The following is a 144,179-nucleotide window of genomic DNA, read 5'->3' on the forward strand; positions in this document are numbered from 1 at the left end:
ATGTATGTATTGAAATAATAGCATATATGTACTATAGCTTTAGCCAACCTTATGAGAGCATTACGACAGACAGGGTTGGGTAGGTTACCTTCCAGATGTAATCCGCAACATCCTTTCTGAATTTAAAAGTAATCCAAGAAGTAATCATCTAGTTTTTCAAAAGTGTCTGTAATCTGATTACAATATTTTTGCTGGTAACATAACTGATTATAGTTCGTTTTTTATAAATCAGATTACATGTAACATGTAACTTACATGTAATCAGTTGCTCCTCAACTCTGACTACGGAACATTGAAAGAAAGTGTTATCAAGAAAACAAACTTAAAGTACTGGTGTACCACTTCACAAGAAGGTTACATAAATCAGCATTAACTAATCATTTTACATTTAGCAGATGCTCTTATCCAGAGTGACTTACTGTAGTGAGTGCAAAGATTTATGTACTGGTCCCCCATGGGAATCAAACCCACAACCCTGGCATTGCAAGCACCATGCTCTACCAACTGCGCCATTATAAGCTAACAATTATCAATTTGATTCACAAAACAATAGTTCAATATTTGGTTTACTTTTACTGTTGACAAGATATATCCCAAGTATAAATACAGGAAAGTGCACACACAAAAGGGTAAAAAAAAATGTTTTGAGAAAAATAGATGCAAACATCAAGGAGTAGGTCTGATGGGTATTTGTGATGTCATTGGCCTCCCTCTTGCTTGAGAAAAAATAGAGGAGCAATAGAGAACAAAGAGGAAAGTGCCATCCATCAGCATGGACCAACATCCATGTGGAAAGTTTCTGACTTGTAGAATCCATGCCCCGAGAATACAGGTTGTTCTGTAGGCAAAGGGGGGTCCTAGATGGGTGCACCTAATAAACTGGCAGGTGAATGTATGTTCTTGGTAACAAGTAAGTATCCGGTGGCACTAATGAGACATTAAGGGCATTTTCTGAGCTATAGTTCGAATCAGAGTTTGACTATTTGTTACATTGTATTTTTGTGATTTTTAAACTGGTTGGTTTCACATTCCCAAAATGTCAAACGAACAAAAATTCCTAAATAAAACCACGTGTTCATGCAATATATTTGTTTATTGGACAAACATAATCACGTTAAATCCATTTATGATTATCATGAAGCATCACTTGTCTTCCAATCTTCATATTACTTTCGCTCTGGTCTTTCAACAAAGTGCGGGAGCGCAAAAGCCGCTCTTACTGCAAGGTGAATAGCCAGTAGCCTTTATCCAGGCATTGCCCCCATATCCCTTAATCTGCATCGGATGCGCTCATAAATGCGCTCCTACTCACTGAATGTTTCAGAGATATCAAGTTATGATGCTGCGTGTATTTAATAAAATGTTCCCAGTCAAACAACCAATAATAATGTGCGCCTCTGATTCTTTTCCTGTGTTTGGTCCGGACTGCATTCTCACCTACAGCTAACCGAACCATGGTATGAACTGAATATGACCGAGACCACCCTTTTTGAGCGAACCACTGTGTTGTTTAGTGCGCTCCAGAATGCACACCCGTTCAAACAATCCAACTAAGGGGGAAAACGGAAACCCACCAGAGTGTGAAACCCCCTAAATTATTCAAGACCAAACAGTCGCAATTTCAAATCCCAAGAGGATTTATGTCAAGTATCCCTGAGCACTTCTAATTTTTAGTTTGTGTTTTTACTGAGTCAAGGTTCGGTAGCCGAACAGTACTACTGTTAAAAGGAGTGGGAACTATGGACGGAATTCTTCAATAAAGTGTTTGTTGTCATTCAATGAGATGCGACTAGTTTTCATGCACATTTTTTTCACTTGAGAAATACTCCACCAAACATCGTAGTTAGATGTACAATTGCGCGACTAAGACTTCCTCAGCAAAAAAGTCCAAATTAATTACAGATCCGTTGATTTATCTTAGATTATTACAGAATATTTTGAGGAAGCGGGGACTGGCTATTTTGTAGCTACCTTGAGGGACAAACAGTAACATTGCCGCTTTTTTCTCGTTTTTCAGGCGAAGGCCTTTAAGGGAGGGAGGCACAGACATTCGTATCGCCTACACGGAATTCTGCTAGGAGCAAACCAAACCTATTATCAATCAATCAAATGTATTTAGAAAGCCCTTCTTACATCAGCTGATGTAACAAAGTTACAAAGTGCTGTACAGAAACCCAGCCAGCAATGCAGGTGTAGAAGGATTATGCAGCCACCTTTACAGAAAAAAAAACATGGAACTGTCATTTCTCTTTGCTTATTTGATCTGTTCTTTCCATAATATGGACTTGGTATTTTACTAAATAGGGCTATCTGCTGTATACCACCCCTACCTTGTCACAACACAACTGATTGGCTCAAACTCATTAAGTAATTCCACAAATTAACAAGGCACACCTGTTAATTGAAGTGCATTTCAGGTGACTACCTCATAAAGCTGGTTGAGAGAATGCCAAGAGTGTGCAAAGCTGTCATCAAGGCAAAGGGTGGCTACTTTGAAGAATATAAAATAAATGATATAATGTAGAAATTAGTAAAAAATAAAGAAAAACCCTGTAATGAGTCGGTGTGTCCAAACTTTTGACTGGTACTGTATGTACCGGTAACCTTATTTTAAAGCATTAACAAGTACGGTAATGGCATGGTTACAGCACTTGAAATATAGCACTCTGTACTTTGCAAGACAGCTAAACATTTACTGGGGAACTGCAGCAAGCTACAGTACCTTCAGAAACTATTTAGACCCTTTGACTTTTTCCACATTTTATAATGTTACAGCCTTTTTCTAAAATTGATTAAATTGTTAGTTCTCATCAATCTACACACAATAACCCATAAAGACAAAGCAAATGTATAATTAAAAATATATATATATATTGAAATATCACATTTACATAAGTATTCAGACCCTTTACTCAGTACTTTGTTGAAGCACCTTTGTCATCGACTACAGCTTAGAGTCTTCTTGGGTATGATGCTACAAGCTTGGCACACATGTATTTGGGGAGTTTCTCCTATTCTTCTCTGCAGATCCTCTCAACCTCTGTCAGGTTGGATGGGGAGAGTTGCTGCACAGCTATTTTCAGGTCTCTCCAGAGATGTTCTATCAGGTTGGGCCACTCAAGGACATTCAGAGACTTGTCCCGAAGCCACTACTGCATGGTCTTGGCTGTGTGCTTAGGGTCATTGTCCTGTTGAAAGGTGAACCTTCACCACAGTCTGAGGTCATGAGCACTCTGGAGCAGGTTTCCATCAAGGATCTTTCTGTACTTTGCTTCATTCATCTTTGCCTCAATCCTGACTAGTCTCCCAGTCCCTGCCGCTGAAAAACATCCCCACAGAATGATGCTGCCACCACAATACTTCACCGTAGGGATGGTGCCAGGTTTTCTGCAGACATGACACTTGGCATTCAGGCCAAAGAGTTCAATCTTGGTTTCATCAGACCAGAGAATCTTGCTTCTCATGGTCTGAGAGTCTTTAGGTGTCTTTTGGCAAACTCCAAGCGGGATGTCATGTGCCTTTTACTGAGGAGTGGTTTCCGTCTGGCCACTCTACCATAAAGGTCTGATTAGTGGAGTGCTACAGAGATGGTTGTCCTTCTGGAAGGTTCTCCCATCTCCACAGAGGAACTCTAGAGCTCTGTCAGAGTGACCATCGGGTTCTTGGTCACTTCCCTGACCGAGGCCCTTTCCCCCCCGATTGCTCAGTTTGGCCGGGCGGACAGATTTAAGAATCCTTCAATGAGGCCTTCAATGCCTCAGACATTTTTTGGTACCCTTCCCCAGATCTGTGCCTTGACACAACTCTGTCTTAGAGCTCTACGGTCAATTATTTTGACCTCATGGCTTGGTTTTTGCTCTGACATGCACTGTCAACTGTGGGACCTTTTATAGACAGTTGTGTGCCTTTCCAAATCATGTCTAATCAATTGAATTTACCACAGGTGGACTCCAATCAAGTTGTAGAAACATCTCAAGGATGATCAATGGAAACAGGATGCACCTGAGCTCAATTTCAAGTCTCATAGCAAACGTTCTGAATACTTATGTAAATACGGGTATTTCCTATTTTTTTTCATATATTTTTTTAGACATTTGCAAAAATGTCTAAAGACCAGTTTTCACTTTGAGGTATTGTGTGTAGATTGCAAAGGATTTTGTTTTATTTAATTCATTTTAGAATAAAGCTATAACGTAACAACATTTTGAAAAAGTCAAGGGTTCTGAGTACTTTCTGAAGACACTGTATATGACATATTGAATAGAATATGAATGATATTTTCAAAACATTGCTTTTCAATGTATTTGTTAATCATTTTCTCATGCTAAAACATGAATTAATGCAAATAACCATATTGTAAAGTGTTACCAAGTACAGTAGTGGCATGGCTACAGCACTGTCACGGTCTTGGAAATGAGCAGACCAAGGCGCAGCAGATGTTGAGTTCCACATATTTATTACAAAGTGAAACTTTAAGCAAAAGCAAATAAATCAATAAACGACACATGACTACATGGTGCACAAACACAAAACAATATCCCACAAACACAGGTGGGAAAAATAGCTACTTAAATATCATCCCCAATTAGAGGCAACGATTACCAGCTGCCTCTAATTGGGAACCAAACCAAAACACCAACATAGAAATTTTAAACTAGAACACCCCCTCGTCACTCTATGGTCAGGGCGTGACAAGCACTTGAAATATAACATTCTCTGTCCTTTACAAACCAGAGGAATCTTCTATACCACAGTTACGATACTGCTCTTATGGATTATTGACTTTTAAGTAGGCCTTAGATTGAAATATATATATATATTTTGTTTAACAGTTGCTTCTCTGTGGAACATTTCATTGTGTAGGTGTCTTACTATACTTCACAATCGAAGCAGGAGGAGATAGAAAAACACACCACAGACGGGATTCCATTGTTCTCAACCACATATGCCCTTGCCATCGCCTTTTCAGTCATATCTTGCCTAAGGTAAGCAGATTTTTTGTTGTTGTTGACCAAATTGACCAGTCGCTGTCAAAGTATGGTAAATTGTCATTCAACTGTTGATCATTCCAGGTAAATTTGGTTGTTTGTGGATGACAACCATTTTGTCTTAGGCTGGACAATGTGAGGAACAAAGTGTGGGTGGCTGCCATTGGTGTCCTCTCTGCTGGCCTAGCTGTGCTGTCCTCATTTGGATTGATGTTTTACATTGGAATGCCCTTTGTCATTACTGTGGTAAACTGTCCTTTCCTTATACTTGGTAAGATCATTTATGGAGTCAATAATAAGTCCATTTTCAATGTCAGGTTAAATCCATTTCAAAGCTCCAACTGACTCTGTTCACTAGATGACAACAGCATGTATACTTTACAGGAATTGGTGTCGATGACATGTTCATTATGGTGTCAAACTGGCAGCAGACCAATGTCAAAGACCCCGTGGAGAAACGCATGGCACACACCTACAAAGAAGCTGCCATGTCTATAACCATCACCACCTTGACTGACGTCCTTGGGTTTTACATTGGACTCATGTCCGACTTTCTGTCAGTACAATATTTCTGCCTGTATACAAGCACTGCCATTATATTTTGCTACATTTACAATATCACATTCTTTGGAGCTTTCCTGGCATTGAATGGGAGGAGAGAAAGAAGCAACAGACACTGGTTGACTTGCATGAAGATTCCATCTGAGAATCCCAAAGAATGTTCTAATGGGTATAGTATGTGTTGTGTGGGAGGGAACTATGATAAAGCCACTGGGACAGAGAAAGAACAACCAATCAATCATTTCTTTAAGAAATACTATGGTCCTTTTCTGACGAAACCATGGACCAAAGTAATTGTAATCTTTATTTATGCTGGGTATTTGGCCGCAAGTATCTATGGGTGTTTTCAAATACAGCAAGGAATTGATCTTCGTGATTTGGCGGCTGATGACTCTTATGTTATTCCGTATTATGACAATGACAGGCAATACTTTTCTAGTTATGGTCCTAATGTCATGGTAATTGTCAGTGAGAAATTTCCATATTGGGATAAGAACAAACGATCTGAACTCCTCTCCTGTATGGAGGACTTTAAGAAGCTTCAATTTATTACGGATGATTTGTATACATCCTGGCTAGATTACTATGAAGGCTATGCACGAAGTACACATTTAAACATTGATGATGAAATTGTATTCAGTGCAAATTTATTTTTATTTCTGAATTTGTACCCTGATTTTAAGCAAGATGTGAACTTTACCAGTAATGCTATCCATGCTTCTCGATTCTTCATCCAAACTGTTAATATAGTCAATGCCAGTATGGAAATTGAAATGGTCAACAGCCTTAAAGAAACAGCAGAAAGTTGTAGTGTTGTCCCATTGATAGTTTACCATCCGGCATTCATCTACTATGACCAGTATGCTGTTATAGTGAGTGGCACCCTCCAGAATATTGGAGTCACGACAGCAGTCATGTTGATTATCGCCCTTTTACTGATTCCTAACCCTCTCTGTTCTCTGTGGGTGACATTCTCTATCGTTTCTGTCATTGTGGGCGTCACTGGTTTCATGGCATTGTGGGACGTCAATCTAGACTCCATATCCATGATCATTCTTGTTGTCTGCATTGGCTTCACCGTTGATTTCTCTGCTCATATATCCTACGCCTTTGTCTCGTGCAAAAAATCGAGTGTCAATGAAAGAATTGTTGATGCTCTCTTTACTTTGGGCTATCCCATAGTACAAGGGGCTAGTTCGACCATTTTAGGTGTGGTGGTTTTGGCTGCTTCCAAGAATCATATTTTCAGGACTTTTTTTAAGATTATGTTCTTGGTAATGCTTTTTGGGCTCATTCATGGCATCACTTTCCTCCCAGTGTTTCTAACTTTATTCACACGCAACTCAGAAAAACAAAAAAGTGATCTGAAAAAAGATTTTAAGAGTGGGGTTATGCCGCAAATGAAACTTGACAAGAAGTGTGTAGCCTGTGACAACAAAGTATTTGTTACCGATAATGTTTGCAATGACAAACACACAATATGTACACAGAAAACCCACATTTGTGTAATACAAAACAAAAACAATTTGTCTCACACAATTTGGGCCACAGACCCTGACTGCCCATGAAGCAGTATGGTGATACTAGCCCAGGATGTCTTCATGTACTGTACAGTTTTGATAGATCTGTCACTATTATTTACCATGTGTGTCAATTAAGGTGCTGTTTACAGTTGTATTTCTTTGGTTGGCCTGTTTTTTAACCTTTTTAATATGGTATACAAAATCTGCTTATTTTGTTCTTTGACTGTATCTGTTGACTTGTGTACTTTTTTAAATTTCAAATAAAGGTTGTTTCATATGCCCTGTTTAAATGATATCCAATTGTATCACAAGTAGAAATCCTACATTTTTTTTTTGTTGACATTTTTTTATTTCAACTGTAAAAGGTTATTTTACTGTGACTGGTGTAGAGAGGAGGAGGCAGTCGCATGTTTAGAACTACTGAATTTATTTAAGCACCCTAGAACAAAGCAGGACGAAACCCAAACACTGTGGAGCTCAAAATATATCTTCATAAACAAAAAGGCACAGGGCGAACCATTAGTGCAAAAATATAAATGAATCAGGAAATAGTAGGAGAAATTCTTCTCAGGATAACAAGTAACATTTACAATGACCGACAAAGACAAACGGCAGAGGGAGTACATATAGAGTGGGGATTGGGACCAGGTGTGTGTAATGAAGGGCGTTTGCCAGCAGTATGTTCTGCAGCAGCTAGAAGGCCGGCGACGCTGAACGCCTGAGCTGGACAGGAGGGGGAGCCAAAGTGAAGACTGGTGTGACATTTACAACAATTACCTGATGTCTTAGATCACTAAATCAGCTAAATTACCTATCAATACAGCTTTTTCAATTCCAGGAGAAATGGCTAAATACATTACTTCCATCTCTAAACTGTCGGAGAGATCTGGACTTAAATGTCTCTCAAGGTGCCAATTCCTCTGCATTAAGGTCCTCTGATAAAGTGTAGTGTACTTTGAACACCTGCATGTCTTTTTAAGAGACTTAAAAAACAACTTCAGTTTGTCAGTCTAGAATAAATAATTTGAAATTGTTTACATTTGATTGTCTGGGTGTGAAGATATTGAGCAATCTGTCTAGAAAATGTACACCATACTTATGCAATAAGGCCCAAGGAGGTGTGGTATATGGCCAATATACCACGGCTAAGGACTGTTCCTAGGCACTACGTGATGCGGTATATTGGCCATATATCACAAACCCCAGAGGTGCCTTATTGCTATTATAACGTGGTTACCAACGTAATTAGAGTAGTAAAAATACTTGTTTTGTCATACCCGTGGTATTCGGTATACCACGGCTTTCAGGCAATCAGCATTCAGGGCCCGAACCACACAGTTTATAATTTCTAATAGCTACTGTTATAAAACTGGTTGTTTGGATCCTGGATGATGATTGGAAGAGCAGCATTCCAAGCCGTGCTGTATAGGCCGCCACAGACACACCTATGCCTGATAAAGGTTCCATCTGAAAAGTCGCACTGCTCCTCAATAAGAATTTTTTATTTATTTCTTATTTCACCTTTATTTAGCCAGGTAGGCAAGTTGAGAACAAGTTCTCATTTACAATTGCGACCTGGCCAAGATAAAGCAAAGCAGTTCGACACATACAACAACACAGAGTTACACATGGAGTAAAACAAACATACAGTCAATAATACAGTAGAAAAATAAGTCTATATACAATGTGAGCAAATGAGGTGAGATAAGGGAGGTAAAGGCAAAAAAGGCCATGGTGGCAAAGTAAATACAATATAGCAAGTAAAACACTGGAATGGTAGATTTGCAGTGGAAGAAAGTGCAAAGTAGAAATAGAAATAATGGGGTGCAAAGGAGCAAAATAAATAAATAAATACAGTAGGGGAAGAGGTAGTTGTATGGGCTAAATTATAGATGGGCTATGTACAGGTGCAGTGATTGGTGAGCTGCTCTGACAGCTGGTGCTTAAAGCTAGTGAGGGAGATAAGTGTTACTAGTTTTAGAGATTTTTGTAGTTCGTTCCAGTCATTGGCAGCAGAGAACTGGAAGGAGAGACGGCCAAAGGAGGAATTGGCTTTGGGGGTGACCAGAGAGATATACCTGCTGGAGTGCGTGCTACAGGTGGGTGCTGCTATGGTGACCAGTGAGCAGAGATAAGGGGGGACTTTACCTAGCAGGGTCTTGTAGATGACCTGGAGCCAGTGGGTTTGGCGACGAGTATGAAGTGAGGGCCAGCCAACGAGAGCGTACAGGTCGCAGTGGTGGGTAGTATATGGGGCTTTGGTGACAAAACGAATGGCACTGTTATAGACTGCATCCAGTTTATTGAGTAGGGTATTGGAGGCTATTTTGTAAATGACATCGCCGAAGTTGAGGATTGGTAGGATGGTCAGTTTTACGAGGGTATATTTGGCAGCATGACTGAAGGATGCTTTGTTGCGAAATAGGAAGCCAATTCTAGATTTAACTTTGGATTGGAGATGTTTGATGTGAGTCTGGAAGGAGAGCTTACAGTCTAACCAGACACCTAGGTATTTGTAGTTGTCCACATATTCTAAGTCAGAACCGTCCAGAGTAGTGATGCTGGACGGGTGGGCAGGTACAGTCAGCGATCGGTTGAAGAGCATGCATTTAGTTTTACTTATTTAAGAGCAGTTGGAGGCCACAGAAGGAGAGTTGTCTGGCATTGAAGCTCGTCTGGAGGGTTGTTAACACAGTGTCCAAAGAAGGGCCAGAGTATACAGAATGGTGTCGTCTGCGTAGAGGTGGATCAGAGACTCACCAGCAGCAAGAGCAACATCATTGATGTATACAGAGAAAAGAGTTGGCCCAAGAATTGAACCCTGTGGCACCCCCATAGAGACTACCAGAGGCCCGGACAACAGGCCATCCGATTTGACACATTGAACTCTATCAGAGAAGTAGTTGGTGAACCAGGTGAGGAAATCATTTGAGAAACAAGGCTATTGAGTCTGCCAAGGAGGATGTGGTGATTGACAGAGTCGAAAGCCTTGGTCAGGTCAATAAATACGGCAGCACAGTATTGTTTCTTATCGATGAAGGTTACGATATCGTTTAGGACCTTGAGCATGGCTGAGGTGCACCCATGACCAGCTCTGAAACCAGATTGCATTGAATATGTTGCTGTTCGAATCATGTCTTGTGTTTATCCCAATTCGCACATTTTTCCCCCTTACTTCCAGCATTTAGTTTGGCACAGCGGTGGTTAATATAAGCCTCGGAAACCATGTTTCACTTTTGCTTTTCGATCTCTGTACTAAGGTACAGAGTGAACAGTACCCAGACGAGACAAGACTAGACAACTTTTTCTGAGCCAGTGGATATCACGCATCAACGTCATTATCATGGACATATCCAAGTAAATACCAATAGAAAAAATGCTCAGACAAACGAAAATGCAGCTAGTGTACTGTCATTCCAGGTTCAACGTTTGAGTGACTCAGTTAGCTAAAGTTGGCTAGCTAGCTAGCAAGTGACAAGAACATTAGCTTTGCAGCCTGCATAGCAACAATTTTGTTTAGAACGGACTGTATTATTTTTGCATATGTACTATGTAAAAACAATTAAGGTCGTTAAAACAAAATAATTCACAACCAGATTTTTGTTTGGACTACATATTCTGGTGGAAGAATGAAATTGTATGAAATGACTTATCAAAATAACGGTTTAATTAAACATATCTAATTCATTGTTATTTTAAATACGGTAACAGTTTTATAAAAGCAATAAGGCACACAAAGCAGTGCTGTGTCATGAATACAGTCACAGGTAAATGGGTTGACTGGCCCAGAGCAGAACAATGCCATTTTCCTGTGACTGTATTCATGATACAGCCCTGCCTATTGTGCCTGATTGCTTAAATATAATGACATAATGTGGGCTATACTCGGCCTTGTCTTAGGACGGTAAGTTGGTGGTTGGAGACATCCCTCAAGTGGTGTGGGGGCTGTGCTTTGGCAAAGTGGGTGGGGTTATATCCTGCCTGTTTGGCCCTGTCCGGGGGTATCATCGGATGGGGCCACAGTGTCTTCTGATCCCTCCTGTCTCAGCCTCCAGTATTTATGCTGCAGTAGTTTATGTGTCGGGGGGCTAGGGTCAGTCTGTTACATCTGGAGTATTTCTCTTGTCTTATCCGGTGTCCTGTGTGAATTTAAATATGCTCTCTCTAATTCTCTCTTTCTCTCTTTCTGTCTTTCTCTCGGAGGACCTGAGCCCTAGGACCATGCCTCAGGACTACCTGGTATGATGACTCCTTGCTGTCCCCAGTCCACCTGGCCGTGCTGCTGCTCCAGTTTCAACTGTTCTGCCTGCGGCTATGGAACCCTGACCTGTTCACCGGACGTGCTTGTTGCACCCTCGACAACTACTATGATTATTATTATTTGACCATGCTGGTCATTTATGAACATTTTAACATCTTGACCATGTTCTGTTATAATATCCACCCTGCACAGCCAGAAGAGGACTGGCCACCCCTCATAGCCTGGTTCCTCTCTAGGTTTCTTCCTAGGTTTTTGGCCTTTCTAGGGAGTTTTTCCTAGGGCGTTTTTCCTAGCCACCGTGCTTCTTTCACATGCATTGCTTGCTGTTTGGGGTTTTAGGCTGGGTTTCTGTACAGCACTTTGAGATATCAGCTGATGTACGAAGGTCTATATAAATACATTTGATTTGATTTGATGATAATGGTGACCTCTTTCAAAATGAATGTATCAGTAGATGTGTTTGCTTATGTATCAGATTGCTTATCTGTGCCATTTACATTGCATCCCTCATGTGAATACTGTTGTTATTTTGAACTGAAACACAATTTATGCAATTCCTCAACCAACATATTGGAAAAGCAGAGGTTTGAGATGTGGCTGATAAAGGTGGGTGCACCTGCTTCTGCTGATCCATAAGTCTGTCTTGGATGTTGGGTTTGGTTCCCTAGTGGCCCTCAGGAGACGCCCCCAGCACCCAGCTGTCACACACCCTCCCTCCCCTCCGTCACGGCTGTATTCCCCCAGCCTCAGCCTCCTCCCTGGATGAGATGCCTCCAGCCCAAACAGCGTGACTTGACATGCCCCTACACCCCAGAGAGAGATAGGGGGAGAGAAAGAGAGAGTGGGGAGGTTGAGAGGGGGGTGGATAGAAAGGGGGTAGGAGGGAGGGGGTGGAGCGAGAGCGAGAGGGGGTGGAGAGAGATAGAGGTGTGTGTGTGTGGGGGGGGGGGGGGGGGGGGGGGGGTGAAAGACATGTAATGATATAGATAGAATGTTCACATGAGTTAATGAAGCCATGATCTTTCAATGATGCTTACTTGAGTAACACAAATGAGGGACCCACAGAATACTTTAGATGAGTTTGTTGATTGGAAGGTGCACAGGTCTATAGTAGATTGTAGGGGAAATACACACCTGAATTTGCAAGGTGCTGTTGGCAGGATATAATATAACAGGCTTAAAGGCACGCTTCACCTCATTTTATGCCTCACAAGAGGTCTAAAGTAGAACTGGAGTCCATATTCTATTCTATTCTATTCTATTAGTCGGATTAGTTTGGAATCAATGAGGTGTGCGGCTACATTAGCAAATTCATAGAAATGGCTTCATTCTTTGTATGTTTTCTTTATTTATTCTCTTATTGAGAATACTGTACCGTCCATGAGGTTAGAGAGTTATAGCTTGATTGACAACTTGATTGATTGTGAGAATAGCGGGACCCATTGAAAAGGTGTCAAAAGACTAAGATGCAAAGGTGACAGGAAATGTGTTGTGAATGCCTGACTGTTGTATTGATGGTCTTGGTTGTAAAGAATGTTGTTGATGAAGCGAAAAATGTACTTTAAATATTCATGCCCATAAACATTTATGAGGGTTATAGTGACACCCTATGGTCAACAAGATATCACAGACTCACGTCATTTCTTGACGTCCTTGGAGAAGCGTCTATTTTTTACTAGTAACCTGACTTCATCTCCTGTCATCCTGTATTTAGGCACACAGCTTCCGCATAGGCTCCAGACAATTTAGGTATGTATTAGGCGCACAGAAACAACTACTATTGGTACAGAATGCATTCATTGTAGAACAAAATCCATAACCATATGATATAATCTGGATATGGAATTGAGTAAGAATGTTGGCCATTGTGTGTGTGACAGTGTTTCACTGCAAAATGCGTCTCACATATTGTTTCATATATAAAGACGAGTGAAACTGACATTGCATAATATGACAGTGTTTACTTGCGCAACTCAAGCCACGCCCTAGAATTAATTTAGGATGTCTAAAACGAGAAAAATCTGTTTTTGTGCCACATGACCCAGTGACGCAAGTCCAAAGAAAGATGAAGTCGTTTGTTATTTGATATTACCTTGTTTACAGACATGAGCCAACGGATTAAGTGGTCGTGCAGCTGCAGTGACTCATTGCACCATGATTCACAACTTGAAACGTTTTACATTCAGCTGGTTCTATTTTCCGGTGGTCCCTCATCCCCTTTTCTTGGACCATATTTGTCTGCGAGGCAGAAAGGATGCAATACAATTTCGATGCCATATAGCCTACTTTGGCTGCGTCTACAGGCAGCCCAATTCTGATCCTTTTTTCACTAATTGGTCTTTTGACCAATCACATCAGTTCTGAAAAAGATCTGATTTGAAAATATCTGATGTGATTGGTCGAAAGACCAATTAGTGGAAAAAATATCAGAATTCGGTTGCCTGTGTAAAAGCAGCCATTGTGACATCTTTCAAGATGTATTCAAATGTGTCTAATCAATTTGTGATGAATGGTTTTGTATTTAACCTGCATTGTGGTTGCCTCCTAGGCCTGTAGTCACTAACGGATTTATTAATAAAGACGAAAGCAACGCAACGCTGTGGCATGTTTTTAGCATGAATCATCAATCCATTTGTAGCCTATACCTATTATAGAGTAGGCTTTAGCGCCTCAACAGATTGACTATGCACAATCTTAACACACAACTGACAATCTACTCCTACAACGTCTACATTTTCAATTTGTAGTCAATCCTGCTGTTATCCCCGTTGACTAGCCTACGGACAGCGTCTTTTATAACACTTAGCCTAAATAAATAAACACAGCGTATTTTACGACAAAATACCTTCATCAATAAAATCCCAAAATAATGTAACCCAATCTTTAGAACGTTATTAAAGATTAGAATAACCGAAAGTCTCCCTCTAAAAATCATCATCTGAGAGAGATCATAGGTTGCTGAGCGAGCGACTCCTTTCCTTGCCTGTTTTTCTCGAGCGCAGCTTAGAGCACTGGACAGCTCCTTCGCCGCTCCACCTAACCCGCGCTCCCATTGCAATGATTGACAGAGGAAACGGCCATACGCGAATCAAGGGCACTTTAGAAATCCTATAAGATAATGAAGGAGACGGGCTTTAAGAACGAATGGTTCCCGATGTCCCCACGGTTTAGTTACTGCTTGTTGTGGACGGAAGAGGGCGGAGTGTGTTTGTCACCCAAGTGTGAAGTACTGACTCGGTGCTTCCAAAAATCGGAGGATTTTTCCCCCGTTTCAATTCAGGCTGTGTACAAACATCACAGTCTAAGGAGGACGCCAAGCAACACCCAAGCTCGTCTTGGATGTTATTTAGATTGGTTTACCAAACGGAATCAGAGAGGATAAAACAGCTGCAAGCGGGAGACACAATAACAAGCCAAACGTGACATATGTTTGGAGAGAAAATAAGGGATTTGACTAGAGATTTCAAAATAGTTCTCTTATTTTCAGGAGCCAAGTGTGGAACTCGCGTGAATATCTACAGGTGAAAGAAAAAAAAAAATTTCTTAACTGAGAAATTGGCTCGCTCTACGGTGCCCAACGCAATCATTTGCTGAGCATCAACCCAGTCGCCAAACATCTGTAAAATGACTGGGGATATGGCTGTTTTCCTGTTATCAATACTGTTGCAAGTGGGATTTGTTATTGGATCAAATTATAGACATGTGGAGTGGCCAGAGCACGAGCGAGATATCAGAGCACCGCAGCCGATCTACAACACTCATATCAAGTACCAAAAAGCACATCTTCGTGCGTCTCATCCGCCAAAAGGCGCGACAGAGCGCTCCGTCTTGCCGCAGAATATTGAGGAGCATCTTCCTCGGGTCGTCACGGCGTTTTTACACACAGGGGATTCTACTACCTTAAAACATGCCAACTGCTCACGGAGATACGAGCTCAGTGCTCTGCGAGGGAGGTCTCATACGGCCCCGCATTATACCATGCACAGCGTGCTGGACACTGTGATGCACGCTACTAACTACCTAAACATGATACTGCAAGCCAACAGGTCAAGGGAGCAGAGTCTCCGACGAGACATTGAGTGGTACCACGCGCTGGTCAGGAGTATATTGGAGGGGGACTCCAAGATCCACAGGGCCGTGGTCATATTCAACACTGAGTTGTCTGCCCAAGGGCCCTCCGTCTTTCTCCAAGCTACGAGAGCAGGAGGCGAGATAGTTCTCCAGGATCTCTCCAGCACGGCCCACCATCACCTCAAAAACAGAACGACCGAGACAGAGTGGTACCACGACATCAAAGACAAGAAGAAGCCCCACTTCCACAAAAGGGTGTTGAGCCAAGATATTACATCAGTTGATGCCTCTCTGAAAAGAGGAGAGAGTTTCATACCTGACAAATCCCATATCAAATGGTCAGCACCATACCTGGAGTGTGAACACGGGAATTTCATCCCGCGGTGGCTTTTGACCCTATCAGCTGGTTTCTATGGCCTCAAACCCAACCTGGCTCCAGAGTTCAGGTATGGTTGAACTACTACTGTTGTTTCAGTCATTATTCATGAGCATTGCACCCAGGGGAAACCAGAAGAGTAGGCCTATGCTGCTGCTGTAAGGTAACGTTACTTTTGGCACGTGAGTAAAGTAGTGAGGCAGCTGCATGTTGGTGTATTTGTGTAGCGTATACTTTTTTGTTTAAGTCACCTTTCTTAAAACACCCCAAATGCACAACGCAATATAATACATTTCAGTTGGTGTGGTAGGTCTACTGGTACTCCGTACTTTTGCGTGAAAGCTAATGATTCATTTCAAGTTATCTACGGCCGCCGTTATTTCCAACGGGTGTCGCTCCTTCTCTCGTCTAACAACGCGCGTTGGGGAAGCGTCACTGCAGGTGCAGAGGATGATGCTAAAAATAACTCCCGATGTTATTCCGTTGCAACGATGGAAACCTCTGGCTAATTAATTTTTCAAACTCGTACATCTCCTTTACGACTGTGTTGGGTGCGTGCTTTTCCCTTATCCGAAAAGGAACCCTTCTGTTTTCATGTCACGCACATGTGCATAATAAACATAATATCCTGGTATTTCGAGTAAAACTGCATCCAATTGAAATGCGAGACACAGTCACACGCAAGCTCCAGGGTGGCCAGTTTGCGTCTCAGCTGTAACGAGGAATGTTGAAATATATATTCTTGAATATGAGTGTTTTATCTATTATTCATGCTCCAATATGTTTACCACCACTACTGCCTAATAGCTCTCCTGTAAGTGTGGTATTGCCATGTTGACGACAACAGTGGAATAGGTAGCCTAGCCTACGTGAGGCTCAATAGAATTTTGACCGACATCTTCGTGATACATTTTTTTATTCAGATAGATAGTTGTGTGCACTGCGTTCAATTGATCTCTAATTGATACACACCAGGGTTGCTCACGGAAAGGCATGGATTGCAAATTAGACATGTATAGTGCTGAACATTGTATAGGCTTACTATAGCTAGGTTACATTAAGCTTTGGAATCAAATTCATTTTCTATTCAGTTTCTCTTTCCTCATTGCAGATGCAGCATCATGTCCATTTGTGATACCAATGTTACTTCAATGTAACAACAACGTACAACAATGTAGAACAACAATGTTACAATGCATTTTTACCCCATCAACTGTGTAAACTCAATAACAACATCATACTGTTTAAGTAGCGGATGTTATGTATCGTCTCAGGTCCTTGGGGAGTGGCCACAACAACAGCAATCAATGGTGCATCTTTTCAATCCAATTGATCCCACAGGTACTCCGGAAATGTCTCACCGGTCAGCGTTATGCATTCTCTTCTGAAAATCATTATTGTGAATCAGTATCCGTACATAAAACATTTGTGTTTCACCTCAATGATTAGTTAAATCACAGCTTGTATCAGTCTGGTCTTGTCTTACCCCCACATTCAAACTACATGAGAACATATTGTGATGCTGTCATATGCTCAGCCGTTAAGACTGCCGTGTTACCGTTTGTTTAACACGGAGGATGGGCCTGTCTGCTTATAAGATGATATGTGGTTCATCAGGTTTTTACTTAGTCAACGTTTTGTGTTGTGACCCCCCTTCCCTCCACTTTCTCTTTGCATTGTGTGATGTTCAACTACCTCCTCTCAGACTAGATTAAAAGTAATATATATGTATATATTCTCTTAAAACCGTTCTGTCCCTTACCTCCCCCATACACAGATACAAAGGGGGAAATGTTTGCTAACCTACTGAGTCAGACATCACTTCTCAGTCTCCTATCCAGATCAATACGCAATCAATACAATGATGAATTAATAATGAAAGATGTTCAACAACAACCCTGGGCCATCTTGATTCCAGTCCTTTAATTCTTCAACAGCTACTTTTAGTTTTTACTAATAATGCACTCATTCTGAATTTGAGGATTTGTGCCTCGTGTTCAAATTGTTGCCCACAACACGGAGAGGGAAACTGTGAATAAGTTAATGTCTTTCTACAGTTCTTCAAAGTAGATTTGAGCAAACGTTGTAGAGGTGCAAACACTTACTAATCCGTCCCTATACGGTACAGTAGATTGGTACAGTGGAATGAGTGTGCGTCTATATGAACATGTGTGGATGTATGTGTGGCAGATCAACTTGCTCACATGGAGGTGTGTGAGCTCACACTTTGAACATCCTCTCAATTCATCAACATTTGCCACAGGGGACAAGAGGAAGGCCACAGAGTGTAGTTAGAGCCGTGTGTAGAGCCTTCCCTGTGGCTCAGTTGGTAGAGCATGGTGTGTGCAACGCCAGGGTTGTGGGTTCAATTCCCACAGGGTGCCAGTACAAAATAATTCATAAAATGAAATGTATGCATTCATTACTATAAGAGTGTCTGCTAAATGACTGAAATGTGGAGATATGCTATCTGTACAGTTCTGGCCCTTAGCTACACCCATCGGGTGTGTGTATGAGAGCCAGAGAGATAGAAAGTTGTGCATTTATCTGCTTATTTTAGGCACTAAACGATCTCCATATATACTTCCATTCATATAAGTTTTTAGCCTAAACTGTTCGGAAACTACAAACAGAAGTTGTCAGAAGAGGAGTCTTGTGAGGCTTCTGGGCATCCTAGAGCAAAACGGAGAAAACCATCATGTTCCTGAGAGTCTCAGCTTTCAATAGGGTGCTTTGTAGGCAAAACGCGACAAGACCGATTTTCAGGATGTCTCATGGTCCGACAAACACAGCTCTAGCTCTGCCACCTTTCACCACAGATGCGGAAGGGCGATATTGGCGGATGCGGTGGATTGAGACGCAGCCCATGCAAAAAAACATCTCTAGCTTAAATGGACAGATTTTGATGGGGATGTTTTTATTATGTTAATTAGGTTGTACCATTGTTTGGGTGAAATAAAATGTCTCCCTTTTCCCTGCAATATTCCCTATCTTTGGTTATGTTACACTGTCCTTAGCTTTCGCTGCCTTTTTTCCATTTGCATGTTTTGGCACGTTCATTCCAGCAACATAGCACACGGCATAGCACTGCTGGTTTGCCTCTGAAGCTAAGCAGGGTCTGTCCCTGGATGGGGGACAAGATGTAGCTTGAAGTTGTGAAAGATGTATGTCTTAAACACCCCTTAAAATTAGTGGATTTTCCTATTTCAGCCACACCTGTTGCTGACAGGTGCATAAAATTGAGCACACAGCCATGAAATCTCCATAGACAAACATTGGCAGTAGAATGGCCTTACTGAAAAGCTCAGTGACTTTCTATGTGATACTGTCATAGGATGCCACCTTTCCAACAAGTCAGTTCTTCAGATTTCTGCTCTGCAAGAGGTGCCCCAGTCAACTCTAAGTGCTGTTATTGGGAAGTGGAAATGTCTAGGAGCAACAACGGCTCAGCCGCGAAGTGGTAGGCCACACAAGCTCATAGAACGGGACTGCCGAGTGCTGAAGCGCATAACAATTACAAAATAACAAAATCGTCTGTCCTCGGTTGCAACACTCACTACCAAGTTCCAAACTGCCTCTGGAAGCAACGTCAGCACAATAACTGTTTGTTGGGAGCTTCATGAAATGGCTTTCCATGGCCGAGCAGCCGCACACAAGCCTAAGATCACCATGCACAATGCCAAGCGTCGGCTGGAGTGGTGTAAAGCTCGCTGCCATTGGACTCTTGAGCAGTGGAAACACGTTCTCTGGAGTGATGAATCATGCTTCACCATCTGGAAGTCCAATGGACAAATCTGGATTTGGCGGATGCCAGGAGAACTCTACCTGCCCAAATGCATAGTGCCAACTGTAAAGTTTTGTTGAGGAGAAATAATGGTCTGGGGCTGTTTTTCATAGTTTGGGTTGCATCAGATGACCTGGCCTCCACAATCCCCCGACCTCATCCCAATTGAGATGGTTTGGGATGAGTTGGACCGCAGAGTGAAGGAAAACCAGCCAACAAGTGGTCAGCATATGTGGGAACTCCTGAGAAAACAGTTGGAAAGCATTCCAGGTGAAGCTGGTTGAGAGAATGCCAAGAGTGTGCAAAGCTGTCATTAAGGCAAAGTGTGGCTACTTTGAAGAATCTCAAATATAAAATATGTTTAATACTTTTTTGGTTACTAGATGATTCCATATGTGTTATTTCATAGTTTTGATGTCTTCACTATTATTCTACAATGTAGAAAATAGTAAAAATAAATAAATACCCTGGATTTTTATTTAACCAGGCAAGTCAGTTAAGAACAAATTCTTATTTACTACGACGGCCTAGGAACATTAGGTTAACTACCTTGATCAAGGGCAGAACAACAGATTTTTTTATCTAGTCAGCTCAGGGATTCGATCTAGCAACCTTTTAATTACTGGCCCAACGCTCTCACCACTAGTCTACCTGCCGCCCCTGAGTGAGTAGGTGTGCCCAAAATTTTGAACAAATAGTTTTCATCTCATGTACTTGAATTGACTTTATTCCCAGTAAGCAACTGAACTCGGTGTTAGAGGATAACATATAATGAAGGGATTAACCTCTCTTTACTTGACATTTGGAGTCCGTTTAAAATAAGATTTGTTTTCATTTGTGCACATTATTGCAGGTACTAGGAACAACTTTCCTTGAAAATTGACGGGCCAATATTCAAGCCGTGAGTGCACGGTTGGATACATTAGTCCATCTAGTTTCACAATGCGGTGTCTCGATTACATCAGTTTGAATAGACATTCAGAGGAGCTTTGAGTTGAAAAGACCCCATGAAAACATAGATTCTCTACTCTGTCAATGTGATTGCAAAACCATTCATTATGCACACTACTGTAGTAATAGAAAAGAAAAGAACAAGAAGGATTATGACCGATATACTATCTACACGTTTATTACTCTATTCAAGATACAAATGTCCTATGAAGTTACAATATTAAACATACTGACTGTACTGTAGACTAGAAAATGAGTGTCAGAGAATGGATGAGGTAGAGCACACTCTTGGGAAAAAAGGGTTTCAAAAGGCTTCTTCAGCTGTCCCCATAGGAGAACCGTTTTTGGATCCAGGTAGAACCGTTTTTGGTTCAAGGTAGAACTCTTTTGGGTTCCATGTAGAACCCTCAGTGTAAAAGGTTCTATCTGGAACCAAAAAGGGTTCTTTAAAGGTTCTCCTATGGCGACAGCCGAAGAACCCTTTTAGGTTCTAGATAGCACCTTTTTTCCCAAGTGTAGAGAGGGGACAAGGACAACCATTTAATATAGTTATATACAGTATGCAGTGGTAATATCTTGGCGCTGCCATGATGACTGTACACTAAGCCAGGCATAATATACATGGTCACTTCTTCATGTGCTGTATTCAATCAAAGCTCCTCTGACCAAAAGTAATTTGTTTAGCCAGCCCAAGTCACATGCTTGCCCACATATAACCAAATATATCTTTCAGAAGAGCACAACACCTTATGCATTATGTCAAAGAATGATCACAATGTCCGATTTTCTCTGGGAAAATGTCTCCAATGTGATGGAAATGTATTAACCTGACAGGACAAGCAGAGACTAATGTGACCAGCTAGCCGCTGGCTGGGCTCCGCCGCTGCTGCCTCCATGAAGCAACGCAACTGGGGTCATTTTATAGAGTTCTGTCGCCGGTCATCAAAGCAGACGGAACGCCCATGGCGACTTTAATGTCACAGAAAGCACTGAACGCCGTTCTCTTGAGTGCTCTTGCTTTTCTGTCATAGCGGCACTGCACTCTAAACACCCTCACGTCAACCCTCTTTTCTTTAGACCGTAACACAGAAATGATTGAGATGATTGAGCAATACCCCCATCTTTATCAAATTAATGAAAAGTGATAGTATCCATATTATTGAGAAGATCAAATTTAAGATAATCTCACAGTTACTTTTAGTTCAGCTAGACATGCAGAGACATGGCCATATCTGAATTGTTTAGCCTTTATTACGCCCTATATTGTTTACAGCATGCATCTTTACCCCTAACTAGCCAGCCCAAACACATCTCTCATTAGGCCTTCTTTACTGTATTACGGCTCTAGCTCTCTGCAAAAGATTACATGGGGATAAATCTAAAGACATTACAGGATTAAAATCCCTGTAGGCGATCTGTCATGCAACAACAGATGGTGATTTGATTATCATTAATAAAACCACTGAGATGGTTATTATTAATGAAATGGTTATTATTAATTGCTTTCTCTCTCTATGTAGGGGAAGTCGTGTTTTTGTGTGTCCAATGAGCCTCAGCAGTTTACTCACTGTTTACATTTACCTGATTGGCAACAGAGTATTGACAAGTAACCTTACTGAGCAGTGGAGTCCCCATGACATAAATGGAAAATGTAGGCAAATCTTAGGGATTGTTAGCTAGCCATTGCACATGTCAAATACAACGTTGCTACAGCACTGTAAACCATATCATTTACCCTGGCATAACGTTATTGCAACATTACGGTAGGTTTTGTGTTTGTTGCAATTTGAAGTCCCTGATCTCAGAGAGTATGGCTGTCAAAAGGATCATTTTTTTGTCCTCTCTGATCTTCACAGTTTACTATCATATTATTCCACTTAGCTAGAGGCATACTGGGGCTTCCTTACTAGCTGTTTCTGGAAGGCCACCATCTCAGCAGATGCTATTGGCACCTCACTGTGCTCCCACTCTGGAGGACAGTGGGATGTCCCGTAGCAGTCAAGCTGTCCAGATAGCAGTCAGCTGCTGAGCCAAACTGAAAGCAGGCTACATAGTTCTCTAATGGAAACCATTTGATCATTGGAGAACGTAACAATTTGTTTTTGCTCTCGGTCTTTCTAGTTAGAATAAGCTTTAGGATTTTAAAGACAATTCTGAACGACTATTCTGCCCCCAACACCACTCATGTCATCTACAGATTTGAACGTCCACAGTGCAAGGTGTTCTACATTGGGCGGACAAAGAGGCGCCTTCAAGACCACTTAGTGGAACACAAGTACGCCATACGGGTAGGCAATGAAGACTACCCCATTGCAAGGCACTACAAGTCCTTACACCATGGCGACCCTGCCTCCCTACAAGCTATGGGTATTGATCATGTTCCGGGCTCAATTAGAAAAGGGGGCCACCTTAAACACCTAAACCAAGGGAAAGTTTTTGCATTTACAAACTACAGGCCACTAAGTACCCTGGTTTAAATGAAGATATGGATATCTTACCTTTCCTGTAGGGTCGTGAGAGGTCCATTTGCTGTCATCTAGTGGACAATTTGCTCTATTGCCCTCAGCTATGTTTAGACTGCTGTGGTCCATGTCTGCTGTGATCTAGTGTACAGTACTATAAAATAGATGGCTCTCCTATTCATAGCACTTTGCCCAGTCATATTCAAGTTTAGAACTACCTTTCTAGGGGTTCTGATGCTTCTAGCCTTGAGTTGCATTTTTGATAACATATCTACAGTATTTCACATTTTAATGTGCATGGTATTGCTTGCTAGGTGTTGTCCGATGCATTCTTTAACCACTCCCTCTTCAAATCAGGGTTGATTGGAAAAAGCTGTTCAAAAGAGGACATTGTATTATCATATCTTTATTATCATATCTAATATATATATATATATATATATTATATATATGCAAGGAAATATATGCCAATACATATACATACGTACACATACATATGGGGCGGCAGGTAGCCTAGTGGTTAGAGCGTTGGACTGGTAACCGAAAGGTTGCAAGATTGAATCCCTGAGCTGACAAGGTAAAAATCTGTCGTTCTGCCCCTGAACAAGGGAGTTAGGCCGTCATTGAAAACAAGAATTTGTTCCTAACTGACTTGCCTAGTAAAATAAATACATACATTCAGTTGAAGCCGGAAGTTTACATACACCTTAGCCAAAATACATTTAAACTCAGTTTTTCACAATTCCTGACATTTAATCCTAGTAAAAATTCCCTCTCTTTGGTCAGTTAGGATCACCACTTTATTTTAAGAATGTGAAATGTCAGAATAATAGTAGAAAGGATGATTTATTTCAGCTTTGATTTCTTTCATCACATTCCCATTTCTTTCATCCCATTTCTAACCCTACCACCCATCCCGTAATTGGAGTAAACTAGTGAACAACAACTCTTAGGCTTCTACTTCCAGTTTATACATACTATATACATTTTATGGGCAAGCTATTTTAAAATAATTCTATTTTGTTTGTTTTCACTCCTGTCCTTCCTCTAACCTCAACCTCTCCCATCTATTTATTTCACAAAAGTTTTGAACCTATAGTGTATATACATTTTATGGACACAGTATGTTTTACATTAGTTATCTTGTTGTTATTAGTCCCAACCTTCAGCTCCATTCAACCCCTCCCATCTATCTCTTAACACCATTGATATTGGATTTCTATTTGCTATATATTTTTCAACTATGCTATGTTTTACAAAAATTCTGAACCTTTCTATTCTCATAATTTCTACAGATTGTAAATTAAAAATAAACATTTTTGCTAAAAGTATTATTATATTATTGATTGATTGACTATGACTTTTCAAATCACCCAGTAGTGCTATTTGCAGAGTTAGCTCCAGGTAAATGTTGCAATTCTTCAGCCATACCTGGACCAGAGACCAAAAACAAGCTACATATGGACGGTACCAAAATAAATGATCTAATGATTCTGCCTCTTCGCAGCAAAATCTGCAGAGCTGGGAAGGTTGTATTCCCCCATGTATATAACATTCTATTGGTTGCAAGAAATTTGTATAATAATTTAAATCTGGCATCGTTTTGCAGGTCAGTTCATAAACCATGTGGCATGGAATCAGTATGTCGAAAATTTCTTTGCAACTATTTTGCAAACTATATGGCACAGCTGTCATTGTTTTTGTCCTTAAATGAAACTGGTATACTTTTTTAATTATCACAATTTTCTTTAACCAGTTATGGCCTTTAATGCAGGGCCGACAGACAAGTTCCCTACTTTTTCCCCCTTCCACTTACCTCTTCCATTTTTGTGGTAATGCTGTAATTAGTTGGTTGTACTTTTTGGGTAGAGCAGACATTTAGTTTTATTAGCTGCATGTGTGACATAATTTATTATTATTTTTTATCTATTTGAGTTTAACCACAATATTTGTTGAATTATTTGTTGTGTTTTTTTTCTGGTGGATTAAATTGAAATTGCTACCAACTTTCTATGGCTTGTTTTAAAAATAGCAATATTTGGGAGATTATTTCCTTTTCAAACAACTGAAAGTGCGAGGTTGTAATCTGAATAAAGGGAAAAAGGCCATTCTTGAACATGGGGTGAGACATTCTTATTAATTGGCTAGAGAACCAGTTTGGATTTAAGTATAGCTTTTGTATGACTGAAGCCTTTAGTGAGAGGTCTAATGCTTTAATATTTTATAATTTCTGCCCTCCGAATTCATATTCATTATATAAATAGGACCGTTTAATTTTGTATGGCTTGCTGTTCCAAATAAAATAGAATATTTTTTATATCATATAATTTAAATAACTGTTTGCTAGGTGTAGGCAAGACCATAAGGAAATAGGTAAACTGGGATATGACTAAAGAGTCAGGGTGATTTTTCCACAAATAGACAGGTATTTTCCTTTCCATGGTAGTAAGATCTTGTCTATTTTTGCTTACTTTTTATAAAAATGTATTGGAGTGAGATAATTTCTTTATTTCGGAATATGTATACAGAGTATGTCCATATCAGACTATTTACTGGTAAACTACACAGCAATGTAAAAGTTGCATTTTTTTGTGATCCAATAAATAATATAGTACACTTATCATCATTTGGTTATAATCCAGAGAGGTTAGAAAAAGTATCTAGATCCTCTATGAGGCTGTGGAGGGATCCAAATAGTGGATTTCAGCGTACAATGACACCTTTGTTTTTAAGCCCTGTGTTTCTAACCCCTTGATATTATTGTTGGATCTGATTTTAATAGCTAATATTTCGATGGCCATAATAAATAGAAATGCCAATAGTGGACCACCTTGTTTTACTCCTCTTCACAGTTTAAAACTTTCTGGGAAGTAGCCATTATTTAATATTTAACACCTAGGGTTACTATACATGACTTCAACCCATTTTATAAAAGATTCTCCAAAATCGAAATATTCCAGGCATTTATATATAACCTCCAGTCGTACTTTATCAAAAGCTTTTCAAAGTCAGCTATGAATAGCAGATTTTTCATAGTGTTTTATTGTTTCCAGTACTTGTTTTATATTATCTCCAATGTATCGTCCATGTAAAAAAAACCTGTCTGATTAGAATGAATAATATCTGACAATACCTTTTCAATTCTATGCGCTATACATTTTGCTAGAATTTTTGCATCACAACACTGAAGTGTAAGGGCCCCCAATTTTTTTTAATGGACTGGATCTTTATATTTACCACTTGTATCCTGCTTCAGTAATAATTCAATCAGACCTTCTTGTTGAGTGTCGGATAATCTACCATTTACATCGGAGAGGTTAAACATGCTAATAATGGTCCTCTGAGTATATCAAAAGCTTGGTATACCTCAACTGGTATGCCATCCAGCCCTGGAGTTTTCCCGGCCCAGCCCTGGAGTTTTCCCGGCCTTAAAGGCTTTAATAGCATCAAGAAGTTCCTCGTCTGCCTTCACATGAGTCTTTCTGTACAGCTGTTCATTTTACATTATTAATAGAACAAAAATCCATACAATTAGCTTCAGTTAGAGGAGATGGAGGCGAATGAAACGAAAACAAATTGCTTCCTCTTTCAAAATCTAATTTGGTGAATCATGGGTGACAAGTTTCAGTAAATTCCTTTTGGTAGCATTTATATGTTGAAGATTAAAAAATAATTTGGTGCATTATTCCCCGTATTCCATCAAGTTTTTAATTTTTTTTATAATATATTACACTTTCTTTCTTGAATAAGTTCCTGCATTTCTTTTTGTTTTTCCTCTAACTTATTCTGAGCCTCTATGGTACAGTTTTTAATCGCTATCTATCTGTTCTGTTAGACCTTCTATTTCCTTTGTTAATATGGACTCTTTTGACAAAAAATGCTTTTGTTTTAGAGCTGAGTACTGAATTGAATGGCCACTAAAGGCACATTTAAAAGTGTCCCATACAATAAGGGGATCTGCTGTACCTATGTTTTGCCGGAAAAATTCTGTTATAAATTCCCCTGTCCTAGTTAAAAACAAGTTATCAACAACAAATAGGCTTTGATAAAATTTGCAATATGCTCGCATACATAGGCTAATATTAGCACGGCATTGTGGCTGACTGGTCCATTAGAGGAAGTGGAACCCCCCCTGTCCGATGCTCATCCTTTCTCCCACTGTTCTTTAGAACCCGCAATGAATGGAGATGGAGAAAAAAGAGACCTCTCTGATTCCTGGGACAAGACTCTTTCCTGTTCCCTGTGATCTTTCAGCCTTTGTGCCTGAGGGCCCAATGACCACTATGATGCCTTTGGAGCCTGCTCCTTGTGGCTGCCCAGATTAAATTGCACTCCAACGGTGTCGTTTTTATTCATTCACTGCCTCTGTCGGATAGAGCCATGGTTCTAGGCATTTGGACGCTTCGGAAAACTGCACGTGCTTCAGACTTTTTGCGTACCATATGGCCACTTTGGCTTGGCTGCTGAAAATTGCCTGGGGAATTTGGCTTAGGCTCCAAAAGAGATGGATGAATTCGGAAGAAAAAAGCCAAATGAAGCTTTTCAGGGTATTTTGGACAAGATGTGATGAGCAGACAGTGTGTTATCTCATGATCCAGAGGGCAGAACATCATTTTTTGGTTTGGTGGGAAAGCAATGTCTTGTTATCTGAGCACTGGCTGGGGGTGTGGGTCAGGCGAGGTCGTAGCAAGAGTTATTAATAATGACATACTGTAGGTAGGGAGTGTTTGTCCACACATCACATTATGTCCACTGGGTACACTATAAACCAGTTCACTTGCACCTGGAGAAGGTGCTTCACCAGCAACATTCATAGCAACATGTGTACGTGCTTGTGTGTGTGTGACTGGGAGAAGTACTAGGAGTAATATTAATATGTCCTAGTACATAGTATCAATTTATGTACACATCCAAATATTACTTTTTAGGTAGTTGAGAGTGAATGATTGTATGATTGTGTCAGAGGCAGAACATTGAAATGCATTATTTTCAAAATAACGTTTACCGGTATCTAGTTTTGGCAGCAGCTGGTAGCACCATAGGAGGACGGAGAAATTGCACCTTTTTTCTTTTCTCATCTCTGTCGGTATCTGCTTGTGCCAAGCTGTTCTCCAAATCACAGTGAGGTTGCCAACAGCAGGTGCAGGTAAATCAGGTGCAAACACCTGCTGCACCTAGAGTAAAAATAAACAAGGTGAAAAGATAGCAGCATACTGTGACTGAATAGCACAGTCAACCTCCTATATCCTCTCTCCAATCGGAACTCACCGTCCGCATAAGCCTCATGGATCTAACTGACTACAGGTCAAACACTATTTCATGAGATTCTCCTATGTTAAAGGGATGGTACGAGATTTTGTCAATCAATCCCTTTTTATGTCTCTGCGTGCAGTTTGAAGGAAGTTGAAGGTAGTTTCCTAACCCATTGCTATCTAGCGTTAGTGCAATGACTGGAAGTCTACTGGAATAGCTCCTCTTCATTACCACTAATGAGAAAAATATATTAATTTCCTCAGCTCTTATTGTTGAGGAGGGAGGTGTAAGGATGACTTGTCATTAGGAATGAGTGCTGGGTTGGAAATTGTTATCTGTTATTGATACACTCTTAGAAAAAAGGGTTACAAAAGGGTTATTTGGCTGTTCCCGTAGGACAACCTTTTTTGCTTCCAATTAAAACTATGTAGAACCGCCTGTATAAAGGATTTTACATGGAACCCAAAAGGGTTCTACCTGGAACCAAAAGTATTCTACCTGGAACCAAAAATGGTTATTCAAAGGGTTCTTCTTTTTTCTAAAAGTGTATTGCACAGGAGCATTATTCTGTGGCACTGGGGGCAATTTTTTGTCCATTTTTTTTTTACATATAGACCAGCCTGGTCTCATAGACTAGACGTAACATAGTAAAGCTAAATTCGGGACACTCAAATTAGTATGCTATGTTACGTTTGGTATGGTTACATAAGACAGAAGGCTACTTAAGGCAAAAAATTATGTAGAGTGGTTGGTTAGGGTGGATGGATGGATGGATAGACGTATAACGTGAATGTCTAGCAACCCAAAGGTTGTGCGTTCGAATCTCATCACAGACAACTGTAGCATTTTAGCTAATTTGAAACTACGTACGACTTTTAGCTACTTTGCAACTACTTAGCGTGTTATCTAACCCTTCCCCTAACCCTAACCTTGACCCTTTAACTCTTAACCTTAACCGCTAGCCTAGCCACCTAGCTAACGTTTACCACAACAAATTTGAATTTGTAACTTATCATACGTTTTGCAAATTCGTAACATCAAATCAAATCAAAATGTATTGGTCACATACACATGGTTAGCAGATGTTATTGCGAGTGTAGCGAAATGCTTATGCTTCTAGATCGACAGTGCAGCAGTATCTAACAGGTAATATCAAACAATTCCACAACAAATCCTAATACACACAATCTAGTAAAGGAATAGGATGAGAATATATAAGTTTAAAATATATGGATGAGCAGTAACAGAGCGGCTAAGATGCAATAGATAGTAAAGAATAGATAGTGAAGGATATAGTATACATTATATACATATGAGATGAGTAATGTGAGGTATGTAAACATTCTTAAAGTGGCATTATTAAAGTGACTAGTGTTCCATGTTTTAAAGTGGCCAATGATCTCAAGTCTGTAGGGAGGCAGCCGCCTCTCTGTGCTAGTGGTGGCTGTTTAACAATCTGATGGCCTTGAGATAGAAGCTGTTTTTCAATCTCTCTGTCCCAGCTTTGGTGCACATGTACTGACCTCGCCTTCTGGATGGAAGCGAGGTGAACAGGTAGTGGCTCGGGTGGTTATTGTCCTTGATGATCTTTTTTATCTTCCTGTGACATCGGGTGCCGTAGGTGTCCTGGAGGGCAGGTAGTTTGCCCCCGGTGATGCGTTGTGCAGACCGCACCACCCTGTGGAGAGTCTTGCGGTTGTGGGTGGTGCAGTTTCCGTACATATTGTACGAAATACAATTGGTAACATATCATACGAATTGTAATTTTTTTGTGGCAAACGTTAGCTAGGTGGCTAACATTAGCTAGGCTAGAGGTTGGTGTTAGGGGTTGAGGTTAGGGTAACATATCATACGAAATGGATGATGGACACAAATTAATACATATCACAAGACATGTAACATATCATACTAATTTGGGTGTCCCGAATTTACATTTACTATGTTACGTCTACCCCTGAGTCCAGGTTGCAGGGACGGGTTGCCTGACAACTTCACGAAAATTATGTGTGCGCAACGATGAGGCAGAAGGCTGTGTGTTTTATGATTCTTGATGGTCAGATAGCTAGCAACAAGTACAATAAGCTGCCATGTGGGGAATCTTAGTTGGCTTGTTTTCAGCTAGTTCTTGATACCATATCTTGTTTTGAGGTATTTTGACTTATGTCAGCCCTATACTAATATGGCTAAAATTCACTAGCTAGCTTACCAACAACTGTAACAATGTATTTGAAAGACAACAAGTACTTATTGTGAAAATGTATTTATGTTTTCAATAAACATTTGGAGACAAAATATAGTTCAACTGTTCTCAATCAATAAGCCTTTGGAGATGACAGTTGTTTCGCCGTAAAGTTGCGCACGCATCAGTTTTGTGGCTAAACAAACCATCCGTCTATGTAACCTACCTAAGAAACTGGGGAAATACCGCCCTTGTGTTGAGTGTGCGTGCACACGTACATGCATCTCTGTTTGCACATTTATGTGTGTGTGTGCACATACGTGTGTGTGTGTGTGCGTGTTCGTATGTGCATACGCATGTGTGTTCGAGAGGGGATTACAGCCAGTCGATGAACAGAATGCTGTTGCAGTTCAGTGAAATGTCAATATTGGCCTTACAAGCTCCTGCCTTTCCATTTTCAGTAGCAGGTTCACTTCTTCATCAACCTTGCTTTAAGTGTTTCGCCTCCAGCCAAGCGTTTCCTATAATTGTACAATGATTTCTATGCATGTTACTGCAATGTGTCTAGTACCAATTACTAATAACTCCTACAAGGGTTATTGTAAATACGTAATTATACAGATTAGAAGTAGTGTTTACTTTGTAGTACTAGTTCAGGAAGTTTTTCTTATAGATACAGTACCAGTCAACAATTTGGACAGATCTACTCATTCAAGGGTTTTTATTTATTTTTACTATATTATACATTGTAGAATAATAGTGAAGACATTGAAAACTATGAAATAACATATATGGAATCATGTAGTAACCAAAAAAGTGTTAAACAAATCAAAATATATTTTATATTTAATATTCTTCAAAGTAGCCACCCTTTGCCTTGACAGCTTCGCACACTCTTGGCATTCTCTCATCCAGCTTCATGAGATAGTCACCTGGAATGCATTTCAATTAATAGGTGTGCCTTGTTAAAAGTTAATTCGTGGAATTTCTGTCCTTATTAATGCGTTTGAGCTAATCAGTTGTGTTGTGACAAGGTAGGGGTGGTATACAGAAGATAGCCCTATTTGGTAAAAAACCAAGTCCATATTATGGCAAGAACAGCTCAAATAAGCAAAGAGAAACGACAGTCCATCATTACTTTTAAGACATGAAGGTCAGTCAATCCGGAAAATTTCAAGAACTTTGAAAGTTTCTTCAAGTGCAGTCTCAAAAACCATCAAGCGCTATTGTAATGTGGTCTGTGTGTAGCTGGTGTAGAGGAGTCAGGCGCAGGACAGTAGATATGAGTAAGTAAACGTATTTTACTCAAAAATGTCAAAGACATTTTAAGCAAGCCCACATAAACGGACCGTATTACATAAAAAACAATCACTCACAAACAAACATGGGGGAACAGAGGGTTAAATAATGAACAAGTAATTGGGGAATTGAAACCAGGTGTGTAAGACAAAGACAAAACAAATGGAAAATGAAAAGTGGATCGGCGATGGCTAGAAGGCCGGTGACGTTGACCACCGAATGCCGCCCGTACAAGGAGAGGGACCGACTTTGGCGGAAGTCGTGACAGCTATGATGAAACTGGCTCTCATGAGGACCTTCGTGGTCAAATTACTGCAAAGAAACCACTACTAAAGGACACCGATAAGAAGAAGAGACTTGCTTGGGCCAAGAAACACGAGCAATGGACATTAGAACAATGGAAATCTGTCCTTTGGTCTGATGAGTCCAAATTTGACATGTTTGGTTCCAACCGCCGTGTCTTTGAGAGACACAGAGTAGGTGAATGGATGATCTCTGCATGTGTGGTTCCCACCTTGAAGCATGGAGGAGGAGGTGTGATGGTGTGGGGGTGTTTTGCTGACACTGTCTGTGATTTGTTTAGAATTCAAGGCACACTTAACTAGCATGGCTACCAAAAATCAAATCAGATTTTATTTGTCACATACGCATGTTTAGCAGATGTTATGGCGGGTGTAGCGAAATGCCTGTGTTTCTAGCTTTAACAGTGCAGTAATATCTGACAGTAATATGTAACAATTTCACAACAATACCCACAAATCTAATGTAAAGGAATGGAATTAAGAATATACACTGCTCAAAAAAATAAAGGGAACACTTAAACAACACAATGTAACTCCAAGTCAATCACACTTCTGTGAAATCAAACTGTCCACTTAGGAAGCAACACTGATTGACAATAAATTTCACATACTGTTGTGCAAATGGAATAGACAACAGGTGGAAATTATAGGCAATTAGCAAGACACCCCCAATAAAGGAGTGGTTGTGCAGGTGGGGACCACAGACCACTTCTCAGTTCCTATGCTTCCTGGCTGATGTTTTGGTCACTTTTGAATGCTGGTGGTGCTTTCACTCTAGTGGTAGCATGAGACGGAGTCTACAACCCACACAAGTGGCTCAGGTAGTGCAGCTCATCCAGGATGGCACATCAATGCGAGCTGTGGCAAGAAGGTTTGCTGTGTCTGTCAACGTAGTGTCCAGGGCATGGAGGCGCTACCAGGAGACAGGCCAGTACATCAGGAGACGTGGAGGAGGCCGTAGGAGGGCAACAACCCAGCAGCAGGACCGCTACCTCCGCCTTTGTGCAAGGAGGAGCAGGAGAAGCACTGCCAGAGCCCTGCAAAATGACCTCCAGCAGGCCACAAATGTGCATGTGTCTGCTCAAACGGTCAGAAACAGACTCCATGAGGGTGGTATGAGGGCCCGACGTCCACAGGTGGGGGTTGTGCTTACAGCCCAACACCGTGCAGGACGTTTGGCATTTGCCAGAGAACACCAAGATTGGCAAATTCACCACTGGCGCCCTGTGCTCTTCACAGATGAAAGCAGGTTCACACTGAGCACGTGACAGACGTAACAGAGTCTGGCGACGCCGTGGAGAACGTTCTGCTGCCTGCAACATCCTCCAGCATGACCGGTTTGGCGGTGGGTCAGTCATGGTGTGGGGTGGCATTTCTTTGGGGGGCCGCACAGCCCTCCATGTGCTCGCCAGAGGTCGCCTGACTGCCATTAGGTACCGAGATGAGATCCTCAGACCCCTTGTGAGACCATATGCTGGTGCGGTTGGCCCTGGGTTCCTCCTAATGCAAGACAATGCTAGACCTCATGTGGCTGGAGTGTGTCAGCAGTTCCTGCAAGAGGAAGGCATTGATGCTATGGACTGGCCCGCCCGTTCCCCAGACCTGAATCCAATTGAGCACATCTGGGACATCATGTCTCGCTCCATCCACCAATGCCACGTTGCACCACAGACTGTCCAGGAGTTGGTGGATGCTTTAGTCCAGGTCTGGGAGGAGATCCCTCAGGAGACCATCTGCCACCTCATCAGGAGCATGCCCAGGCGTTGTAGGGAGGTCATACAGGCACGTGGAGGCCACACACACTACTGAGCTTCATTTTGACTTGTTTTAAGGACATTACATCAATGTTGGATCAGCCTGTAGTGTGGTTTTCCACTTTAATTTTGAGTGTGACTCCAAATCCAGACCTCCATGGGTTGATAAATTGGATTTCCATTGATTATTTTTGTGTGATTTTGTTGTCAGCACATTCAACTATGTAAAGAAAAAAGTATTTAATAAGAATATTTCTTTCATTCAGATCTAGGATGTGTTGTTTAAGTGTTCCCTTTATTTTTTTGAGCAGTATATAAATATTGGGCGAGCAATATCAGAGCGGCATAGACTTAGATACAGTAGAGTATGATAGAATACAGTATATACACATGAGATGAGTAATACAAAATGTGTAAACTTTATTAAAGTGACTAGTGTTCCATTATTAAAGTGGCCAGTGATTCCAAGTCTGTGTATATAGAGCAGCAACCTCTAATGTGCTAGTGATGGCAATTTAACAGAATTTAACAGTCTGATGGCCTTGAGATAGAAGCTGTTATTCAGTCTCTCGGTCCCAGCTTTGATGCACCTGTACTGACCTCGGCTTCTGGATGATAGCGGGGTGAACAAGCTGTGGCTTGGGTGGTTGTTGTCCTTGATTATCTTGTTGGCCTTCCTGTGACATCGGGTGCTGTAGGTGTCCTGGAGGGCAGGTAGTTTGCCCCAAGTGATGCGTTGGGCAGACCGCACCACCCTCTGGAGATCCCTGCTGTTGCGGGCGGTGCAGTTGCCATACCAGGCGGTGATACAGCCCGACAGGATGCTCTCAATTGTGCATCTGTAAAAGTTTGAGGGTTTTAGGTGCCAAGCCAAATTTCTTCATGTTCCTGAGGTTGAAGAGGCGCTGTTGTGCCTTCTCACCACGCTGTCTTTGTGGGTGAACCATTTCAGTTTGTCAATGACATGTACGCTGAGGAACTTGAAGCTTTCCACCTTCTCCATTGCGGTCCCGTTTAAATGGATGGGGGGATTCTCCCGCTGTTGTTTCCTGAAGTCCACGATCAACTCCTTTGATTTGTTGAGGTTGGGTGAGAGGTTATTTTCCTGGCACCACACTTCCAGGGCCCTCACCTCCTCTCTGTAGGCTATCTTGTCATTGTTGGTAGTCAGGGCTACTACTGTTGAGTCGTCTGCAAACTTGATGATTGAGTTGGAGGCGTGCGAGGCCACACAGTCATGGGTGAACAGGGAGTACAGGAGGGGGCTGAGCACGCATCCTTGTGGGGCCCCAGTGTTGAGTATCAGCAAAGTGGAGGTGTTTTTTCCTACCTTCACCACCTGGGGCGGCCCGTCAGGAAGTCCAGGACCCAATTGAACAGGGTGGGGTTCAGACCCATGGCCTCAAGCTTAATGATGAGCTTGGAGGATACTATGGTGTTGAATGCTGAGCTATAGTCAATGAACAGCATTCTTACATATGTATTCCTCTTGTCCAGATGGTATAGGGCAGTGAGCAGTGCATTGGCGATTGCATTGCCTGTGGATCTATTGGGGCGGTAAGCAAATTGAAGTGGGTCTAGTGTGTCAGGTAAGGTAGAGGTGATATGATCCTTGACTAGTCTCTTTCGAAGCACTTTATGATGACAGAAGTGAGTGCTACGGGGCGATAGTAATTTAGTTCAGTAACCTTTGCTTTCTTGGGTAGAGGAACAATGGTGGACATCTTGAAGTATGTGGGGACAGTAGACTGGGATAAGGAGAGAGTGAATATGTCCGTAAACACTCCAGCTAGCTGGTCTGTGCATCCTCTGAGGACACGGCTAGGGATGCCACCTTGCGAGGGTTAACACGTTTAAATGTCTTACTCACGTTGGCCACGGAGAAGTAGAGCCCACAGTCCTTGGTAGCGGGCCGCATCAGTGGCACTGTGTTGTCCTCAAAGCGGGCGAAGAAGGTGTTTAGCTAGTCTGGAAGCAAGACATCGGTGTCCGCGACGTGGCTCGTTTTCCCTTTGTAGTCCGTGATTGTCTGTTGACCCTGCCACATACGTCTCGTGTCTGAGCCGTTGAATTGTTCAAGGTCGGGTGAACAAAAGGACTTGAGTTCCTGTATGTTATCATAATCACACCATGAGTAGTTAATCATGCAACATGCACTCCCGCCCTTCTTCTTCCCAGAGAGATATTTATTCCTATCTCTGTGATGAACTAAGAACCTAACTGGCTGGACGGACACATACAGTATATCCCGAGAGAGCCATGTTTCCGTGAAACAGAGTATGTTACAATCCCTGATGTCTCTCTGGAAAGAAATCCTTGCCCTGAGCTCATGAACTTTATTATCCAGAGACTGAAAATAATTGGCGAGTAATATACTCGGAAGCGGTGGGTGGTGTGTGCGCCTCCTAAGTTGGACTAGAAGACCTCTCCACGTACCCCTCCTCCGCCGGCGCTGTTTTGGTTCGGCCTCTGGAATCATTTCAATTGCCCTGGGGGGTACGAACAAGGATTAGATTCGGGAAAGTCGTATTCCTGGTCGTAATGCTGGTAGTGCTGGTGAGTTACCGCCGCTCTGATATCCAAAAGTTCTTCCCGGCTGTATGAAATAACACAAAAAAGATTCTGGGCTAATAATGTAAGAAATAACACATACAATTTTTCCTAAGAGCTAGAAGCACGGCAGCACTCTCTGTTGGTGCCATTTTGCAGCGATACGCCATCCCATCTGGTTTGTGCTTGGTGGGACTATCATTTGTTTTTCAACAGGACAATGACCCAAAACACACCTCCAGGCTGTGTAAGGGCTATTTGACCAAGGAGAGTGATGGAGTGCTGCATCAGATGACATGGCCTCCACAATCACCCGACCTAACCCAATTGAGATGGTTTGGGATGAGTTTGACTGCAGAGTGTAGGAAAGCAGCCAACAAGTGCTCAGTATATGTGGGAACTCCTTCAAGACTGTTGGAAAAGTATTCCAGGGGAATCTGGTTGAGAGAATGCCAAGAGTTTGCAAAGCTGTCAATAAGGCGAAGGGTGGCTACTAAATATATTTTGATTTGTTTAACACTTTTTTGGTTATTATTTTCTACATACAATGTAGTGAAAATAAAGAAAAGCCCTTGAATGAGTAGGTGTGTCCAAACCTTTGACTAGTACTGTATATTTACAAGTACCATCAGATATACTGTATTACAGATAGATAGTTTGTAATGGGCTTTGGTAATACATCATTGTTTCTTCCTCTGTTTTAGGGGTGTGGTTCGAGTGGATGTCAATCTGCAGGATGTTGACATCGACCAGTGCTCTGCGGACGGCTGGTTTGCTGGGACCCATCGATGCAACCTGACTACTATGGAGGTAGCTACGTCTAATGGATGCATGAATGACTGATTGATTTGTGTGTGTGTGCGTGCGGTGTGTGTGTGTGTGTGTGTGTGTGTGTGTGTGTGTGTGTGTGGTGTGTGTGTGTGTGTGTGTGTATGTGTGTGTATGTGTGTATGTGTGTGCGTGTGCGTGTATGTGTTTTATGATTCATGCCTTCAATAAACCTGTACACTGACCTATGGCAAGTCACATTACAATGTCTTGAATGCCATGAATGGGTAAATGCTGAATCATTGCACCACTTGATCAATGGCAGATAGTATACTTGTATTTTATTGATGTTGTACATGTATCACAGCACTTGATAGTCACATTATGTTGCCTGTCATTGTATTGTTGGATTGCCTATATTTTGTCCCATTTTTTTTAATTGAGGCTTACTCATTTCACTATACATTTTTATTAAGTAAATTCAATAATCCCAGAGTTGGATCATGTACAGAAACATATAAACACATTTCTCATTTTACACTACAACAATACGGTACACTGACTGCCTTTACTATTATATTTTTGTACCTACTGTACTTAATAGGTTTTTATAGCTATCAGCTAGTCTTTTGTCGATGGTTATAATGCTTTAACCTGCTGTTTTAGGATCATCATTGGGAATGATAGATTTTTAAGAGGCACTGTAGATCAGACTCCTTCATAATACATGTGATGTAATGGATTGCAGGGAGCTCCTTGAATAATTAATTTGTCTCTTTGTCTGAGCACTTCCACCTCTCCATGGACAGTTGGCTGGAGTAGGAGACTGGCAGAGAGTGTGTGTGTGTGTTTGTGTGTGTGTGTGTGTGTGTGTACACAATAATAGGCCTATGTGTGTTAGTGCAACTGTTTTCTCTCTCTGTGTTTGTATGCGGTCATTTCTTTGTGCTTGTTGATACAGTAACCCAGTTCAGTCTGGCCTTGGTCATGTAATTTATCTGGCCTTGGCCCTGTAATATATCTGGCCTTGGCCCTGTAATATATCTGGCCTTGGCCCTTTAATAAATCTGGCCTTGGCCCTGTAATATATCTGGCCTTGGCCCTGTAATAAATCTTGCCTTGGCCCTGTAATATCTCTGGCCTTGGCCCTGTAATATATCTGGCCTTGGCCCTGTAATATATCTGGCCTTGGCCCTGTAATATATCTGGCCTTGGCCCTATAACATATCTGGCCTTGGCCCTGTAATAAATCTGGCCTTGGCCCTGTAATAAATCTGGCCTTGGCCCTGTAATATATCTGGCCTTGGCCCTGTAATATATCTGGCCTTGGCCCTGTAATATATCTGGCCTTGGCCCTGTAATATATCTGGCCTTGGCCCTGTAATAAATCTGGCCTTGCATACTGTATGTAATAGGAGCTTGACAACTATATGACAGCTTTGTGAATGTGATAGTAATCCGTAAGAAAGAAACCCTTGACGGTACAGTATTTTTCTCCAGTATAGACACTCACCGCTATCCTCAGACCTTGTGTTGCTGCCTGCAGCTGCTGTACTCATCTGAACTTACTGTAGTGCCATCAATGAGTCGATGTCAGCAATGTATCTGTTACAGTTAACAGCTTGTTTTTTCTATAGGATCGTGCTACAGTATGAGGTAAAGTAGAGGTGAGGGAAGAGTGGGGCTTCTCTAGTGATGGAGACTACCTCTATAAATAGCACATTGGACTGCAATGTAATAAAGACGTGCTCAGCAGTGCTGTAATGTGATAAAAAAAAACAAGGACTAATTTTGTTGTATTACCGTGCTTCTGTTTCACACAGAAACTGTACAATCCTCCACTGAAACTATCCCACTGTTACCCTAAATAAAAAGGGTTTTGAGGTGTGTAGGTCTTGTCAGGTGGGTGTGAAGAATCAGGAGTCAGGTAGGATTCAGGTGCAAATGGTGGTATTTATTTATAGATGGTGAGCTGGATCCATTAGTATTTACAAGACATTGACAACACTGACATACTGTATAGACTTTCAAGATAACAAGCAGATAAACTTAATAGGCAGAGTACCTTCAAACTAGGTATTGTGCATATAAGTTCCTATAAGTTCCTCACACAGCTGAGTTTACACTCCAGACTTACCCTTACGGGAAAAAAACACGAATTTCACATGTGAAGTGTTCCAAAAACCATTTTTTTTAATGTGATCGTACATGTGAAGTTAATGTGATAACATGTGACAACATGTAAAGCAACGTGATAATATGAGACTATACATGTGAAAACGTGATCACAGTTTCAATAGCAATGGCTAATACATACACATTTCATATGCATTTCAACATATCAGGACATACTATCACAAACATTCAACTAATAATAATATTGGGGAAAATACCCCTCAACATAAAGCATTTTAGTTGTAATTATATTTTAATTATACCTGCTGGATAACTAGGAGCATGTCCTTTCTTATAAATACCTGGGCATTTGGATCAATGATAAATTGTATTTTAAAACACAGTCTTAATTGAAGTATTTGTGTCTAACTTTTAATGTGTAATTGCTTGGTGCTCTTGTAATGCAGGGCTCCTTCGAAAAAGAGACATTGGTCTCAATGAGACATGTTAAAAGGGATACTTCGTGATTTATGTCTCTGTGTCCAGTACGAAGTAAGTTAGAGGTACTGTAGTTTTGCGAGCCGATGCTAAATAGCATTAGCACAATGCCTGGAATTCTATGTGTACTCATAGACTTCCAGTTATTGCACTAACGCTAGCATCTAATGAATTTGAGAATGATTAGTTGCTGCATTCAAAGTCGGCCGCGCTACCCTACTTGATGGCACCATATAGGACTATAAGGGCTGAACAGATGGAAATGGGGCCATGAAATTTGGTATATAAACATTATGTATACAGTGCATTCGGAAAGTATTCAGACCCCTTGACTTTTACACATTTTGTTACGTTACAGCCATCTTCTAAAATTAATTAAATCGTTTTTTTCCCTCATCAATCTACACACAATACCCCATAATGACAAAGAAAAAACAGGTTTTTATACATTTTTGCAAATTTTTTACAAATAAAAAACTGAAATATATCACATTTACATAAGTATTCAGACCCTTTACTCAGTACTTTGTTGAAGCACGTTTGGCAGCGATTACAGTCTCGAGTCTTCTTGGGTATGATGCTACAAGCTTGGCACACATGGATTTGGGGTGTTTCTACCATTCTTCTCTGCAGATCCTCTCAAGCTCTGTCAGGTAAAATGGGGAGCGTCACTGCACAGCTATTTTCAGGTCTCTCCAGAGAAGTTCGTTTGGGTTCAAGTCCTGGTTCTGGTTGGGCCACTCAAGGACATTCAGAGACTTGTCCCGTAGCCACTCCTGCATTGTCTTGGCTGTGTGCTTAGGGTCATTGTCCTGTTGGAAGGTGAACTTTCACCCCAGTCTGAGGTCCTGAGTGCTCTGGAGCAGGTTTTCATCAAGGATCTCTCTTTACTTTGCTCTGTTCTTCTTTCCCTTGATCCTCCCAGTCCATGCCACTGAAAAACATCCCCACAGCATGATGCTGCCACCACCATGCTTCACCGTAGTTATTGTGCCAGGTTTCCTCCAGGCGTGATGCTTGGCATTCAGGCCAAAGAGTTCAATCTTGGTTTCATCAGACCAGAGAATGTTGTTTCTCATGGTCTGAGAGTCTTTAGGTGCCTTTTAACAAGCGGGCTTTCGTGTGCCTTTTACTGAGGAGTGGCTTGCGTCTGGCCACACTACCCTAAAGGCCTGATTGGTGGAGTGCTGCAGAGATGGTTGTCCTTCTGGAAGGTTCTCCCATCTCCACATTGGAACTCTGGAGCTCTGTCAGAAGGACCATTGGGTTCTTGGTCACCTCCTTGACCAAGACCCTTTCCCCCAATTGCTCAGTTTGGCTGGGCGGCCAGCTCAAGGAAGGGTCTTGGTGATTCCAAACTTCTTCCAGAAGGATGTAAGGCCACTGTGTTCTGGGGTCCTTCACTGCTGCATAAATGTTTTGGTACCCTTCCCCTAGATCTGTGCTTTGACACAATCTTGCCTCGGAGCTCTACGGACAATTCCTTTAACCCCATGGCTTGGTTTTTGCTCTGACATGCACTGCCAACTGTGGGACCTTATATAGACAGGTGTGTGCCTTTCTAAATCATGTCCAATCAATTGAATTTACCACAGGTGGACTTCAATCAAGTTGTAGAAATATCTCAAGGATGAGCAGTGGAAACAGGATGCAACTGAGCTCAATTTCAAATCTCATAGCAAAGGGTCTGAATACTTATGTAAATAAGGTATTTCTGTTTTTCAAAATGGTATTGAGAGATGATTGCACATAAAGGAAGATAGTCCCTACATTATAGAATGCTTTGTCATACAATTCCTATTCTGTCCTTTCCGTCATCCTGTGAACCCCATTCATTGCTGCTCGCAGCTATATTTGCTATTTGCTATTGATTGATTGTTTGACAAAGGGTACTTTTTCGACTGAAGTGTCTTGTTTCCCAATTATCATCAATGTATCCCCCTCTATCCAAATAATGGTATTTCTCTGTTAGCTATTTTCCTCCTTTCCTACAACAATAGTGCCAGTGTAATTGATTGTTTCCCTTCATTAAATGTTTGACAATGTAAGGGGTTAATACAGCACCCCACCCATATCTTACCCCACTGTTCAAGCTGCTGTTTGGCCAGCCAACCATGCAACTAGCCCAAACTGAGATGGAGGCAGACGGATGTCTGATTCATCACAGAGAGAAAAAACAAAATGAGGCCCAGTCTGTCTCTCTGTCTGAAAAAGACCCAAAGAAACAGCAACAACCCGACAACAACAACCAATGTTTATTTTCTGCCAGACATCGCTATTTTAAGATCCAACCCCCATATCCGTTTGAATCGATCTATTCCCACTGACTCATCCAGCTTTTGTCCTTATTGATCATTTTCACTATCTTACATTTTTTGCCAACCTTTACGTAAAGTAGACTGGGAAAATATGAGCATTTGAAGGAGCTGTTTTGTAACATAACTGACTGCCAAACAAATACGGTGGATTGCATAAGCCGTAAAATGTTTTACCTTTGTAATGTCTGAAATAATCAGTGGTTGTGTATGTGTCTGTGTGTGTGCGTGCATGCACAGTTTTGTTCTCTATCGTGAAGTTTGCTAAAAGTACATATTTAGTTAGCCTTTTCTCCTTGCCTGTCTTTTAGATGTGTCATGAAGGAGATAAATGTCTTCAAAGAGATGTGGTGGTAATGAAAGGGGCTTCACTGCATGGTGGCTCAGGAACAGTTTCTACGAGGCCTCTTAGAATCAGAAAACAACCACGATGATCAGTTAAAGTACACCGTCTTCTCCTTCCAACATCAACATGCTTACATCTGTATAGAAATGTTTGCATCCACCAAGTGTCCTTGTACAATCATCCTGCACATTCTGAATTCTGAGATCCACCCGAGTTAATGTCAGATGTTAGCTTTTTTTTTTATCTCTTCCGGCTTACATTTCTGCTTATGGTCTGATTATGAAAATGACAGAACTCTGATGAAGGTGAGCGAGTGTTGCACCTTTTCCTTTGCAATGAAAATTACAGCAAGGCATGAGGAAGTAATATTGGGAAAAGGGTAGTCTGGTGGACCAGCCAGTGATAGCTAGCTTGTTTTACTCATACTTCAGGTGATAGAAATCTGAACGCACTACCAGCGTTTTTAGAAGTTGGTTTAATAATACTTTCATGTGCATATATTGTCTCAAATTTCAAGCAGCATAATGACCAACACCCAGACAACCAGTAAGTAAGTTCAAATGTAATTCTATTCAACATTCTGGCTTGCAGCGGTCCTTAGGAGGACCCTTTCCAAATAATTCCATTCCATTCTACCAGAGGGTGCATTAGAGATGTAGGATCTTAATTTGATCACCCTGTAGCAGGAGAACTCTCCTGCAATGCAGGAAATGTAAAACTTGTAGTTTATTTGAGGTTAAATAAGGCTTTTGAAGTTTGTAGATTCCACTTTGGAATTTCAGACTTCATTTTCCTTTATGAAAAATGTATCAATCCATTCAGAAATGTCCATTAATTATAATCCACATAATAATTCACATTTCCTGTTGCTGCAGGATTCTTTTCCTGCTTTAGCAAACTTGCTCAAACTTTATCTGTAGCTAGCTATTACCGGCTGGTACACCAGGCTAGGAAAAGGGGTGACCAAGCTATATTCAGTTAACATTTGTAAATAAATGTATATCACCGTTGAATACAAGAAGGCCAATGCCTACGGGGTGGAAGCATCAATCAGACTGCTTAGGCCAATGCCAATGCTACTTGGCCTGTCAAGGACAATATATGACAATCAATTTGGTCATGGATTCTAGGCATGGATTCATCCATTAGCTTAACAGCCAGGCTACTTGGACCGATTGGATCTCTATATAACAGTATCAGTAATGTTGTAAAGCCTCAATGCATATTTAATGTATTAAATACAGCATATATATATATATATATATATATTCTAATGGATACACAATGTTTGCAGCCATACTAGTGAGCCATAATGTACTTGCTATCGCTGCAGAAACATTTACAAACAAGATGGGCCTTCAATCGGGAAGCAAATAGGAGTCGAACCTGTCATACTTGACATTTTCCCTTTTCACTTTTTCTTCATCTCCAACTAATGGCACTTTCATTTGTGTGCTTCAGTGTTCTTCAAAAGTCTTGAACTTTGCCCTGGGGGCACCTTTCATGCAAGTACATAAAGTTGATGATGAATGTCTCAATCACTTAGCTTATTGCACAGAACAAGTGGTGAAGCCCTCAGGGACTGGCTGCTGAAGCCCAGTGGATGCAGTGACACATAGCCTGAATGATTGACCCAGCAGAATAACAGTGACTGCAGGCTTCACAAGGCTCTCAGTCACAGAGATTGGCTGTGGAGAAATGGTCCGTACCTAGTGCTTGGCTGCACTGGCTGGCCTCAAATCAACAGGCAACAGTGAGCAGGGTTGGGGTCAATTCCATCTATATTCCAATCAATTCAGAAAGTACACTGAAATTCAAAATCAAACAATTTTCAATGCTTTTCAATGAGGAAACTTTGGAATTGGAATTTGGTATACTTTTTGAATTGACTGGAATTTAAATGGAATTGACCTCAAACCTGGCAGTGAGTTGACCCAGTATTTAATGGAACTTGAGTTTTGATATGTGCTGTTCTTGTAACATAAAGTCTCAGGCTACATCCTCATGTCCATACTAGGATATCAAATTGAATGTCGAACACATTGCCTCATTCAGGTTGTATGCTAGTGTGGATATTGGAACAGAGACTTCAAGTGTTTCTCAGTATGCATACTTCCGTGCTTCGATCACACTAATTGGAGCAGGGAATGGTCTGAGTCCAGAGCACGGAGGACAGTTCTCAGATGTGAACTCCATTTGTACACATTAAGAAGCAAGCATCGAAGCAAGCTTCAATTGAAATATTCCCAGGATTGTTTTCGTAATATGACGCAACCATGTAAAAAATAATGCTAAATGTATTGAAAATGATGGCGGCTGTTTTTTTTAGATGAAGCGAGAGAAAATGAACTACAACTTCGGAATGAAAAGTTGCCCACTCACATCTTATGTACAGTATGTTGTCGGACATCAATATTTTATCATGATTTGTTAATGAATACATGTTGTGTTCATTTTGACATGTTTAACTGCCTAAAATATCCATAGTAGTCTGCGTAGATCGTAGTCTAACTGACTAAGAATTGGTAGCTAGCTAGCTACCCATGGAAAATGTGTAGCTAACGTTGAAAATCTACCCTGCATACTGAATACAAAACATCCCACTGGTCACATACGTCAATTTAACATCTTGTTTTGATTTACATTTGGTTGAGTTGTCAATGCATGTGAATTCAATGTGAAATCAACAAAAAATATCATAATTTCATTGAATATAGGTGGAAAGTTGTGAAAAAAATAGGACATTTCCTTATGGTGATGACTTTGCAAATCCAATCCGTTTTCCACGTTGATTCAATAGACAATGTCATGAAAACGATATGCGTGCTTCCATGGGGCAGAAGTCAACGTGTTGTGGTTCTGGATGGCCAGATTGTTAGCAAAATAACAAGAAACTGCCATGGGGGGAATCGTAAGTGGCTCATTCCAGCTCGTTTCATCTTGTTATTGATACCATGTCTTGTTTTGAGGTGTTTTGACTGATTTTATCTCAATGCTAATATGGCAAAAAATTTGGTAGCGAACTAACCAACAACTGTAACGATGTATTTGAGAGACAACAAGTGCTCATTGTGCAAATGTATTTATGTTTTCAATAAAGATTAGAGACGAAATATAGCTTACATGTTGTAAACAATCTAAGCCAACCCGTCTGTTTTGCCCCAGAGTTGTGCACCCCTTGGTTTTGTTGCTTAACAACCAACCCGTCTATGTTATCACATTGAATGTTTGTTGTTGAAATGACGTGGAAACAACATTGATTCAACCAGGTTTTGCCCAGTTGGATTCTTATTTTTTTTTTTTTTAATTTATACATGTAAAACTAGCTAGCTAGCTAGATTAAAATGATTCACATATAGCTAATTGATCATTCTGAAGTTAAACTTTTGTGTTTGCTTTATGTAGCTATCTAGTTTAATCTGCGAATGTTTCTCAAATGTAAAATGTGTTGCTTTTTCCACACTCTCATCTGAACAAGAACATGCGCAAGGGAACGTCATCAGAGAACGGGCATAGAGTATGACAGTGTACAGCATGGTAGTAAACATATTGGGAGACATGCTCAGTCTTTCCGGTGTGCCACGACCAACTTCATCGTTCCTGAGTGGATAAGCCACTTCTGACATTTCAGGTCTTTTCTTTCAAATTCAATTTCATTTCAGGTCTTTTCTTTCAACGTGTTTTTTTTTTGTTGTTGGTTAATTCTCACCTTGGTTCACAAGGTTATCGTTGCCTCACAATGTCATCTCTATCACGCTGTGGTGTTCCCTGTCCCCCTAATGCTTCTGAATTAATAAGGCAATCTGTGTTCCAGCGACCTGCTGCCCTGAGCTAACACAAACTCCATGAAGAGGAATGAGAAACCAACATGCCTCAGTCTGCTCCATTAATCTTTCTCAGTGATACATTTGGGAAAACGCAGTTCCAACTTTGAAAAGCTGTTTAGACTCATAGGCAGGCTACAGATGACAAAAGGATTTGGATGGATACGGAAACACCAGGCTTTTAGCGATATCTATCCATTGAATGTTTAGTAAGGCTATAATGGATTTATGGGAAGAATCCCTTATAAATTCAAGGTACCTGATCATTTATAAAGTTTGGTGGTGGTAACCAATGATGATGTCTTATTGGCCTCAATGTTTCCGAAGTTCACATAGAGAGATGCTGTATGCATCCTCATGGCCTCAGTGTAATAGCATGAGACAGAGGCCTGCCTTACGCTGATAGCTGTGAAAAGAAGTGATCCATCTTCATGTCAACGCAGGACAGTTCATCTGGTGTGCTCACCAGCAACGTGTAGCAACCAGACCCAGCCAAAATGGGTGTCAAAATAACATGGCTAATGCTGTTTGGATCTCGTCTGGGTGACCACCCAAAGGGGAGCTCTGAGACACACTGAGCATGCTCGAAGGGGTGGGCTTTGCAGTGTTAGCATTAGCATTAGTCGAGTAGCGTCATTGGACATCGGATTCATTGTCTCTCTAATTGAGTGTGTTTTTAATGAGATAACCAATTAAAGGTCTACAAGGGTATGTATGGTAAGGACTTCACTTTTAGTTGAGGCAAAATCGATTGTGCTGAAATAGCAAACAAGGGATGAATTAGTGTAAGTGAGTGATGGGACCCGCGCCCTCCCGAAAATGAGCATCAAACACAGACAATGGCAAAAACTATTGAATACATCAACAGTTTAATCAAGCTTTTGTTGACTTTGTCTTCAGGCAAGACCCACAAATTACCTTTCAAAGAGCAGGAGAAAACAGCTTTTCTCCACAATTATCTAGCAATTACACTGACAGCTCCCACAAAAGCCAGCCAAAGACACTTTGAGATAGGCTGGCGCTCTCTGAATATGAAGTGGAATATAATGTTGAGATCCCATGGGTTCCTGTGACACAAATAGGCCTACATGATGCCAAACTTGTGATTCGGGTGCTTGAAGCTAGCCATTTTGCACCAGATAATGTACATCGAGTGTGTTGGATATAGCACTAAATAGGAGACAAAATTGAATGACAATGTATGAACACTTACTGTAAATACTAAATAAATAACAAAGCATCAACATTTAACACACGCACAAGAAATTAAAAGGAAAATGCTAATCACAGTCATCAATGATCAACTGAGATAAAGAAAATCAGTCTGTTTTTCTAGTCTAACTATGCTTTCTCAAAGACGTTACTTTGTTTTTTTCTTGAAGTGGAAAGCATATACTCCCCCATGCAGCCCTGGGAAAGTAGGTGATATTTTAGCAGAACGTCAGTGAGTAACATATTTATCTGTTATTAACAGTGACAGCTTCTCCGCCTTGGTTTTCCTTCTACACGGATGAAAAAAAGAAGGTGCTTACTCTTTCATCTCCAGCCCTAGTTCCAGATTGCTCGATAAAAATAGCGAATTCTCCTGTTCCCTTGAGGGATTTCCCCGGCGTTATAAACATTGTGTCATCCCAAGTAGGGCCCTATGTCAACAAATGAGGGCCCCTGCTCCTCTCTGTGAGAACTCCTCCTCTGCCCACCCCCACCCCCAATCTACAGTACAACTGATTAGGGGCCAGACAGTGACACTGAGCAAAGGGATTGGGATTAAGCATACAACACTGATTATTTCCTCTGCCTGTTATGACACACTGGGGTGCATCACGTGTGAGATTTGGGCTGGAAGGGATAGAAAATAATTCAGAACATTTTAGCGCAACCAGACTTTTGTATCAGACCTTATTGTGTGAATTAGCCAGGCACGGTAATGGCACCCCAATGCTATTGGAAGAGCTCAAAGACCAAAGTGGACACTGCTGAGAAATCTAATTTCCCATGGCCATAACTCCACAGGTCCAGCCAGTTAAAAACATCAAATGCAAAGTTTGGGCTGTTGTCCGTGATACTGTTCATGGAGAGATCACAGAACACGTGTGGATTTAACAGTAGCCTCCAGCTTTGTCTGTACGGGCCTTCCTTAAGCACTGTCCCGTTAATTGGCCATGTGGATAATGTTGGAACCCTGAATTTACATGAAAATGCTTTGAAGACTTTAATACACATGCCCCAAGGCATACTTTCACATTTTAGTTTCCTATGTCTGTGTATGAAGCAGGAAGCAAAAGCAGCAAGGAAACAGATTCAGTCAGGGAAGTATGGGATAGAAGGGTTGTCAGATACTGTAAGTCCAGAGTTCTTGAGTTTAAATACGAATGGGAATTGATCTTTAACCTTGGCTGGTAGTTACATGCAAGTTGTTGGTGTACCTGAACAAGAAACTATACACTGTTGGCTTCAGAAAAAAGTCATTGCGACACGGCACATAGAAAAGGAAAGAGCTAACTATGATGAGAGACAATGGGTCAGGTCAGTGGAGGACAGATCAGTATCTCACCACACTGCATAATTATGATGGGCCTGAGCTTTATTATATCAGCCATGAAGCTATTTAGGCCTTCTCCCCCCTGGGGCTGTTATGGGCCTGTCAAAAGGCTGAGAGTGCGTGTCCATCCTCTGCCTATGCTCTCCTCATCTCTGCTCTCCTTGCCCCTATGCTTATCAGAGTGTGTACGCCAACTGTACGTTTAAGGAGTGTGCGCGCGCGCACGTGTGGGTTGATATGTGTGTATGATCAGAGCAATATGTCACAAGCTGTCAGTGCTAGTCCCCACAGTCCCTGCCTGGTAGGCTGTTTAGCTCAGTGTTTGGTCTCAGTGTTTATCTCAGTACCGTTTAGAGGCTGGCCATTGGACATCACCCAGGGCATTGCTTTCTGCGGACCAGACTGCTCAAAGGTGTGTGTGTGATTGTGAGTGTTTGTGTCTATCTGAATGTGTCTAATGAGAATACGTGTGGTGTCAAGCTGGTGCTATGTTTAGCAATTCTCACAAAACTGTTGTTTTTCTCTTCTGTCAAACAAAACATGCACTGGCTTAATATCCTCTTATTTCCCCTGAGCCTTCACACGTACTGTAGTCTGAGCTGGCATCTTAGCTGAAACACACACACACACACACACACACACACACACACACACACACACACGACTCTCTCTCTCTCTCTCTCTCTCTCTCTCTCTCTCTCTCTCTCTCTCTCTCTCTCTCTCTCTCTCTCTCTCTCTCTCTCTCTCTCTCTCTCTCTCTCTCTCTCTCTCTCTCTCTCTCTCTCTCTCTCTCTCTCTCTCTCTCTCTCTCTCTCTCTCTCTCTCACACACACCACACACACACACACACACACACACACACACACACCTCGACGTCATCCCTGCAAATGTTGCATTTTTAAATGTCATAGAAATCCATGCACCTCCTGAAAATGCTACATGTATGAAGGTTATAGCATGCTGAATCTTATTTCAGTATCTCATGAAAACTATGGGATAAGTCAAATCTTGAAATGTCACCTTGTCATTGGTGTAGCCATAGCGAGCCGAATGGTTTATGACAGGACATCATAGCGGTTATCACTATGAAGATCATTATCATGTAACTACCAGTGTTACTTTGAATGTCTACTATATGGAGGTCCACAATCACTCTCCTTCGCCATGATAACACCCACAGCCCCTCTTTACCGTAAAGGGAACATTCAAAATATTGAAACCTCATATTCATCAACTTTAGCACCACCCCAACATCAACATATGTGAACATTTCACGTGTCTAGGTTTTGTAGTAGAAGATATAGAGTAAAATAAGTGTTTCCAATGACATCATCGGTGTGATTTTAACCAATTATGAGTAGGCATTGCCTACCAATTGTCTACAAATTCCTCTACCCTTTTTATTACAAAACATTGAAACGCACCATTTTCACATGGCGGGGTGGTGCTGGAGATGATGAATATGAAGTTGAACATTTTAGAAATGTCCCTTTAACTCCTCCCAAAATACCATGCTATACATACCGTATACATTCCTCAGCAGTAACCACTGTATGATGAGCTTACGTTCCTCTGTGCTTTGCATTAAGACTTGGAGGGATCACTCAGTCCACATCCTATTAGAGAGTTGATGAGGCGCTGTGTTTGACCAGAGGAGTGAGGGCTTAATTCAAAGAGAAAGGGGTTTATGGGTAAAGGTCTAATGATCGAGCAGTGCACCTACTGAGCAGGTGGAAATGGGAAGGCTTCTGCATCAATTAGCACAATCGCAATATGTTTCCCCCCCCCCCCATTCCATGTCAGAGAGAGGTGAATGAGGAGACCCTCTTATGTTATGTGAAAGTGTGTGTGTTTGTGTTTGTATGTGTGTGTGTGTGTGTGTGTGTGTGTGTGTGTGTGTGTGTGTGTGTGTGTGTGTGTGTCACGTCCTGACCAGTGAAAGAGGTAATTTGCCATAGTAGAATGGTCAGGGCGTGGCAGGGGGGTTTGTTTTGTATGTATTTTGGGTTTTCTGTTTCTATGTGGGTTGTTCTAGTTATCTATTTCTATGTGTTGGTTTTCATGTTCGGACGGGTATGGTTTCCAATCAGAGGCAGGTGTCTTTCGTTGTCTCTGATTGGAAGCCATACTTAGGCAGCCTGTTTTTCCTTTGGGGTTGCGGGTAGTTGTTTTCCGTTTAGTCTAAGTGTACCTGATGGGACTGTGTTGGTCGTTTTGTTATTTTGTCAAGTGTCTTCATTAAAGTATTGAAAATGAGCACTATCCACGCTGCGTCTTGGTCTCCATTTCACGACCCTTATGACAGTGTGTGTTTGTGCCCATATTAGCAGACTTATTTAATTTCAAACTTTTCTCTAGTATAAGCTAATTACTGTGATTATCTATATTAGTAAAATACTCTCGATAAGTGGCTATTGTGTCAATACTTTTCTGTTTATTGTCCCAGCTCTACAGTATATTTCTGGAGCCATATACCCTGAACCATATGTGTAAGTTTTCCTGCAGGCAATACTTTTTGTATAATGTGTTTGTACTGGTGTGTCCACCGTTTATTTCTGTCTCCTATAGCTACCCTGTCATAGGCTCTCGGTACCGACGGCCCCCCTCTGGCGTGACAGCATGACGCTCTCCAATAAAAAGGCTCTCGCTCCCGGTCACACACATGTCACCATGGCAATTAGCGTGCCAGAGAGTGGGGGATTGACAGCTGCCACAGCTGTGTTGTAAACAAAGAGCAGTTGTGCTCGTAGGGAGACCTACGGCAACCACTGCATCATACCTTTTCTTTTATGATTAATAGTTGAAATACATTGCATACTGTAGGAATCTCTATACATCCGCAAGTGCGATAGTGTATGACAGAATGTATGACAGAATACATATCAGTATACATCCATATACTGTGCCATATAATACCTAGCATCCAACTCTCTGTCACTTGTGCTTCTAAAGCTCCTTATCCCTGTGTGGAAAGGTTTATGTATCTTGTCCAAACGGACCATTTTACGGCCCATTGGAGGTAATCCCACTCCTGGCTTGGCCGATGGGCCGATGTTGCTGAGATCACATGTGACGGATGGCAGGTAGCTGGGAAGCAGGCTGCTCCGTCTGGCCTCCTTCGCCGCTCAACACACTCCGGGCCCAGCCTGCATCAATCACCTAGTCAGAGTGGTGGGGGAGTGCTGTGACTATTCCCGGCCCCTCACACTTTTATACACACACACACACATGCACACAAACACACACACACAAACACATACACACTTCTCATTTCCCAAGCTAATGCAAAGGGACTGTATTGAAAGTGGCAGACAGGTCCACTGCGCCCCACCTTCCCTTCCTTCCCCACACACAGAGCAGATTTCAACAGCTGTTTGTTCTGTCGGATGGAGAATTGGGAATGACTTGCATTTCAAACCAAGCTGCAAAAAGGTATAGCCCTCAATAGGTAGGAAAATATCTGCAACAAGACATTTCACTTCATCAACTGAGCTAATTGATCCATTTCAGTGATGTCAGGAAGAATCTCACCTACCTGTGCTCTCAGGTCGAAACCCAAACGTAACCCAGCAGTGCATGGGTAAAATCGTTGGGGAAGCCAAGCCCCCCCCCCCCAAAAAAAGTGTGTTGGGATTATTGCATTATTTGCTGTTAATTCATATGCCTTGCGACTGTGATATATATATGCCTAAAGGCCATGACAATAAGAAGACAGCGGCAGAATACATTTTACCACCACTTTGTTTCATCACAAAACCGGACAGCAACTTCTGTCCAGTGAAGCCCACAACGCATATTGCATGTAACAGACGGTTACATGACCTACAGCATGTTTAAGCAAGTTAATGTTTTCGACATTTTCGGCCCACTAACAACTATTGATTTAGAACCACGGAGAGTTACAGCAAGTCGCAAAGATAACAGGAGCTGCCTCCACTATTCCAGCACCATTTCAACTTCAACATTTCAACATCATCATATCACCTCTGCTTAGTCTAATGCAGTGACAACTAAAAGATACCAAAAACAATTTAGTCCAATCAACATAAGCTGAATATGATGTGGCTATCCATGATTCTGATTTCTGTTTGCGCACGTGTGTATGTGTTCATGCAAGTAGAAAAACATGTTGACTCACCCTACTTGTAGAGAAACGCCAATGCCGTCCTCCTCTTTTTTATGTTGACAAAATGGTTTGTCACTCTGTCATACAGTACATGCTTTTATTTTTTGTTGTCCTAGGCTTCCTGGCTAAAATATTTGCTCACTAGCCTAACTTCCATTCACGGGCAACATTAGCTAGTTAACATTAGCCTTTTATATCTAGCTACTGTACATATTGAACTTCCATCCTCTCAGGTTAGGGGCACAACAATATTTGAATTAATGGTTGGATCAGAACCACCGTAATAATCATTGGCCAGTACAGAGAATTAAGTAAAACCGTCCAAATCCGTCTCTCCATCCATGGCTAATTTAGGGGCCAATTTAAACTAGCTAGCCACTGGAGGACAACAACACAACGAGATGCAACAGTTCAAGTTGTTTCTGTTAATGATGTATGCTCTCAAAGCAACTTGATAGGAGAGACGCCAAATCCAAGCAGGCTTCCTTTGAACACTTTTTTTTTCTTTCGCCAGGACCATTCATAGTTGAGCTCGCTCAGTTTAACTCAATGCTGACTGGCAAATGTTGTGTCTTTTTTTTGTCAAGGGAGGCCATGTGCTCACTGGCTTCCCATGCCTTCAATGCTACAGACGGCAACAATGTAATACTTGTTTGGACCAGACAGCATCAGATAGATGGCCTACATGTAGAGAGACAGAGGGGTGCTGTTTCACTCGTTCGGATGCTTTCTCCAGCCTCTTGCCAATTGAAGGAAAATTATGAAACACAGAGAGACAAAAGAGATACATTATTTTATTTATTAAAAAAATTAATTGGGGGGGCTTCCGTTGGCCTTCATGAATACGCCACTGAACATGACACGTAAAAAATCTGACTTGCCTGCGATACTCCAGAAAAAGGGTCGCCAGCCCTCCCATAGCTCACAGAAAATCAAACATGTTCTCTGTTCTAAAGGCAACAGAGGGAGCTGCATGACACTATAGTAGCGTGTTGTCCTGGAGTTGTTCACTGCTGGCCGCTTTGTGAAGCAGGGTGAGCAAAGTTCAGCAGGCCAACACACATTCTTAATGATTCATAGGGTTTGGAAGCATGGTGGTCCCAGTTGACCTTACTGAAGGTCTGAGAAGATGCCTGCTGAGTGGGGAATTCAGAGGACTAATACTAAAAGAGATGTCAAAGATTCAGGAGGAACTGTGCTAAACTATCCTATTCTATGGAATTTGAGATATACTGTATCAGTGAAAAACCTCAGCAGCATCATTAATTTTCAGAAAAGTATTTAATGTAATTTCAGCCTGAGCCAGTTATAGGATTCTCTGGCACACTCTGAGGAAGAGGGGTGGAGCCCTCTTCCTCAACAGCATATTTGCATCCGATTGTAAACAAGATCTGCTGGATGGAGTTTTCCACAGATTTTCATGGCAAGTTAAATGTCACTGAAGCAGGGGCGTAGGCATATATATTTTTTGGATAGGCCTAGAAAAATTTGGATAGGCATTTTTTATGCTTATTTATTTAGCGATTGCACTTTATATTATTTCGTAATATAATAATTTTATACTAGTGCATAGTACTTGGAGCAACCTTGTTACATATACAAATAATTACCTATCCCAGCATATTAAAATAAGACAGTAATTTTAGACCAGTTACCAACTTGCCAACATAAAACTAATCTTCAGACGCACTTTAATCTCAATGGGCAAACAAGCCTATACTTGATGTTCAATTTATACCACGGCAGGCGGTAGTACTATAAAATGGTACCTTACCTTTAGTAGACGTATCATAAGGCGTGACCTACATCACAAGGCGCAAACGGTGAGGTTTTTAGTTGAATATGGTGATGACTTCATCATAATCCAATGTACCTGTCAGTTCACGCTCAAAAGACAGCAAACTGAAGTGGTTCAGCCGGGCGCTTGTCATTGATGTGCGAAGATGATTTTTTATCCTAGTTGTTGTTGAGAAAAGTCTCTCCACACTGCATGATGACATTGGAAGTGTGACAATGATCCTTAACAGAGAGTTTAAATTGGGGAAAATATCATCAGAGCAGCTGTCAAGTATACTCATTATGGAGGAAAAGTCACTCTTTCCCATGTTCATTTTGCAACTCAACTGCTGAATAAAAACAGTGAATTCAGCATCCTCAATTGATATTGCAGAATGATCGCATGTGGTCTTCAGCTGCTCTTTAAGGCCGCAGGTTTGGGATTCTTTGGAAAAGGAGGCTGCCGCTTGCATGATCCCGTATGTGTCTTGTTGAAATCTTGAGTTCAACTCAGTAATCTGTCTGTCTAGAATATTGTTGTTTTCCCTAATGAAGTTGTGACTACACTTGTCTGCGAATTTTACAGGCAGTTTTCGCTGCCGTGATGCGCTCACATCCCAATTACTAATATCATGCTTATTCATCATCTCTTCAGTTAGCTTGAGAACTTTATCGACGACTCCTCCTGAGTTATCTCTGAACGTAGAAAACCTGCGTTTGAGGATTTCAATTAGACCAATACAGTCCGTCACAGATAATGTAGAGCTTTGTAATCCCTTCGTAGCAAAATCACCAGTGTCAAACAGTTTACTAAACGTGACTAACAGGAAAAAACACTTGTTGTTCTGGATTTGTTGTAAGAGGGCATCGGCTTCTAATTTGGTTTGTCCACAAGCCTCTGAAAACTCTGCAAGAACCTCTAAAATGACATCTAGCAGTAACAGCACTTTACTCACAGACCCTGATTTTGAACTCCACCGTACACCCGTGGATCTTTCTAGCTTGATACATGGTCTATCGGGATGCAACTCTTTTTGTACTTCTATGAATCGAGCATGTCTGTGGGATCCACTCATAAATGTGTGTAGCTGATTTACTGTGTCTAAAAAAGGACTGACATGTCCCGACACTTCTGCTGCGGTGCACAGAACCAAATTCGGACGGTGGGAGTTGCAATGCACATATACAGCTTGCTTAAATGTTTGCTTTAGTAGGACATGTACCCCTCCTCTGTTCCCTGACATTACTGATGCGCCATCGAAACAAAAACCCACACACAGAGTGGAATACAACTCCAGGTGTTGCAACACTTCTAGTATTTTCCGAGACATTCCTTGTGCACACAAATCAGACGTTTCCTTAAACCCAATAGCTCTTTCTTTAATCATTCCAGCATGAATGTATCGGATGCACACAGCAATAAGTTCTCGTTTAGATTGATCTTTATATTAATCTGCTAGTGTGGCAAAATACGTGGAAGGCACAGAATGAACTTCATCTTTTATCCTCCACAGTAGCAGTGATGCTGCACACTCCAGCGACTTGTTCTGAATTTCGGGGATCATAAGCGTGGCATTGCGAGGTAGCTCATTAAGCCTGTTTTGTATTTCTGAGTCCTACTTTGAGATGAAATTGAAGATTTCTAAAAAGTTACCTTTGTTGATTGCCTCTTTGGTTTCTCTATACCATCTGAGTGGAATATTCTGCTTTGCACACATTAGAACAATATCTATGACCACTTTAATATGTGCACAGTTTCTTTCTATAAAATCCATGTTTGCATCACCATGCATTTGGTTCAACACAGTCCCACGACTTCTAGGCTCATGGGTCGCCTTGTAGGATTCAAATTTTGCAAAGGCACTAGCATGTCATTTGCTATTCTCGTGTTTGCAGCAAGCATTTCTTCCAGTTTTTAAATGTTTAAATCTTGTATAAATCTGAATTTGACATTTCCCCAGGAAAGTGCCTACAAAACTTACAAAAAATAGCATATTTTGCTTTACTATACTCAATCCACACTAACTGGTCATACCACCTTGAAGAGAAGCAGCGTGATTTGCCATTTATCATACTTGAAGGGAACTTTGCTAGCTTTGGTTGACAGGCTTGTTCATCAACGGCCTAGAAATCTGTCGGTGGACCTACTGCAGGTTCACCCCCGCCCGAAGCATCAAGAACGAGAGGAGACCGTGGGGAGGCAAGCATGCCTGGCTCGACGTGGCATTGGCGGTTGTGATGGCGATTGTGGTTGTTTCTATTATGGCACCACCTGTTAATTAATGTCTCATTCTGGATGCTATCGGTAGATTGATCCAAATTATTTTCTCGCACACACTCCTTTTCCTCACTCCTTTTCCTTTTTTGAAAAACCTAGCGATCGACATTTGGTTTGCCATTGCTAGAACTACTAAATTACCTTAGCTGGTGAGTCAATTGGAGTAAGCTAGCACTGTAGAGCTTGCTAGCTTATGTGCTACAAAGTTTAGCCACGTGACGTTGGCAGGTTGTTGAGGCAAACCACGGTATGAATTTATTTGAAATGTAACCAATAGTCAGAAGCCAATTTAATTGTCGCAGACCATTTCTTTGATACATTATAATAAAATTACCCATAGAAAATAAATCTCACATGTGTTACCTTAGCTGGTGAGTCAATTTGAGTAAGCTAGCGTTGTAGAGCTTGCTAGCTTATGTGCTACAAAGTTTAGCCACGTGACGTTGGCAGGTTGTTAAGGCAAACCACGGTATGAATTTATTTGAAATGTAACCAATAGTCAGAAGCCAACTTAATTGTCGCAGACCATTTCTTTGATACATTATAATAAAATGACGCATAGAAAATAAATCTCACATGTGTTTCTTTTAAAAATGTAATAAAATAAAACACAATTTATATTGAATAATTTCTGGGACATTTTTTGGGTAGGCCTGAGATCAAACAGGGTATGCCGCTGTACTGAAGTTAGGATTTAGCGCCATGTAAAGGGAATCTCATTGTACCCTATATGGCAAATTTGATTTGAATGCACATCCCACTTCTGACACCATATACCTCGGGTGGCAGATAGCCAGCTGGGATGGCAGGTAGCCTAGTGGTTAGAGCATTGGGCCAGTAACTTCAAGGTTGCTGGATTGAATCCCCAAGCTGACAGGGTAAAAATCTGTTGTTCTGCCCCTGAACAAGGCAGTTAACCCACTGTTCCCTGGTAGACTGTCATTGTAAATAAGAATTTGTTCTTAACTGATTTGCCTAGTTAAATTTAAAATAAACAAAATATCTCGGGCAGGGCTTGAATCAAGGACCACTATGCCACCATACTGCTGAATACTTCTGTTTAACAAAGCTGTGTAGTGCTGATTTAGGTGTCTTGGTGACATCAGTGCTTTGTCTGAGAAGAGCGTCCATTGAGCGGTAACTCTATAATTACCTTGCGATTGCAGATGGTCGGGAAGGAGAGTCTCAAAGGATTTGTCTGAGGGCCTGGTTGACTGTTCTCAGATTTGTAAATGCAGATGGCCCGGCTCAGAGCTCCTTGAGAGACAGCCAGAAATAGCGACCTCTTAATGCAAAGTCCAGTCACAATAGCCGCTGCTTCATTTAGAGTAGGCGGTGCCACTGCCACTGGCCTTGAACCACAGGTCACCAACACTTCAACACTTCACATCGTGTTAAGTGTCTGGTGGAGTCCAATACTTAGTCTGGGTCCCTGTTGTTATTCTGGGATTCTCAACTGAAGTTATATTTATAATCTGGGCTGAGAAAATAAAATCTTGTTTCAGTTTGAAAATCAGACGGTACTCTTAAAAGAAAATACAATTTTGTCTCACTGTGACCCAGATGTTTTAGAAGCGGAATGGAAGATGGAATCAGGTCCCCCGAGACACAGAATTAATAGTTCTCTTTTAATCTTTGCAAATACGCCTGTTCTTAATTTAGATATTAATTACATCTTGTAATTTGGCAAATGCCGAGAAAAGTCTGCCAAGGATGCCCCTTGACGCTCCTCTGGAGCTCTCTCTAACAGGCCTCTCTCTGTTTCCTATCAGCTCAATCAAATGAAACAGCCTCGCCTAATTTAATATGGAGCATTTCACTGGTTTTCCCATTATGTTCATTGATTAAGACGAGGCTTTGGAGGTTTGTGCTCACTGTTGTAAGTGTTTTCATTGGTTAATTGCTGAGAGAATTGAGTGCGATTCTTTGACATATGTTTTTTTTTTTAAATGTAAATAGAATTACCATTGAGAGCAACTGCTTCTCAAGATGAACACATATACAGTAAATCCATATATTGTCCATTTTATTCAACATATATTGACACCTGTACCTACAGTAGATGCCAAATACTGTATTGTCCTTTTTTCTATCCACAGTGCATGTCTATCCGAGGCCATGGGTTTGTGCTCGACAAATACAAATGCCAGTGCAAGACAGGCTTCTACCACCCCAACAGAGTGGCGGTCAATGGCTTCAAAAGTAAGTAACATTACTGATATTTGCCAACATGTTACAAACATGCTCTGCGATGTGTGACATCACTTGGGATGGGAGCATGGTGAGGACTGAAGGCAAATCATGGTCCTCAAAAACTCAGACACACTCTGTCAATCAAGTGATGTTTACCCGATTGATGCAAAATATGACCCTCATTCGTAGCAGCTGCAAGTCCGTGATGTGTTGACCATGCAAATGTATTCAAGTTCTTCTTCTTTCTGTTGTTCCTTCCAGTCGCATATGATGGCTCCTAATCAGGAAGAGGAATTTAGCAGATGTAGCTGTCTGACCCTTTGAACGCTCTCTCGCGACATGTTCAGTAGTGTTAGTAGCGTTAGCATTACCGTTGCTATGATGACATTATCTTAAACCTCACCTGGTGTTGGCACCATGTGGTCCTTTATAATCCTTTATTTTAAGGAACAAGATACAGTGGAATCGTCATTTTGTGACCCTCCTTCCTTCCCTCCGTTGTGTGTTAATTAGAATAGGCCCTGGCAGACATGGAGCCCCTGTGGTATTATGTTGGTCGGGCTTGAAGCCCACTCACACTCCCGTGTTCTCCTCCCAGCTCTCTCCCTGAGTCTCCTCTCATCCCACCCGGACCTCTGCATGTCTCTCTGTGTCTGCATCAGTCCCCCCACCCCCCTCCATCCTTCCCTCCCTCTCTTTATCCCTCCATCCTTACCCACACTCGTCCCTTTTTGCATATGACAGCACAGCAAGAGCTCCCACCACGAAGATAAGCTCTCTCTTATTCAGAGAGGGGTGGATGTGTCTGTGCGTGTGTGCGTAGATGTGCGTTCATGTGCATAGGCGCGTTGAGGGGGGGGGGGGGGGGGGGGGGGTAATTTGATTAGAGCAGACAGAGCCTTACAGACACGTTCTTCAGCAGTCTTGCCCACTACCGGGCCAATAACAACTGTTGTCTTAATCTCAAAGTGAACATTCTCCACCCTCAACTCTCTTTGTAGAGGAAACTGCCACTGTTCACCTTTCCTTTTTGATTCCTTACATTTCCATAGCTTTTGCTTCCAATGAAGTTAGGTTCGCTTTCAGACTGTCAGAAACTGAGTCAACAGGAGAAGCAATGAGCCAAATGAGAGACAGCTATTAGTCATACCATCAAGCCAATGGGAGATAAGTAGGTATTTTCAGGAGATCAAGGATGTGCAGTCATAGATTTCTAAAATAGTCTTTGGTTAAGAGCAAAGTCCCAGTAAATGGGAGAAATGGTTGGAGTTTTACCCAATATCGCTGCCAAACTGGCATCACTAAAGGGTTTCTCGCTCTCTCCATTGACACCCCTCTTGAGACAATTATCTGAGCCCACCAGCCTTTCCCATGTCCCCTGAATTTGTCCATGTAGAAATAATGTGAGCCTTGCACATTTCTCTGTGCTTTAGCCATGAGTATTCTCTGCGGAATACTGGTATGATATGCCAATCGTTGAACCAGGGAAACTGTGTTGACTTTTCATGTTCACACATATGCTTTGATGTTTAGGTGCAGTACAGACACAAGAGAGAGCTTAGGTTTCATCCTCCAGGCTTTCACTCTATCATAGGGTGGCAGGAAGCCTAGCGTTTAGAGTTTTGGGTTATTAACCGAAAGGTTGCTGGTTTGAAGACCTGAGCCAACAAGATGAAAAATCTGTCAATGTGCCCTTGAGCAAGGCACTTAACCCTTGCTCCAGAGGCACCGTACTGTTTTGACTGACCCTGTAAAACAACACATTTCACTGCACCTATTTTTTTTTTTTACAGAGGATACTTTCATAGTTTAAAAAAGGCTGTTTACTTAAAGGCCCAGTGCAGTCAAAATCTTCAGCGACGTTTAAAGTGTCCGTTACTTAGCTATGGCTTTAGCAATGTCAGGTGTAGGTGTATGTACTGCTGACAGAAACACTCTATTACAACAAACAGTATGCCACCCTTCCTTGTTATATACAATGGTACACAACATAAATCCTTTTTTACACACTGAAAATTATGTCATCAATGATCGAAGAAGTTAATCAATGGCACCCTATTCCTTTAGAGTGCACTACTTTTGACCAGGGCCCGGGATCTGGTCAAAAGTAGTGCACAATGTAGCGAATAGGGTGCAATTTATGCACATGCTGGGTCTTATCTTAAAAAATAGCTGTGAAATTCCAATTAATGGAGGTGAGATGATATCATGATAATGATGATGATGATGATGTCAAAGCCAGAGAAGATATTGGAGATATAAAGGCCTGGCACAGATGGTGTTCGAACACCCACGTAGAGACCTACAGGAAACCACAGGAGGAGCAGCCATAATCAGAGAGAAGGGCCTATGTTTAACACGTTTAAGGAGAGCCACTTGAATAGGGTTAAAGGTTAGGTTGACATGAGGAGTCTGGCTCCCTCTAATTGCTACAAAGGAGCAAAAGAACAGCACTAAGTAATTTACCAAATAAAGCTACCATAATGTACTACAAAGTACCTAATTTAGTTGAGTGTTGAAGTGCCATTTTATTGGAAATTGTTTTTATGACCCAGGTAAAAAAATCTTTAAAAAATCTTTCTGTCACAGGTTGGGGCAGAAAGGGAAAAGCTTCAGATGGGGTTCCTAACCTGGCCGAGGGGTCGTCCAGCGACTGCCTGCCCTGTCAGGAGGACTGTGCCTACTGCAAGGATGACACGCCCTGTGTTGCTCAAAGTGACAGCGCCCTGCGCATGGCCGTGCTCTCCTTCCAGGTCCTGTGTATGCTGGTGGACTTTGTCAGCATGGTGATCATCTACCACTTCCGCAGGAAAAAGGTGAGGCACTATTCAGCCGTCATTCATCCCCTTTTACATTGATCATAATCACTATTCATCATCTATTACATTGATATATGATATATTGATATATAGTTCATGACTTAATACATGTTATTCATGTTATTTTCCATCCTAATTCATCATCTATGTTGATGTATTAGTTAATGGATGATTTGATACATGTTATTCTATCCTATTAGCCTACATTGTTTTATTCATTAATGGATGACTGGGTCAATCTTATCCTTTCCTTTTCTTTGTTCTTGAACCTGAATGAGAACAGGGGCACACACTATACTGTAGCTGCAATGTATCAGAGAGCTTATCATAGTCTTTTTGAACAGAATGATATTTGCTGTATATTTTACTGTATACATTGGATGTGTTTCGACCATATGGCCATGGGTAGCTCTGTCACGTCCTGACCAGTATAAGGGGTTATTGTTTATTGTAGTTTGGTCAGGACGTGGCAGGGGGTATTTCTTTTATGTGGTTCGGGGTTTATGGTATATGTATTTATGTAAGAGGGGTGTTTGATTTATGTGTTCCGGGGTTTTTGGGTAATGTTCTTGTTTTGTATTTCTATGGTTTTCTATGTTCTGTATTTCTTTGTGTTGGCCTGGTATGGCTCTCAATCAGGAACAGCTGTACATTGTTGTTGCTGATTGAGAGTCATACTTAGGTAGCCCTGTTTCACCTGTCCCTTTGTGGGAAGTTGTTGTTGCACTGCTGTGTTAGCCTGCAATACTGTTCGTTTCATACGTTTTCTTGTTTTGTTTTTGTTACGTGTCTCAAAATAAAGATAAAATGACCACTCAACCCGCTGCGCCTTGGTCCAGTATATACAACGATCGTTACAAGCTCAGGAACATTCAACTAGTGTATTATTCATGGAGATACCTCTTCTGACAGTTCAGAGCACCACAAATAATAATTGACTCTATTTGATTATACATGATTCATTGGGCACACACAATCTGGTACAGTTTGGCACATTGATGGCAGGACTAAGGTTCCAACTCTAAGCTTTAATGCCGATTGACAGATTTAGTTGGCATTTGCACCAGTTCAAAAGTTGTATCTTTAGTTTCAACTGAACTGGAGTGAGTTTTCCAAGACATTCGTGGCACTAAGATCAGCGTTTGTCCCTTGCCAACCAAATGTCTCACTCTTAGACTCTATGAGATGATCTTAGCTACAACGTTTTGGGAAGTTCATTATAGAGCTGGGCTTCTATCCACGAGATGTTTCAGAGTAGGAGTGCTGATCTAGGAACAGGTCCACTGTCACGTTCTGACCAGTAAAGGGGTTATTTGTTATTGTAGTTTGGTCAGGACGTGGCAGGGGGTGTTTGTTTTATGTGGTTCGGGGTTTGTTGGGATATGTGTTTATTTAAGAGGGGTGTTTTTGTCATGGGATTTGTGGGAAGTTGTTTTTGCACTGCTGTGTTTAGCCTGCAATACTGTGCGTTCGTTCGTTTTCTTGTTTTGTTTATTTAGTGTTCATTAAAAGTTTAATATGAGCACTCAACCCGCTGCGCCTTGGTCTACTCCATACAACGACCGTTACATCCACCCTGTCGACATGATCTTATTCATTATGATCTTAAAGGGAAAACTGATCCCAGATCAGCACTCAGCAAGCATTAAGAATATGGGCCCTGATGTTCAGCAAATGTTATGGAGAATGTTAGTACAATGAAATTGAGAACATGCTGTAAGTGCATACCTTAGGTAGATGATAATAACTATGTTGAGTCTAAGACAAGGGTTTAGTCTAGGCCTCACTGGTAAGTAAGCCTTGTCAGAGCCAGAACAGCCTAAAGGGGAAGAGCCTATTACCTATGTTTTTAGCATGAGGCAGCTTGTACAAGTACACCCCCTGGACAGGATGCTAGACTTTCGTAGGGCCGATACGTCTCCTTAATGTTTGAGTGCCAAGCAGGGCATTATGTCCCATTTTTAGTCTTTGGTATGACTTGACTAGGGATCGAACTCCAAACCGTTCAATTTCAGGGCAGTCACTCTAACCACAAGGCCACTGAGTTGGTACATAGAGGGATCTGATTTCTCTTAACAAGATTCAGTTTCTCCATGGCTGTCCTCGATGCTATGGGCTTATAAATAGATCTGCCTAGCTTCTCCAATGCCCACACACTCTCCAAATCCCCCAGGCTTCTTACAGTAAAATAATAACATCTCTGAGATAGAATAATCTTGGGTACAGTGATATTCTTTGATACAAGTAAAAAATGTAAGAAACCTCCTTGCCATAGATATGGAATCCTCAAGAATGTGAGTACTGTAGACCACACTACCTACCTAGAGAGTTTCATCTGTATTTTTTGTAGCTGTTTACATACCACCACAGTCAGAGGCTGGCACTAAGACAGCTTTGAATGAGCTGTATTCCACCATAAGCAAACAAGAAAATGCTCATCCAGAGGCGGCGCTCCAATTAGCCGGGGACTTTAATGCAGGGAAACTTAAATCAGTTTTACCAAATTTCTATCAGCATGTTAAATGTGCAACCAGAGAAAAAAACTCTGGACCACCTTTACTCCACACACAGGTACACATACAAAGCTCTCCCTCGCCCTCCATTTGGCAAATCTGACCATAATTCTATCCTCCTGATTCCTGCTTACAAGCAAAAATTAAAGCCGGAAGCACCAGTGACTAGATGAATAAAAAAGGGGTCAGATGAAGCAGATGCTAAGCTACAGGACTGTTTTGCTACCACAGACTGGAATATGTTGCGGGATTCCTCCGATGGCATTGAGGACAACACCACATCAGTCATTGGCTTCATCGATAAGTGCATCGATGACGTCATCCCCACAGTGACCGTATGTACATACCCCAACCAGAAGCCATGGATTACAGGCAACATCCACACTGAGCTAAAGGCTAGAGCTGTAGCTTTCAAGGAGCGGGACTCTAACCCGGAAGCTTATAAGAAATCCCGCTAGGCCCTGCGATGAACCATCAAACATGCAAAGCGTCAATACAGGACTAAGATCGAATCGTACTACACCGGCTCTGACACTCCTTGGATGTGGCAGGGCTTGCAAACCATTACAGACTACAAAAGGAAGCACAGTTGAGAGCTGCCCAGTGACACAGGCCTACCAGACGAGCTAAACTACTTCTATGCTCGCTTTGAGGCAAATAACACTGAAACATGCATGAGAGCACCAGCTGTTCCGGAAGACTGTGTGATCACGCTCTCTGCAGCCGATGTGAGTAAGACCTTTAAACAGGTCAACATTCACAAGCCCGCAGGGCCAGACGGATTACCAGGACGTGTACTGCGAGCATGCGATGACCAACTGGCAAGTGTCTTCACTGACATTTTCAACCTCTCCCTGTCCGAGTCTGTAATATCAACATATTTTAAGCAGGCCACCATAGTGCCTGTGCCCAAGAACACTAAAGTAACCTGCCTAAACAACTACCGACCCGTAGCACTCACGTCAGTAGCCATGAAGTGCTTCGAAAGGCTGGTCATGGCTCACATCAACACCATTATCCCAGAAACCCTAGACCCACTCCAATTTGCATACCGCCCCAACAGATACACAGATGATGCCCTTTCTCACCTCACCTGGATGCCCTTTCTCACCTGGACAAAAGGAACACCTATGTGAGAATGCTATTCATTGACTACAGCTCAGCATTCAACATCATAGTGCCCTCAAAGCTCATCAATAAGCTAAGGACCCTGGGACTAAACACCTCCCTCTGCAACTGGATCCTGGACTTCCTGACGGGCCACCCCTAGTTGGTAAGGGTAGGTAACAACACATCCACCATGCTCACCCTCAGGGGTGCGTGCTCAGTCCCCTCCTGTACTCCCTGTTCACTCATGATGGCCAGGCACGACTCCAACATCATCGTTAAGTTTGCCAATGATACGATGGTAGTTCTGATCACCGACAACGATGAGACAGCCTATAGGGAGGAGGTCAGAGACCTGGCCGTGTGGTGCCAGGACAACAACCTCTCCCTCAACGTGATGAAGACAAAGGAGATGATTGTGGACTACAGGAAAAAGAGGACAGAGCACGCCCCCATTCTCATCGACGGGGCTGTGGTGGAGCAGGTTGAGAGCTCCACCACGTCACTAACAAACTAACATGGTCCAAATACACCAAGACAGTCGTGAAGAGGGCACGACAAAACCTATTCCCCCTCAGGAGACTGAAAAGATTTGGCATGGGTCCTCAGATCCTCAAAAGGTTCTACAGCTGCACCATCGAGAGCATCCTGACTGGTTGCATCACTGCCTGGTATGGAAACTGCTCAGCTTCCAACTGCAAGGCACTACAGCGTTTAGTGCAAATGGCCCAGTACATCACTTGGGCCAAGTTTCCTGGCATCCAGGACCTCTATACCAGGTGGTGTCAGAGGAAGGCCCTAAACATTGTCAAAGACTCCAGCCATCCTACTCATCGACTGTTCTCTCTGCTACCGCACGGCAAGTGGTACCGAGCGCCAAGTCTAGGTCCAAGAGGCTTCTAAACAACTTCTTCCCCCAAGCCATAAGACTCCTGAACATCTAATCAAATGGCTGCCCAGACTATTTGGATTGCCCCCCCCCCCCCCTTTACACAGCTGCTACTCTCTGTTGTTGTCATCTATGCATAGTCATTTTAATAACTCTACCTACATGTACATATTACCTCAACTAACCGGTGCCCCCGCACATTGACTCTGTACCGGTACCCCCCTGTATATAGTCTCGCTATTATTGTTTTACTGCTGCTCTTTTACTTGCTACTTTTATTTCCTATTCTTATCCATATATATTTTTTAACTGCGTTGTTGGTTAGGGGCTCGTAAGTAGGCATTTCACTGTAAGGTCTACACCTGTTGTATTCGGCGCATGTGACTAATAACATTTGATTTGATTTGATACTGGCAAAATATGCCAAGGCCATTACTTAGTTTTGAAAGTATTAAAGGCAACTTCGCTGTTCTACATCTACAACATGACATTTACTTTATATAGTAGAGCCGTATAGTCCTGAACCAGTTCACTATTCACAGCCTGGTGAACTTTTGGCTGTGGAACTTTTGGCTCTATAATCGCATTAGCTTTCTGGATTGGAGCACAACACCTAAGCCCTCAGTTGGGTTCTGTCAATTAATTGGCTTCATTTAGGACTTTGTCTTGAGCGTGAGAAATCTCTGGATTAGGATGTAAGTTGACAGATTCACTGACAGGAGAACATCTCCTTACTGGATCACACACACCTTGGGATGGGTTAGCTCTAGTGGGGTTGAGACGAAAAATGTATTTTCTCACTAATACAACTTCTAGAATTTGGAGGTATGTCATATTGAATGTCACTGTATGTAATCATCATTTATCCTCCAAAAGGGACTTTACTTCTGTTGCCACTCTATGCGTGGTAGCAGCACTATCATTTGCTCAAGGTTCAAGAGCAGTAAGCTGTGTATAGGCACTTATACTGTATGTTTGCAAACTGATGGCACAGCTGTCCATTGCCCCTTGAAAGCATCCTCAAGCACTGTTTACTGTAAAAGAATGCATGGCTGAATGTCTGATGTACTGTAAGAGGAGCCTGGAAATATCCATGAAATGGAAAACCATAGAAAAACGTAGAATGTTCTAGTCCCGTGGGGCAAACATTTATTTGATGAGGTTTGATAAGGCTTAGGAGACAGCTGTTATTTATTTTGTTTGTTTACGAATGCACTAGTACATTTACATTTTAGTCATTTAGCAGACACTCTTATTGAGCGACTTAAAATAAGTCCATTCATCTTAAAGTACAGTAGCTAGGTGAGACAACCACATATCACAATCATAGTGAGTACATTTTTCCCCAGTAAAGTGGCTATGAAAGTAGGCTTCGTTCATGTCGTCTTGGCTCTTATTAATACGTAGAGTTTTAGCATTATTCAAATGAAACCTTTATTAAATGTTGTTTCTGTCTCCTGTGTTCCAGAGTATCAGAGCTTCTGGGGTAGTTCTATTGGAGGCCATCCTGACTGGAGCACTGCTTCTCTACTTTCCGGTGAGTCACAGTGTGTGTGTGTGTGTGTGTTTGTGTGTGTGTGTGTGTGTGTGTGTGTGTGTGTGTGTGTGTGTGTGTGTGTGTGTGTGTGTGTGTGCGGGTGCGTGTGTAGGAGGGGGGTTATTTACAATCTATAGTATGATTGGCCTCTGCCCTTATTATTTAAAAGTTTATGACAAAGTTAGTATGTGACAAAAAGTTGCCATTCAGTTTAACCTTTGATCCAGACTATATATTAATTCAACAACACACAAAAAAACTTTTTTTGTATGACACGACTAATGTGGCATGAAGGCTGCCATGGAATGTTGACTTGGTCAGGTAATAGAAAACCGTTCATAAATCACAGTGCCTTGTTTTGGAGGGTTTCTACAGAGTAGAGTTGAACAGTGTTTCTTTGTTTGGCGGAGACAAACATCCTGGGGCTCTCCTCTGACCTCCTGCTAAATGTACGCTGCTAATCTGCCCAATGAACCCAGCAACCTGTGAAATATACCATCTGTTGACCAGCCACTCATGTTAAATGTGTGCAGCACCTATTCAGACCTTAGCAAGTCTCCTATTCAATTATATTACATTTGCTAACACATTTCTTCACAATAAGGATGGTTGACATTAACTGTCTATAACCTTCTTTGACACGTGTTACATCACTCATAACAGATGTTATACCATTCTAATTGTAGAAACTGATAGAAACGATCAACTATACTAGATTAAGTATCATTAAGAGCAAACGATACAATTTAGAGGGAGATGAAAATAACCAAATAAGCAGAGTTTCAATTTGAAGCGTCCGATTATTTCCACAGATGACCGAGCCTCAGGGCGTCTCCACATAACATTGATTTACGCAGATGTATTGTTTTGTCTTAGTCAGTGGTGCCCCGAGCCTCTGGGTGATTGCAATTTAGTGGTGATCGCAGCAAGCTATGGGCTTAGCATAGCCACGAAGGGTAAATTAAAGTGAACTGATTTAGAGCAGCTCGCTAATCAATGCAATTAGCCAGTGACAAGGAAAGTAATCATCTTTGAAATTGCAATGAAATTGCAATGAAATAGTGAGCGAAAGCGGTGGTTGGTTGGATGGAAATGGGGTCGTCTGTGATTGGATGGACAACGTCAGTCCTGTTGGAGGATTGGTGAATGAGCAGGAAGTGGGCATTTCACAGATGGAAATTAAAATATGGAAATTACAACAACAAATTCATTGAAAATAGTGATTGAAAAATTGCTCCGTGTCTTGTGTTTCCATTGAAATGGAATGGACCACAATTCTTATGTAACACCATTTTGGCAAACATCTTCCATTATCAAAATGAGCCATCCCAATTGAATACTGAACATATTGGAAGGCTGAGCAAATTATTTATACCCATATTTTATGCATTGAAATCCAAGTCACCACAAGACCTCCTTGTCTCATTTTGATATGCTGTCTTTCAGTCCCTTTATATGAAAATTGTTCCTTTCTGCACGAGTCCATTGTCTACGTAGCACGCTATATTGATCTCCAGCCTGATCCCTTTGCATGTCTCCTTTGTGAATCTCACATGAGCCTTCCTTCCTGCCTGCTAGGGCGAGTCGCATCACTCCCAATCTAAATATAGATTCGGAAATATTCCACCGCTGCTGCTGCTTCTATTTGAAATAATTCCAGTGTTATTAAGGAGCAAGGAGATGCATCTCATCCCAGCACTCTCTTGGCATTCCGTTCTTTGGAGTAATGCAATTTCCCCCCCTTTCCCCCGTTCTCCTCAGTGTGTCACATGCAATAACTTCAGTCCCTGCCCAGAATAAGGCAGGAGGAGAGACAGGGAGTGAGCGGAAAAAAAGGAGAGAAAGGAAATTACGGGAGTGCCAAAGCTGGCTATTTTCTGTTTGGCTGTGTAGGGATGAGAGAGGAGGGAACAGACACATAACTTGTGATTCTCCGTGTGATCTTTGCATTAGCTTTCCGGCTATGTATTTGTCTCTTATTCAGGTGGCTCGAAAGCCTGAGATTGGAGTAAAGTGACAGTTTGGATTGCTATTTCTCATCATTTTCAAAATGCCACCAAGTTTCTCAATCAAGGGGGGATATATTCAGATAGAATCATTTGTGTGAGCTGTCCATCATGGTACAACCTTGCTCACTTATTCACTCACTCACTCACTCACTCACTCACTCACTCACTCACTCACTCACTCACTCACTCACTCACTCACTCACTCACTCACTCACTCACTCACTCACTCACTCACTCACTCACTCACTCACTCACTCACTCACAATTCTCTCCTCCCCTTATTCACTGTTGGTAGCTCCATCTCTCTTTCTTTCATTTCCTGTCTTCTCCTCCCCCACAGTGTTTTGTGCTGCTCCCTCTCCCAGCCCATCTGTGTGTGTGCTAGTGCAGGCTGCCACTGAGACCCCCCGTCTTTCCCTCTCCCCCCACCTTGGTACCCCATCAGAGACTCTGGGCTTTTACTCTGCTGCCTTCCTGTTGCTTCACACACATACACCCACAAACATGCACACACACTCACATATACACAGTCAACCACAACAACCGCATCATGCATGCATATACTCTCTCTCCCTCTCTCCCTCTCTCTCTCTCTCTCTCTCTCTCTCTCTCTCTCTCTCTCTCTCTCCTCTCTCTCTCTCTCTCTCTCTCTCTCACTCTCTCACTCTCTCTCACTCATACACACACACGCACACACACTCCACCTCTCCCTCCTCCACCTGTCTGCTTGCGTCTCTCCTCTCCTCCTCCATCTCAGGCCTTCCCCAGTCCCCATGCAGTGCAGGGCAGACAGACATAGCGTCACAGCACATCAGGGGGCTAATGAGAAACAGTATGTCTGAGGGATAATGCATCCTGACCTGTCAGGCCATGAAACACGGCCCGCCTGGCATCTCCTTCCCCCTTCCTGCTTCCCATCCCAGCTGCTCCGACACTTTCAATCTGCCTTAAGTGGATCTGTTGTGGGTGGAGGGTGAAGTGGCGTGTTTTGGAGCCCCCCCCCCGCCCACCCCCACCACCAGATCGTGTGCCTCCCTGCTTCCCTGCAAAGTGCTGAGGCGTAGGGCTCATCCAAAACCCACAGATGCTCTCTGAGTAGAACGTTAGGGGGTAGATAAACTTGTGCTATTGTGGTACTTGGTGTGTTTACAGAGAAAGAGGAACTTAAGAGAGTGAGATTGAACATAGATGGAAGAGCATGAAAGAGGGTTGGACAAACACAGTACATTGACTTAGGTCGACCAGTCAAATCAAAATCAAATCAAATTGTATTAGTCACATGCATCGAATACAACAGGTGTAGGTAGACCTTACAGTGAAATACTTACTTACAGTGAGGGAAAAAAGTATTTGATCCCCTGCTGATTTTGTACGTTTGCCCACTGACAAAGAAATGATCAGTCTATAATTTTAATGGTAGGTTTATTTGAACAGTGAGAGACAGAATAATAACAAAAAAAACCTGAAAAACGCATGTCAAAAATGTTATAAATTGATTTGTACCCCCCGTATATAGTCTCGCTATTGTTATTTTATGTGGGTAGAGTTACTAAAGTGACTATGCATAGATTATAAGAACAGAGAGTAGCAGTGGTGTAAAAGGGGGGGGGGGGGGGGGGGGGGGGAGGGGGGGGGGGGGGAGAGAGAGAGACAATGCAAATAGTCTGGGTGGCCATTTGATTAGATGTTCAGGAGTCTTACAGCTTGGGGGTAGAAGCTGTTTAGAAGCCTCTTGGACCTAGATTTGGCGCTCCGGTTTCGCTTGCCGTGCGTCTATGAATAGGGTGGTTGGAGTCTTTGCCATATTTTAGGGCCTTCCTCTGACACCGCCTGGTATAGAGGTCCTGGATGGCAGGAAGCTTGGCCCCAGTGATGTACTGGGCAGTACACAATACCCTCTGTAGTGCCTTGCGGTAAGAGGCCGAGCAGTTGCCATACCAGGCAGTGATGCAACCAGTCAGGATGCTCTCGATAGTGCAGCTGTAGAACCTTTTGAGGATCTGAGGACCCATGCCAAATCTTTTCAGTCTCCTGAGGGGGAATAGGCTTTGTCGTGCCCTCTTCACGACTGTCTTGGTGTGCTTGGACCATGTTAGTTTGTTGGTGATGTGGACACCAAGGAACTTGAAGCTCTCAACCTGCTCCACTACAGCCCCGTCGATGAGAATGGGGGCGTGCTTGGTCCTCTATTTCCTGTAGTCCACAATCATCTCCTTTGTTTTCATCACGTTGAGGGAGAGGTTGTTGTCCTGGCACCACACGGCCAGGTCTCTGACCTCCTCCCTATAGGCTGTCTCATCATTGTCGGTCATAAGGCCTACTGTTGTGTCATCGGCAAACGTAGCGATGATGTTGGAGTCGTGCCTGGCTGTGCAGTCATTAGTGAACAGGGAGTACAGGAGGGGACTGAGCACACACCCCTAAGGGGTCCCTGTGCTGAGGATCAGCGTGGTGGATGTGTTGTTACCTACCCTTACCACCTGGGGGCGGCCCGTCAGGAAGTCCAGGATCCAGTTGCAGAGGGAGGTGTTAAGTCCCAGGGTCCTTAACTTATTGATGAGCTTTGAGGGCACTATGGTGTTGAACGTTGAGATGTAGTCAATGAATAGCATTCTCACATACTGTAGTTGTTCCTTTTGTCCAGGTGGGAAAGGGCAGTGTGGAGTGCAATAGAGATTGCATCATCTGTGGATCTGTTGGGGCGGTCTGCAAATTGGAGTGGGTCAAGGGTTTGTGGGATAATGGTGTTGATGTGAGCCATGACCAGCCTTTCAAAGCACTTCATTGCTACAGACGTGGGTGCTACGGGTCGGTAGTCATTTAGGCAGGTTGCCTTTGTGTTCTTGGGCACAGGCACTATGGTGGTCTGCTTGAAACATGTTGGTATTACAGACTCGGACAGGGAGAGGTTGAAAATGTCAGTGAAGACACTTGAAAGTTGGTCAGCGCATGCTCGCAGTACACGTCCTGGTAATCCATCTTGCCCTGCAGCCTTGTGAATGTTGACCTGTTTAAAGGGCTTACTCACATCGGCTGTGGAGAGCGTGACCACACAGTCTTCTGGAACAGCTGATGCTCTCATGCATGTTTTAGTGTTATTTGCCTCGAAGCGAGCATAGAAGTAGTTTAGCTCGTCTGGTATGCTCGTATCACTGGGCAGTTCTAGGCTGTGCTTCCCTTTGTAGTCTGTAATGGTTTGCAAGCCCTGCCACATCCGATGAGTGTCAGTGCCGGTGTAGTACGATTCGATCTTCGTCCTGTATTGACGCTTTGCCAGTTTGATGGTTCATCGGAGGGCATAACAGGATTTCTTATAAGCTTCCGGGTTAGATTCCCGCTCCTTGAAAGCGGCAGCTCTAGTCTTTAGCTCAGTGCGGATGTTGCCTGTAATCCATGGCTTCTGTTTGGGGTATGTACGTACGGTCACTGTGGGGATGACGTCATCGATGCACTTATTGATGAAGCCAATGACTGATGTGGTGTAGTCCTCAATGCCATTGGAGGAATCCCGGAACATATTCCAGTCTGTGGTAGCAAAACAGTCCTGTAGCTTAGCACCTGCTTCATCTGACCACTCTTTCTTGATCGAGTCACTGGTGCTTCCTGCTTTTATTTTTGCTTGTAAGCAGGAATCAGGAGGATATAATTATGGTCAGATTTGCCAAATGGAGGGTGAGGGAGAGCTTTGTATGCATCTCTGTGTGTGGAGTAAAGGTGGTCCAGAGTTCTTTTCCCTCTGTTTGCACATTTAACACACTGATAGATATTTGGTAAAACGGATTTAAGTTTCCCTGCATTAAAGTTCCCGGCTACTAGGAGCGTCACCCCTGGGTGAGCGTTTTCCTGTTTGCTTATGGTGGAATACAGCTCATTCAATGTGGTCTCAGTGCCAGCATCAGTCTGTGGTGGTATGTAGACAGCTACTAAAAATACAGAAATATTCTCTAGGTAGATAGTTTGGTCTACAGCTTATCATGAGATACTCTACCTCAGGCGAGCAAAACCTTGAGACTTCCTTAGATATCGTGCACTAGTTGTTATTTACAAAAATACATAGTCCGCCACCCCTTGTCTTACCAGATGTCTGTGTTCTATCCTGCCGAAACAGCGTATAACCAGCCAGCTGTATGTTGATAATGTCGTCGTTCAGCCACGACTCGTGAAGCATAAGATATTACAGTTTTGAATATCCCGTTGGTAGTTTAATCTTCCACGTAGGTCATCGATTTTATCCAAAGATTCCATGTTTGCTTGCAGAATGGAAGGAAATGGGGGTTTATTCGATCGTCTACGAATTCTCAGAAGGCAGTCTGCCCTCTGGCACCTTTTTCTCCACCTTCTCTTCACGCAAATGATGGATCTGGGCCTGTTCCCGGGAAAACAGTATATCATTCATGTCGGGCTCGTTGAACTTGTTAATGGATTCTGCCAGTCCATGGCGAGTAATCACAGTTCTGATGTCCAGAAGTTATTTTCGGTCATAAGAGATGGTAGAAGCAACATTATTTACAAAATAAGTTACAAAATAAGTTGCAAACAACGCAAAGAAACGAAAGAAAAAAACACAATTGGTTAGGAATACATAAAACGTCAGCCTTGTTCTCCGGCGCTATCTTGAGTCGCCATCTTTCAACCCTCCTCTATTCGTTCCTCTTCTTCCTGAGTGTAGTTTTCATATTCAATGAGGCCATACAGGGCGGCTGTTTAAAATGCATCCGCTGATTTCGTAATGTGGAGGGTTGGAGTGTTGAGTTGAGTTTTCACCTCTCGGACAGTAATGTGACAACATGTGAAGTGTGCACAGCCGAGTTCTGAGTAACTTGGGGACCTCTGTGTTGGTGACACATATCAAACTGTCCAGATTAACATCCTGTATGCACACTGTAAATTGCGGCACAAACACGCAGAAACAGTCCAACATGTCCCATGTCTCATTGAGAGGGAATATCTCACAGGAAATAGCGGTGACAAGGAGAAGGTATTGTGGGAGGCCAAGTTGGATGTAATTTACACAAGGCCAACCTCAGGGGGACGAGGGGGAGAAACCATTACCTCGCCCATAGCCACTGGGCCCTCTCATATCATATCATTGGGGAGTAGCTGTCAGCTTTCATATCAAAACAGATTCATTGCCCCTATCCCATACCAACCCCACCTCCCACCCCTCTCTCCTTTTAAGGAATTTACTCGATTAGAGTGGAATAGACAGAGGAGAGGAACGAGATGATGAGACAGAGGAGGGGAACGAGATGATGACCAGAAAAGAGAGGATTGAGAGAGATGGATGGAATGGCAGTGGGCATGTCAAAGCAGTAGAAGGGGTGTAATGACATGATACTTTCCTGAGGCTTCAGTCTCACATTATCTCCTTCTCAGATGGAAACAGACAGACATTTTAAATAGCTCAAAGAGATTTGTTCTTTTTTTTTGTTGCAGGCCCAACGCATGTTGACAGTTATCGTTGTATGAAAAGATTGGAATGCCCCACATAGCGAACCGTCTTGCATTAACTAGTTAATGTCTGCTGGTTGGAGCATGGTTCTGGCAATGTTCTAGCAACATTCTGGCAACTAGAGGCGTTTGTAGGATTTGTACACATTCAGGATTGTTATTTTTTGGGGGGGAAAATGTTATTTTTATAAATGCATTTCTTGCAATTCTATGTCATATTACATGACTCGATAAATTACCCTTTTTTTTTTTATAAGGCAAAAATGACCGAAAATACTAGGCTACTCTGACACTGATAACCTGAGATCAATAAAAATGATATTGTCTTGAATGCAACCAATACAAATTTTTTAGAGTGGAGACAAATTGTAGCCCACAATATTACGTCCATCTGGAGGCTTTTTCCCCTTTTCGCCCATGTGAACCTGAGTAAACCCAGTCACTCAGACCCTTAGCCATGACTGTTTATTGGCACCACACACCATCACACACTGCCTTGGCTGAATTCAATCTTCTCAACCAAAACTCACACTCATGAAATGTCATAAGCTTGCAGAGGAGACAGGCAGTCAAAGCAGCTGAACCAAGGTGCGATTTGAAGCTTATGAAATTTCATTTTTTGGGAGTAGATTTGATTTCAAGCACTGCCTGGCTCCCTACAGACATGGTCCCTTTCAACTGAAAGTAAGGATACTACCCCGTAGGAAGAAAAAAATAAGGAAAGTGTCACTGGTGACACTTTGCATCTTGAAAGTCCAATATCTTGAAACCTTGACTGCTGACATGCAAAACACTTTGAGACTGTTTGTTTCAACAGAGGACTAATTAAAAAAATACCAAAAGATTGTTTTTGAGCTCAGGTCACAACTCCAGAGCTGGACTTCTGTGTATTTCCCAATATCCTTTATGGAATGCATGGGTATTGTATTGTATTTATTCAAATCAAGCTACCATGCAGAATAAAGAACAGGCGACAGTTCTATTTGGTGTATTTATACGCCAGCAATTTACTATAGGGTTACTACGTGTATGGGGGAAAGGTGAATAAGAGGTCAAAGGGACAATTGTTTCTTGAACGGATGGTCAGGGGGCTGGAACATAATTACACATAATTTGTAGACTGCCCAAACAGATATAATATTTGACTGAAGCATAATAATTTCAAACCTTGTATACAGTCACATACAGTGCATTCGAAAGTATTCAGACCCCTTGACTTTATCCACATTTTGTTACGTTACAGCCTTATTCGAAAATGTATTAAATAAAACATTTTCCTCATCAATCTACACATAATACCCCATAATGACAAAGCAAAAAAAAAAATGTTTGTCAACTGTGGGACCTTATATAGACAGGTGTGTGCCTTTCCAAATCATGTCCAGTCCAAATGAATTTACCACAGGTGGACACCAAACATCTCAAGGATGATCAATGGAAGCAGGATTCACCTGAGCTCAATTTCGAGTCTCATAACAAAGGGTCTGAATACTTATGTAAATAAGGTATTTCAAAAAGAAATTGTGTGTAGATTACTGAGGATTTTTCAAAATGTAATCCATTTTATAATATGACTGTAGCGTAACAAAATGTGGAAAAAGTCAAGGGGTCTGAATACATTCCAAAGGCACTGTACCTACTATATAAGTGGGGGTGGGATGCAGGCATTCTAAGGGGTCTCAGATAAGCACCTGATAAGGTTTTAATCCTGCTATTATTATGGTGATGAGGTTATTGGCATTTGACCTTTGTGACATAGGAAATCATTCAGGGGTTCAAAGGTTAATTACCAGTGGTTGAGATTGAATGAAAATATGAGCTTTTTGGAATGGTTCACCGATGAAGCGGAACTTCATGTAAACGTATTGACATGACATACAGTAGTTGAATGATTTAAGTGATGGTCACAGTCAGTAATCACACCTGCAATCTCTTGTGGGAAACACATAGAAACAACACAAGCACACACAACCCCCCCAGCACGCACGCACGCACGCACGCACACACACACACACACACACACACTCACACACACACTGTCAGTTCAGTTGTTTTATCTAACTAAATCAATACCCGGGGCCACACGTCCTGACCTTGACAGGAAGGAAGGGGTTCATGTGGGGGATTGATCCCTCAGGTACTCACCCCCCTCCAAGCATCTATTGATACCACCTCTCCATCTCATTTACATGTTTATTGTCTACAGACTATAAGTCAATTACATAAAGGCCTGTCATGCCAAATAGTGTCCCCCTGCCAAAAAGTCCCCCCCCCCTTGTGTCACAATGGGATTCGATAAACTATTAGCGGCCCATTCTCTGGTGGTCAAAGGCTAGGTTGTTGTGATCTCAGAACTCTATCTCAGTGTCTCATGTGGTCAATAGCTCCCTCCTCACCTCCCACTGTAGCACGGCTAAGTCCTAAATGGCACCCAATTCCCTATATAGTACAATATGGCCCTGGTCAAAAGTAGTGCACTTCGTAGGGCATATGGTGTCATTTGGGACAAACACAGGGTTTCACACATTGCTGTTAAAAAACAACATGGAACAGTCCTACTCAGTAGACTACTGAGAGAAATGAGGTGAAGGGAGCTACCCTGGTACGTTTGGATTACTGTTACAGTGCTAGTTGGTGGGTAATTGGGACGGCAGGTAGCCTAAGCACATTGGGCCAGTAACCGAAATGTTGCTGGTTTAAATCCCCATGCCGACTAGGTGAAAAATCTGTTTGTGTGCCCTTGAGCAAGGCACTTAACCCTAATTGCTCCTGTAAGTCGCTCTGGATAAGAGCTTTTGCTAAAAATGTAAAATTGTATTTGTTTAGACATTTTTATAGTTTTATTATTGTGTATTGTTTGACATTTACTGCATTGCTAGGAGCTAGTTACATAAGCATTTTGCTGCACCTTCTACAACATCTGCTAAACTGTGTAGGTGACCAATAAACTTTGATTTGATTTGAGCAACAACACCCGTGATGGCAGTTATGCCACGGCTTTGTGGCTGCATGACGTCACTCGTGTCAAAAGGGACACACTCTTCTAAGACTCAAGCTGGCAATGATGAGCGTTATGGGTGCTTGAATAAGCTTCATTCTATAGAGTTTTCTTAGTCTGCTCATTCCCACCTTTGAGACTGGGATGCTGTGAAAAGCGAGTGGATTTGGGGGGCCAACAGCAGTAAAGTCAGCATTATAGACTTATTGCCATCAATATGTTTGTTTATCTATTTGTATCAAGCCTCGAGTTGTACAATCTGACACAGGCAGCTCGTCAGCAGGGCGCTCTACTGTACTGTAGCACAATGACGTTCTCAGGACCCACAGGCCTTTGTGAAGTTAGCACAGCAGTCAAAGAATCCCAGCTAATGTAGACGGGTGCAAAAACCAAATCACTCCCGCTGGAATAGAAAGATATGAATGCATTCTAACTACGCTTTCAACTGACAAACGCTGGTTTTGAGATCCCAGTACTATGATGCACTGATGAGCAGTGATGAGCAACAATAGGTGTGTTCATTCAGGAAAGGTGGTCATTAACACTGGAATGAGAGCATGATTCATGTATGGTGCATTATGATCTTTCTTTCTCTCTCTCTCTCTCTCTCTCTTCCTCTCACTCTGTCATCTCACTCGCTGCCTCTCTCTACTTCCCTCTGCCGAGCTTATATTGCCTTGAACAACGTTTGAGCAACAGACTGAGGTGGTTTAATGGGGCGAAGCTAGCGTATGTCGATGTCTCGCACGTTAAGTGAAAGTTGTGGGCTCTTTCAGACTGTGTTGATTGACAAAAGTGCTATTATCAAACTCATCCCTGTCTCCACTCGTGTCTGTGTTCAAACACTTACTGACAGGTTCTCTGCTCCACCGATGCTCTTATTGTGTTCTGCAGAGAGAAGAACACGCAGTGCTCCAGGGACAGACTTAAGGTAGATAAGTGATAAAAAATATATACATGGTGAAATCACAATGGACGGAGTATAAGAACTTCTAAGAAAATACTATGAGAGTGATTATGAGAACAAACCATGTATCCTGTCATACATGTAGATAGTCAATGAGTAGTCATCATAATAGTTTATGGGAGATTCCACCCCAGGAAGGCCCGAAAATATTTTTGGTATCTCCGATTGTTCTGGCAATTCTCACATAGAAATTTAATTGGGAGGGAAGGATGTTAGATATGCTTTTTACATTTGTATCACAAACCACAAACCTATACATGCCTCCAGTAAGACCCTATGATCTGTGAACCATACATGATACAGAAAACAACTTGGTGTCATTATACTTATAAATATGAATATCTCAAAAGTACCCCTGTTTGATTCTGATTATTTTGAGACATGTTGTTGGAAAAAACGTACTCTTCAAACATGTCACATTTCCAGAGCGGGCTCTCTGCTACTTTTGCACCATTTTGTCTTAGAATTGACATTATAGGTCATTAACAATCACAGCCCTCCTTTAAGATTACACATTCAGCGAATCACCAGCAGAGAGAGTTTCCTTTAAATCCATCTTCCCATTCACTGTGTTGGTGGTGCTCGTAACATGTATCAGAACTTGAAAAGTAGCAAAGAGCCCAATCTGGAAATGTGATGCACTTATAGAGTATATTGTTTAAAACAACATACCAAAAAAAATTACAAAAATCCAGGGGCGGCATGTGGTTAGAGCGTTGGGCCAGTAACCGAAAGGTTGCTAGATTGAATCCCTGAGCTGCCATGGTAAAAGTCTGTCGTTCTGCTCCTGAACAAGGCAGTTAACCCACTGTTCCTAGACCGTCATGGTAAATAAGAATTTGTTCTTAAATGACTTGCCTAGTTAAATAAAGGTTAAATAAATAAAAAATGTATTAAAAAAAGGGTACTTTTGAGATATTCATATGAATATTTTTATTGTTGAATAAATGAATGTGAAAAATTGCATTTCAAAATCTAGACCTACTCCATATGTTAGAGCACCCTAAAAGGAGTATAATGACACAAAGAGGATGTCTGTATCATGTACGCTTCACAGATCATCGGGTCTTACTGGAGGCATGTATAGGTCTAAAAAGGGCCTAATATGGCCACTTTAATCATGGTCTTCTCCAACAAACAAAAAAAGTGACACAAACGTAAAAAGCATGTCAAACATCCTGTCTCGTAATGAGAGAATTCTATGTGAGAATAATTTCCAGAACAATCTGAGATACCCATAATATTACTTGGCCACGCTGGCATGGAATCGCCCTGTACTGTAAATGGAGCCTTGATGGTCACGGTAGACATTCTAGAGATGAGTGTATGTTGATAATGGTCTCCAGGGTATTGATGTCTGTTAGAAAAGTATAAGGTAGACTACCCCTCTCCCCACCCATACACATCTCCCACACACAAACAACACCCGATCCCCTCCCTCTTCCCCCAGAGCGGAGTTCAAGGTTCCGAGCACTCAGCATTGATTATTAATAGAAGGTTTTAAAACAGAGGAAGGGAGAGGAATTGTCCTCCTCTTTATGCATACTGGAATTAACACCCACTTGTCAAAGCATCAGGGCTTTCCTTTTCCCAGAACTGATGCAGTCTGAAGAAAGTGCAGTTCAACAGTGTGTTGCTAGTCTAATGGCTCTCTGCTGAATAGGAGAGTGTGTGTGTGTGTGTGTGTGTGTGTGTGTGTGTGTGTGTGTGTGTGTGTGTGTGTGTGTGTGTGTGTGTGTGTGTGTGTGTGTGTGTGTGTGTGTGTGTGTGTGTGTGTGTGTAGGTAAGTAGGTAGCGGTGCATGGCGATGGTAAGAGAGAGATGTGTGGGGGGTAGAGGATATCATATTGGATATCTGAGACGTAGCTAGAGTAGAGTGGAGAATCTAGGAGGGAGACATTTTGGACCTTGTGTTTCAGCCAAGTCATCTCCTCACATTGTTTTGGAATAGGAAATTAGAGCCTTGTAAAATTGTCTTGTATGAGTAACTATGAGCAATTATTTTTTAAGCCTTGAGACAATTGAGACATGGATTGTGTATGTTTGCCATTCGGAGGGTGAATGGGTAAGACAAGAGATTTAAGTGTCTTTGAACGGGGTATGGTAGTAGGTGCCAGGCGCACCGGTTTGTCACAAGAACTGCAACGCTACTGGGTTTTTCATGCTCAACAGTTTCCTGTGTGCATCAAGAATGGTCCACCACCCAAAAGGACATCCAGCGAACTTGACACAACTGTGGGAAGCATTGGAGCCAACATGGGCCAGCATCCCTGTGGAATGCTTTCGACACCTTGTAGAGTCCATGCCCTGACAAATTGAGGCTGTTCTGAGGGCAAACTCAATATTAGAAAGGTGTTCTTGATTTTATGTACACTCACTGTATGATGATCATTAAACAACTCTCAACTAGCAATACTGTGGGGAATAATACCATAGACACACGTATGTATGCACACACTTACATCACATATATCTCACAGTAGTCATCATCACATTGCTTAAAAAAAAAGGTAAATCATTGACCAAATCATCAGTACTACGAGTAAAGTCAGTTCAGTGTCAGTTGTGGCATCCTGCAGAAGCAGACTTTATACAGCCACATCACGGCATCACGGATTCAGTGGGTATTTATGCAGTTTATCTAAAAGGGTGTCATGATCTGTGTTTTCCCATGGTGCATTTTACAAATCATGTGACCTCTTGTGCCTTGTTAATTCCCAATGGACCTGGGCATGCGTCAGCAAGTTGCTCAGTGCCTGCCTCGCTCCTTCTCTCTCTCTCGCTCTCTCTCAGAACTTGTTTATTAGGACATTCTCTTCTATCACTTGCATTTGGGGAAAGTGGGACTTGAGACCAGTTGGCACAACTTTCTTTGTGGTCTTTGTGTATTCCCAGGACTAGATTTGGAGTGACAGTGACTTGTTTGTTGTATAAATATTGAGTCACCAGTGCAATTTAAATATATGGTAACATAGTCACGTCATAGTTAAAAAGGAATAGAAAAAAGCAGACACTAACACATAGGCCTGTGAATTTCCAGGGACCTCGTGAGACGATCTTATCACAATCCTTGTGCCGATATATGTATTAGGATCTCACGATTCGGGCCTCCCGAGTGGCACAGCGGTTTAAGGCACTGCATTGCAGTGCTAGAGGCGTTACTACAGACCTGGGTTCATTCCTGGGCTGTGCCACAACCGGCCGTGGCCAGAAATCCCATAGGACGGCGCACAATTGGCCCAGTGTCATCCGGGTTAGGGAAGGGTTTGGCCGGGGGGGGGCTTTACTTGGCTCATTGCAACATAGAGACTCCTTGTGGCGGGTCAGGTGCCTGAAGGCTGTCGCCAGTTGAACGGTCTTTCCTCCAACCCATTGGTGCGGCTGGCTTCCGGGTTAAGCTGGTGGGTGTTAAAGAGCACGGTTAGGTGGTTCATGTTTCGGAGGATGCATGACTCCACCTTCGCCTCTCCCGAGCCCGTTGGGGAGTTGCAGCGATGAGACAAGATTGAAATTGGGGAGAAAATACTAAAATAAAATAATAATAACACGATTCTATATGTATTACGATTGGATACTGTGATTTTATTGCGATTTGATGTTCCAAACATATTGCTGCAGAGGGACAAGAGAGAGCCATGAGAACAGGTTTTGATCAATCATGGAAATAAAATGGCTGAAAACTACAGACCCGGGTTCATTCCCGGGCTGTGCCACAACCGGCCATGGGCGGGAGTCCCAAACAAATTGGCTTCCTATTTAAAAATAAGATGGAAGAATAAGCTATGAAGGAAAAATACTGCAGTTTTGGTGCAGGCACAGCTAACGAGCGCCAAAATAATATTGCGATATTGTCAAAACGATACATTACGATTTATCGTCAAAAATAATATCCCGATATGTAACCAATTTTTTTCCCCCATCAACACTAAGACAGTATGTAGGCATATGTTCGACTTAAGAGCCTGGAGCTCTGTAATTACAAGACTGGTTCCCGAAGTACTTTCTCAACGAAAGGAAGTGGCCAACTTTGCATTGCTTCAATCAAAGCAGGTCTATTTCAGGAAGAGTAACTGTAGTTAATGTTGTCCCACTTAGTGGGGTGGAGGTTTTGGTTTGAGCCAGTCTACTTTGTTCTGTGTGTTGTTAGCCAGTTGAATTCAGTTCAGTCTGCTCAGTGTTGTCGCTCTGCTTCTGAGCTGCTGCTGAGGATGTGGGACTCATCCATCTCCAGTGGGGTCCTTCGCTGTCCTCTGACTGACTCAAACCTAGTGAGCACAAAGGTTACTATGCCTGCGTGCAGCTTCACTAGCCTACTGCTCTCTGCCTGGGGGGAAATATTAATGCCTCTGCTAATCGGATTAACATGAACTATCCCACATCTGCAATGCGCAGATAATTATGTCGCCTCAAATGTTTATTTTCTCACTTTTAGGTTCTGGATGTTTTTGGACAATCATCAGTCTTTTGTCTGTTGTCTGCTAGGCCGGGCCTCATTTCAGTGGGTTTCCGGGGCTTATAGCTAACATAGACGAAAGACCGCTTTCCTTGTCTTAACGGGCTATTTTGGTTGTTGTTGCGATGATTCGTGGTTTTAGTATGATTGATTTGTGATTACTGGGCAGTAAAATGAGTTTTGTTATAAACGTCTTTAAAGAGAGTCATAATAAATGATGCTTGTAGAGAAAGACTTACATCCACACTGTAGATATGCGTTTAGTACACTGAAGAACAGAGAAACAGTAAAAATGATACAAAAGTGCAGGAAGCTTAACCCCCATACACTCATTAAAACCCACTGGGCGCAAACTGGTTTAATCAATGTTGTTTCAATGTAATTTCTCAACCAATTTTGATGTGGAATGTACGTGGAAAATACGTTGGATTTGAAAAAAGTACAATTGATTTGTTGGCTTCACGTCTCCATCTCAACCACAAAAATGTAAGTTCAAGAATAGGACTAAATGCACTTATCATAAAGTTTGATTGTATTTAGTCCCATTCTTTACTTTGATTCTCGGTTGAGAATCAGTGTCACAAAAGATACATCTCCTTCAAATGTTGATATTTGACTGTGTTGACAACCAAACACAACTCAATATCACTTTTGTAATATAGTAAATAACCTTAAATTAAGGCTATTTTAAAAACGAATGTAACAGTATTTATTTAACCTTAAAATGAGTAACGCATACATTGCCACATTTTGAGGTTAGCCTACTGTAACTATAAATGTCTTCTTAAGTAATTATAGAAAGCGTGCATGTTCAAGATAGCATGCAAAGGTCGCAGATCTGTGGAGATCTTCACAACTGCTATAATAATCTGAGCAGATAAAGCATTAATCACTCGCACCATGTACTTTTTATGTAATCTCAACTGCAATCCAGGTCATTTGGTTGTACTATTAAATGAAGCACAGTGATAACACAGTCAGTTGTTGTATGAATACAAAATATCTTTTAAATGGTTGAAAGCGCAGTGATACACATTTAGATGACAACTACACCAAAAATCTGACATTGTTTTCCCATTAGAATTTGGTTGTGCTTTTAGATGGTTGAAGGCATAGTGATAACACATCATACATTCAACAAACTTCGGACTGTCTTTTTGAGTCAGTAAATAAAGGTTGAAATCTCATTGATCAATGTCACAACCAAATATGACCTATTTTTCCACGTTCAATGACTTGGTGTGACCAGCGGGAAGTCTGCTCACAGTATAGACTGTTGGGACTGGGCATCAGACAAGTGTCTGGGGTAACACACTGTGTCTGTTTGGGGATAGAGTCAGACTGTCTCGGGCTATGGCCAGATGACCTGTACTGGGGCGATGGTTAGACACTTTCTCACCTAGGAAATGAACACAGAGTCAACGCAATAGAACCCCTACAGAACATTCAACTTTGACTACAACACCCCATACTTTCCTGATACATCAACAACCAATGGTATTTACCCATTACCAGTTCTCTCCCCCTCTCTCTCTCTCTCGCTCTCTCTTTCTTGCTCTCTCACTCTCTCATGGGCAAATATTGTACAATGAAGTTGCGCAAAGCTCATAGACTTACACAAAAAGACTCACAGCTGTAATCGCCGCCAAAGGTGCTTCTACAAAGTATTGACTCTCTCTCTCTCTCTCTCTATTTCTCTCTCTCTCACTCTGTATGTCTGTCTGTCTCACTCTCTCTGTCTCACTCTCTCCCCTCCTCTCATTTCCTCTCCTAACCATCATAGCACTCAATTACGACCAAACAGTCAGTACTTCAAACACGTCCGAGATGTAATTAATCTACACGGAAGCAGTTTTAGCTAATCAATCCGATGGACTCACATTGGCAGTGAGCATACAGGCTTTATTGGATTATACAGAGTGAGCATTTCCCCCGTTCACACACTACTAAGGGCTAAACCAGGAAGACTCCCGACAGCAGATGCTCGTGGAGGTCCGCAGGAGGCCAAGGCACAGCTGTGCCTCTTTTTCAATTACAGCCCCTCGTCTGGTGCCCGCTGCCTTGTTTTGGAGGGTGAGAGGGAGAGTGTACGCCCTCAGAATACATTTTACATTTACATTTTAGTCATTTAGCAGACGCTCTTATCCAGAGCGACTTACAGTAGTGAATGCATACATTTAATTTCATACATTTTTTTTTTAATTTTTTTTCCTGTGCTGGCCCCCCGTGGGAATCGAACCCACAACCTTGGCGTTGCAAACACCATGCTCTACCAACTGAGCTACAGGGAAGGCTATAGAATATATGAGAGAGATGAATGTCAACACAGATCCAGCTACGGGTACAGTGTCAATGAGTTTGTGTGCGCACGTGTGTGTGCGTGTGTTTAGGTAAGTGTGTATGTATGTGTGTCCATCCCGCCATACATACATACAGTGGGGTCTGAAATTATTGACACCCTTGATAAAGATGAGCAATAATGACTGTATAAAATAAATAATTCAAATACTGAGCTATATTGTATGCAACACTTTTGAGGGAAATTCTAATATTTGATACTAACACTATTATAATCCTGAATGAATCATGAATGAATCGTGAATAATGATGAGTGAAAAAGTTACAGAGGGTCAAAGATCATACCGCCAAGACATGCCCACCTCCCCTTGTCTTGGGGGTATGATCTTTGACCCTCTGTAACTTTTTCACTCATCATTATTCACGATTCATTCAAGATTATCTGTAATAATGGTAGCATCTACATTAATGTAGAAGTGTTTAGAAACATATTCAATTCTTATTATATTCTTATTTAGTGACTCCAAAATGACACAATACATATTGGAGTCATTCATTTTCTATTGGGCACAAAATAATCTGAAACGCAACCAAAACAAACTGCAAATACATCCAACAAGTTTGTAGAGTCACAAGCTTGATGTAGTCATTGCGTGCTAGGAATATGGGACCAAATACTAAACTTTTGACTACTTTATTTATCAGAATCTTTAGGGGTGTCAATAATTTGGATCCCTTTGACCCCTACCTTTTTGAGAAAAAAAGTATTACTTGTTAAACAAAATCTCTTTCTCTGAGCAATTGTATTAGTATAAAATATTATAATTTCCCTTTTTTTTCACACAATATAGCTCAGTATTTGAATTATTTATTTTATAGAGTCATTATTGCATATCTTTATCAAGGGTGTCAATAATTTCAATCCCCACTGTACATACTTTACATTCACTGAACAAAAATATAAAGGCAACATGTAAAGTGTTGGTTCCATGTTTCATGAGGTGAAACAAAAGATCCCAGAAATGTTCCACATGCAGAAAAAGCTTCTTCCTCTCAAATGTTGCGCACAAATTTGTTTACATCCCTGTTAGTGAGCATTTCTCCTTTGCCAAGATAATTCATCCACCTGACAGGTGTGGCATATCAAGAAGCTGTTTAAACACCATGATCATTACACAGGTGCACCTTGTGCTGGGGACAATAAATGACCACTCTAAAATGTGCAGTTTTGTCACAATGCCACAGATGTCTCCAGTTTTGTTGGCATGCTGACTGCACGAATGTTCACTAGAGCTGTTGCCAGATAATTGAATGTTCATTTCTCTACCATAAGCCGCCTCCCGCGTAATTTTAGAGAATTTGGTAGTACGTAACCATGCCAGCCCTGGACCTACACATCTGGCTTCTTCACCTGCGAGATTTTCTGAGACCAGCCACCCAGACAGCTGATGAATCTGTGGGTTTGCACTACCGAAGAATTTCTGCTCAAAATGTCAGAAACCGTCGAAGGGAAGCTCATCTGCGTGCTCGCCGTCCTCATCAGGGTCTTGACCTGACTACAGTTCGTGGTCCTAACCGACTTCAGTGGGATCTCAGGGATTCCAACATGAGGCCAAAGGTGATTTTAAAGCAGTTCAAGAGTTTAATGGCTGTGATAGGAGAAAACTGAGGATGGATAATGTAGTTACTAACTAAATGACAGAGTGAAAAGAAGGAAGCCTGTACAGAATACAAATATTCCAAAACACGTATCCTGTTTTCAATCAGGCTCTAAAGTAAACCTGCATAAAATGTGACAAATAAATTAATGTTATGTCCTGAATACAAAACATTATGTTTGGGGCAAATCCAACACAATACATCACTGAGTACCACTTTAAATATTTTCAGGCATGCTGGTGGCTGCATCATGTTATGGGTATGCTTGTCATCGGCAAGGACTAGGGAGTTTTTTTGTTGTTGATAAATGAAACGGAATACAGCTATAAGCACAGGCAATATTCTAAAGGAAAAGCTGGTTCAGTTTATGCTTTCCAACATACACTGGCAGACAAATTCACCTTTCAGCAGGACAATAACCTAAAACACTATGCCAAATCTACACTGGAGTTGCTTAACAAGTCAATATTGATGTTCCTAAGTGGCCTAATTGCAGTTGACTTAAATCGGCTTCAAAATCTATGGCAAGACTTGAAAATGGCTGTCTAGCAATGATCAACAATCAACTTGACAGAGCTTGAAAAAAAATGATGTGCAAATATTGTACAATCCAGATGTGCAAAGCTCTGAGAGACTTCCCAAAAAGACTCACAGCTGTAATGACCGCCAAAGGTGCTTCTACAAAGTATTGACTCAGTGGTGTGAATACTTATGTAAATTAGATATTTCTGTATTTAATTCTTCAAAAAAATTCGCTAAAATGTCTAAAATCTGCTTTCACATTATCATTATGGGGTATTGTGTGTAGATGGGTGAGATAAAACCCACATTTAATCAATTTTGAATTCATGCTGTAAAATAAAATGTGGAATAAGTCAAGGGGTATGAATATTTTCTGAAGGCACTTCATACAGAAAGTGAATTGTTGGCTTGTTGGTTGAATGGACACAATTCAGATTACACGACTATACTTTAAAAGTCACCCTTAGAAGTTGAATGTAGGCCATGTCTCACCACTTCACTCTGTGTTTATTTGACCTCTGACCACATTAACATTCTAAAGCATAACAGGAACAGCAGGGGTATTCCAGGAACTTATTTTGACATTTTGCAAACTATCCCGTACAGTACATGGAAAATAAGGTTTGTGTTATTTAGCAGTCCTTCCATCCTTCAAAGGTCAAGGACGATTTGTTACCAATACCATTTGGTATGATTTTATTTTATGTCACTGTCCTAATATGGACACCATAGCAGCATAATCACATAAACAGAAATGATTGTAATTTACACTTATGTTCTCTCTCTGTTTGCATGCAGGTGGTCATTCTGTATTTCCAGCCGAGTGTATTCCGCTGTATCTTGTTGAGATGGGTTCGCCTGTTGGGATTCACCACAGTCTATGGGACAGTGACCCTAAAGCTCTACAGGTACTCGTTTACCATGTGTAATCATTACTATTAACCAGGCATGGGATAAATTATGTTATATTGCTACCTGCTGAGTAATTACTTTAGGATGAGAGTCATGTCCCAAGAAAGGGACTCTGGAAAGCACTTGATTGATGGCTTTTTACAGGGTTGCATGCAGTGGAAAACACTCATGCACGCGCATGTGTAACAGAGTATATTCTACGCACACACGCACACGCACACACATACACACATACACCCACACACACATAATAACATGGCTATCTAGAAACTGCCAATGAATCACCCTGTTTATTTATAGATTTTTTTTCATTTTCATAAATAAACAGGGTGATTCGCTGGCAGTTTCTAGATAGCCATGTTATTTGATGTCACATCCCTCTCTAGGTGACTGGGGCTGTCCTACTTGACAGGGACAACCCAATATCAATGTCCTGGGAACACCAGAGAAAGATGTGCACTGACAGACGAAGGGAAGGATTCTACTGTAGTTGATTGTGTACTGGAAGAAAGAAGCAAAGGTTGAACATAGCCAATCACATCCTGCCTGTGTTCTGCCAGCTTTAGAGTTCAGGGTGTTACTCAAGGATCTGGTTTACTCTGAACATGAATCAAATGGAATGCTGTAAGGGCCATTCTGCCAGCTTTCAAAGTCTGTCTCATCTGCAATGGTAATGAACTAAAGGAAAGGGAAAACAATGGAAAGGATATACCCCGAGGGCCGATTTCCAGGACCTACAGTAGATTAAGCCTACTCCTGGACTAAAAAGATATTTCACTGCAGATGAGACAAAGTCTGGCACATACAATTACAGTAATTTACAGTAATTTAACGGAATATGTGCTCTGGCACTTTAAGTCTGTATTACGTTCTATAAGTGCATTCATATTTACAGTGCAATCTCTTGTTTTATCCACAAGCCACCTACATTTGTTTCAACCGCGTTGAACAAGCCAGTTCATCCCTATTGACCCACTGTGATACTCTTTAATAAACGCAATTATAGGTCGACTGATGTCTAATTCCTTCCTGAAAGTAAGAGCCCCTATAAAGAACGGGGAGCAGCTAGTGGTGTTTCTTGGCTTGTTCATCAGGCCACACTTTAGAAAAAAATTCGCTACCTCATTAAGCGAGACTGAGAGTTTGCCCAGTTAAAGTGTGGGAGGAAGAGAGGGGAGAAAAAAACAAACAGAGAGCACTTTGGCCCAAATGGTCTCAATTTATTACATTTTATCGAATGGCTGAGACGGGCCAGGAGGCAGAAAACAAACAGAGGGAGTAATGCTGCTAGAAAGAGGGAAACCCGTTAGTCAAAGCTAGCTGTGGGAGAGAGGGAGGGGTCTAGAGGAGGAGAGGTGGAGGGGGAGCCCCTGTGAACAGTTGATAATGAGACATGGGGCAGACGTATTTAAATAGATACAGGAGCGTGATCGGAAATGGCGACAGCGGCAGTGTTCTCAGCAAGTGAAGGTGGCAAAAATACCTAAGGAAGCTCTTAATTATGGCGAGGAGAGATGAATTTAGGCGAGAGTAATCTCGGAAGGTGAGTCGTGGAGGAAGTCATGGAGGGGAAAGTGAGCACATTGCACAGATCCATTTTTGAGAGGAGCTCATTAGGGGGGATACACAGGACAATTCATCAATGTGTCTGGAAGTTTAGGGGCTAATAATGAGGATGGGGCTGATGTTAAACACTCAACAGGACCTCTCGGTCTCTGATGACCCCCATGGATGTTCATTTGAGGAAAGGAAAGGGAATAAAGAGACGTAGCAATGCCACTATTACAGTACATCATTACATTGAAGTCATTGCATGATGATGCTAGTGAGAATGATGATAGTGACTATAATGACGAATGTTATGGTAATTCATAGATGAAGATGACAATAAAACCACAACAATAAAATCAACAAGCAGCACCACAGCAGCACATTTCCTTGTATGTCTTGACGTTGAGCTGTCCCATTTCCCCAGGGTCCTGAAGGTTTTCCTGTCGCGAACGGCCCAGCGGATCCCCTACATGACCAGTTGGCGGGTGCTGCGTCTCCTGGCCATTATCCTGCTCATCGTCTGCTGGTTCCTGGTGGCCTGGACCTCGGCCGTCTGCCAGAACCTGGACAGGAACCTGGCCCTCATCGAGGTGGGCTACACCCCCGACCCGGACGGCCTCCAGTTCAGCATGTGCCTGCTAGATCGCTGGGACTACATGATGGCCGTCGGTAAGTGATATTTTTAAAATCTTTATTTAACCTGGAAACCTCTTTTGTGTTAGTGATAATAATATATGCCACTTAGCAGACTCTGCAAGCGAGTGCATTTTTTGTATGTGATGCTTGCGGGAATTGCCAGCGCCTTTCTCTCACCAATTGAGACAGAAACATAATGATCTTACTGCTTCCTGTTAAAGATACGGGGGCCAATCATGTATTTTATGGCTTAAATGTGTGAAGATCCCCACTTAGAGTGAGACAGAGGGGTCAGAGAGAGAGAGAGAGAGAGAGAGAGAGAGAGAGAGAGAGAGAGAGAGAGAGAGAGAGAGGGTGGGTGGGTGGGAGAGAGAGAGAGAACACATAAATATTTTATATGAATACGTTGTTTTGGGGAAAATTGCACTTGGTTCATAGAACCGAAGTCACGTCAGTAACGTCCAGCAGCCGCTAGATGCGGTTGTATTAAACAGAGTGGTTTCGGTTTTCTTGCTACAAATGTGGCTCTATCTTTTGAACATTTAATTTTTTTGTAATCAGAAAGTGAGTCATGGAGGAAGTCATGGAGGGGAATTTTATTTAATTTTATTCCATTTTTGTTTGATTTTATTAGATTTTGTTCGATTTGATTCATTTTTTAAAATTATAATACCAAACATAAACATACAAACGACAACATAGTCTCCAGCGCCCGTATCACTCTCTACCACATGGTTTCAAACTGCACCATTTTGTTCCTCTCCGTCGCCCACGCACTTTCAACATTTAGATAATAAAGCATTTCATCTTCCCATTGTGTTAACAATGGAGGATTGGTTGATTTCTAGTTTTTAACTATATGTTTTTTCAAGTTGATTGATGAGAAAAGGATTGTCCAACCCATCTTTCAGTGATGACCCCATCACTGAAAGATAAGACTCGCAGGAACACTTCTGATAACCCTCAAGCCACACAGGACTCATTAGTACAGAGCGTACAAGACCAGGCACTAAATCAGACGGGGGGAAAAAATTCTACACAGAATATACAGTAATACAAAACTATTGCCTGATGATCTTCTGAACTTCCCAATACCTTTCTGATGCATTTCAGTCAATTCAAACTATACTCATACCAGACTGATTTGTAATAGACTGTTATAGCCCCAATTAAAAAAGTATACATTGGCCTTTGATAACATCACTATTTTTATATGGCGAGGTCGCAATTTTAAAGAAAATATCAAAGTAGGGTAGCGTGCCAATAAAGTTTGGGAATCCCTGGCTTACACGCTTATCTGTGCTCCTACAACAGACATTACCTCTCCTTAGGTAGCCTGCAAGTCAGCCCAAATTGAGAGTGAAAAGCAGATTTGTTTTAAGCATATGCTGACTAAGGTCCAAGCAATGCTCCAAGGTCCAGGAAAACAGAACGCTGGCGCTGCTTTGCATTTGTGGAACAGGTGTAGCCCAGGGCAACCATTACACGCTGTGTTGAAGCCAAACACCGTTGTGTTCAAGAGGGGAAAAACTGGAGGATGGAACACAGCGTTGTTTTCAAAGTCCAGCTAAATTTGACTCACTAAGCTGTGTATGAGCAACTGGGTCGTTCCACGAAATGAGTCCCTTTATTTTATTTTATTTGACCTTTATTCAAGCAGTGAGTCACCACTGAGACCAGGGTCTCTTTCACAAGGGAGTCCTGCATATACAATTTAACAAGACAAAATCAAAAATCAAATACAACATAAAACAAGTAAAATACAGAAAAACACAAATATTCAAGAAAAACTGTTACATTTCTCAATAAGAAGTTTTGATGTTTTAAGTAGAAAATGTGCACCAATATTGAATTTTAAAAGCCTGTTATATTAGAGTTCTCTTTAACATATACTGTAAATAAAGACTTGCTAAAGTGCCAAAACGCAGCATTTTGAAATGTATCTATGTGTACCCTCCTAGGAAGATTTTAACCCATTTAACCCTAACATTTCTCAAAGTCTTCATCATCATTGTAAAGCCTAGTTATTTTGTTGCTTTCACAAAGTGATTTCTGTAGATTATTATTTATTTAATGCGATTCATTTTAATGGAATAAAATAATAACCTGTCCCTAATTTTAAGGTCAACCTTGTGAAGTGAACTGAACTCTTGTTTTAATGTGGTGAAACTATTTGTTTTATTATTATTCAAAAGAAACATTGAACATTAAAAGATGTCGCCGGAGAAGAAGGTTGACGTTACAAGATGGTGCTGGAGAAGAAGGCTGACGTTTTACATATTCCTAACCAATTGTGTTTTTTGTTTGTTACTTTGCGTTGTTTGTAACTTATTCTTTAACTTATTTTGTACATAATGTTGCTGCTATCGTCTCTTAAGACCGGAAATAACTTATGGACATCAGAACTGCGATTACTCGCCACGAACTGGCAAAATCCTTTTTTCCTTTAACAAGTCCGACGAGCCCGACATGAATGACATACTGCTTTCCCGGTAACAGGCCCAGATCCCCATCATTGCGTGAAGAAAAGGCGGAGAAAAAGGGGACGGAGGGCATTCTGAGAATTCGTAGGTGATCGATTAAACCCCCACTTCCTTCCATTCTGCAATCAAACGTGCAATATTTGGAAAATAAAATCGATGACCAACGTGGAAGATTAAACTACCAACATTCAAAACTGTAATATCTTATGCTTCATAGAGTCGTGGCTGAACGACGACATTATCAACATACAGCTAGCTGGTTATACGCTGTATCAGCAGGATAGAACAGAGGCGTCTGGTACGACAAGGGGCGGTGGACTATGTATTTTTGTAAATAACAACTGGTGCACGATATCTAAGGAGGATCTCATGATAAGCTGTAGACCACACGATCTACCTAGAGCGTTTTCATCTGTATTTTTCGTAGCTGTTTACATACCACCACAGACTGATGCTAGCACACAGACTGCACTCAATGAGCTGTATTCCGCCATAAGTAAACTGGAAAACGCTCACCCAGAGGCGGCACTCCTAGTGTTCGGGGACTTTTAATGCAGGGAAACTTAAATCCGTCTTACCAAATTTCTATCAGCATGTTAAATGTGCAACCAGAGGGAAAGAAACTCTGGACCACCTTTACTCCACACACAGAGACACATACAAAGCTCTCCCTTGCCCTCCATTTGGCAAATCTGATCATAATTCTTACAAGCAAAAATTAAAGCAGGAAGCACCAGTGACTCCATCAATAAAAAAGTTGTCAGATGAAACAGATGCTAATCTACATGACTCTTTTGCTAGCACAGACTGGAATATGTTCCGTGATTCCTCCGATGACATTGAGGAGTACACCACATCAGTCATTGGCTTCATCAATAAGTGCATCGATGACGTCATCCCCACAGTGACCGCAAGTACATACCCCAACCAGAAGCCACGGATTACAGGTAACATCCGCACTGAGCTAAAAGCTAGAGCTGCCGCTTGCAAGGAGTGGGACTCTAACCCGGACGCTTATAAGAAATCCTGCTATGCCATCCGACGAACCATCAAACAGGCAAAGCATCAATACAGGACTAAGATCGAATTGTACTACACTGGCTTTGACGCTCGTCGGCTGTGGCAGGGCTTGCAAACCATTACAGACTACAAAGGGAAGCACAGCCGAGAGTTGCCCAGTGACACGAGCCTACCAGATGAGCTAAACTACTTCTATGCTCGCTTCGAGGCAAAAAACACTGAAACATGCATGAGAGCACCAGCTGTTCCAGAAGACTGTGTGATCACGCTCTCTGCAGCCAATATGAGTAAGACCTTTAAACAGGTCAACATTCACAAGGCTGCAGGGCCAGACGGATTACCAGGACGTGTACTGCGAGCATGCGCTGACCTACTGGCAAGTGTCTTCACTGACATTTTCAACCTCTCCCTGTCCGAGTCTGTAATACCAACATGTTTTGAGCAGACCATCATAGTCCCTGTGCCCAAGAACACTAAGGTAACCTGCCTAAATGACTACCGAACCGTAGCACTCACGTCTGTAGCAATGAAGTGCTTTGAAAGGCTGGTCATGGCTCACATCAACACCATTATCCCAAGCCCTGCCACAGCTCTTTTACACCGCAGCTACTCTCTGTTGTTATCATCTATGCATAGTCACTTTAATAACTCTACCTACATGTACATATTACTTCAATTACTTTGACTATTCGGTGCCCCCGCACGTTGACTCTGTACCGGTACCCCCCTGTATATAGTCTCACTATTGTTATTTTACTGCTGCTCTTTTATTAATTTTTTTAATTTTAAATTTTATTAAATGTTTTTATTTATTAAATATTCGAAACATACAATATACTTGCAGTGAAGCCGTTCAAAAACTACATCATACCAGTCATCCAACAGATTCCCATTCATAGCGACACACAGAAACATCCAGGGTCAATGTGCTGTTGAGTTTCCCAATAGCTGTCCCTCAAACATTCGAGACCCTTCCCACAGTCCCCCCTAGGAAGAGAAATATAAAATACAATGAATTCCATTCCCCACCCCCAAGAACCCCCTAATGCACCAACAACCAAGAGAATGAACTAAAGAGAAAAAGGAAAATACAGAAGAAAACAGCAAACAACAATGCAAAAAAATAAAAGAAATACATTTAAAACAAAGGACATCAAGGACAACTAAAATTATAACAGCAATGCCAACTGTATATGTGTGTGTGCATGTCTGGCACTATTACCTGTATGTGTGTGTTCTTGTATGTGTTTATTTGAATGAGAGTGTGTGTATATGCATGTGTACAAACATCTGCACGGCATCAGCCTCAGGCAAACCGGCATTAGTTGTAAAAACACTGCCACTTAGTGTCATTCAAATGTACTTTTTATTATGTTTTATTTTGCTTTTTTAAAATTTTATTTTGGACTTTTACCTTTAACCATTATTCTATCTCCCACACAGCAACTCCACTCCCACTTGTCTCCAATTCCACATACCAACCCTCAGCTTCCCTCAGCCCATCCCATCTATCTCTCCTGGCCACCCACTTCGGGTTTCTACGCAACACATATCTTTCAACTATGCTGTGATGTTTAACATACAATTTCAATCTATCTAATCGAATAGAATCCACAGATTTCAAGTTGAAGATAAATACTTTTACTACGAGTATTAGTATATTAGTAATTAACTGACCCCGGTCTCTCCAGATCTCCTAACAGTACTATTTCTAGGGTCAATTTTAGATCAATGCTATGCATTTTCAGCCATTCCTGAACCTGAGACCAGAAACAGTCTACCTGAGGGCAATACCAAAATAAATGGTCTATTGATTCTGTATCCTCACAACAAAATCTGCAGAGCTTTGATGATTTTATGCCCCAAATATTCAATATTTTGTTGGTGGCAAGAATTCTATATAATAATTTTAGCTGATAAGCATGAAGTCTTGAATCTTGTGTTGTTTTATATATCAACTCATGCACTCTCTGCCATGGAATCGGTACATCAAAAATCTATTCCCAACGATTTTGCAATTTGAGTGGCACAGTTGTTGACATCCTGGTCCTCAAATGAAACTGATATACTTTCCTATTTATGCTATTTTATCCCTCTGCCAGTTTTGATCCTTTATATTGGGCAGACAGACCAGTTCCCTACCTCCTCCCACTGCCACCTGCCTCCTCCATTTTTTGGGGTAATGCTGTAATCAATTGGTTGTACTCTTGGATTGAGCAGACCTTTCCGTACAATTCTGATAACTCCATGAAGGACATAACTCTACCATTCCAATTTACAATATAATATAAGAACAAAATACCCTTTTCAAGCATCTTTCCCTTAAATACAGGTATTTTATCAACCAGCACATTTGAGTTCAGCCATAATATGTGTTGTAATATTTGTTCTACCTTTTCAGGGGGATGAAATTGAAATTGTAGCCAGCTCTGCAATGCTTGTTTGAAAAAGAGAGATACTTTGAAAAAAGTATAATTTTCAATTAATCGAAAATGAGACATGGCAATCTGCACAAAGGTAAAAAGGCAATTTTTAAACAATGGATGAGCTTTTCTTAGTAATCTACTTGATTAGGGTTCAAATAAAACTTTTGAATGAGTGAAGCTTTTAGAGAGGTTTAGTGCTTTTATATTTAATAATATCAACCCACCCAATTCATATTCATTATATAGATAGGCACGTTTTATTTCGTCTGGTTTAGCGTCCCAGATAAAGCAAAATATTTTTTGCTCATATGATTTAAAAAACGAATCATCAGGAGTAGGCAGCGCCATAAGTAAGTGAGTAAACTGAGATATGACTAAGGAGTTAATCATGGCAATTTTTCCATAAATAGACAGGTATTTACTTCTCCATGGTTTCAGGATCTTGTCTATTATTACAAGTTTTCTATTGAAGTTCATTGTTGAGAGCTTATTTATATCTTTTGTGATATGAATCCAGAGTATGTCTACTTCACCATCAGCCCATTTTATAGGTAAACTGCAGGGTAATGTAAAAGTTGTATTTGTTAAGGCTCCAATACATAATATTGTACACTTATCATAATTAGGTTTTAGTCCAGAGAGTACAGAAAAGTTATCTAGATCTTCAATGAGACATTGCAGGGATCTAGCTTGAGGACTTAATATAAAACTTGAGTCATCGGCATACATGGACACCTTTGTTTTTAAGCCTTGGATTTCTAATCCTCTAATGTTATTGGATCTGATTATTGTTATTGGATCTGATTATAATAGCTAGCATTTCGTTGGCCATAACGCATAGATATGATGACAGCGGACACCCTTGTTTAACTCCTCTTGACAATATAAAACTCTCTGAGAAGTAGCCGTTATTTACTATTTTACTCCTAGGGTTGCTATACATTATTTTTACCTATTTTATAAGAGAATTACCGAAATTGAAAAAAATCCAGGCATTTATAAATAAAATCCAGTCCTACTTACCATAATTAGTGCTTGTAAAGTTACTGCCATCAGAGGTATTATGAAGGTCAAAACTAGAGCTTTCAAATGTCTGATATTTAGAATTCAAGAAATAGGTTCTAGCAATATTTGTTTTATTCCCTTGCCTGTTTGCCTGTTAGCCAATGCCACAGATGTTAGAAAATTGAGACAAGATATTATTTGTGTAGCATATCTGAGTAGGTTGATGTGTATGATATTGGATGTGATATAGTGAGTGTGTACGATGTCTGTATAAGACTACAATGTGTGATGTCTAAATAAATAATAACTGCCAATTTGCATGGTTGAGTGTCTATGTGTGTAACATGTAGTGCGTATAGCCTTAATATTCATGATGATAATTGTAATCCATATCGTATCACCATCATAGTTGCATCATAATTACCTTTAACATAATTGAAAAACACATCCCAGCATTTCCATAGCAATTAACGTTTCACATGACCATGAAAGAGACCTTGCATTACTCTAGAGACGGCTTCACTACAGTACAAATGTATTCCGTACAATATGTTATTATTCTCCAATGCCCCTATTCTGATATCTTCCCCTTGTTTGTTGTAACCATATATAAACTTGTAGACAAATACATAAAAAAGACAGACAAACAATAAACACATTCAATTATAAAGCTGTTCTCGACAATAGAGAGAGGGAGAGAAGAGAAAAGAGAGAAAGAGAGAGTGAGAGAAGAGAGCGAGATCAGGTGTGTGTGTGTATGTATAAGTCTGTATGTGTAAGCAAGCATGTAATTGAGTACATGTGTTCATATCCACTTCATAATGTTCTGATATTTTTACAGTTCCCATACCTTCTTTTTTTTTCGTAACCTGAAGTCCCATAGAATTTAGTACAGCCGCGGTGTTATGGAGCTGTCTCAGAATAGCTGTCCATCTATAAAGAGTTTATCCACAATGATAAAGGCACGTCTACCATTCTCCCTTTGTTATCTTTGTACCGGATACAGTCTCTTACAATGTTCGTTTATCTCCCTTGGAAATTGGTCATTGAGACCGAATTTCATCCCTTTAAGCTCCCTTCCCCTGCTTTTGATCAGCTCCTTTTGTTGGTAGTGTTCAAATTTTGCGATGATCGGCGGGGACCCTTGGTCTTGTTGCTCCGAGCTCCAAGTCTGTGTACTCGGTGGAAAGCCACCTTACTAACAGTCTCTATAGGAAGTTTCAATGCGGATTGCATGAATTCTCTGATTGCGCCCTCTGGATTATTGGATGCGTCCTCAGGAATCTCAGAATAAATATGATTTTCACGCATGCTATGACTTTGTATGTCTAGTAGCGACTCCTTCATCACCCTGTTTTCCCTGAGTAGACAATCCATGTTGGAATCGTGGATTTTTACCTTGGCTGTGAGTGTCTTGTTTTCTCTTTGGAGCATGAGAATTTCACTCTGGCTGAACTCCAAACTCCCCCTCAGCCCTGCTACCTCCTCACACAACTTTTCTAGTGTTGCATGGATTCCAGCCAGAGCACTAGCCTCTACCTCAATGGGAAGTAAATAGTCCGTGTCTGTAGATTAATCTGTTTTTCTTTTTTTTGTCGGGTTAAAGTTATTTTGTGAGGTCGTCGGATCTTTCCATGATGGAGTATGTTGTTCCTCCATAGCGTAAAGCTGTTGGTACTCGTCGATTTCCCTCAGGATCTCCTTAGTATCCAGATTGGCTCTTTACTGCAACTAGTTGTTTTACGAAAAGATAACAATGAGTCTTTCCCACGACGACGACAGGTGTTGGCAGGTGTAGTACAGCCAGCTAGCATTTGCGGAATCCACGCAAAAAAGGAACACAAACTTGCAGTCCCAGCCGTAAAGGCTAACCGCGTTGTGGAATCCTTAGCAACAAAACTTTTGTTCGGATTAAAATCGATTTAATGAAAATGTTTTAATATAAACAGCAAACCGAGTGTAGACAGTTCAATGTTTTGTTGCGTGCTCTGATGACGTATCTGATTACTTATATCTGGTCCACTCACCTGTCTCTAAAAGCTTGGCATCTTTAGTCTCTTTTATCACTTGTTACTTTTATTTCTTATTCTTATTCATATTTTTTTGAAACTGCATTGTTGGTTAGGGGCTCGTAAGTAAGCATTTCACTGTTGTATTCGGTGCATGTGACTAATAATATGTTATTTGATTTGACATTTGCCTTTGATTACATTGGCCTTTGACCGTAAGGCACTACAGAGGGTAGTTCGTACGGCCCAGTACATCACTGGGGCCAGGCTTCTTGACATCTAGGCTATATATACTAGGCGGTGTCATAGGAAGGCCTACAAATTCTCTCTGCTACCGCACAGCAAGCGGTACTGGATTGTCAAATCTTGGACCAAAAGGATCCTTAGCAGCTTCTAGCCCCAAGCCATAAGACTGCTGAACATCTAATCAAATTGCCAACCAGACTATTGACATTGACCCCCCCCCCCCCCCCCCCCCCCCATATATTCACTTTACAAATTACCTCGACTAACCTCTACCCCCGCACATTCCCTCTCTACCGGTACCCCCTGTATAAAGCATCGTTATTGTTATGTACATTTCTTGGGTTACTTTTTGATTGATTGAATTATTTTTTTACCTTGGTTTATTTAGTAAATGTTTCATTAACACTCTTTCTTGAACTGCATTGTTGGTTAAGGGCTTGTAAGCATTTCACAGTAAGGTATACACCTGTTGTATTCGGCGCATGTGACAAATAAAATTTGATTTGATATGACATCTACAGTGCCTTCAGAAAGTATCCCCACCCCTTGACTTTTCCCACATTTTGTTGGGTTAAAGCCTGCATTTATAATGGATTAAAATGAGATTGTGTATCACTGGCCTACACACAATACCCCATAATGTCAAAAGTGGAATCATGTTATTTTACATTTTAACAAATATTTAAAAAATATAAAAAAATGAAAAGCTGAAATGTCTTGAGTCAAAAAGTATTCAACCTCTTTCTTATGGCAAACCTAAATTCAGGAGTAAAAATGTGCTTAACAAGTCACATAATAAGTTGCCTGGACTTACTCTATGCAGTAATGCTGTTTAACATGCTTTTGAATGACTACCTCATTCGAGCAGTGAAGGGTCCCTCAGTCGAGCAGTGAATTTCAAACACAAATTCAACGACCAGGGAGGTTTTCCAATACCTCACAAAGATGGGCACCTATTAGTAGATGGAGAAAAAAAATACTGACATTGAATATCCCTTTGAGCATGGTGAAGGTATTAATTACACTTCGGATGGTGTATCAATGCACCCAGTCACTACAAAGATACAGGCATCCTTCCTCAGTTGCCGGAGAGGAAGGAAACTGCTCAGGGATTTCACCATGATCCAAATGGTGACTTTACAACAGTGACAGAGTTTAATGGCTGTGATAAGAGAAAGCTGAGGATGGATCAACAACATTGAAGTTACTCCACAATACTAACCATAAACAACAGAGTGAAAATAAAAATAGCTTGTACAGAATAAAAATATTCCAAAACATACGTTCTGTGTGTAATAAGGCACTGAAGTAAAACTGCAAAAAACATGGCAAAGAAATGCACTTTATGTCTCGAATACAAAGCATTATGTTTGGGGCAAATCCAACACAACATACAGTGGGGGAAAAAGTATTTGATCCCTGCTGATTTTGTACATTTGCCCACTGACAAAGAAAGGATCAGTCTATAATTTTAATGGTAGGTTTATTTGAACAGTGAGAGACAGAATAACAACAAAAATATCCAGAAAAACGCATGTCAAAAATGTTATAAATTGATTTGCATTTTAATGAGGGAAATAAGTACTTGACCCCCTCTCAATTAGAAAGATTTCTGGCTCCCAGGTGTCTTTTACATAGGTAACGAGCTGAGATTAGGAGCACACTCTTAAAGGGAGTGCTCCTAACTGCAGCTTGTTACCTGTAAAAAAGACACCTGTCCACAGAAGCAATCAATCAATCAGATTCCAAACTCTCCACCATGGCCAAGACCAAAGAGCTCTCCAAGGATGTCAGGGACAAGATTGTAGACCTACACAAGGGTGGAATGGGCTACAAGACCATCGCCAACCAGCTTGGTGAGAAGGTGACAACATTTGGTGCGATTATTCGCAAATGGAAGAAACACAAAAGACCTGTCAATCTCCCTCGGCCTGGGGCTCCATGCAAGATCTCACCTCGTGGAGTTGCAATGATCATGAGAACGGTGAGGAATCAGCCCAGAACTACACGGGGGGATCTTGTCAATGATCTCAAGGCAGCTGGGACCATAGTCACCAAGAAAACAATTGGTAACACACTGCAGTAACACGTGAAGGACTGAAATCCTGCAGCGCCCGCAAGGTCCCCCTGCTCAAGAATACATATACATGCCCATCTGAAGTTTGCCAATGAACATCTGAATGACTCAGAGGACAACTGTTGAAAGTGTTGTGGTCAGATGAGACCAAAATGGAGCTCTTTGACATCAACTCAACTCGCCGTGTTTGGAGGAGGAGGAATGCTGCCTATGACCCCAAGAACACCATCTCCACTGTCAAACATGGAGGTGGAAACATTATGCTTTGGAGGTATTTTTCTGCTAAGGGGACAGGACAACTTCACCGCATCAAAGGGACGATGGACGGGGCCATGTACCGTCTAATCTTGGGTGAGAACCTCCTTCCCTCAGCCAGGGCATTGAAAATGGGTCGTGGATGGGTGTTCCAGCATGACAATGACCCAAAACACACGGCCAAGGCAACAAAGGAGTGGCTCAAGAAGAAGCACATTAAGGTCCTGGAGTGGCCTAGCCAGTCTCCAGACCTTAATCCCATAGAAAATCTGTGGAGGGAGCTGAAGGTTCGAGTTGCTAAACGTCAGCCTCGAAACCTTAATGACTTGGAGAGGATCTGCAAAGAGGAGTGGGACAAAATCCCTCCTGAGATGTGTGCGAACCTGGTGGCCAACTACAAACGTCTGACCTCTGTGATTGTCAACAAGGCTTTTTCCACCAAGTACTAAGTCATGTTTTGCAGAGGGGTCAAATACTTATTTCCCTCATTAAAATGCAAATCATTTTATAACATTTTTGACATGCGTTTTTCTGGATTTTTTTGTTGTTATTCTGTCTCTCACTGTTCAAATAAACCTATTATTAAAATTATAGACTGATCATTTCTTTGTAAGTGGGCAAACGTACAAAATCAACACGGGATCAAATACTTTTTTCCCCCACTGAATCACTGAGTACCCCTCTTCATATTTTCAAGCATGGTTGTGGCTGCATCATGTTATGGGTATGCTTTTATAAGTATGCTTGTCAATGGCAAGGACTAGGGAGTTTTTTTGGGGAAAAAAACAGAATAGAGCTAAGCACAGCAATATCCTAAAGAGAAACCTGGTTCAGTCTGCTATCCAACAGACATTGGGAAACAAATTCACATTTCATTATGACAATAACTTTAAACAAAAGGCCAAATATACACTGCAGTTGCTTACCATGACGACATTGAATGTTGCTGAGTGGCCTAGTTAAAGTTTTTACTTAAATCGGCTTGAAAATCTATGGCAGGACTTGAAAATGGTGTCTAGAAATTAACTTATTTAACCCTTATTTTAGCAGGTAAATTGACTGTGAACATATTCTCCTTTACAGCAACGAAGTGGGGAATAGTTCCAGGGGAGAGGAGGGGGATGAATGAGCCAATTGGAAGCTGGGGACGATAAGTTGGCCATGATGGTATGAGGGCCAGAGGGGGGAATTTAGCCAGGTCACCGGGGTTAACACCCCTACTCTTACGATAAGTGCCATGGGATCTTTAGTGACCACAGAGAGTCAGGACACCCGTTTAATATCCCATTCGAAAGACAGCGCCCTACACAAGGCAATGTCCCCAATGACTGCCCTGGGGCATTTGGGATATTATTTTTGACAAGAGGAACTTGACAGAGCTTGAAGACATTTTAAAAGAATAATGTGCGAATATTGTACAATCCAGGTGTGCAAAGCTCTTAGACTTACCCAGAAAGACTCATAGCTGTAATCGCTGCCAAAGGGGATTCTAACATGTATTAACTCAGGGGGTTGAATACTTATGTATTCAAGATATATTAGTGTTTATTTTATAGTCTCAAGTACAACAGTGAACAGGCGACTCTGGGATGCTGGCCTTCTAGGCAGAGTTCCTCTGTCCAGTATCTGTGTTCTTTTGCCCATCTTAATCTTTTAATTTTATTGGCCAGTCTGAGATATGGCTTTTTCTTTGCAACTCTGCCGAGAAAGCCAACATCCCGGAGTCGCCTCTTCACTGTTGATGTTGAGACTGGTGTTTGCGGGTACTATTTAATGAAGCTGCCAGTTGAGGACTTGTGAGGCGGCTGTTTCTCAAACTAGACACTAATGTACTTGTTCTCTTGCACAGTTGTGCACCGGGGCCTCCACTCTTCTTTCTATTCTAGTTAGAGCCAGTTTGCACTGTTCTGTGAAGGGAGTAGTACACAGCGGTGTACGAGCTCTTCCGTTTCTTGGCAATTTCTCGCATGGAATAGCCTTCATTTCTCAGAACAAGAATAGACTGACAACTTTCAGAAGAAAGTTATTTGTTTCTGGCCATTTTGAGCCTGTAATCAAACCCACAAATGCTGATGCTCCAGATACTCAACTAGTATAAAGAAGGCCAGTTGTATTGCTTCTTTAATCAGGACAACAGTTTTCAGCTGTGCTAACATAATTGCAAAAGGTTTTTCTAATGATCAATTAGCCTTTTAAAATGATAAACTTGGATTAGCTAACACAATGTGCAATTGGAACACAGGAGTGACGGTTGCTGATAATGGGCCTCTGTACGCCTATGTAGATATTCCATTAAAAATCAGCCATTTCCAGCTACAATACAACTTTAACAATGTCTACACTGTATTTGATGTTATTTTAATGGACAAAAAAAAAAGTTTTTCTTTCAAAATCAAGGACATTTCTAAGTGACCCCAAACGTTTGAACGGTAGTGTATATATATATATATATATATATATATATATATATATTTTATTTTTTTTACAAATGTTACAATTTTTCTTCCACTTTGACATTAGAGAGTATTCTATGTATATCGTTGACAAAAAAAAATTACAATTCAATCCATTTTAATCCCACCTTGTAACAAAATAAAATGTGGAAAAAGTTAAGGGGTGGGAATACTTTCTGAAGGCACTGTAATAGTCAAAGCATAATCTAAAAGCAGGTGAGCTGATTCAACTCTTTTATGGACATTTTCTTGTGTTTTGTGGTGAAAAACTGAGCGGGCCGAGCATAACACATCAACCCTGTTACCCATAGATAGACAGACTAGAAATGTTTTAACGCATACATTTTTTTTGTGAAGCTGTACATTCAATTGCCCCTCCCTGTTGCACACAACAAGCTTGCATTCCCTCTATAACAAGGGGATTCATGGCTGATTTAAGATTAAATCATCAACCCTGTTACGGTCAACCCTATGACTTTATTTGGCACTTATTAGACACTTACTATAGTCATTTTTTTATTTTACTTATTAAGTTGAATATGTGCTCGTTATGACAGAATGTTAAAATAAGGTGAGTTACACTACCCTAAAGGGACTCATTTCGCGGAACGACTCAACTATACAGTAGGACACACAGGGCGGCCATTTTGTGTTGTTGTTTATTGATGTAGACCTAAATATCTACCCAGGGCCATGGTAGATTACAGCCTGTCAGAGCTCTTGATGGATCTTAGTCCTTAGATAAACATAACAAATGGCATTTTGAGTGAGCTATGGCACTCAATAGTGTTTATCCTGCTGTGTAAGGCACGTACTATAGGCCTCTGTCAGACCTTGGAGCACTTCCATTCATGCAGACAAGCAACGTGAATGTTAAAATAATGGTGACAACTATTCATGGGAACGGCAGACGTTTATTGCTGTCAAGCCGGCTAAGCTACACCCAGAAAACAAGGCGGGTTGGGGAAGATATAGAAAACCTTGGACAAGTCATGGAGTGTCTAGAGAATACAGCCAGTAGGAGCAGGTTTGCATTTTCATTGCATTTATTGAACATGTCATTTTTCAACATGCCAGTGTTAGACAATCTATATTGCCCTGAGTCCATGAAATCAGTCAACTGTGGAGTGCATGGGTGGCCGATGTTGATAGTAATACTGCTAAGGTGAGGAGGGGAGCATTTAAGGGTGAAACCTCCCATTCCTTTGCATTCCACGCATGATGCACAGGCTTTGTGTATGTATAGCTTGTTGTTACTCTTATGTCTTTCCCCCAGGGTATATATCAAGTATTCAATCTATCTATTTTAAAGGACAATCAGCAGTTGCCACATTTTGAAGAATATACCTTATCAATGTCTCATGAGTTTAGTTAACTGTTGTATCCCACCAGAACTCATATTATAAGCTTGTTTCACTCCAATGTTTGTAAACAAAGTACATATAAACAAACACTATATAGTGTCAAAAAATGCTTAAAACTATAATTTTCATAGCACGGATGTCAGTCCTTGCATCCATAGCTCTATCTATGAATTTGACTGTGGTTACGTTTCTTCGGCTCCATAACTCAGCTTTTTACCGAAATAGGGGCGGGGAGAGGGCCTTGTTATTATTGCTACTGCTGATTTACGCTTGAATGCCTTTCCTACAGTAGCTATATAGCTCCCATTGTGTTGAAGTTCTCTATGTCCTTCTTCATGTTTGTCCCACAGCGGAGTTCCTGTTCCTGCTGTGGGGAGTGTATCTGTGCTACACCGTGAGGACGGTGCCGTCGGCCTTCCATGAGCCCCGTTACATGGCCATCGCCCTCCACAACGAGCTCGTCCTGTCTGCCATCTTCCATGTTATTAGGTAGATCCCAACCTGTGGTGGGGAGAGATATGACAGCGTGGATGTGTGTTTATTTTTGTCATATTTAGCTATATTTAGAGATAAGTATATGCATTGAATATTACACATTGTGGACTTTAATATGTTTTATATGTAAACAATCTGACACTTCCTTGTCACTCACTGTTGCCTTGCCTATTGCTGTCCACCAATTTGCAACGATATCCAATGAGCCACAAGTTTAGTATCTCTATGCGTTTCAAAGGGGAGTTTTGTTATTGTCTCCAAGACTACCCTCTTCTTTCCATGTAGCCTATGTATCAAGTACTAGACATCCTAAATTAGATGTTGCGCCGTTTCAGCTGACACCACCAAACCCATTCCCAGTTGGAATCCTACTTATTGAGAGCTCAGCTACATCAGATTATTCAGTCATTAGGCACGTCAACATGATTTATGTTTTGACACACCATAGATATTCAGAGCTATTGGCAGCATCATTTCAGTTAGACGTTAACAGGAATGACAGAAAAATTGCCCCGCCAATGTTTGCCACAAATAGGATGGGAAGGCATGGAGGTTTACCTTTTAACCGGTCTGTTATGTTTGTTCTGTGGAAATGTGTTTTTTGCATATCCCAACTCCCCCTGAGACACCCTTAGAGTGGGGTCAATACCAGCCATTATCAACGGCAACCCTGAAACAATTAGGGTTAAGTGCATTGCTCAAGGGCACATCAACATATTTTTCACCTTGTCAGCTCAAGGATTTAAACTAGTGACCTTTCAGTTGCTGGCCCAACACTCTAAGAGCTAGGCTACCTGTAGTAGCTGGAAATTTGACAGCCAGCGTGTGTTTATGGTGGCGTTCGACTTCTGTTATGGCATTGGGATGGTTTCAGCAGCTAAAAGCAAGACGAGGCCCAACGTAAATGCAAAAATGTGTCTTGTCTGTTTGGGAAATGCTGAGAGCTTGTCACCAGGGAGTACCGCATGGGCTTGTTAGAGCTAACACAATCTATGGCTGTTACTCATAGAACCTGCATGTGGTCCCACTGTGGCCAGTTAAGTCAAGGAGACTTCCTGTGGCATCTGTAGGGGCAATTAGCGAACTCTCTGTTCTAAGTGTTCAGATCATTATTTGTGATTATTTCATAATCCACAAATTTACTCTAAGCTCTACCAATGATTTTATTGAATGTTTTCTTAATGAGGTGTTTTGGGAAACACTCTTGAAAATGTACCACCCGTTCTCTCTAGACCTTAGCCTCCCCTCATTGTTTTTAGCTACCACAACTTTAACTGTACATTAAATAACAATTTACCAACTCCTGCCAAGTAATGAGCCTGCTGGATGCCATTTACTGGGATGTAGGCTTTCAAGTGGTTAAATTACTGTGTGACAGAACATGCCTCCTTATCACTCTACCTGGTCTCAGAGCATTTGGTATTATTCTGTACGTAAATCCGAGGACACTCCATTTAGTATGATATGTTACATTTCGTATGATTTGTATTAACTTGTGGATATCCATCATCCATTTTGTATGATATGTTACGAATTTGCTAAACGTACAATATGTTACTAATTTGCTAAATGTACCATATGTTACGAATTTGAAAAACGTATGATATGTTACGAATTCAAATTTGTTGTGGCTAATGTTAGCTAGGTGGCTAATGCTAATGTTAGCTAGCGGGCTAACGTTAGCTTGGTTAGGGGTTAGGGTTAAGGTTAGGAGTTTGGTTAAATGTTTAAGATTAGGGGTAGGTGAAGGTTAGCTAAAAGGGTAAAGGTTAGTGTTAGGGGAAGGATTATCTAACATGCTAAGTAGTTTAAAAGTTTTAGTTTTTGCCTTAAGTAACCTTCTGTCTTATGTAACCATACCAAACTTAACATTCAGTATCACACTCATTTCAGTGTCCCGGATTTACATGTACTATGTTATGTCTAATGAGACCAAGCTGAATTACAACACTAGCTACTGCAATTAAAGCACTATTCCACTATTACATTTTGGTCACTCTGGAAACTGTTAGTATGTTTTCTCCTTGATCGTCAGTCCAGAAGTCAGTTGAAAATAGATGTGCAGTGGATCTGTAATCAATTTTGTTGCTGCCTCAAAATGCCTTTTTTAATACAGTTCAGCAAGGAACCCACTGGACACAGACATAAATTCAACCTCTATTCTATGTTGGTTCCACGTCGTTTCATTGAAATGACATGGAAACAACGTTGATTCAACCAGTGTGTGCCCAGTGGGAAGTTAACAAGCTGCTTCTTCTAAATCAGAGCGAATCAGTGTCCTATACTGTAACAATCCAAGGTGAAGACAATCTCCCTGATGGGAAATGGATTACTGAGGCAGTAATCAGCATGGATAAACCACTCCAAGCAGTGGAATGAAATATGTTCATGCCCAGACAGAGTTTGGTTTAAAATGAACATCTTATATCCTGTCTATGTCTCTCACACTGTCTGTGTCTGAGAGGTTTACTGCAGCACAAAAATACATTTGTTATTGATACAGTACACAAAAACCACTGTCATTCACTTAAATTCTGCAACATGCATTATGTGTTTAGTGTGATGCTTAGAATCAGCAGTTTTTTCTGTCACGCTATAATGTTCCTGCCAATTAATTTTTGTTTATGGGTTAGGTTTACAGCTAGAAAGAAATAACACTGCCTGCCACAATCTATTAAATATTACATGTATGGATCAGCTATCGAATAAAAACATGCTAACGGTGACATTGTGTACTGTAACTAACAGGCCCAATTTCTTCTCTGCAAACTGTCAGTGAGGCAGATGCCAACCCTCTGTGGATTTCTCAATGAGCTCTATGATTAATGACTCTGCATAGCATTATTCAAATGGGAATCTCATCTGTAACCCAACACAACCTCTGCTAAATATAGAACCGGGTCCTACTGTATGTCTTGTAATGTGTTTTTTATTACAGTTCTGTTTTTGTACATTTTCACACTCAATTAAAAAACTTTTTTTTTGCTTGCCATCTCTCTCTTTTTCTCTCTCTCTCGCTCTCTCTCTGTCATTCTCTCTCTCACACTCACTAATTCACTCTCTCTTTATCTTTCTCTCTCTCTCATTCTCTCTCTCTGTCTATCGTTCTCTCTCACTATTTCTCTTTCTCTCACTATTTTTCTCTTTCTCTTTCGTTCTCTTTCACTCTCTCTCTCTCTCTCTCTCATTCTCTCTCGTTCTCTCTTGCTATTTCACTTTCTCTCGCTCTCTTTCTCTTGCTCTCTATTTCTAAATTTCTCTCTCTTTCTCTCTCTTTCTCTCTATTTCTCTCTCTGTTTCTCTCTCTATTTCTCTCTCTGTTTCTCTCTCTCTTGTTCTCTTTCTCTCTCTCTCTCTGTACAGGTTTACTCTTGCACCTGAGCTCCACCCAGACTGGATGCTGCTACTATGGTTTGCTCACACCCACCTGACTGTAACTGTCACTCTGGGGCTAATGATTGTCCCCAAGGTAAACCTCTCATTCTGAGCATAGCATTACTTTGCTATTATACATCGAAACCAAATCAAACTAAGTCATTGCACTCTTTTTTGTCGACTACAGTTTCTGTTTCATGGTACTCACATGAGAGATGATATTGCCTCTGAGGCCTATGAGGATGAATTGGACATGGGTCGCTCTGGATCTTACCTCAACAGCAGCATAACATCAGCCTGGAGCGAACACAGTCTGGATCCGGAGGACATCCGGGTGAGCAACTTTCCCTTTCCATTTTTTAAATAAATTCTCTCATTCAATTGCATAACCTTGTTGATACAGTACGTTTTGAATCCTTGTCCTTTGACTGTGGCAAAAATAATGATTTTTGCAGACGTAAGGTCTAGCAACAGTCTTTGGGGAAAAACGTATCAACGTGTGCAGAGGTTTCCGTTTGTTTGTTAGAGCTGAAGAATTCTCTTGACTAAGACTTGAGCACATTGTCCAAGTCTATTTATCAGAGCGAGAGATAAGATCTCCTAAAATCCTGCTTGAGAGAGCAGTCAATACATTAAATTCAAGACCAATGCTCAAGGCTATTCAGACCTAACAATAAAGCACACTCCAGTTTCCTTATTTAAAGCGGCAATATGTAACCTTTTTGGGCGACCCGACCAAATGCACATAGATGTTGAGTTATAGATCTGTCATTCGCATTGAAACCAAGTCTAAGAAGTGGTAGATCTATTATATGCGCGCTATTTGTATGCTACCCATGCTTAGGTTTCATTTTTTCATCTTTTCGGTTTTGTACACCAACTTTAAACAGCTGAAAGAAAATGGTTATGGAAAATATGTTTCACAGCAGTTTAGATGGTACAATGATTCTCTATACAACGACTGCTTGTTTTTTCACATAAACTGAAATTAGATGAACTATTACAGTTTTAGCAACCAGGAAATGGCGGAGCGATTTCTGCCTATTGCATCTTTCATACTGTCCAAAACCTGTCTTTTATTTATGTCAAAGAGCATGTTATACACTGTAGTACATCGTTGAAGCACTGTCCGTAGTTTAAGCACTGTTTGTGTTTCAAATTCAAATGTGCATGTTCTGTATACAATTGATGCATCGTTAAAACACTTGAAACACTGCATCGCTATCGGGAAACCGGGCCCAGATCACTATTAGTCATATTAATTCATTTTAATAACTATATTTTTTTTGTCTTATTCTTGTCATTATGTGTTTTCAATAAATGTCCAGGAGGAGCTGAAGAAACTGTACTCCCAGTTGGAGATCTACAAGAGGAAGAAGATGTTGGCCAACAACCCTCACCTACAGAAGAAGCGCAGCTCCAAGAAGGGACTGGGTCGTTCCTTGATGAGACGCATTACGGAGATCCCAGAGACGGTACACCGGCAGTGCAGCCGTGAAGACAAGGAAGGGGGCGATCATGGGAGCAATCGCAACAGCATCTGCGTCTTGAGGAAGAACCCCTTCGACCCCTCTCATCTGGGGAAGCCTGCCAAAGAGGAGTCCCTGAAGAGCAAGGTCTTCACCCTGAAGAAGTCGCACAGTAGCTACGACCATGTCCGCGACCAGAGCGAGGACTCCAGCAGCTCTGCTACTGACAAGATGGAGGTTATGACCACTGAGGGATCCCTTATAGACACCCTGATGGGCAAAAAGCTGGTCAAGAAGAAGTCCAATGAGAAGATTGATGCTGTGAGCGAATTGACTGAGAACGTTCCCTTGGTCTGCAAGTCGGCCAGTGCTCATAACCTGACACAAGACAAGAAGCCCATCCACCCAAGAACGTCCATGCTACAGAAGTCACTGAGCGTCATCGCCAGCGCCAAAGAGAAGACCTTGGGCTTGACAGGAGGGAAGACACAGACTGTTGAAGACAGCAGCAAGAAGATCCAACAGAACACTAAAGAAACCAAGGAAAGTCCAGAATCAGAAGACGATTGCTATCCCCACATGATCGGTAGCCAGTCGGTGGAGTACAAGCAGACTGCAGCGAAAACTGGGATCATGAAGCAGCAGGTGAGTGGCAGCCAGCCAACCATCTGCTCCGACCCATTGAAGGCCAAGGAAATACAAGACCTCACAGAGGTGTGTCCTTGGGAAGTAGAGGACCTGCCAACACCTTCTGAGAACAAGATCCAGAAGCATGTCTCCATAGCACCCGAGGAAACCACCACAGTCCATGGAAATGGAACCAAGGGGGTCAAGCCCCAACAGCAAAAGCAGAAAGGTAGTGACCAGTCCTCCACAAGCTCCCGGCATTCTAAAGACATCCAGCGAGCAGACATATGCCCTTGGGAGGATGGAGGTGAAAGCAAAGCCCCAGTGGAGGGATCCAAGCCACAATCCTCCAGTCAGGTTCCTCAACCTGCTAAGAATATCCAGTCTAACCAGCCTCCACCTGCAGCAGATAGCTCTAAAAAGAAGGTTGACGTATGCCCTTGGGTCTTTGAAGAGGAGCCTGCCAAGATGGCTGAGGTAGCTTGTTCACCTGACAAGACTAGGCACAACAAGTGTACTACTCTAGTGGAGAGCAAAGGGAAAGGTGCTCTGTCAGAACCACCCTGCAAATCACCAGGCAGCTCTCTCCTCCAGCCAGTTACAAAGGTTGACGTCTGTCCCTGGGATTATGGCACCCCAGCGATGTCTCCCAATTCTGAGAAAACTCCTAGTCCTACTACAGTTTCCAAAACAAAGGAATTCCCCTCCAAAAAGAAGGGCACACCTTTCACAAGAACTTTTGAGAAGGAGAAAGAGAAGGCAAAATACACTGACGATGACAACTTTAGAGCGAAAGCCAAGGACAAAAGTAAATCCACAGAGAAACATATGAGCCAATCCAAAATGACGGAGGTGTGCCCTTGGGAAGTGGAGAGTAGTCAGGAAGTGCCAATGGTAGAAAAACGGAAAAGTGCAAATGTTGGAGCAGTTAAAGGGAAGCCGGTTGAAGTCTGTCCGTGGGATTATGAGGATGCATCAGAGAAAAAAGGAACAGACAAGGGTACTTCTGCAGCGAAACAGAGTAATCCAAATCCCAAAGGGGGGGTTGTAAGTGGCGGGAAAAAGGCTGATGTATGTCCTTGGGACTTTGACGACAGTACTGCAGGGAAAAAGGCCTGACATAAATCAACATTTATGGACAACTAAAAATGTAGTTGTTGTTGTATACATTGTTTTCCACTTTAGAGTCCTCAAATATAGACTTTTACTATGAATATGGTGACTTCGACAAAAATATCAAGTTGCACAAGTTGCCTTCCTTTCCAATATTTTCCCCCGTTTTGTCTTTTTTTGTGTGAAAATTTATAAACTTACAAAAATAAAGCAACAAAATCATATTAAGCATTCCAGATTCTTACAGAGTATTCTGAATGATAAATCTTAGTCGTACAATTATGCAACTTCCAATTCACTTTATGTGCAATGTTTTATGAGTGGACATTTGCATTTTTTTTATATGTATCTTCTTTTAATCGGTCATAAAAAGCCCTCCACACACTAACATGGCACACTTAGAATACAAGGTTAATCGATATTATGTAAATAGATGTTCTCCTGCAGGTTTTATTAACTGAAATGTACTAGTTGTTGAGCATGAACTACCACGTCTATGTTTAAAGTCAGAGTGGCTTGTTGAACAAATAATAGAATGCCAAAGATATAGGGAACATCTTTAACAAAATAGTGGAAGAACTCACAAGAATCGTGTCATGACAAACAACTTAATAACTTTTGTGTGCCCAAACCAAGGCGCTGCTAGTGAGGGAATCAGCTTATAGCACTTTAGCGAAAACCTTAGGGAAAATGTTTTTCATCACATACTTTATTCAGCCTCATGGTTCTAGCAAGTCACCACGTGTACATCCATGTTTAAATTGCTGAGTTTTTAGATTTCCTTTAGTTTTCAGCAATGTCTAATGCTTCCAAGTCTGCAGAAATGTATTACTGTATGTGCCTAACTAACTACAACTGTCTTCTTTCAGTCTGTATAAAGTCCTGAGTGGAACAGGGATTGTTCTTCAGCATTCTGTGAAGGTGTATTATATAAACAGCATGCACAGTGAGGTAACGAGAGGGGTGGGATCCAAATGGTTTGTCAACTGAAGCAAATAATAATTAATTTATGTTATTAATACTTCAGCATGTTTTTTTCACTTTTAGAAAAGCATTAGCTCATCCTTTAAGCTTTTGCATTCCCAAAAGCACATTGAGAGTTGAAATGATACAATGGGGAGAGGCATTATGGCGTTAATGTGTGTCGAATTGTTCCTCTTTCTGGATAGAACATATACCTGTGTTTGTGATAGTTTTAGCATTTTTATACATACAGTATATTTCTAGTGTTTGAAGTATAATGCTCGTTTTATTGTCTTAGGACTTTTGCTTAACACTGTCTCTACAAATTCTTGGCAGAATAAATTCACACCTGGTTTTCATTATTCATATTCAAAAGTATTATTCATTATTCACACTTTATGTCTAATGTTTCCGAAAGCTTCAATTCTTTGAGCAAGCAAAAAATAATTTTGCTTTCATGCATCAATTAAAGATGAACGTTTACAGGAATATCTGAGTTACAAAATAGCTACATCACAATAATAATTTATTGTAGTTTAGTAACCACACTGGTTTCTAGAAACATCTGATGAAAAGTAATGTAATGGAAATAATATATCAATATAACATTAATGTAACAGTGTACTCATAAATTAGATGGTATTTTGGACTGCGTTGAATGTTGTCATTGGTAATGATTCCTGTACAGCTATCATAGTTGTTTGTTACAGTTGGCATGGATTACTGTATGGTATGATGCCTGTACATGTGATCATGAATGCGATCAGGTAATCACATTTCTGCTTCATTCAAATTCTTACATGATCTTATTTTTGCTCAGTAACTTAACATGCGGAACAAGTAGATTGAACTTGTTTTCAAAAGCAAAATAATTCTCAAACAATATTGTTTATGCTTTTATTATCTCTTTATAATATTTCACTTGATTTAGTTTAACAACCAAACAGGCATAGTATATCAGAATATAGCTACTCCACAGCCAGACTCTATAAAACATGATTTAGATGATGTGTCTTACTTCTGTCTCCCTCCACAGAGAATTATATCTACCATTGACCTCACGGGGCCACGTCTGAAATACGTCAAACCCACACTATCAGCCTTAGAGCATGAGATTGAGATTTGTCACAGGCTTTGCTTAATGGGCAGCTGGAATAGTGTCTGAAAGGAAATGTCACCCTGCGTAGTTTGATTGTAATGGTTTGATGGACCTTGATGATATGTATGAACTAATCATATCAACCATCACATATATTGTAATATCTGCTCTTAAATGCCAACTTCAGACAATCCCAGGGACCTAGCCTGCCCCTAGCCAACAGTATCCCCTCAAACACTAATAAGATGAACCCATTGGCTCTTGAGGATATGATACCTGGTCATTTCAGCCACTGTAAGATCACTACAAACACCTCTCGAAGCTAAAAGGATATTATGTTTTATACCATTCATAATTGGGTGTCTTCATACCTCTCAAATGGCGTGAAAGTGCTGTTAAGTACCAATAACAAAAATGAACATCACACAGGTCTTAACAGTCACATTAGATACATATAACCTTCAATGATATATGTATCAGTACCTTGTGGCAGTTGAATCAGCTCATGGATTTGTAACAAAGTGTATCAATCTGTGTCTATTTTGTCAGTCTCTCTGGAAATGGTCATTGTGTTGCAGTATGTCCTACATACTTCAGTTCTTGAACATAATGATGACTTAAAATCCATTGTTACCTGTAACCTTTTCAACATGAATATTGTGTCCTGTTACTATTCTTCGAACTCATGATTTTACTTTTTAACCATGGGTGATTTCCGTTCGTAAGCTTGTTTGATTTAACCTGACTTCTCTTGTGACCAAACCAAGTCACTGATTGGGAAACACTACTACTACTACTACTCAATGCTGTAACGTTGTAACTATTGCTCTCGTGGCTTCTGCATGATATCAAGAAATTCGTAGGACCAATGTTTCACTGCCCTTAATAGAACAAAAAAAAACGGTATCTTTTATGGACTGTTACAAGTTGTTTAGTGAGTGATACTGTACCATTACCCACTGTATTATGTGCTTGTTATACTTATTGCTCTATGACAAGCTTATAGCATCCGTATATGGGAATATTTGGTAGATTTATATTGTGTTATATTGTGATAGCATGTACATAAAAATACCTCCTCTGCAATAAATATTTATATGAAACTCAACTGTGTGATTGGTGTTTTACAGGTAAGAATGGTCTGATATCGTAGACTATACATGTATCTGTTGATAGCTTACGTAGGCTAAAGCCATATTTTCTGATGGAATAATAGGAGACTGAAAAGCAAACTTCAAGGTATTTCTCAGTTTAGCAAGGACATTTTTCAAACATTTTGTTTTGCTCTCAGTGTGTATTTTACTTATCTTGAATGACAAAATCTTGTCAAAGATAACAAGATGTAAAAGTGAAATAACTGACAGTCAAAATCTCCAATTGGGAGTCTCTGGGGTGAAAAGAAACCAGAGGGAAACAAACATACCAAGAGTTCCTTATGTCCTGCCTTTTTATACTGAGTTAATGTAATTATGCATTTAACCTGTGTTAGAGAAATTGAGCGGAGATCCTAATTAAGCATAGCCTACTTGTCAACTGTATAATGTGAGTGAAGCATGCTTAATTCTTAAGACTGAACAGGTGGCTGCCATAATTTAAATGTATTAAAAATGAATATAAGCAAATTCTTGAGTTTATACGTACATTCTCAATAGCTCTCAAAATATTTCAACAGGTGCTCCATCTTCAAAGCATCCACAGAACCTATTTAAGCTAAATCCCCACACAGTATGATGATGAAGCCACACTGGGATTTGATAATTACAGTATCTCAGCCTTTTTCCTCCCACCACCATTGTGTGCATACAATACACTAGCAGTGGCTCCAGTTTAAGATGGACACGGGACACTCCCAGGGCGCATTGTGCCGGGCCAGTAATTTTCCCTCCCTGTCTCAGGTTACTTTACTGTCTCTGAATCCTGACGTTGAGAAATGCAGCCCTTTAAAAGCATTGTGCACCATAACCACTTTAGGATATTCGTATGCATGTCCTGGCTGCTTTCCTGCAATGCTTTTATGGGATGTTGTGGTCTTTTAAGCCTTATTTATACCTGGTTCTATTATGTGTCCTGTGTCCTGATCTTGTCCAGATTCTGATTGTGCACACATTTTCAGACGTGTCTACACATTGTATTATAAGGTGTCTCTTATCTGTCCACTGTCTCATCAATGTGACCAGATTTGCTGGTCCCTCCCTGTATGCAAGTTATTTGACATATATTCTTTCAAAATTTACATTTACATTACATTTAAGTCATTTAGCAGACGCTCTTATCCAGAGCGACTTACAAAATGGTGCATTCACCTTATGATATCCAGTGGAACAACCACTTTACAATAGTGCATCTAAATCTTTTAAGGGGGGGGGGGGGTTAGAAGGATTACTTTATCCTATCCTAGGTATTCCTTAAAGAGGTGGGGTTTCAGGTGTCTCCGGAAGGTGGTGATTGACTCCGCTGTCCTGGCGTCGTGAGGGAGCTTGTTCCACCATTGGGGTGCCAGAGCAGCGAACAGTTTTGACTGGGCTGAGCGGGAACTGTGCTTCCTCAGAGGTAGGGGGGCCAGCAGGCCAGTGGTGGATGAACGCAGTGCCCTTGTTTGGGTGTAGGGCCTGATCAGAGCCTGAAGGTATGGAGGTGCCGTTCCCTTCACAGCTCCGTAGGCAATCACCATGGTCTTGTAGTGGATGCGAGCTTCAACTGGAAGCCAGTGGAGAGAGCGGAGGAGCGGGGTGACGTGAGAGAACTTGGGAAGGTTGAACACCAGACGGGCTGCGGCGTTCTGGATGAGTTGTAGGGGTTTAATGGCACAGGCAGGGAGCCCAGCCAACAGCGAGTTGCAGTAATCCAGACGGGAGATGACAAGTGCCTGGATTAGGACCTGCGCCGCTTCCTGTGTGAGGCAGGGTCGTACTCTGCGAATGTTGTAGAGCATGAACCTACAGGATCGGGTCACCGCCTTGATGTTAGTGGAGAACGACAGGGTGTTGTCCAGGATCACGCCAAGGTTCTTAGCACTCTGGGAGGAGGACACAAGGGAGTTGTCAACCGTGATGGCGAGATCATGGAACGGGCAGTCTTTCCCCGGGAGGAAGAGCAGCTCCGTCTTGCCGAGATTCAGCTTGAGCTGGTGATCCGTCATCCACACTGATATGTCTGACAGACATGCAGAGATGCGATTCGCCGCCTGGTTATCAGAAGGGGGAAAGGAGAAGATTAATTGTGTGTCGTCTGCATAGCAATGATAGGAGAGACCATGTGAGGATATGACAGAGCCAAGTGACTTGGTGTATAGCGAGAATAGGAGAGGGCCTAGAACAGAGCCCTGGGGGACACCAGTGGTGAGAGCGCATGGTGCGGAGACAGATTCTCGCCACGCCACCTGGTAGGAGCGACCTGTCAGGTAGGACGCAATCCAAGCGTGGGCCCAACTCGGAGAGGGTGGAGAGGAGGATCTGATGGTTCACAGTATCAAAGGCAGCAGATAGGTCTAGAAGGATGAGAGCAGAGGAGAGAGAGTTAGCTTTAGCAGTGCGGAGAGCCTCCGTGACACAGAGAAGAGCAGTCTCAGTTGAATGCCCAGTCTTGAAACCTGACTGATTAGGATCAAGAAGGTCATTCTGAGAGAGATAGCAGGAGAGCTGGCCAAGGACGACACGTTCAAGAGTTTTGGAGAGAAAAGAAAGAAGGGATACTGGTCTGTAGTTGTTGACATCGGAGGGATCGAGTGTAGGTTTTTTCAGAAGGGGTGCAACTCTCACTCTCTTGAAGACGGAAGGGACGTAGCCAGCGGTCAAGGATGAGTTGATGAGCGAGGTGAGGAAGGGGAGAAGGTCTCCGGAAATGGTCTGGAGAAGAGAGGAGGGGATAGGGTCAAGTGGGCAGGTTGTTGGGCGGCCGGCCGTCACAAGACGCGAGATTTCATCTGGAGAGAGAGGGGAGAAAGAGGTCAAAGCACAGGGTAGGGCAGTGTGAGCAGGACCAGCGGTGTCGTTTGACTTAGCAAACGAGGATCGGATATCGTCAACCTTCTTTTCAAAATGGTTGACGAAGTCATCCGCAGAGAGGGAGGAGGGGGGGGGGAGGGGGAGGAGGATTCAGGAGGGAGGAGAAGGTAGCAAAGAGCTTCCTAGGGTTAGAGGCAGATGCTTGGAATTTAGAGTGGTAGAAAGTGGCTTTAGCAGCAGAGACAGAAGAGGAGAATGTAGAGAGGAGTGAGTGAAAGGATGCCAGGTCCGCAGGGAGGCGAGTTTTCCTCCATTTCCGCTCGGCTGCGAATAAAATAAAATGTATTATCACACATATTGATGCCACAAGTCAATTATTTCACACATAATTGATGAACAATGGTGCAAACTGTCAAGGATTTTACAGGGTGGTATAATGATGATTTAAATAGTATCACTGTCCAGATCTGTCCACACTTGTGTGCCTGACTACCTTTAGTTGTGGGCAGGAAGATCTGATCACAATCAAATCAAAATGTGTCTTTTGATTGCCTACACCTGTCTAAAAATGTGGGCACAATAAGAATGTGGACAAGATCAGGACAAAGGACACATGTTAGGACCATGTATAAACAGGGCGTTATACAGAGATCAATAGTTCCCCTGCAGAAAGAGAGAGCAGCATAAGATGACATCACATTCTGGCTACCTCTTACAGTAGCTTGAAATCTATTGAATCAAGTATGCTTTTGCCCAATGACCAGGCTAACAGCCATTTGAATTTCCAGTCTCGAATGTGTGTATTTCAAATTACTTTGTACTGACCGAAATGAAAGCAATCGTTTCACTATCAAGCCACTATGCTTTTCACTTTTAACAATTAATTAGAAAAATAGCCAAACATCAATCAAAAACCCCTCAATGGATTGTCTATAGCCGATCAATGCAAACCCATCAAAGTCAAACCCCCTAAAAATAAAATACAAAATGAAAAAAGTCAAACCCAACAATAGATTGACTAGAGCTCCAAACAGAATCCCAAGGCCTCGATTTAAATGTCCAGGTTCCTAAGAACCATTCACCGTAGGTTCATAGCATCAATCAGTATGCTGGCGTTTTAGCGCCAGAGTATGAAGAGACTAAAGACCTAGCCGCACTTCCCCTCCCTGTCAATCTGAAAATATGATGAGCTATAATGTAACCTAAACGCACCCTGAAAGAATATAAAGAAATCATTTTAGGATTGATTTTCTGTTTTCAAGAGCGCTATGTGTGCCTGCCTGTCCAATGAAGAGGTTTTAATGCTCGGCTACAGGGATCTCAAATTTAGAAATATTGGTTGAAGAAATAGTAAACTATGAGAAATGACCTGTGACTAGTAGACGTTATTGGTTTTCTATTATCAATACCTTATAGGTCGTCTTCGAGGTTATTCATTCTACTGTATGTTGTGGAAAAATGAATGTTCAGTGTTGTGTTTCTGTGACGGAATGGCAAAGTGTTATTGCAATTAATTAGGCCTATAAAGAATGATCCAAAAAAGTCAATAGAGGTAAATGTCATGCAATTCACATTCAATTCAACAGCTTAAATTATACTGCTTGAGTAGGTTGAATCAATCTGCTGGATTAATCTGAGATGCATCATAATCTGTGTATAAGCAGGTTTGTATATTATACTAATGATATTATGTTGAATCTTTTCCCAATGAAATTCATCAATGTTGCTTACTACAGTAAACCTTCTACTGCACGCCATTCTTAGGCAACTGTTTGTGATATGTGATTGTGCCTGTCTAGTATGTGTGTGCGTGTGTGTGTGTGTGTAAAATTTTAACATGATACTATACGTGACAACATTTGAGCACGTGAAATCCCAAATGTCTAATGTCATTGAGAATATTTTACTTTAAAATGCATCATTGATATTACTTCAATTTAAACAGATGGTCCCTTGCAAGTTTTTATCTAGTTCCCAGTTAATCCCCCAGAATGTTTTTAGAACATTGTGTCAATATTCCCTGGATAACTTTGGACTGAACATTACTTGGGAATTCAACTCACAATCTCTTGATTGCTAGGTATCTGAAGTGCGTGCTGCGCCACCAGTTATGTGGACATAATACAGATTGGCTATACATACACTCAGTGGACAGTTTATTAGGTACACACATCTAGTACTGTGTCGGATCTCTTTGCCTCCAGAACAGCCTTAATTCTTTGGGGCATTGGAACATTGCTCAATTGGTATCACGGACCTAATGTGTGCCAGGAAATATTCCCTACACCATTACACCACCAGCCTGTACCGTTGACACCTGGCAGGATGGGGCCATGGACTCATGTTGCTTATGCCAAATCCTGACTCTGCCATCAGCATGATGCAACAGGAAGCGGAATTCGTCGGACCAGGCTATGTTTTTCCACTCCTCCAGTTTTGGTGATCTCGTGCCCACTGGAGCCGCTCATTCTTGTTTTTAGCTGATAGGAGTGGAAACCGGTATGGTCGTCCACTGAAATAGCCCATCCGTGACAAGGGCTGACAAGTTGTACGTTCCGAGATGTGGTTCTGCACACCACTGATGTACTGCTTCATTATATGCCTGTTTGTGGCCTGACTGTTAGCTTGCACGATTCTTGTAATTCTCCTTCGACCTCTTGTCAATTTTATTTTATTTATTTATTTCACCTTTATTTAACCAGGTAGGCTAGTTGAGAACAAGTTCTCATTTGCAACTGCGACCTGGCCAAGAGAAAGCATAGCAATTCGACACATACAACAACACAGAGTTACACATGGAATAAACAAAACATACAGTCAAAAATACAGTAGAACAAAAGAAAACTAAAAGTCTATATACAGTGAGTGCAAATGAGGTAAGTTAAGGTAATAAATAGGCCATGGTGGCAAAGTAATTACAATATAGCAATTAAACACTGGAATGGTAGATGTGCAGAAGATGAATGTGCAAGTAGAGATACTGGGGTGCAAAGGAGCAAGATAAATAAATAAATACTGTATGGGGATGAGGTAGGTAGATATATGGGCTGTTTACAAATGGGCTATGTACAGGTGCAGTGATCTGTGAGCTGTGAGCGTACAGGTCGCAATGATGGGTAGTGTATGGGGCTTTGGTGACAAAACGGATGGCACTGTGATAGACTGCATCCAGTTTGTTGAGTAGAGTGTTGGAGGCTATTTTATAGATGACATCACCGAAGTCGAGGATCGGTAGGATGGTCAGTTTTACGAGGGTGTGTTTGGCAGCATGAGTGAAGGATGCTTTGTTGCGATATAGGAAGCCGATTCTAGATTTAATTTTGGATTGGAGATGCTTAATGTGAGTCTGGAAGGAGAGCTTACAGTCTAACCAGACACCCAGGTATTTGTAGTTGTCCACGTATTCTAAGTCAGAGCCGTCCAGAGTAGTGATGCTGGACGGCCGAGGAGGTGCGGGCAGTGATTGATTGAATAGCATGCATTTAGTTTTACCTGCGTTTAAGAGCAGTTGGAGGCCACGGAAGGAGAGTTGTATGGCATTGAAGCTCATCTGGAGGTTAGTTAACACAGTGTACAAAGAGAGGCCAGAAGTATACAGAATGGTGTCGTCTGTGTAGAGGTGGATCAGAGAATCACCAGCAGCAAGAGAAACATCATTGATGTATACAGAGAAGAGATTCGGCCCAAGAATTGAACCCTGTGGCACACCCAAAGAGACTGCCAGAGGTCCGGACAACAGGCCTACGATTTGACATACTGAACTCCATCAGAGAAGTAGTTTGTAAACCAGGCGAGGCAATCATTTGAGAAACCAAGGCTGTCGAGTCTGCCAATAAGAATGTGGTGATTGACAGAGTCGAAAGCCTTGGCCAGGTCGATGACTACGGCAGCACAGTAATGTCTCTTTTCGATGGCGGTTATGATGTCGTTTAGGACCTTGAGCGTGGCTGAAGTGCACCCATGACCAGCTCTGAAACCAGATTGCATAGCGGAGAAGGTACGGTGGGATTCGAAATGGTCGGTAATCTGTTTGTTAACTTGGCTTTCGAAGACCTTAGAAAGACAGGGTAGGATAGATATAGGTCTGTAGCAGTTTGGGTCTAGAGTGTCACCCCCTTTGAAGAGGGGGATGACCGCGGCAGCTTTCCAACCTTTGGGAATCTCAGACGATACGAAAGAGAGGTTGAACAGGCTAGTAATAGGGGTTGCAACAATTTCGGCAAATAATTTTAGAAAGAAAGGGTCCAGATTGTCTAGCCCGGCTGATTTGTATGGGTCCAGATTTTGCAGCTCTTCGTCCACAGGACTGCCGCTGACTGGATTTTTTTGTTTGTCGCACCATTCTCGGTAATCCCTAGACACTGTCGTGCATGAAAAGCTCAGGAGGCTGGACGTTTCTGAAATACTGAAATCAGCGCGCTTTGCACCATCGATCATACCACGCTCAAAGTCACTTAGGTCTCTCGTCTTGCCCATTCTAATGTTCAATTGAACAGTAACTAAATGCCTCAATGCCTTTCTGCCTGCTTTATATAGCAAGCCACGGCCACGTGACTCACTGTCTGTAGGAGCGAACCATTTTTGTGAATGTAATAGTGTAAATGTCACGTCCTAACCATAGTAAGTTGTTATTTTCTAAGGTAGAGTAGGTCAGGGTGTGACAGGGGGGGTTTCTAGTTTAGTTTTTCTATGTTGTTATGTTCTAGTTTTGTATTTCTATGTTGGGTTGTTCTAGTTTTGTATTTCTATGTTGGGCTGTGTTTGGGAGGATCTCCAATTAGAGGCAGCTGGTCATCGTTGTCTCTAATTGGAGGTCATATTTAAGTTGGTGTTTGTCCCACCTGGGTTTGTGGGAGATTCATTTTGAGAAGTGTATGTTTCACCTCTGCGTCACAGTTTGTTGTTTTTGTCATTCAGTTTATTTATGTATTGCATAGTTTCACAGTATTAATAAAATGTGGAACGACACACACGCTGCACTTTGGTCCGCTCATTCCTACGACAGCCGTGACAGTAAAAAATAGTGCACACACACAGTGTAGCTTTCTTGTTTTCTACCAAAACCAATACCAAACCAATCAGGTGGTTGTTCAAAGAAACCAAGCTTTGGACGGCATTGTTCACGTGCTTCTGATAAAGCAATACAAGCATCGGCACACTGCTTCGAAATAAACAGCTTAGCGATTTCAACGCATGCCTCAGCACTCTGGTATCAAATTGAACATACTACTGTAAAGAGTTTATTGTGCATTTTCCAGTAATATAATGGCAACTTGTTGCTGTGAATTTGTCTTTTCTTAAATGGAAACTATTTGTCAGTACGCTATTGTAACATTCACCACAACTTACATGTAACTGGCTGCGACTAGCAATACATGCCAGTAACATACTGTGCCTTCACTGACTCTTCTGTTGACAACATGTAACATTACGTGCTACTTGGCAGCATACTGTAGCAGCGGTAGAATATTACAGCCATGGCTTATTGGAGGCTTGGCTTTCAGAAAGCTCTTATTGGTCTCCAATGAGAGGGAACTTCATCCCAGTTAATGTGATCTGTTGTATTCTGTTCATAACCACTAAGCTTGTGCAATGTCAGTTCTCCAGCATTGTTAAAGGCAGACATCAGTGTATGGGATACTGAAGGGCCATACAACATTTCATTCATTCTTAAGAGTCAATTGATGCACGTGTCAATCTAATTAACATAACCAAAAAAATCCCCATTAAAATCTCTGTTTAAGCTACAGATATCAGGTTTTTGCATGGGCTGCTTTTCAATCCACCGCATCCGCCTATGTCAGCCCTGCCGCATCTGCGGTGGAAAGTGGCAGAGCTACAGCACTGTTTGTCAGACCAGGAGACATCCTAAAACTTGGTGTTCTTGCGAAAACGTCTGTAACGTCCAAACTATATGACCACTCTATGGAAAGGGGAGACTCCCACAAACATGATGGTGTTCTCCGTTTTGCTTTATGACCCCCACAAGTGTCACGGGACTCATCTGAAGGTAAACAAAAAAAGGGGTTAAATATGTGTTCAGAAAAACAAAATTTTTTCCTGAGCTTTTTTGTATCTCCTAGATATAGATTGATTAGCAGACAACGTAACAAGAACTATGTGTCCGCTTCCATGGAGCAGAAGTCAGCATGTTGTTGTGATTCTGGATTACCAGATTGCTAGCAAGAATGACAAGAAACTACAATGTGGGGTATCGTATGTGGCTCGTTTAAGCTCGTTTCATCATGTTCTTGATACCATGTCTGGCTTTGAGGTGTTTTGACTGATTTCATGTCAATGTTAAAATGGCTAACATTAGCTAGCTAGCTAACCAACAAGTGTAAAGATGTATTTGAGAGACAAGTGCTCATTGTGCAAATGTATTTATGTTTTTAATAAACATTGGAGACAAAATATATGTTTATATTTTTATACATACAGGGGTCCTAAAATTCTATATCAAATAGCTTAATTATCCATGGTATGACCATCTTAAAACAATTCTATTGTTAGCTTAGTAGAACCCCCCTCCCCTTCAAGAGGCTTTAATAGCTAGTCACCATGTAATTGTTATACTCAGTTCCCTGCCACATCATCAGGTCACTGAGTGTGACAGACTGGCTACAATAAATTACTGTGGAATGTACAACAACCAACTTGCAGCTAGTTGACAATAAGTTAATAAAAATTTAACTTTAACTTTCTGTGAACCAGCTGCCCTTAAGCTACTGGAAAATGCACAGTAACCTCTTCAGAGTGCAGCTCTTGAGTGTCACAGGTTCTTACAATGTTTGCAGAACTGACAGTGTCAAAAGACATGCTCAACTTTCAGCAACATAACAATAAACCACTTAAACTCGTAAAACATTTCCACTGACCCTTTGGCACAAATATACGCTCCAAAAAATAAAGGGAACATTTAAACAACACATCCTAAATCTGAATGAAAGATATAATCTTATTAAATACTTTTTTCTTTACATAGTTGAATGTGCTGACAACAAAATCACACAAAAAGAATCAATGGAAATCCAATTTATCAACCCATGGAGGTCTGGATTTGGAGTCACACTCAAAATTAAAGTGGAAAACCACACTACAGGCTGATCCAACTTCGATGTAATGTCCTTAAAACAAGTCAAAATGAGGCTCAGTAGTGTGTGTGGCCTCCACATGCCTGTATGACCTCCCTACAATGCCTGGGCATGCTCCTGATGAGGTGGCAGATGGTCTCCATAGGGATCTCCTCCCAGACCTGGACTAAAGCATCCGCCAACTCCTGGACAGTCTGTGGTGCAATGTGGCATTGGTGTATGGAGCGAGACATGATGTCCCAGATGTGCTCAATTGGATTCAGGTCTGGGGAACGGGCGGGCCAGTCCATAGCATCAATGCCTTCCTCTTGCAGGAACTGCTGACACACTCCAGCCACATGAGGTCTAGCATTGTCTTGCATTAGGAGGAACCCAGGGCCAACCGCACCAGCATATGGTCTCACAAGGGGTCTGAGGATCTCATCTCGGTACCTAATGGCAGTCAGGCTACCTCTGGCGAGCACATGGAGGGCTGTGCGGCCCCCCAAAGAATTGCCACCCCACACCATGACTGACCCACCGCCAAACCGGTCATGCTGGAGGATGTTGCAGGCAGCAGAACGTTCTCCACGGCGTCTCCAGACTCTATCACGTCTGTCACGTGCTCAGTGTGAACCTGCTTTCATCTGTGAAGAGCACAGGGCGCCAGTGGCGAATTTGCCAATCTTGGTGTTCTCTGGCAAATGCCAAACGTCCTGCACGGTGTTGGGCTGTAAGCACAACCCCCACCTGTGGACGTCGGGCCCTCATACCACCCTCATGGAGTCTGTTTCTGACCGTTTGAGCAGACACATGCACATTTGTGGCCTGCTGGAGGTCATTTTGCAGGGCTCTGGCAGTGCTTCTCCTGCTCCTCCTTGCACAAAGGCGGAGGAAGCGGTCCTGCTGCTGGGTTGTTGCCCTCCTACGGCCTCCTCCACGTCTCCTGATGTACTGGCCTGTATCCTGGTAGCGCCTCCATGCTCTGGACACTACGCTGACAGACACAGCAAACCTTCTTGCCACAGCTCGCATTGATGTGCCATCCTGGATGAGCTGCACTACCTGAGCCACTTGTGTGGGTTGTAGACTCAGACCTCATGCTACCACTAGAGTGAAAGCACCGCCAGCATTCAAAAGTGACCAAAACATCAGCCAGGAAGCATAGGAACTGAGAAGTGGTCTGTGGTCCCCACCTGCAGAACCACTCCTTTATTGGGGGTGTCTTGCTAATTGCCTATAATTTCCACCTGTTGTCTATTCCATTTGCACAACAGCATGTGAAATGTATTGTCAATCAGTGTTGCATCCTAAGTGGACAGTTTGATTTCACAGAAGTGTGATTCACTTGGAGTTACATTGTGTTGTTTAAGTGTTCCCTTTATTTTTTTGAGCAGTGTACAATATAAAGTATCTTACACCATGCCCCCAAATATGCTAATGAGCCCGAGCCAGCACATTATCCACACCTACATTTCAAAGTGCAGTAATGATTGTAACTTATATTGAATACATTGTGTAGAAAAATTTACAATTATACTAGATTATCTGCACATGTAGCCTAAAAGGTACCGACCAGTACCATGTGAGTTCCTATGAGTACCTTTGAAGGGTACCTTATGTGTACCCTTGACCTTTTTGTAAACCAGGGAACAACATTGTACCGTAACCATACTCTTATTTTCAAGAGTGTGAGGATATATATCTGGTGGCACTGCTGAGGCATTAATGAACTCCAGACCAAAAGGTTGCAAGTTAAAATCCCAAGAGCATTAATATCAAGTGTCCCTGAGAACTTCTACTTTTTAGTTGGTGTTGTCAGATAATCACACAATTATCAACTTGATTCTGTGCCAATTTTAGCAGTGCAGAAATGTATTCTTGCCAATAAATCTGTGATCGATCTCTGTCATGGCCACAGACCTAATTCAGATAGCTGGCATCCCCTTATGGGAAAAAGCACATGATTTTAAATGAAAAATCACAATTTCACTTGTGAAATTTCACATGTGAAATCATATGCTAAGCTGACATATGGAATTGTTTTAAGATGGTCATACTATGGATAATTTTAGGATCCCTTTAAGTCCAATAAATATGTTACATTTTTTAAAATAAAATATTGATTTTGGTCATAAATGGCAAAAAGAACAGTCAAAAAATAAATCATAAGAAACAAGGTTTTGAAGTGTCTGTCCTATATCTAGGCGACATAAAATAACTTAGGAAATATTTTGTTTTGTGTGTACACATATTTAATCCCTTTTTTTGGCTAGGCACAAAACTACCTTCAACCATACTTCCATTTGAACAGGTTACCTTCAGACATGAGGGTTCTAACGAACACCATCATGGTCGTGAGAATCTTCTCTTTCCATAGAGTGGTCGTAGTAGTTTATAGGTCAAACCGTTTGGACGCTACAGACTTTTTGTGAGAAGATTGATTTTCAGAATCTCTCATGGTCTGACAAACACGCTTTAGCTCTGTGACACTGGCAGATGCGGTGGATTGAGATGCAAAAAACAAATATACTACATGGTCAAAAGTATGTGGACACCTGCTTGACGAACATCTCATTCCAAAATCATGGGCATTAATATGGAATTGGTCCCCCCTTTGCTACTATAACAGCTAACAGTCTTCTGGGAAGGCTTTCCACTAGATGTTGGAACATTGCTGCGCGGACTTGCTTCCATTCAGCCACTGGAGCATTAGTGTGGTTGGGCACTGATGTTGGCTGATTAGGCCTGGCTCGCAGCATTCCAATTCATCCCAAAGGTGTTCGATGGGGTTGGTCAGGGCTCTGTGTAGGCCAGTCAGGTTTTTTCACACTGATCTCAACAAACAATTTCTGTATGGACCTCGCTTTGTGCATGGGGGCATTGTCATGCTGAAACAGGAAAGTGCCTTCCCCAAACTGTTGCCTCAAAATTGGAAGCACAGAATCGTCTAGAATGTCCCTGTATGCTGTAGCTTTACGATTTCCCTTCACTGGAACCAAGGGGCCTAGCCCGAGCCATGAAAAACAGCCCCAGACCATTATTCCTTCTCCTGGCGTTCTCCTGGCATCCGCCAAACTCAGATTTGTCCGTCGGACTGCCAGATGGTGAAGCGCAATCACTCCAGAGAACGTGTTTCCACTGAGTCCAATGGCAGTGAGCTTTACACCACTCCAACCAACACTTTGCATCGCGCATGGTGATCTTAGGCTTGTGTGCAGATGCTCGGCCATTGAAACCCATTTCATGAAACTCCCGACGAACAGTTCTTGTGCTGATGTTGCTTCCAGAGGCAGTTTGAAACTTGGTAGTGAGTGCTGCAACTGACGACAGACCATTTTTACTCGCTACGTGCTTCAGCACTCAGCGGTGTTGTTCTGTGAGCTTGTGTCGCCTACCACTTTGCCGGTTGTTGCTCCTAGACGTTTCCACTTCACAATACAGCACTTACAGTTGACCGGGGCAGCTCTAGCAGGGCAAGAATTTGACGAACTGACGAGTTGGAAAGGTGTCATCCTATGACAGTGCCACGTTGAATGTCACTGAGCTCTTTAGTACGGGCCATTCTACTGCCAATGTTTGTCTATGGAGATTGCATTGCTGTGCGCTCGATTTTATACACCTGTCAGCAATGGGTGTGGCTGAAATCAACTAATTTGAAAGGGTGTCCACGTACTTATTTCACCAATTTGAGGGTTATCTGTATAGTTGTCTAATGTTGATGGGGCATATCATTCTGTTTCAATGTTAGTCCTGAATATATATGTATATATAATAGTTTTTCTTGAGTTTATTTTTAACAAAGCTGAGATTCCCTTTGAATTTCAAAGTATAAGAATACAGGTGAAATCAGTTACTGACACAGATGTGTTGGCGTAGCACATAGATTGGAACACTGTGAACCATGAGGTTGTGAGTTCAAATCCCAGGTCAAATTCATACATTTCAGTTTATGTGCCAAAACAAGCAGTCATTGTGTAGAGAATTGTTATACCTAAACTACTGTGAAATATTTATTTTTATGTAAATAAGGTATTTCTGTTTTTAATTTTGAATACATTTGCAAACATTTCTAAACCTGTTTTCGCTTTGTCATTATGGGGTGTTGTGTGTAGATTGATGAGGAACGTTTTATATTTCATCCATTTTAGAATAAGGCTGTAATGTAACAAAATGTGGAAAAAGTCAAGGTGTCTGAATACTTCCCGAATGCACTGTATGTATGTGTTATTCAATGTGTTTCTATGGGCTGTAGTAGTGAAGACCAAATTCAATATTTTATCAAATCATAAAAAATAAAAAAATAAATTATACCTAAAAGGGTCATAAAATTCCCAATTAAATAGCTAAATGATACATGGTATGACCGTTGTGAAACAATTTCAAATGTTAGCTTTGAACACATTAAGAGGGATCTTTGACCATTCTTCCACACAGAATCCTTCCAAATCCTTGATTTCCTTCATCTGTGTTTATGGACAGCTCTCTTCAATTCAAACCACAGGTTTTCAATGGGTTTCAAGTCCGGAGACAGATGGCTATTGCAAAATGTTGATTTTGTGGCCAATTAACCATTTATTTGTGGATTTTGATGTGTGCTTGGTGTTATTGTCTTGCTGGAAGATCCACTTGCGGCCAAGTTTCAGCCTCCTGGCAGAGACAACCAGGTTTTTGGCTAAAATGTCCTGGTACTTTGTAAAATTCATGATGTCGTTGAGGCGTTGTTCTTAACAAAGGACTTGTGCCGCTCCTAAAACAGCAGCACAAGATAACGCAGTACAGTTCTGTTCTTAGAGCAGCAGAAGACATCAGATCCTTCTCCAACAAATAACAACCTCCCTACCACTCCTGCTAGCTCACCTAACACTCCCATCTCAGCTCAGCTCAGCTCAGCTCAGCTCAGCTCAGCTCAGCTCAGCTCAGCTCAGCTCAGCTCCAAGAACAACATGGGGTTGTAGTCATTATCTGTGACTCCAATGGCAACCATCTACGGCAGTGGTAGGCAAACATGGTCCTGGAGTGCCGCAGGCACTGTTTTTGATTTAACCTATCTGGAAGACCAGGTGTTTTGAATTTAGGCAATCATTGAACTGATCAATTAGCTCAATTGGGCAGGTGTGGTGCCTAGTTGGAACAAAATCCTGCAGCACCAATCATGTAGCACCTGTGGCACTCCAGGAACAGGGTTGCCTACCCCTGATCTACGGGAAAGAGAACTACTACCTGGCATGGAGGTGAGAAAAACATTGTGGCCCACGACCCAGAGTGCCATTCAATAGGAGAGAAGACAATAATAATCCACACTGGAAAGAACGACCTAAAGAACATGATGATGTGTGGCCCCAGCTATGGAAGAAGTAGCTTTTATGGCCACAGAGAAATACCCATCTGCAAGAATAATAACTTCATCGCTTCTCCCGCGCTGCGATGTGCCATTCAATAATATTTTAGAAAACAATGCAGAGCTCTCACTAAAATATGCACTAAGGCCTAATGTCTTTTTGGCACATCACAAAGACATCCACCCTCACCACATGCAAGACCACATCCACCTAAACAGGTGGGGTGTCAAAATCTTTGCAAGGGTGCTAAAGTAAATGGTCAATATGGGAAGAAAGACCAGGAGCATCCGGCCTATGGGAAGCCAGAAAATAAGAACACCACAGCCTCACACCCAGAGAGTCCAACTCTCCACTCCATTGGCCCTCACTTACAGTATTTACAATCGCTAGGACCCATTTCTAAATGCTTAGGTCACTTTTTCAAATCTCTTCACACAGTCAGCACAACAGCAGTCTATGTGGCCTAAACTGTGGAAGGTTTTTCATTGCTTTGGCACAAAATGCATTCAATGACTACATCTTTCAAATTTCATGAATTCTTTTCTCACTCAGACACAACCACCACCAAAACTCAATGTACCTACAGGCCAATTTGCACATGTTTACATACTCTTTTCAAAACTGTTAAACTTAAGTTCAAAACCTAACATAACAAAAAATGTAATAGAACAGCAATTTGCTACATTTCTACAGTAATACCATATTGAAATATATTCCAAATCTAAAAAATGAAAAACTATCAAAACAATTAGACCAACCACAGCTGATTCCCATTGTAGCTGAACACCTACCCAGGTGTTAGTCTTTGAATTTCATTACCTTCTATATAAAAGGGGACATTGTAGGAATAACGCTGTACTGTAATGTCAACATGGACCCAGCTAGAGATAGAGAAGTGGCTGACAGAGGAAGAAGAGTGGCTGGGAAAGGGAAAGGGAGAGGAGTACGTATGCGAGGTGGAAGAAGACTGGGAGGAAGATCAAGAGCTGTAGTCTCAGATGAGATTAGGGGTACTATAATTGATCATGTAATAAATCATGGTCTATCAATGAGAGAGGCTGGTCTGAGAGTGCAGCCAAATCTGCAACGCTCAACAGTGGCATCTATTGTGAGAAATTTCTGGCAAAACGACAAGTAAGATGTGCATTCTGCAAAGGCAATATACAGAAGTATATTGAGCAAAGCCTCCAAACCCACTTGTGTGTAATTGTTTTTGTATTTCTGCTTAGGACCCAACGGTTACCTCCCACAGGCGGGAGAGGTAGGATTTTCACTGCTGTGCAGGAAACTGCAATCATTGATATGGTCATCAGAAGCAATGGCATAAAACTCACAGAGATTCGGGACAGAGTGTTGGCAGACATTACATTTGGAAATATTCACAATGTAAGCATAACAACTATTTCTATTGTCCTCAAACAACATCAAGTCAGGATGAAGCAGTTGTACACTGTCCCCTTTGAGAGGAACTCTGAACGAGTCAAGCAACTCAGGAACCAATATGTCCAGGTAAGATGACAATAAAATACACAACTGGTTTTGAACAAAATCAAACAGGGCAGAGGCACTTAATGACATGTTTTTAGGTATAATGTAAACTACCATAATAGCCTAACTCTTATGTTGTCTTGTGGATTTATTTTAGAGATTCATGGAGATTGAAGCCAGGCAAATACCCCACATATTCATCTTTGTGGATGAGGCTGGTTTCAACTTGGCCAAAACATGGCGACGAGGAAGGAATGTGATTGGGAAAAGAGCCACAGTGGATGTCCTGGGCCAGAGGGGTGCCAACATCACAATGTGTGCAGCAATATCCTCTGATGGATTTCTGCTACACAAACCACTAATTGGGTCATACAACACCGAGCGTCTCATTTAATTCCTGGATGACCTCTATGGAAGGGTTGTGCCAGGTGAGGAAAGGGTTGCAAGTGATGTGAAATCGGCCAACGTTTGTAAATGTATGGGACAATGTGGCATTTCACCACTCCGCTGCTGTCACAGAGTGGTTTGCAGCTCATCCCAAGATGGTGTCACTTTTCCTCCCACCTTACTCTCCATTCCTCAACCCCATAGAGGAATTACTTTCCTCATGGAGGTGGAAGGTTTATGATCACCATCCACATGATCAAATGTCCCTCCTAGACGCAATGAATGCTGGATGCCTGGACATATCTGCAGAAGATTGCCAGGGATGGACCAGGCCTGCAAAAATATTCTTTCCTAGGAGTATTGCCCAAGATGACATAAGATGTGATGTGGCTGAGAACCTGTGGCCAAACGCAGAAGACAGGGTTGACTAGCATTGCTACTGTATCTGTATCGGTAGATGTGTATATACAAATTCTTGTATTTTGCAATCACTCAATGCCAAATAAACGACATAATTCATATTGAAGCATATTGCATCATGTCTGATTCATTCCTGTAACATATACTGCAGTGAATTCTAAACAGTAGAGAGGTGTCATTCTTGTTTTGTAAAGAAAACATTGTGTAACGCTACCTGTTGTTAGTGTTGTTTAGGTCATTGTTTTATGAGTGACAACGTGTCCTTGTTGGCTGACAACCTTTGATAGTGTCATGGAAGAATGAGTTGATATGAGACATGTATGAAGTGTTTTGGTAGTTTTAGTGCATTTTGGATGTGAAATTAACTGCTGTGCCAAGCTGAAAGTTGGTTAGGAGAGCTGTGTGAAGAGTTTTGAAAAAGTGACCTAAGTATTGAGAAATGGGTCCTTGCGATTGTTAAAAAAAACTGTAATATCCCACCCTAATACCTCCGCATGCTGACAGTACAGCACGTCAGCATGCACTGTCAGTATCCAGATAATATGTGTGTATTGTTAGTTAAGGTCTCTGTTGACAGATAAATGTATTTTCTTGGTGACCTGAACCATTGACTTGTTATTATCTAGTTGTCCTGTCAAGAGGAAGCTTCCTACTGTGACTAACGCCTGTAACATGACCAAGGTTATCACTCAACCAACTATAGTGTACTGTATACCAATAGTGTTGGATCTGTGACATCCACTTGTATTGATCATATCTTCCCTAATGCTGCAGAGCTTTGCTCCAAAGCAATATCAGTGCCCATTGGCTGCAGTGACCATAACATTGTGACAAAAAGGAAACCCAAAGTAAAAAAAAAAGAGAAATTATATTACCAAAACAAAATAAATTACATAAAAACACTATGGAAAAAGACTTTGGAGCACCTTAAATGATATTATGGGCAGAAAACCCAATTCATCTCCATCTTTCATTGAAGTTGATCGTAGTTTACAACAAAACGTTTGGATATAGCTAATCATTTCAATGACTATTTCACTGGTAAAGTTGACAAACTGATAAGTGAAATGACAACATTGAATGGTGAACCATCATATTTGTGTATTGAAGATCTAATAATGAAAGAGCAGGATTGCTGTTTTGAATTTGGTCGAGTTTGTGTGGAAGAGATGGAAAAAACGACTGTTATCCATCAATAATGAGGAGCCACCAGGTATAGATAACCTGATGAGAAACTATTGAGAATGGTAGCTGACTCTATTGCCACCCCTATTTGCCATGTCTTTAACCATAGCCTAAAGGAGTATTGCAATCTCCAAACCCAACAATGCAGTAATCAATATCAATGTAGCACTAAAAATCACATAAGGTAGAACAAAAACACACGAGAAATAAAAATAAGAAGAACACGAGAAAGTAAGAAGCTATAGACAGGTGCAGTTCCAATACCATATTTACAATGTGCAGGCATACTGGAGTGATAGAAGTACATATGTATAGGGGTAAGGTAAGGTGACTAGGCTTCAGAATACAGTGGGGGGGAAAAGTATTTGATCCCCTGCTGATTTTGTACGTTTGCCCACTGACAAAGAAATGATCAGTCTAAAATTTTAATGGTAGGTTTATTTGAACAGTGGGAGACAGAATAACAACAAAATAATCCAGAAAAACGCATGTCAAAAATGTTATAAATTGATTTGCATTTTAATGAGGGAAATAAGTATTTGACCCCCTCTCAAATCAGAAAGATTTCTGGCTCCCAAGTGTCCTTTATACAGGTAACGAGCTGAGATTAGGAGCACACTCTTAAAGGGAGTGCTCCTAATCTCAGTTTGTTACCTGTATACAAGACACCTGTCCACAGAAGCAATCAATCAATCAGATTCCAAACTCTCCACCATGGCCCAGACCAAAGAGCTCTCCAAGGATGTCAGGGACAAGATTGTAGACCTAGACAAGGCTGGAATGGGCTACAAGACCATTGCCAAGCAGCTTGGTGAGAAGGTGACAACAGTTGGTGCGATTATTCGCAAATGGAAGAAACACAAAATAACTGTCAATCTCCCTCGGCCTGGGGCTCCATGCAAGATCTCACCTCGTGGAGTTGCAATGATCATGAGAACGGTGAGGAATCAGCCCAGAACTACACGGGAGTATCTTGTCAATGATCTCAAGGCAGCTGGGACCATAGTCACCAAGAAAACAATTGGTAACACACTACGCTGTGAAGGACTGAAATCCTGCAGCACCCGCAAGGTCCCCCTGCTCAAGAAAGCACATATACATGCCCGTCTGAAGTTTGCCAATGAACATCTGAATGATTCATAGGCCAACTGGGTGAAAGTGTTGTGGTCAGATGAGACCAAAATGGAGCTCTTTGGCATCAACTCAACTTGCCGTGTTTGGAGGAGGAGGAATGCTGCCTATGACCCCAAGAACACCATCCCCACCGTCAAACATGGAGGTGGAAACATTATGCTTTGGGGGTGTTTTTCTGCTAAGGGGACAGGACAACTTCACCGCATCAAAGGGACGATGGACGGGGCCATGTACCGTCAAATCTTGGGTGAGAACCTCCTTCCCTCAGCCAGGGCATTGGATGGGTATTCCAGCATGACAATGACCCAAAACACACGGCCAAGGCAACAAAGGAGTGGCTCAAGAAGAAGCACATTAAGGTCCTGGAGTGGCCTAGCCAGTCTCCAGACCTTAATCCCATAGAAAATCTGTGGAGGGAGCTGAAGGTTCGAGTTGCCAAACGTCAGCCTCGAAACCTTAATGACTTGGAGAAGATCTGCAAAGAGGAGTTGGACAAAATCCCTCCTGAGATGTGTGCAAACCTGGTGGCCAACTACAAGAAACGTCTGACCTCTGTGTTTGCCAACAAGGGTTTTGCCACCAAGTACTAAGTCATGTTTTGCAGAGGGGTCAAATACTTATTTCCCTCATTAAAATGCAAATCAATTTCTAACATTTTTTACATGCGTTTTTCTGGATTATTTTGTTGTTATTCTGTCTCTCACTGTTCAAATAAACCTACCATTAAAATTATAGACTGATCATTTCTTTGTAAGTGGACAAACGTACAAAATCAGCAGGGGATCAAATACTTTTTTCCCTCACTGTATTGTGGTTAAACTCAAATATAATTATCAGGTATGAAGGTAAAACCCAGACGCAAACATTGTCGAATTAACAATGGTTTAATAATCCAACAAGGGCAGGCAATAGACAGGTCAAGGCAGGCAGGGGTCAGTAAACCAGAGGTGGGGCAATGGTACCGGACAGCAGGCAGGCTCAGGGTCAGGGTAGGCAGAGGTCAATAATCCAGAGGTGGGGCAAAGGTACAGGTTGGCAGGCAGGCTCAGAGTCAGGGGCAGGCAGAGTGGTTAGGCAGGTGGGCTCAGAGTCAGGACAGGCAAGGGTAAAAACCAGGAGGACGAGAAAAAGAGAGACTGGAAAAAGCAAGAGCTGAGACAAAATTGCTAGTTGACTTGATAAGCAAGATGAACTGGCAACAGACAAACAGAGAACACAGGTATAAATACACAGGGGATAATGGCGAAGATGGGCGACACCTGGAGGGGGGTGGAGACAGCACCTCTCCTCCGGGCCATAACCCTCCCAGTCAACCAGGTACTGGAAATCCCTGCCTCATGGTCGAACACTCAGGAGGCGTCTCACCGTGTACGCCAGATGGCCACCGATGACACGGGGAGGAGGGGTGGGCCTGGAAATAGAAGACAAATGGCTGTGAGACACGGCTTAATCCTAGACACATGGAAAGTAGAGTGACTACGAAGGGTACGGGGTAACAAAAGACAAACAGCAGTGGGGCTAATGACTCTAGAGATGGGAAACGGGCCGATGAAATGGGGGGAAAGTTTACGGGACTCCACCTGGAGGAGCAGGTCCCGGGTGGAGAGCCATACCCTCTGCCTGAGCCAATAGCATAGTGCAAGGGTCCGGTGATGATCCGCTTGTCGCCTATACCTGGAAGTGGTCTTCAACAGAGTGGCTCGGGCTCTCTTCCAGGTACGGCAACAACGGCGGATGAACATCTGGGAAGAGGGATTGCTGACCACTTCCTCTTGCGTTAGGGCGAGAGACCCATGTTAGAGCAAGGAAGGGTGTTGTGAGCGTACTCAACCCATACCAGTTGCTCACTCCAGGTGGTAGGGTTGGCGGAGACTAGGAAGCAAAGAGTCGTCTCTAAGTCCTGGTTGGCTCGCCGTTGGACTGGGGGTGGAATCCGGAAGACAGGCTGGCCGATGATCCAATGAGCGTGTGGAACGCCTTCCAGAACCGGGGCAAGAACTATGTACTCCGGTCTGAGACCATGTCCACGGGGAGTCCGTGGATCCGGAAGACGTGCTGGAAGACGTTCTTCTCCGTGGCGTTGAGGCGGTGGGAGAAGACGGCGCAGGGATGCAGCTTAAGGTCCAGAGCAGAACATTGGGACAGAACAGCCCCCACTCCGACATCCGAAGCATCTGCCTCCACCACGAACTGATGGGAAGGGTCAGAATGAACCAAGATAGGAGCAGTGATGAAGCGATGTTTAAGGTCCCGGAATGCCCGGTCAGCGGCAGAGGACCACGTGAACGGAACCTTGGTAGAGGTGAGTGCAGACAGGGGGTGCCAGGGTGCTGTAACCCCAGATAAAGTGGAGATAAAAGTTGGCAAACCCCAGGAAGCATTGTAGCTGCACCCTGAATGTAGGCTGAGGCCAATCCACCACTGCTCTCACCTTCTCGGAATCCATCTGGACACTCCCAGCAGAGATGATGTAGCCCAGAAAGGGAATGGTGGAGCGATGGAACTCATACTTTTCCACCTTAACAAACAACTGGTTCTCCAGAAGGCGCTAGAGAATCTGTCGGATATGGAGCACATGTGAGAGAAGATGAGGATGTCATCAATGTAGACGAAGATGAACCGGTTTGGCATGTCACGGAGAACATCCTTCACCAGAGCCTGGAACACAGCAGGGGCGTTGGTGAGGCCAAAGGGCATGACCAGATATTCGTAGAGGCCGCTGGCCATGTTGAAGGCGGTCTTCCACTTGTCCACCTCTCGTAGTCTCACCAGGTGGTAGGTGTTTTGTAGATCCAGCTTGGAGAAAACAGTGGCCCCCTGGAGCGGCTCGAAGGCCGAGGAAATGAGTGGTAGCGGATAACGGTTCTTCACAGTAATGTCATTGAGTCCCCGGTAGTCAGTGCAAAGGCGCAGGGTCTTGTCCTTTTTCTCCACGAAGAAGAAACTTGTGCCAGCGGGAGAGGAAGAGGGATGGATAAATCCTGTAGCTAGGGAGTCCCCAATGTAGGTCTCCATAGCCTTGGTCTCTGGTCCTGACAGAGAGTACAGATGTCCCCGGGGCGGCATGGTACTAGGGAGAAGGTCAATCCCGCAGTCATAGGGGCGGTGCGGCAGACGGGAAGTGGCCCGGGACTTGCTGAACACCTCCCGCAGGTCGTCCCGGGGCAGGTTGCACCGACTTCAGACAATAAGCATGGCAGAACGGACTCCAGCCCATGATAGCACCCGTAGACCAGTTGATGAGGGGATTGTGTCGCTGGAGCCAGGAGAATCCCAAAACCACGGGAGGGACTTGATGAGCAGGAATTGAATGGTCTCGCTGTGATTCCCAGACACATGTAGGTTAATGGGAGTGGTGTTATGGGTGACCCGACCTATAGAGTGCCCGTCCAGCGCTCCATGGGAATGGAGAGGGGCTGAGAAAGGATGTTCAACTCGTAAGCCAGTGTGGCGTCCAAAAAGCTCTCTACCCCAGAGTCAATGATTTTGCTGCGAAGAGACAGAATCATTCGATCGTTTGTTTTGTTACTGTCCATATGTAGCTTATTTTTGGTCACAGGTCAACGAATTGCAACATTTACCTGGAGCTAAATCTGCAGATAGCTTTACTGGGTGATTTGAAAATTCACCCAGTAATAGCAAAAAAATATATCTTTAATTTACAATCTGTAGAAACTATGAGAATAGAAAGGTTCAGAACTTTTGTGAAACATCACAGCACAGTTGAAATATATATGGCAAATAGAAATCCAATATGGATGGTGTTATGAGATAGAGTTGAGTGGAGCTGAAGGGTGGGACTAATAACAACAAGATAACTAATGTCAGATTTACTCTGTCTGTAAAATGTATATAGTTTCAGAACTTTTGTGAAACAGCACAGTTAAAAATATATGGCAAATTGAAACGGGAGGGGTTGAAGGTAGCTGGAAGATAGGAGTAAAAACAAACAAAAGATAACTATTGAAAAATAGATTGTGTCTCTAAAATGTATATAGTATGTGTAAGCTGGAAGTAGAAGGCTAACATGCTGACCAGACCGCTCGCGTGCGTGCGTGCGTGCGTGCGTGCATGCGTCTGCGTCCGACATCACGCATGTGTTGAATTTGTCCACCCACACCAGACATGATCAGGGCACGCAGGTTGAAATATCAAAACGAACTCTGAACCAACTATATTAACTTGGGGACAGGTCGAAAGGCATTAAACATGTAGGGCAATTTAGCTAGCTAGCTTGCTCTTGCTAGCTAATTTGCCCTGGGATATAAACATTGTGTTGTTATTTTACCTGAAATGCACAAGGTCCTCTACTCCAACAATTAATCTACAGATAAAAGGGTAAACCGAGTTTGTTTCTAGTAATCTTTCCTCCTTTGTGCTTCTTCTTCTTCTTCTTCTTCTTTGGACTTTATATGGCGGTTGGCAATCAACTTTAAGGTGCGTTACCACCACCAACTGGACTGGAGTGTGGACCTCAGTTCATCTTTCAATCACCCATGCGGGTATGTGCTCCTAAAAACCAATGAGGAGATAGGAGGCGGGACTTGCAGAGCATCAAGTGACACAAATAGAACCATGTTCTATTTTAGCGCCTGGCTACACAGACACTTGTTGCCGCTTGAGAGCAGTGTGGGTGCAATGATTGAATAGCATGTACAGTGGGCTGAAACATTATGTGAACCCTTTGGAATTATAAATTGGTCATCAAATTTGATCTGATCTTAATCTAAGTCACACAATAGACAAACATAGTGTGCTTAAACTAATAACACACAAATTATTGTATGTTTCTTGTCTGTATTGAATACATCATTTAAACATTCACAGTGTAGGTTGGAAAGAGTTTGTGAACACCTAGGCTAATGACTTCTCCAAAAGCTAATTGGAGTCAGCTAACCTGGAGTCCAATCAATGATATGAGATTGGAGATGTTGGTAAGAGCTGCCTTGCCCTATACAAAACACTCACAAAATTTGAGTTTGCAATTCACAAGAAGCAATGCCTGATGTGAACCATGCCTCGAACAAAAGAGATCTCAGATTAAGAATTGTTGACTTGCATAAAGCTCTGATGTTCATCAGTCCACGGTAAGACAAATTGTCTATAAATGGAGAAAGTTCAGCCCTGTTGCTACTCCCCGTAGGAGTAGCCGTCCGGCAAAGATGACTGCAAGAGCACAGCGCAGAATGCTCCAAAAAAAATCTCTGGGACATGCTAACATCTCTGTTGATGAATCTACGATACATAAAACACTAAACAAGCATGGTGTTGATGGGAGGACACCACAGAAGAAGCCACTGCTGTCCAAAAAAACACAATGCTGCCCGTCTGAAGTTTGCAAAAGTGCACCTGGATGGTCCACAGCTCTACTGGCAAAATATTCTGTGGACAGATGAAATTACAGTTGAGTTGTTTGGAAGGAACACAACACTATGTGTGGAGAAAAAAAGACACAGCACACCAACATCAAATCCTCATTCCAACTGTAAAGTATGGTGGAGGGAGCATCATGGTTTGGGGCTGCTTTGCTGCCTCAGGGCCTGGACAGCTTGCTATCATCGACGGAAAAATGATTTCCCAAGTTTATCAAGACCTTTTGCAGGAGAATGTTAGGCTATCTGTCCACCAATTGAAACTCAACAGAAGTTGGGTAATGCAACAGGACAACGACCCAAACCACAGAAGTAAATCAATAACAGAATGGCTTCAACAGAAGAAAATACGCCTTCTGGAGTGGCCCAGTCAGAGTCCTGACCTCAACCCGATTGAGATGCTGTGGCATGACCTCAAGTGAGCAGTTCACACCAGACATCCCAAGAATATTGACGAACTGAAACAGTTTTGTAAAGAGGAATGGTCAAAAATTCCTTCTGACCGTTGTGCAGGTCTGATCCGCAACTACAGAAAATGTTTGGTTGAGGTTATTGCTGCCAAAGGAGGGTCAACCAGTTATTAAATCCAAGGGTTCACATATTTTTTACACCCTACACTGTGAATGTTTACACGGTGTGTTCAATACAGACATGAAAACGTATAATTGTTTGTGTGTTATTAGTCTAAGGAGACTGTGTTTGTATATTGTTGTGACCTAGATGAAGATCAGATTAAATTTGATGACCAATTTATACAGAAATCCAGGTATTTCCAAAGGGTTCACATACATTCTTGCCACTGTATGTGTAAAAAAAAAAGTGTAACTCTCGTGCACGTGACGAGGGCGGTGTGGTCAGCATGTAAGTGATGTTGTTCAATAGTTTACTCCAATTAGGGGAGGGGTGGAAGGGTTAGTTGAAAATAATAAATACATATATATATATATATATATATATATATATATATATATATATATATACATATATATATATACACATATATATATATACATATATATATACATATATATATATACATATACATATATACATATATATATACATATACATATATACATATATATACACATATACATATATACATATATATACATATACATATATATACATATATATATATATACATATATACATATATATATGTATATGTACGTATATACATATATATATGTATATGTATATATATATATATATATATATATATATATATATATATATATATATATACTTATGTTGGAGTCATTAAAACTTGTTTTTCAACCACTCCACAAATTTCTTGTTAACAAACTATAGTTTTTGAAAGTCGGTTAGGACATCTACTTTTTCCAATAATTGCTTACAGACAGATTATTTCACTTATAATTCACTGCATCACAATTCCAGTGGGTCAGAAGTTTACATACACTAAGTTGACTGTGCCTTTAAACAGCTTGGAAAACTCCAGAAAATGATGTCATGGCTTTAGAAGCTTCTGATAGGCTACTTGACATCATTTGAGTCAATTGGAGGTGTACCTGTGGATGTATTTCAAGGCCTACCTTTAAACTCAGTGCCTCTTTGCTTGACATCATGGGAAAAGCAAAATAAATCAGCCAAGATCTCAGAAAAACAATGTAGACTTCCACAGGTCTGGTTCATCCTTGGGAGCAATTTCCAAACACCTGAAGGTACCACATTCATCTGTACAAACAATAGTATGCAAGTATAAACACCATGGGACCACGCATCTGTCATACCGCTCAGGAAGGAGACGCGTTCTGTCTCCTAGAGTTTACTGTACCTTGGTGCGAAAAGTGCAAATCAATCCCAGAACAACAGCAAAGGGCCTTGTGAAGATGCTGGAGGAAAACAGGTACAAAAGTATCTATATCCACAGTAAAACGAGTCCTATATCGACATAACCTGAAAGGCTGCTCAG

General features: G+C 41.8%; 2 protein-coding genes and 1 non-coding gene across 3 annotated transcripts; 2 read left to right on the top strand and 1 right to left on the bottom strand.

Annotated features, from left to right (window-relative positions):
* Positions 1-5,102: 5,102 nt before the first annotated feature.
* LOC106590080 (patched domain-containing protein 3) lies at positions 5,103-7,362 on the top strand (the record flags this gene model as incomplete). The annotated part of the gene is made up of 2 exons (XM_014180623.3): positions 5,103-5,259; positions 5,373-7,362. Coding segments are annotated over 2 exons (1,902 nt in total), but the record flags the coding sequence as incomplete, so codon positions are not given.
* A 7,028-nt stretch (positions 7,363-14,390) lies between these two features.
* On the top strand, positions 14,391-117,003 carry gpr158a (G protein-coupled receptor 158a). The gene is made up of 11 exons (XM_014181001.3): positions 14,391-15,850; positions 37,019-37,124; positions 59,002-59,104; positions 61,685-61,911; positions 67,892-67,960; positions 89,116-89,225; positions 91,205-91,449; positions 107,105-107,243; positions 110,613-110,718; positions 110,812-110,958; positions 111,953-117,003. The coding sequence occupies exons 1-11, from the start codon at positions 14,958-14,960 to the stop codon at positions 113,837-113,839; spliced, it is 4,032 nt and encodes a 1,343-aa protein (XP_014036476.2). The 5' UTR covers positions 14,391-14,957; the 3' UTR covers positions 113,840-117,003.
* On the bottom strand, positions 86,057-86,132 carry trnaa-ugc (transfer RNA alanine (anticodon UGC)). The gene has a single exon. It is a non-coding gene; the product is annotated as a tRNA-Ala (tRNA).
* Positions 117,004-144,179: the final 27,176 nt, after the last annotated feature.

The sequence above is a fragment of the Salmo salar genome, chromosome 29, assembly GCF_965601325.2.
Source record: "Salmo salar chromosome 29, fSalSal1, whole genome shotgun sequence".
Taxonomy (NCBI): Eukaryota; Metazoa; Chordata; class Actinopteri; order Salmoniformes; family Salmonidae; genus Salmo; species Salmo salar.

What these genes read in the sequence shown, in the direction of transcription:
- gpr158a (XM_014181001.3), top strand. Translation starts at nt 14,958, where the DNA reads ATGACTGGGGATATGGCTGTTTTCCTGTTATCAATACTGTTGCAAGTG. An exon ending in GGCTAATGATTGTCCCCAAG is followed by an intron (nt 110,719 to 110,811) that starts GTAAACCTCTCA and finishes TGTCGACTACAG; the next exon opens with TTTCTGTTTCATGGTACTCA. An exon ending in TGGATCCGGAGGACATCCGG is followed by an intron (nt 110,959 to 111,952) that starts GTGAGCAACTTT and finishes ATAAATGTCCAG; the next exon opens with GAGGAGCTGAAGAAACTGTA.